The 144,179-nt window shown below is 37.7% G+C and overlaps 1 protein-coding gene and 1 long non-coding RNA gene across 3 annotated transcripts in view; both read right to left on the bottom strand.

Moving 5' to 3' along the window:
- The window catches only part of LOC123843898 (uncharacterized), a 13,779-nt gene extending 339 nt beyond the window's left edge, over window positions 1-13,440 (bottom strand). Inside the window, exons 1-3 of the long non-coding RNA XR_010411573.1 lie at window positions 11,302-13,440; window positions 10,125-10,170; window positions 1-8,636 (exon numbers count right to left, since the gene is read on the bottom strand). The exon at window positions 1-8,636 is cut by the window's left edge and continues 339 nt beyond it. This is a non-coding gene — a long non-coding RNA (uncharacterized LOC123843898). The remainder of the gene's footprint in view (window positions 8,637-10,124; window positions 10,171-11,301) is intronic.
- Window positions 13,441-85,554: 72,114 nt separating this feature from the next.
- LMNTD1 (lamin tail domain containing 1) lies at window positions 85,555-137,426 on the bottom strand. 2 transcript variants are annotated; one of them, XM_064591485.1, is made up of 8 exons: window positions 136,526-137,424; window positions 133,451-133,646; window positions 112,514-112,700; window positions 111,660-111,779; window positions 109,435-109,649; window positions 108,649-108,820; window positions 92,533-92,596; window positions 85,555-88,159 (listed from the first exon to the last, which is right to left on the bottom strand). In XM_064591485.1, exons 1-7 carry the CDS (start codon window positions 136,824-136,826, stop codon window positions 92,579-92,581), a joined length of 1,209 nt encoding a protein of 402 aa, XP_064447555.1. In that variant the 5' UTR covers window positions 136,827-137,424; the 3' UTR covers window positions 85,555-88,159; window positions 92,533-92,578. The 2 variants fall into 2 exon arrangements, with proteins under 2 accessions (XP_064447555.1, XP_054363114.2); XM_054507139.2 differs by lacking the exon at window positions 92,533-92,596 and having other exon boundaries at window positions 136,526-137,426.
- Between the last annotated feature and the right edge of the window lie 6,753 nt (window positions 137,427-144,179).

Below are 144,179 nucleotides of genomic sequence, written 5' to 3'. Positions count from 1 at the left end.
TATATCATTATATCATTGTGAATGTGTCAGCAATATAGAACTGCTATTTAAAAAGCGCTGACATGATCCTACAGTATACTAACTGAAATGTGACACACAAAAACCATGAAGAAATTTTTCCCTATGTGTACATATGTATATATAGGGTCAGTCAAACCTATATTAGAAACTCACATCCAGTCTGAGGCTTCATTTTTTTTTAAAAGGATGCCAGAAACTAGAAAGGGAACAGTATAGTACAAAGACTGATTACGGAGCTAGAAAAATAGCACATAAAAATGGTAAGGAAGGGAACTGGTTTTATTTAGCCATAAGAAGGCTAAGTGGTTTTAATGTGTAACTTAGCATTCTTGGCTATAAAAATAAAATATAGACAACTTACAGGTAAAAGTCCTAACCATCCGGACAGTAATGGCATAGAATTAAAGGAATAGGAACCTAAGCTTTGCCACAACAATCACGTAATTGAGAACTGGTTCTACCTTTTGATGCCAAAACAGCTAGCCAGATCAACTGAATCTCCACAGTGTAAAAACACCAGGAAAATGATAGAAGTTCTGTGGTGTCTGAGGATTGCTGGATTAATATTTAAATATTTCATGACAAGAAGAAGTACTCCAACTATTATTTATTCCGGGGAAAACCATTAATGGGGAGGCCAGCATGCTGTACCAGTTGCAGATATTGTCTGTAGAATAACTCATGCACATAGGCATCAAGCTAGCTGGCATTAGCAAGTTCCAGCAAGTTTTACGAATAATTGTAGAGGACATACTTAACATGTACTGACAGATTTGAATCTCCAGTAGTAACACTTATTCTTAAACCTAGGCTCCATGCCAACAGGGAAAAAAACAAACTATTGGCTCTTGCGTCCCTGTCTACTTTCTGCGAGGAACCTGCCTTGTCATAAACTCAGTGTTTTAAAGAATAATCTTGGTCATGAGGCTGGCTTCTAATATAAACCAGGCTAGGGTTAAAGATGGCAAAACAGCAGAAGGCTGTTATCAAATGCCACTAATTACTTCTTTTGAAACATTTTTGAAATATTTTGATAATAAAATGAGGGTCCTCAGTTGTCACCCCTGCAAACCCCCCCCCCCCACAAGAGAAAGCATGACTGATTGCCAGAACAATGCCATAGATCTTGGACCACCCTGATGACCATATATATCAAGAGATGGACCCAGTGGTTCTCTAGAGAATCATGTGGGAAGATGTGGGAGGAATTTGGAAGGGAGCTAGTGAGGAGTAGAAAAGTGGTGTTGCGAGAGAGCTTCCGGATGTTTTCTGCAATCAGATATAGCCTTGATGCTTATATCTGCCTCTTAAAGAAGCTTAGAATTCCAAGTAAAATGCAAAAAAAAAAAAAAGCCAAAAAAAGGTGTGAGAAAATGTTTTCTTAGTTCAAATGAAGAACAGAATGCACAATTATCCAGTGATTTTGAAATAGTTCCAGGATTCTGTTTGGATAAGCAGGCAAAATGAGAGTTTCATATGTTCCCTGTAGTGGAAACCTGTGGCGTTTTTGCTGCTCTCTAGGCCTCACTCTGGGCAAGTACTTCCTTGCCCAGCTCCATGGGATCTCGATAGGACAGCCAATCACATGGCTCTGCCTGACCCACCACAGGCCTCTGCCTGACCCACCACAGGCCTGAGCATCAGAGGAACCCCTTCCCTGGGCACCGTGGTTAGTCCAAGGTGGCTATGGGTCTAAACTGAGCCTTGGAGATTAGTGTGGCTTTTGGAGAATAGAGGCCACCTCTTCTTCTGGGACAACCAGCTAGCAAGTCCATGTAAACCTAAGATGGTGGAAGACCACCTTTCTTGCCACCAGGAGAGAGTCTGCAAGAGAAGGAGTCCAAAGCAGAGCTGGTGCCAAGAGATCAAGAGTGAAAAACAATCCCGTAGCAATGTTTGAGCCTATCCAGCCATGATGAAGACAAGCTGACCTGCTTCTCCCTCTCTCTCTGTCTGCTTGTGATCTCTCTGTCAAATAAATAAAATCTTTAAAAAAAAAAAAAAAAAAAAAGACAAGCTGACCCCTGGACTTTTTCTGTGAAGGGAGCCATAAGCTTCTTTGTTCTTTGGCCTATGTGTACTTATGTTTCTGTCACTTCTACCAAGAGTCCTGACTATTACACTCCTGTACAGATTGGGAAACAAAAGTATGATAATTATTAAAATCTAGAGTGAACAAGATGTGAGAAAACCCATCAAAATGTTCACTACTCCATAAGCAACTGGATATACATGGACACAATGACGCTATCACAATTTTATTTATTTGAACTTAACCACTTTAGAGTTTGTGAGGTTTTATAGTACAGAGGTGAAGGGCATGGGTTTTGAGTCAGACAGCCCACAGTCCCAGTCCCAGCTAACACTTACTGGTTGAGAGGCCTATGTGGCAAGGGAGATGAACCAAACCCCCTGATGTATCAGTTTCCTTATCTGTAAAACAGGAAGAATAATAAGTCCAACCTCATACAACTATCATAAGGATTAAATGAGGTAGTAGATGTAATTTACTGTGTGCAAACTCTATGTAAAGCATACAGTGAGTGGTATTTGGTAAGGATTCAGTAACTTCCTCCTGTTTTCCTCATGTTAGTTCACACCAACATTATAAATGAGACCGGGTTGCAAGGTTCAAGGGAAGGTTCAAGGACTTGGGGGGCAGAAATTTTGTGCATTTCAGAGTATGGAGGTTTCTTCCCCTATGTTAAAAGATACAGTTATAAAGCTGTTCTGAACGTTAGAACTGTTCTTTTAAAATCAATTGGACCTATCAATCCTGTGTATACATAACAATACTACAATGAGGGAGTTTTTATTTATTTATTTTTTAAAAGATTTATTATTTGAGAGAGAGAGAATGAACACAGGCATGGGGGAGGGGCAGAGAGAGAGGGAGAGAGAGAATCTCAAGTAGACTCTCTGCTGAGCACGAAACCCAAGACAGGGCTCAATCTCACAACTCCAATATCACGACCTAAGCCAAAATCAAGGGTTGGATGCTTAATCTTAACTGACTGAGCCACCCAGGTGCCCCAATGAGGGAGTTTTTAAAAAGTTAGGTTATTTGTGTCCTTCTCTGTCTCCCCTCCTTCATCCTCCTCACTCCCACCATCTTCCTGGTTTCCTAATCTCTGGTTCTGACACAACCATCCCACCTCAATCCAGGCAAGATAGCCAGGAGGAATCGATCAACTCTTTCTCCTTTATCCTCATGTCTTGCTCATTTGCCATCTTGCTCAGATCTATTTTTGTACCTTCCTGAGCTTTGCTCTTCCTGCAAAAGACAAGCTACCTTTCTCAGCCTCCCTTGCCAGCCAGCTCCTAGTCAGGCTTGGCCAGTGGGGATAAGGGGACCAGGGGAGGGCATTTCTTCCCTCTTGCTGACTGCATCTCTTTCATGGTCCAGCTCCCTCTAGGCAGCCACAGCTCCGGGGCTCTGGTGGCACGACCTGCCTCTTTGGTCTGTCCAGTCTTAGGGGGAGTAGCCCTGCTCTTCCTAATCTCGGGGTTTCCAACGGTTTCCTATTAACCCTTTCATTTTTCTAACACCTTCAAAAATAGTTCCTCATGTTAAATTTCTTCTATGGAACTCACTGACATGGGTTCTGCTTTCCTGAGTAGACTCTGACTGATGGAGTCCTCTATATCCAATTAGTGACGGTGCCTTGCCAATCTGTGTCTCTGTTTCTCTTCATCCTTTTCTCAATGCCCCTAATTCAGGCCATCATCTCTCATCTGGACCAATCTAATGTCCCCATTTCTAGTCTCTTGATCTTCAATCCAGTTCCCTATAAAGACCTTTTCCACATGCTGCCAAAGCAAACTTTCTAAGACACAATCACCTTACTGTGACCTTGTTACTAACCTTCTTAAAAACCCCTTCAGTGGCTCTTTATCTCATACAAGAGCTCTGAGCTCCCTGGCGTGATAGACAAAGCTTTTCATAACCTGTCTCTTTACCCCTGCCAACTGCATCTCTGACTTCCCAATGTTCTAGTAACACCAAATTGCTTATAACATTGGCCCACACGCATTCACACATATGTATGCACACAACTCCTCACACACAAACATTCTGTTCCACCTCTCTGGTCTTAGATTGTTTCCTTCTTATCTGGCTGACTAGCTCTTCCTTCAAAACTCAGTTCAAAGATGTCTCCTCAAGAAAACTTCTGTGATGATCCAGCCTGGGCTTCCTCTTAGCTTGAGTAGCATCTTGTGAATACTTTTATGAGTGTAGTTACCATATTTTATTAACATACCCTGCTTATGCATCTCTTTTATCCACATGGAGTTCCTCAAGGGCCTCGACCATGCCTTCCTCATTTGCCTGTTTCTGCACTTCCTATCAAGAGATATTGGTTGAACTGAACTGAACCCCCATGTGCCCTGGCAACCCAAATTAGGAACCTGTGAATCATCCTTAATTTCCTTCTCCTTTATTCCTACATCCAGTTGGTGAACTGGTCTTAATTGTACCTCAGAAATTACTCTGATATCTTGATCCTTCTCTCTCATCCCAGAGCCACTGCCTCAATCTTGAAGTCAACGTTTTTAAGCTTTCTTGAACCCTGACCCCATGGTAAGAAATACATTTTGCGGGGCGCCTGGGTGGCTGAGTTGTTAAGTGTCTGCCTTCGGCTCAGGTCATGATCTCAGGGTCCTGGGATTGAGCCCCGCATCGGGCTCCCTGCTCACCTGGAAGCCTGCTTCTCCCTCTTCCACTCCCCCTGCTTGTGTTCCTGCTCTCGCTATCTCTCTCTCTCTGTCAAATAAATAAATAAAATCTTCAGAAAGAAAAGAAATACATTTTGCATTCTGACCCAGGATATGCCTTCTGCAGTTCGCATTTTTAATAAAATCACTTCTAAGATACCATTTGTAACCAAGAGGAAACTTACTCAAGATTTAAACCTAATAATTAACCACTCATTTTTTTCCCTCATTTCTTTTATTTTCCAGGTCATAAACCCTCCATTATGTTGAATAGCCTCAAGCTGTCATGCTTTCTATACAAAGTAATTGGTGCCTATGTTGAAACATAGGCACTTAAACATGCTAAATTTTAAGTAAATCCACTTTGTTCATTTTGAAGGTTATTTAAATCTATTGTAGAAGTGAATTTATTAAAAATTCAAATTACCTAGAAAGTGATGCACGAGTAAATCAAAAAGAAATTTTATGAAACATTGACCTTTATTACATGAGACTCTGATACTTTTTGTATTCAAATCTATTTTTTTCTAAATGCAGGTTGTGACCCACTAAAATCATTTCAAGATCCACTTATGGGTGGTAACCCACAGTTTGAAAACCACTGTTGTAGGCTTTTGTGATCACTTGCTTGTCCTACTGCAATTACATCCAACTTGCCTCCTTGTCTCCAGGCTGGTCTCCATGCAGCTACCTTTCTAAAAGAGATAAGTCTAACCATGTCACTTTCCTTCTAGATAAAATGTGTTCTGGGAGACTGACTCCCCACTACCTATAGAATAAAATCCCTGTTCCTTAGCACGGGCACATCAAGTCCTCCAGGAACAGCACAGCTTCACTTTTCTTTTTCTTTTTTTTTTTTTTTTAAAGATTTTATTTATTTATTTGACAGAGAGACAGAGAGAGAGGGAACACAAGCAGGGGGAGCGGCAGGCAGAGGGAGTGTGAGAGGGAGAAACAGGCTCCCCGCTGAGCAGGGAGCCCGACGCGGGGCTCGATCCCAGGACCCTAGGATCATGACCTGAGCCGAAGGCAGCTGCCTAACCAACTGAGCCACCCAGGCGCCCCCCAGCTTCACTTTTCACCCTAATGTCTACCCACTGCTGTCACATGCTCTGCCACACCACCCAACGTTTACCTTTCCCCTCACAGACACAGTCCTAGCGCCATCCTTCACCACTGCTGTTCCCTCTACTTAACGTGCCCTTCCCCTGCTTATGGGTCTGTTTATCTTACTTTATTCTTCAAGGCCTAAGTGTCAACGTCAATATTTATGTCTCCCTCACCTGCCCCTCCTCTCTAAGAGGCTAGCAGATTAACAGCCTCCTCATCTGTGTTCCCATTTGACAACTTTGGCATTATCATTATCGCTTTCTGTGAGGCTTAAGATGTGCCCATGTCACCTTTCTGATAGGAACCTCTTGAGGACAGAATATTTTGTGCTATTAGAAGAGATGATGACTATAAAGCATTTGGGAAAGAAGGTGGCAGGATCAATAAACAAACTCCTTTTCCTTTTCATTCATCTTTGTGTCTTATCATCACGTGGTCATCAATAAATGTGTACCGACTTCCAGCTCATAACTTAATAGTCTATATTTATAATTATTGTATATTAATAACACCCTATTTTTATGTAGTACTTTATAGTTGCGTCTGACAAAGTATTTCTGCAAATGTAACCCTTGATTCTGACAATCAGTGGGGTATATGGTCGGACAAATGGAATCCTATTTTACCATGGAAGGAAGACCCAGAGAGGCTGTACTATTGACTAAGGCCACACAGCCAAACGTATATCCAGACCCAGCTCAAAGCCACCTGTATCTTGTTCTCTTTTGGGGGAACTACCTGAGGCCACTAAAGCCTTGCAGTCATCCACCTGCCATGGAGCCCCATCCATGTTCGGTGAAGTGCAAAGGCTCTCACTAGCTTTCAGTTTATAGCTTTCTGGCTCCAGTCTGACCCCTCCTGAGTGTCAGTCCCACTCAAATCGGAATAAAATTCCTTTTCTGAAGATGGCTTCCCCCCAAAAAGGATTTTGGGAGATAGATTTCTCTCTTAAAACCAACAAAAAACCAGACCAACAGAGAAACAGTAATATCTGAGGCAGCTTGTCCACTAACAATGGAGTTTCAGTCAAAAATCAGGCCTAGGTTTTGTAGGTGTTTAAAAAAAAAATTTAGGGATGTGGCAGGATTCTAGGAGCTTACTGTAAATATCTTTCTCTTTCACTCACTTGGGGGAGATAAAGGGTGACAAGGATGACAGACACAAAGCATCAAATGATAACTCCTAAGTTTCCTTATTTTTTTTTTTTTTCAGTAGGCTCCACACTCAACTTGGGGTTTGAATTCACGACCCTGAGATCAAGAGTCGCGTGCTCTACCAGCTGAGCCAGCTGGGGGCCCTAAGCTTCATTTTAACAACTGGAAGGAAAGACAATCCAGATGTACCCAATGTCTATTATGTCCTGGTGACTCAATATACATATTTTATCTAACCCTCACATCCCCGATCAACTGTACAAGTACTTCCTTCCAGAGTATTTTCTACTCTGCCTCACACTGTACCACGCATGAAGGAGATAAAGGTGGACAGGGCAGATCCCGCCCCTTTCCCTGCGGCACTGCCAACCTCATGTAGCCGTTCTCAACCTTTCTTCCGTCCTGACACACTTGGGGGACACAGCATAACATCATCCATGCCAGGGACTCATTGTGTTGGGATTTTCAGCTCAGAACACACTCATGGCAGATTTTGAGTGGGGAGGGGTGGAAGGGGTTTTGGAGAGCTGGTTGACAAAGCACCCTGAATGATTCTGATGTATCCCCCTTCCACATGAATAAGGACACAGATTCAGCCAAGTTTAAAGGCACTTAGGATACAGTGTATGGGTGCTGTGATGGGAAAGCAGTTCACTGAGCAAGCTTGGGAGCACCTACAGTGGAGCTGAGTGGAGCTGAGTGGAGGTCAAAGAGCCTTCTGGAGGAAGTAACATACAGTGAGAACTAAAGAGTAGTAGGAGCTGTTACAGAAGGGAAGGGAATGGGATGACATGGTATGGCAGTACCCTAGGAGTAGCTTACGCTAAAGTTCAGAAAAACAATGAAAGGATTTGGTGCCATTAGAAGAATTAAAAGAATTTAAGAATGGCTGAAGGATGGAGTGCAAGCAAGAGGAATAGCTCAAGACCTAGGTCTGGACCTAGTCTTGAGGGGCTTTGTAACCCATGCCCTGCTTCATTCTGAGGGCAGCAGAAGCCACCAAAGGGGATTGATGAAGGGGATATGGCTGCACAGTGAAGAAGGTTTTAGGGGCTGGTAGACAGAAGGCAGCTAACAGCTTGACCACGGTAGGAGCTGGCCATTAATTGGATGTATTGGTTAAGGGAAAGAGGAATTAGCTAGGTTTTGACTTCAACACCTGGGTGGGGATAGACCTTTTCTCGGAAGTGGCTGGGAGATAGATAATGACCAGTTCAGTTTGGAACATTTAAGTTTGAGGTATCCAAGTGGGGACTTCTATATATAGTCAAATACACAGATCTGGAGCTCAGAAAAAAGACCTGGGCAGGAGAAGGAGGACTCCAAAAGGTAGCCAGGCCCATGGCCAGGATAAATCATCTATGGAGAGTGTGTTGAGTGAGAAGAGACGGCCGAGGCAGGGATTTTGATCTTTTAATAGCAGCATTTAAAGAACTAGAGGAGGAAGTAGAGGTAGCAGAGGAGAATGTGAGGAGCAAAGCTGTCTAGCAGCAGATGCGTAGCAGGTTACCTTCTATTTCACAGATGAGGAAACTGGGTCTCACATTTCACAGCTCGTCTAAAGCCTTCCAGCTGGGATGGGGCAGAATTGAGCTTCAACCTCTATCAGGTGTTTGGCTTTCAAATCACTTGTTTCTATTAGAAGCATACCTTGTTTTATTACACTTTGCTTTATTGAACTTGGCAGATATTACTTTTTTTTAACAAATTGGAGGTTTGTGGCAACCCTGCATCGAGCAAGTCTATTGGCACCGTTTTTCCAACAGCATATACTCACTTCAGGTCTGTGTATCGCATTTTGTGTAATTCTTGCAATATTTCAAACTTTTTAACGATTATATTTGTTATGGTTATCTGTGATCACTGATTACGACTTGCTGAAAGCTCAGATGGTTAGCATTTTTAGCAATAAAGTATTTTATTTATTTCATGCTTCAGTAATCACTACACCCAATGTGGGGCTCGAACTCACAACCCTGAGATCGAGAGTTGTGTGCTCCTCCCACTGAGCCAGCCAGGTGCCCCAGCAATAAAGTATTTTAAAATTAAGGTTTTAAACGTAAAAACACTGTTTTTTAGACATATGCTATTGCACACTTAATAGACTACAGTATAGTGCAAACATAACTTGTATGTACACTGGGAAACCAAAAAATTCCTCTGACCCGCTTTATTATGACATTTGCTTTACTGCAGTGCTCTAGAACTGAATCTGCAGTATCTCCCAGGTGTACCCGGGTACACAGTTGTGGTTGTATGAACAGGTACAAACTCATCCCTCTGAACCTTTCCTCATTTGGATTTCCCTTCCCAGACACCAATCACAATCTTCCAAAAACACAGGCAGTTTCCCTTCCCTGGCTCTCTGTTGCCTAAATGCTAGTGAAGAGAGAGAAGGCAACCAATGGGGAAAACAAAGACTCATCTGACCTTGAATTAGGCTATCTGCTAATTCTGAACATGGCCTCCATCCTAATTTACATGGCAATCTCACTCAGTTCTTTAGGTTCCCTATACGCTTAATGGGGAGAAAAGGATTTCACATTATCCAATGGTCTGAGCTAAGAATGAGGTGCTATATAAAGTTAATCATTAAACAGCTTATAAGATACTGTTGCAAACAGTGCAATGAGAAAATTAGCTTAGGTAACTTCGGTTTTCCCAACAGTCTCTTTTACATAAAGGGACTAAACCTGCTAACCCTGCCACTTGACACCCACCACGTTTAACCAAGACTAGGTCTGGGGTTTTTTTGTTGTTGGTTTTTTTTTTTTTTAGTAATCTTTACCCCCCAACATGGGGCTAGAACTCACGACGCTGAGATCAAGAGTCGCAGGCTATACTGACTAAGCCAGCCAGATGCCCCATGACCAGGACTACGTTTATTGTAGTTCACAGGATACCAGGGATGAATAAAGGCCCTTGCCGTCTTGGTGTGAGGAGAGGTGAGCCTGGAAGTTCCCCAGACCACAGTCGTCTCCCCTCCCGCATACAGTTGGCATAGAGAGGTTAACTGTGGGCTTTGGAGTCAGACTGCCCGTGTGCTCCCATCCCCCTAGCTAGTGGAGCCCAGATTCTTGGAATCACTTTCCTTAATCTGTAAAACGGGGTAATAGTACTCACCTCATCCAATTCCTGCGCGATAAAGTCTGACAAAGCACCCAGCAAGCTGCACGGCACAGAACAGTCAATAATCATTAGCTATCGTCACCACCTGTTCTGTGTTAAGCTTTGCCCAGGGGTGGAGTGGGGCAGGAACCTGGAACTGGTTACTAAGGTTACCTTGTAATGACCCTGAACTGGGGAGTGAAGGAGCCCCAGAGCAGGTGAGGCTAGTGTCAGACTCAACATTCCAAGGGGCAAACACGCACCGGTTCACAATACTTTCCTGCTTCATGCCCGTCAAGAGATTTCTAAAGAGCAGCGACAAGGCCCCAGAACACGGGCCCCCGGCAGAGAAGAGGTTTCTTGTGATCGTGTGCTGCGATTCTGAGAAATAAGATCCCTGACAAGGTGTGGAGAACTCGTCCATTTCTACACACTGTTGGGCTTTCTCCCCATTCACCACCTGCTCTCCTGGGGCTGACGCGAGCGCGCGCTCAACTAATAGACAGCAGCTGAGCACTCCGTGCCGGCCCCCACCCCCTCCTGGAATTTAGGAAATCCATCTAAGCGCCGGGCTATCTTTGAAAGGAATTAGCTGTGGCTTCTAAGGAGCTCGCCGGGGAGGGCTACGTGTAGCCGCTCAGGCCAGCCAGGCGAGGAGTCCCCAAACGCCGCCACCCCTTCCCCCCGCCGCCTTTGAGTGAACCCCGCAGCGCCGCACAGCGGGACATCCAGCGCCCCAGCCGGTGGCCAGCGAAACCTTTCCAAGAAATAAAGGGGGAAATTTGGGAGAGGAAGAAAGCCAGCCCTGCAGATGCAACGGCTGCAATTTGGGTCTCTTCTCCCTTCTGACGTAATGCCAGCTTCCTGCTTTCGCATTGCAGTGTGCAGTTTGCTGGCTGGGAAGTCTTTAGATCAATCGACTGAAAGCCAAGATAATCACTGCCACTATCTTGCAGTTTATTTTCCGCGAATACACTAGAACTGGTCCAATAACCCCGCCCCCAAATTCCACGACTTTTGGCTTTTCAGGCCGTATTGTTCTCCCCTCCCCCCAGGAAGGCCGCCTCTACCGAGCACAGCCCAGCAACCAGGAAACGGCGCCCGTTTGTGGCTCAAATGTGGGGCCGGGGCGGGGTCGGTTCAAACGCTCTGCCCCCTTCTCACCCCCCAGCTTTTGTGAGATTCCACATGCCTGGCTTTGTTTTAAGTAAAACTGTTGCTGAAACTGCAGCATTTCCTCCCCCTCTCCAGAAACCGAGGCTGGGAAGTGGGTAAAAACCACCGTGGAACGTGCTCGGACTCTCTTCCACGTCCCACACCCCCACTGGGTTGGGACCAGCAGCGACCGCTCCGCCACCTCACGCGCGCCGGGGTAAATGCACCTCCACAGCCTCCGCCGCCGACACCGCCCAGCCGGGCCCGAGGAGACTCCCAAGGGCTCTTTAAATACGATCTATAAATACTACGGGCTCTGGGCGCGCGCGTCAGGGCAGACTCGGCTTTCTATTGGCTGTCGTAATCTTGCTTATTTGCATAGCCGGATTGCTCAACCGGGCGGCGACCTCTGCCTAGCGCGCCCCTCCTCCTCAGCCAGCGCGCGCGGCCGCGCGGGCGGGCGGGGACGGCGGAGTGGCGGTCGCGCGGCCCGGCGACCGGCGCGGAACAGCGGCGGCGTCCAGAGTCGTTAGAACTGGGGAACCTTTTAGGTCTTGAGTCGTGCAGCAGCCCTGCGGGATGCCGATTGTTTCCCGGAAGGATCAGTTTTGGGAAGCCGAAAGTCGGCCCTTTTAGACTGGATTTTTTTGCTCTCTCCAGAAAGAAAAGGCACGAAGTTTTAAGGGTTTTAACCCGAGCAAACGCTCGGGGTGGCTCGCAGAAGCACCACGTGGGAGTTGGACACGCATCTAGAGTCCTGTCCAATGACTTGCGACTTGGGGTGTTCAAAAGTGGCTTTTGCATGATCCCTAGTAAGACCTCAGTAGCTTGAAAACGAAACAAGGAGGGTTCAGAAAATGCAAGATGTAGGATTCCTCCTAGTTTAAATCTAAGCCTTTAAAAATGAGCCAATTAGCTAATAAAAAGCGGCGATGCGGAAACTTTCCCCTTTGCGGTTCTTGCAGAAGAGACTCTCTTGCAGCAGTTGAAAATGTGCAGCAACTTGACCCTGCCCGGAGTTGGTTCGCTCTGGGGGGAGAGGTGGCGGCGGGGGGGAAGGTCAGAGAGGGAGGAATAGAACATGATTTGCAATCCAGGAAGCAATCCGATGTTGTGGAGACGCACAGAAGATTCTCTCCAGCAAGAGCCGTAGATCACGCGAGAAATATGAAGCTATTGTCACGTATTAATAGTCGGGTGTTACAAAATCATTTATCTCTTCAGGATGTGAACTGAGAACAGAGACTTTCTGCTGTTCGTTCCAAACATCTTTGGTAGAATCTATCAGACAGTGAATTCTTTACATTCGAGCGGGTAAATATGGTGACTTTATTCCTTCATTTTGTTTTAAAATGTTCTGCCCTTAAAGCGCGTACAGCGTATTCTGAAGTTCCAAGCCTTTCTGTAACAATATCCGGGATGACTGCTGGAAGCATATGTTGGTATCTTACACCCCTTTGGTCCTCAGTAAGTATTAGCGGAATGAATCAATCAGACAAATACATTTATCCAGAAGAGACTAAGCATGCGCTAAAGTCAAAGATCTCATTAAATTGTATTTCATAAACGTTCCACTTTGACATCCTTCTCCCCTGAATAAAACTCAGAGCCCAAACGTACTTTTTTTTTTTTTTTTAAAGATTTTATTTATTTATTTGACAGAGAGAGACACAGCAAGAGAGGGAACACAAGCAGGGGGAGCAGGAGAGGGAGAAGCAGGCTTCCCGCAGAGCAGGGAGCCCGATGCGGGGCTCGGTGCGGGGCTCGGTGCCAGGACCCTGGGATCGTGACGTGAACTGAAGGCAGACGCTTAACGACTGAGCCACCCAGGAGCCCCCTACTTTAGTTATTTGAAAACAGTACTTCAAGTACTGTTCCTTGGATTCTAGCGAATGTGCTACCCTAAAAGCCTTTTAAAAAGCATTTCGGATTTTAACAGAAGAGCGCCCTCTGCTGCCAAATGGTTTATGGGCAACGAGCCTGAAAAGTAAAACGCTTGGGGTGTGCCATAGTATACAAGTCAGTTTATGCTTTAAAATCCATATTAGAACAAAAGATGGACTTGCTTCATAATCATTATTCTCTACATTAACAGGTACTAATGTAAGAAAAAGTGCCTGAATCATCGAAATACTTTTTCCAATAATGTTAGTATGAATCATCAAAGTTGATTTGAATACAGTCTACTTGCAATCATCTTACACCAGCCTTTCTCTTCTCAACTTGTTTCTCTTAATTAATTAGTGTTTCTAATTTCCCAAGTCAGGTATGGATGCATTTACAATCTCTGCCTTCTTGGTAATCATCTCTTCAATACAAAGACTGTCATTTTATTGTAGTATCTGTATATTTATTGCATTTGTACAGTATTTTCCCTAAAGTTTTTTTAATGTTACTTTTTTTTTTTTGCTAATTCATTTATTGGTTTCCTTGTTAATATGCCCAGATGAAAAAAGATTTTGAAAAGCCCCCAAGTAACTGTGTAAGTTGAAAACTGCACATCTCAGCTGCCACTTCCACTGGCTCTCATTTTTTAGAGGTGCTCATCTTGAGGAAAGAACTACAATCAGGGGTTAGCTGCTGGGACAGCTTTGAGTCAGTAGGAGGTAAGAGGCTAACTGGTAAACCACAAACGAAGAGCTAAGGGAGGTGTCTGTCTCCCGCTGTAAATGCTAATATGGGCATTTCAGCTGTGTTCTTTACAATAAGCACTTTACCACCCTTTATAGAAGCATACAGATAATGATCACGGATTATCCTGTGGTTCTCAATTCTCTCTCAGCTGCAGAGGCAGAAATGGAAATAGAGTTTATTATTATGCTGAAAAAATGTATTTAGAAGAAGCTCAAGTACTCTCCAGGGCTGGAGAGAGACTCTGTATTTGTGTAAGCAAGACAGACAATCCAGAACTCTTAACAGGATTGCCAAGCACTCCGGCTTCTGGGTGAACTGGGCTCCCTTTTCCCAGCTAATGGTGCAGGAACCGTATTTTTTTCACACGGGTGGCCCTGTGGTCACCACACCTCAAGCCAGCTCTAAAGGTAGAAAAGAGATGTGGGTGCCATGAGAATATTCCTGGCAATATGTTTGCCTTCTTCCCCATTTATTTAGTGATAATTACAAATTGTCCTCTTTATAAAAGTTCACATCTCTATCGTGCACACAGAGTTGGTAAAAATGTCAAGGCTTAAGGGCAGATTGGATACTGGACAAAAGATTTATGAACCGGCCCAGCTTCACTGCAGTTAGGTCAGCACACCCCTGAGATTCTGGGGTGATTAATGAATTAATTTGCAGTGGAGTGCAGTGCTGGCCTCTCTGGTCCATGGACTGAAGGATGGTCTCTAAATTGTATTCCCGCTGCCCTTGCTCACTGACAGGGAGATCATCTGACCATATGACATGAGTGTGGGAGTATGTGCCTTAACTATTGAGGAAAGTGTGAAGTACATGTTTATTAAGTTTGGGTTGTCTTTCCATATTGACATATGACTCGAGTTTCATATATGTTGTCTCTTAGGAGCCCATAAATTCTGGTTAAAGTCAAAATAACTTTTGTTTTTATAAAAATGAATTTACAATAAAATCCACTTGACTTTTATGATTTATAGTTACTCTTTCAAAATTATGCTTCCTCATTCAAACACAACTTCCTTTATGTAATTTTGCTCTGTATGTCAGATGGCCTGAAGAATACTATTAGTAGGATCACCATTTAATGAGAACTTAGTGTCTACCAGGGACTATACCCAGGTTTCTTGCAATCCTTATCTTAAAAGGGTAGCACTGTTTCTGTTTGCATTTTACAGTGAGATAACTGATCTTTAGGGAGGTTACATAACTTGCTCAAAGTTAGTGTCAGAGCTGGCCTTCAAACTGAAGCCCATCTACTCCAGGTCAAACCCTCAGAGAATACTGCAAATATATAAAATTAAAAATAAAAGTTATAGGCCCAATACTAACCACTTTTTATAGTATGATAGAGCAGTATTTCCCGAATTATGTATCAGAGAAGGTTAGTTCCATATGACATGTATGAATGACATAAAGAAAAAAGAAAGTTTCCACGATCCAGTAAGTTTTGGAAGTAACGGTTTGAACAGTAGAACTGTACAACGTTCGTGAGAGCCATTCATATTGTAGTCATCGTGGATTTATATAGTTGTTACAAGATTTTTCCAGGAGATGGCAAAAATGTGTCCTGAATAGGGGAATGTTCTGTTCTGCACAATGGTGCCGTTTGGACTCTCACTGGGGCCAGAGGCTGGAATAGCATGAAATGCCTGACACCTGGATACGGCCCCATTTTTTATGTATTGCCAACATCATCACTTTCTGGTGTTTTTTTTACGGTGATAGATTATTTGTATCAGATAGACTTTAAAAAGAGCTAATTATTTTTAGGGTTTTAAATGCCTCATGCTATTACTTATTACATCTAGAAGATATGTTTGGAACACTAAAAGATTTTCTTGCCAGTAAGAGACTTCACAGTGTGTTATAAGAACACTGGAATGATGAAGTGTAAAATTATTTTCAAAATCAGCTAAGAACAGGTAGTTGGTTCAAGTGAAAATAATTGAAATTTGTAATGAATGTGCTAATACATGTGCATAAAATCCATTTGTTTAAACTTCTTGAAGGGAGAGGCTATTTTTGTTTCCTTATCCTTGCCAAATGCCTAGCCCATAGGAGGCGTTCATAAATGTATTAAATGTTTACTGAGTATTTTCTTTGTACCAGGCATGGTTCTGTCGTGGATACTAGAGATAAGAGTGAAAAAGTGGGTTTTTGTCCTCAGGGAGCTTACATTTTATTGGAGAGAAATACACAATAAGTGGAGAGGGGGAAGTGAAGTCATGCAGTGGGTACTACACAGTGGAAAAGTTGTAGGGCCAAGGGATCAAAGTTTTCAGTGAGGCCAAAGAATTTTTGAAATTCTTTGTCTAAGTAAAGGCACTAGGAAGGATAACTTTTTGGGAGGTGGTATAGTGACTGATAACTGAGGTGAAGTTACTTTAGAAGTAAGAGGATTAGTGGAAGATGAAAGGTTTCCTGGAGAGGAGGCCTGAGCAGGCTTGATGTTGAATGGGACAGCACCTGGGTGTTGCAGTCGTTGGGAACGGTGACAGGAGCAGAGTGGACAGGAAGATGGTGAGCTCTACGCCTCAGTCTCCTGGGAAGCAACTTAAGAGATCGTTGATGACAGCATGGGGAGGGGTAGGCACTCGTTACATTGCATGGGATGACTTCATAAAAGCTGGAGTTTTTCAGGAACAAAAGAAGAGAAATGACTTGAAAAGGGCAATTTATATAAATTCAGGTCAAAGGTAAAGAAGGTGAGGGAACAGTCTGGCAGACACGTTCCTAGGTGCAGCCAGATTCCACTTCCGCCACGACTGATTGAAACACGTATTTGTTGAATGAATAAAATCTAAATCTTCACAGAGACTGAATGATTTTGGATAGTTTTTAACTTAGCCTTTTAAGAGAATTTATGTTTAAACTAATGCATATTCCAATTCTCCTTGTTCCTATTTTCATTCGTGTTTCAACATACTCCTAAGGATAAAAGTTGGAAATAGAAGAGAGATTTCTGAATTTAAAAGTATATGTTGAGAGGGCAACTATCATTTTTTACTTCATGCACTTCAGAATTTTAAAGTTTATTACAAGTATCTAGTCCTTTTATAATAACATGAAGGTGAAAACAAAGTATGTTTCTTTACCATAAATATCTGAAAATCAGGCCATCAAAAATTAAAATGGATATCTTGAACAACTTCCCTTTCATTCCTGAGCTAGGATAATTTCAGAAAAGAAAAGTCATCAATATGTTTTTGTAGATTGTTCTGCCATCTCCATTCCCCTACCCAAACAGGAATTGTGGTTGGATTTTTTCCAAACAACTGAGTAGCTACTCCTTTCTCTTTGTGGAACAAGGAGCTCTAAAGACTTTTCATATCATATGCAGGTTCTAGTGGATGTTTACCCATGTTAAGGAAGTGCATAGAGGGGTTCTGAGGAGAAAAAACTGTTCTCTCCGCTTCCTATTTTCCAAGTAATTGAGTCACTTGTGTATTGTGCCAGTGAGCTCTACCAAATCTTTTTATTTGTTTTGTTTTTCCAGCTTTATTGAGACATAACTGACAAATAAAAATTGTACATAAATAAGATGTACAGTGTGATATTTTGATATGTGTGTGTGTGTGTGTTGCGAAATGATTGCCACATTAAGGTGAGTTAACACATCCATCATCTCACATAGTTGTCATTTGTGTACGTATGTGCTGAGAACATTAAAAACCTATTGTCCTAGCAATTTTCAAGTACATGATACAATATTGTTCACCATAGTCACCATGCTATATGATAGATCCCCAGAACTTAATCTTTTAAAAAATCTTGTGTAAAAATAGAACTACCATATGATCCAGCAATTCTACTCCTGGGTGAATGAAATGAAATCACTATCTTTAAGAGTTATCTGTACCCTTGGGGCACCTGGGTGGCTCAGTCGGTAAAGCATCTGCCTTCAGGCTCGGGTCATGATCCTGGAGTCCAGGGATCAAGCCTCATGTGGCTCCCTGCTCAGCAAGGAGCCTGCTTCTGCCCCTCCTCCTGCTCCTTCTCTCTCGTGCTCTCTCTCTCTAATAAATAAAATCTAAAAAAAAAAGAGTTATCTGAACCCTCATGTTTATTACAGCATTATTCGTAATAGCCAAAACATGGAAACAACTTAAGTGTCTGACAATGAATGATGGATAAAGAAAATATGGTGTATATATACGGTGGAATATTATTCAGCCATAAAAAGAAGGTTGCCATTTGTGACAATATGAATGAACCTTGAGAGCATTATGCTAAGTGAAATAAGTCAGGGAAAGACAACTACTGCATGATCTATGAAATCTTTGGGTAAATAATTCGATAATACTTTAGGGTGAATATTGCCTCCTTTTGGGTTATACTTTATCAACAATAGGTAAAAACATGCTTATTTAATAAAAATAATAACAAAAATGAGCATATACTATGTGTAAGGCATTATGCTAAGCACTCACCTTAGAATATCTCATTTGATCCTTGTAACAACTCACTGAGGTAGGTGCTATTGTTGTTTACTTGACAGATGAAGAAACTTAGACACAGGGAGAATAAGCAGTCTGTATAGTGAACCATTAGGCTATACCGCCTCTCTGTTTAGGTTATTCAGTAGACATTTTCATTTTTGCTGTGTTTTAGAGCTGACATTGTCACTAGAACTGGATATTTCTCCTAAAGGGCTTTAGGGAAATGTATTTAGGGTAGAAGACGTTTCAAATTTCCATAAAAGATCATCTCAAAATGACTATATAGTGACAATGATAAATTATGTTTTTTATAGTATAGTGAGTGCGATTCATGATATTGTTTTATGTGCTTTGAATCCAGACGTGTTAAGAGTAACTGAGACTCTTTGGGGGGGGGGGGGAAGAAAACAGGAAAAAGAAAAAGGAAGAAAAAAGAAAGAGCATATTAAAAATCCCCAATGATTTTGAGTAACATATCTGTATCAGAATTCTGTCAGAAAAGGGGGAGCATACTCAGCTGGGATTGTCTTCCCCCCCAGCTTTATTATTTTTTTTTAAAGATTATTTATTTATTTATTTATTTGAGAGAGAGAGAATGAGAGACAGAGAGCACGAGCGGGAAGAGGGTCAGAGGGAGAAGCAGACCCCCCGCTGAGCAGGGAGCCCGATGCGGGACTCGATCCCGGGACTCCAGGATCATGACCTGAGCCGAAGGCAGTCGCTCAACCAACTGAGCCACCCAGGCGCCCCCCCCCCCAGCTTTATTGAGGTATAATTGACAAATAAAATTTTTATCTATTTAGGGTATACAGTGTGATGGTTTGATATATGTATATATTGTGAAATGACCGCCACAATCAAGCCAATTAACACATCCATTACCTCACATAGTCCTGATTTGTGTGTGTGTGTGTGTCTGTGGTGAGAACATTTAAGATCAGTTTTCTTGGAAAGTTTCAACTATGTAACAGAGTATTATTAACTATACACACCATGCTATACATTAGATCTTCAGAACTTACTCATCTTGCATAACTGGACTTTTTATAAAAGTAGTATTTATTAAAATGATTATTTACAGAGATGTGAATGGCTTAAGGGATTAACGGACTCAGTAAGAGATGTTCAGGCACCAGGGATTAATAACTGTGGAAATCTGAAGGGCAGGAGAGGAAAGGGTGTTATCAGAGCTGATGAGATCTTGGACATGACCTCTAACAAGAAGTATGGTTGTTGAAGGAACAGCCACGGCCAGAGGGGATGAGGTGACACATAGGCAGGAGGAATCGACACTGCCAACTAAAAGGGGAAGGGCAAGGGACCGAGGTAGGGGTGAGGAGTTTCCTACCACAGAGGTTATTCTTCCGGAATACAGAGCAGGACAGGGAATAGATCTGGGAAGAAACTGAGAGACAAGGCCACTTATTTATCAAGAACACCCTGGAAGTGATAAGCTAGAGCCCACTGGGTCTCCATTATTTAGTAGGAGCAAAGCTGCATCCAATAAATGGCAAAAACCTTAGGAAATAACTGAGATCTATAGAACATGATTATAGAGCTGAACTATAGTGAGAGACACTTTAGTATATAAATCGCCAATTAGTCAGCTTGGCCTGCCATAACAACATACCATAGACTCAGCGGCTCAAACAACAGGGATTTATTTTCTCACAGTCCTGCAGGCTAGAAGTGCCGGATCAGGGTGCTAGTATGGTCGAGCTCCGGGGCAAGCTCCTCTCCCGGCTTGTAGAGGGCTGCCATCATGCTCACATGACCTCTTTTTTTGTGCATGCTTTGGTTGGGGGTAGGGAGGAAAGACAGAGAGAGAAGGAGAATGGGAGAGAGAGTGCTCTTCTCTTCTTATAAGGATTAATCCCATTGGATTAGGGCCTCACCCTCATGACCTCATCTAACTCTAATTACTCTTCAAAGACCCCATCTCCAAATATCCTCACATTGGGGGTTATGGCTTCAAGATAAGAATTTTGGAAGAACACAATTCAATTGATAGCAATTGGGATCTTTTCCCTTCCTTTTCTATTAAAAAAAAAAAAGTTAAGGGCGCCTAGGTGGCTTAGTCAGTTAAATGTCTGCCTTCAGCTCGGGTCATGATCCCAGGGTCCTGGGAATCGAGCCCCACATCGGGCTCCCTGCTCCATGGGAAGCCTGCTTCTCCCTCTCACACTCCCCCTGCTTGTGCTCGCACTCTCTCTCTGTCGCTCTCTGTCAAATAAATAAATAAAATCTTTTTTAAAAAAGTTAAGAATTTGTTTTCTGATATTTCCTTTTAAACTTTTTATTGGGAATCATTTTAAACTTTAAAAAAGTTGCAAATAGAAGATAGGGAGTTCCTATATACCCTTCACCGGCTTCCCCTAATGTTAATAATTCATATAACCATTGTATAATCATCAAAACCAGGAAACTACCATTACTATAATACTATTAGCTAAACTTATTCAAACTGCACCAGTTTTTCCCGTAACGTCCTTTTTTAAATTCCAGGATTCCATACCAAATTTAGTTGTTTGTCTCCTTAGTTTTCTTCAATGTGTGACAATTCTTCATTCTTTCCTTGTCTTTAATGACATTGACATCGCTGACGAGTACTGGTCAATTACTTTGGAGAATGTCTCTTATTTTGGGTTTGTTTGGTATTTTCTCAAGGTTAGATCGAGGTTGTGCATTTTTGTCATGAATACCCCAGAAGTGACTTTGTATTTTTCTCTGTGTATCATTTCAGGGGACACATAATATCATTATGTCTTTAACTGGTGATCTTACCCTTGATCACTTGGTTAAGGTGTGTTTCCTGGGTTTCTCCAAGAAATGTTATGATTTTTACCTTTATAGATAAATATCCTTGAGGAAGTCAGTCTGATTCTTGATTGTTCAGTGATATCTTAAAACAGAAGTAGGAAAGGGAAGGAAACTTTCTGCCCACAATATTATATGTGCTTTCGCTCTGTGAAACACACAGAGGGTGAGACAGAGTAATATGAAGTTATTATTCCTATTTTATTTATTTATGTATTTTTAAAGTAAGCTTTACAACCAACGTGGGGCTTGAACTCACAACTCTGAGATCAAGAGTCACAAGCTCTACTTACTGAGTCAGCCAGGCACCCCTATTCTTCCTATTTTAAAGAGAAAACTGCATCTTTTTTAGTTTAAGCAACTTGGCCAAGGTTAGAGCTAAGCCTGTGTTTGCTCATTTTGAGTAACTATTGGATATTCAGAAGAACTGATTATAAATATAATCACACAATTTGTGACAAGAGAATCCCAAATTTACATTTATTTAATGATAGAACAAATTGTTTCCCTGGTTTTCAAGCGCCTCAATGTGCTAGAATTTATACAGTCTTTAAAAGCAAGTGATAGCTCAGTCTGAGGTACTAATTTAAAACCATGGCACATCTCCAAAACTCATTTAAGAAACCAAGTACTTAATTAAATCTTCAATCAGATTATTTAAGTGCTTTTTAATAATTGTGCTGTGGTTTAGGCAAAAATGATAGAGAAATACCCTTTGAAAATGTTGTGTCATGATTTTTGGAACCAACCAGAGATCATTTACTACAGATAAGTAATGATAAAATGAATAACCATAATGATGATAGCAATTTTTGAGCTATTTAGGATAAGAATTTGTCAATTAAATCATCGTGAATACCTTCTGAATACATGTTAAATTTGAGTGAAGGTGGAAAATGGCACGTTATCTAAATTATATTTTTATTGACAGATGAGTGTGTAACATTTCCCAGAATGGCTAAGGAACAGAGGGCACCCCTCTTACACCAAGCCTCCTGCCTTGTCCTGTGCCTGGGGCCATCAAGGTACTAACCCCCCACCACCCAGGACTCCTCACTTCCACAGGGCAAGTCTGGCCAAATGGGGCCCTCCTTTATCCTTGGAAACCTCCTTAATTGCCTCTCTGTCCTCCTCCTCCTCCTATCCACCCTCAGCCCCAAATCTTCAGTACCAGACACAAAAATGGAAGAGCTTAAAGCAGGACGGGGAGGGCCACTCCTGCACTCCTTGTAATGTTGCTGTGGGAGGCGGCGGAGTGGCCAGATGCCAGAATGGCCCCCCACACCCTTGGCATCTCAGGCCTCAGGAAGGCTGGGGGTGAGAGTGAGCGATTATCATGGCTTCGTGTGAAGAAGTTTTTAAGTTTGCTGTAGTCCCATTTATCTGTTTTTATATTAGTATCATATCTGAAGAAATAATTGTAATGTCCAATGTGCTGAAGATTTTCTCCTGTCTTTTTTTCTAAGAATTTTATTGTTTTAGATCTTACCTCTAGGTCCTTTATCCATTTAGAGTTCATTTTTGTATATGATATAAGGTAATGGTCCAACTTTATTCTTTTGCATGCAGATATCCAGTTTTCCCAGTACCATTTATTAAAGAGACTGTCCTTTCCTCATTATGTAGTTTGGCACCTTGTCAAAAATCACTTGTTTGTATACAAAAGAATAATTATTATATAAGGTAAAAAGTAAAAAGGCAATTCCTATATTTAGGAAGATGGCATGGACATTTTTTCCCTATTTCCTCCACTATGTATAATTGAAATACTAGGATATTATATATAAAACAAACATAAGAAGGATGTGAAAGGTAGAGATAAAAAGGCAGACTTACTAGGGGCCTTAGAGCCCAAGGAACAATATAGTGGTAAGTATTCTGGGTTTTCTTTTTGCTTCATAGATCTTAGACTTGGAATTGAAAAAACTGGCAACCCAGGAACAGTGAATATCAACAAAAACACAAAAAACAAAACAACTTTGACAAAAGCCTGTTTTTTTCTAGCCAAAGGATCAGGAGAGGGATAGCCTAGCAAGACAAATTTTTAGACAATAACCACTCTACTGTAGCTCAACACTACTTTATGCCAACAAAGGCTGAGTGGGAAGTCTAGTTTTCTAGATTCACAAAGCTGTGACTTTTATCCTTTCTTGTACGTAGTAAGGTACCTTCCCTACCCCTTGCAATGTCAATGGATACTGGACTTCAACCCCTTTCTGGAAGTAAAGGGGCTCCCCACCCCTTTCCACTGGGTTAGTGTTGGGAATACCTGTTACAGAGTCAGGACTTTCACCGTTATACAACAATAATAAGACCACAGGCTGTGATGCTATTGGAGATTACTTGGGGAGTTGGAACTCCTACCCATGCCCAGAAGTAACAGAGGGACCCCCACTGTTGAAAATAAAGCATATCAAAATTTGTAGAGAACAGCTAAAGCAGAGCTGAGGGGGAAATATATAGCACTAAATGCATACATTAGAAAAGAGAAAAAAATATCAAATCAATAATCTCAGCTCTCACTTCAAGAATCTAGAAAAAGAAGAGCAAAATAATGCCAATGCAAGCAGAAGGAAAGAAAGGCTAAAGAGAAGAAATCCATGAAATTGAAAACAAACAAACAAACAAAAAGAGAGAAAGAGAAAATCAATGAAAAGGCCAATAAAAGTGATAAACCTCCAGCAAGACTGATAAAGAAAAAAAAAGAAAAGACACACATTACCGGGCGCCTGGGTGGCTCAGTTGGTTAAGCGACTGCCTTCGGCTCAGGTCATGGTCCTGGAGTCCCAGGATCGAGTCCCACATCGGGCTCTCTGCTCAGCAGGGAGTCTGCTTCTCCCTCTGACCCTCCTCCCTCTCCTGCTCTCTGTCTCTCATTCTCTCTCTCTCAAATAAATAAATAAAATCTTTAAAAAAAAAAAAGACACACATTACCAATATCAGAAATAAAATAGGGACTATAACTACAGAATCTGCAGACATTAAAAGGATAAGGAAATACTACAAGCAACTCTACACACATAAAATTGATAAAAGAAATGGACCAGTTTCTCAAAATGCACAAACTGCCACAACTCACCCAAAATGAAATAATTTGAATGGCCCCCCAATTTTAAGAAAATTGCACTTATAATTGAAAAACTCCCAACAAAGATATGTCTAGGCTCAGATAGTTTCATTGCGAATTCTATCAAATTTTCAAAAAGGAAAAATTAACACAAGTTATACACTTCTTCCAAAAAACCAAAAAAACCCCAAAACAACAGGAGAGAATACTTCCTGATTCATTTTATGAAGCTAGTATTACCTTAACACCAAACCCAGGCAAAGCAACACACACAAAAATGAAAAGTACAGGCCAATGTCCCTCATGAATATAAAAGCAAAATCCTTAAAATATTAGCCAATAGAATTCAGCAGTATGTAAAAACAATTATATACCATGACCAAGTGGGTTTACTCCAGGGAAGCAAGGCTGGTTCAGTATTGAAAAGTCAATCAATACAATCCATAATTTTAACATGGTAAAAAGGAAAATCATATCATTATGTCAATCAATGCAGAAAAGTGTTTTTGCAAAATTCAAAACCCATTCATGACACACACACACATGCATGCACACACACACTCAGAAAAATGGGTATATAGAGAGGAATGTCCTCTATTTGATTACAAACATCTACACAAAGCCTATAGCTAACATTATACTTAATAGTGGAAGACTGAATGCTTTCCTCTGTAAGATGGGGAGAAAGGCAAAGATGTTTAATGTTACCACTCTTATCCAACATAGTGCTAGAAGTTCTAACCAGTGCAATAAGGCAAGAAAGGGAAATAAAAGGCATACAGGTTAGACAAGAGGAAATAGAACTGTCCCTATTTGTAGATGACATGACTATCTACATATAAAATCCCAAGGAATCTACAAAACAACTTCTAGAACTAATAAGTGAGTTTAGCAAGGTCACAAGAAAAACATACAAACATTGCTAATATATCAAAATACAATTGATTTTTTAATGTTTATCTTATATCCTACACTATGCTGATGAAAGAAATAAAAAATCCAGATGGAGAGACATACTGTGCTCATGGATTGGAAGATCTAACATAGTGAAGGTATCAATTCTCCCTAAATTAATACATAGATTTAAAACAATTCATATAAAAATTCCTAATGAATTATAAAAGATTTGTACAAAGTTGTTCTAAAATTTGTATGGAAAGGCAAAGGAATAATAATAGCTGAAACAATTTTGAAAAAGAAGAATAAAGTGGGAGAAATCAGTCTACCTGATTTTGAAACTTATTATATATATCTACAGTAATCAAGACTCTGGGGAGGGATAGATACATAGATCAAAGGAACAGAAAAAGAAAACTAGAAATTGCCTCACTGATTTTTAACAAAGGTGAAAAAGCAATTGGATTAAGGAAAGATAGACTTCTCAACAAATGGTACTGGACAATTGGACATCCATAGGCAAAAAAAATGAGCCTTGATAAGTCTCACACCTTATACATAGATTAACTCAAAATGGACCACAAAGTAAATGTCAAATGTAAAAGTATAAAGCTTTTCAGGAAAAAATAGATCTTTGTGATCAAAGAGCTCTTAGCTTTTAACTCTTTGGTTAGGCAGAGTTCTTAGGCTTGAAACACAAAGTAAAATTTATAAAAAGAAAAATTGATAAAATGGACCTCATTAAGATGAAAAACTTTTGCTCTGCAAAAGACCTTGTTTTTTTTAAAAAAAATTTTTTGAGAGAGTGTACACATGAGGGAGCAGAGGTGGGGAGGAGGGGCAGAGGGAGAGGGAGAGAGAAAATCTCAAGCATGGAACCTGCTTGATTTCAAGACCCTAAGATCATGACCCAAGCTGAAATTAAGAGTTGGTCATTTAATTAACTGAGACACCCAGGCTCCCCTGCAAAAGACCTTGTTAAGAAAGTGAAAAGACTAGTTGCAGGGTGTGAGACAATATTTGCCAAACATATTTTAAAAAAAGGATTAGTATCTAGAATATATAGAGAACCCTAAAACCTCAACAGTAAAAGAACAAACACTCCAACAAGACATGAAGAGAGATATCCCTGAAGAGGACATACAGATAATAAATAAACACATTAATAAATGGTCAACATCTCTTACCCTTATGGAAATGCAAATTAAAGCCACAATGATATACTATTACACACCTATCAGAATGGTTGAAATAAAAAAATAGAAAATGACAAATACTTGAGAAAATGCCAAGTAACTGGACCATTCCATACATTGTTGGTGGAAATATAAAATGGTATAGTTACCCTGGAAAACAATGTGGCAGTGTTTTAAAAAACTAAACATGCAATGGCCATATGACCCACATATTGTAGTTGTGGGCATTTATCCCAGAGAACAAGAAGTTATGTTCACACAAAAACCTGTAGACAAATGTTTATAGTACCTTTATTTGTAACAATCCAAAACTGGAAAATATTTAATAAAGATACCTTTCCACAGGTGAATGGTTAAACAAACTGTGGTATCTCCATACCATGGAATACTACTCAGAAATGAAAAGCAATGAACTATTAATACATGCAATAGTCTGGATGAAAATCCAGAGAATTATGTGAGTGAAATGAAGCTGTACCCCAAGGTTACTTATTATTGGATTCCATCTACACAAAATTTTTGAAATGACAAAGTTATAGAAATGGAGAAAAGATTAGTGTTTGCCAGGGGTTAAGGAGGTTATGGGGGTGGGAGAGAAATAGATGTGGCTATAAAAGGACAACTTGAAGGATCCTTGTGGTGATGGAAATAATCTATATCTCCACTGTATCAATATTGTGGTTGTGATATTGTACAATATTTTTCTGAGATGTTACCAGAGGGGAAACCTGGGTAGAGTATATGACATCTCTGTATCATTTGTTGAAAATGCATGTGAGTCTACAATGATCTCAAAATAAAAAGTATAATTTAAAAAAGAGAAAGCACCTCCTTTGCCCTCCAACCTCACCCTTTCCCCAAATTTAACAACCATTAAACATTTTGGTAAATTTTGTTCCAAATGGTACGTTAGAACAAAATCCAGATTTCAGATAAGGATTCCATGGCCTTCCAGACTATGTTATACATATTGGTCTGAAATGCTCACCTTTTCTACTTAGTAATCTATTCCAGATGGTATATATTTCTATGTTATTATAAATTCCTTTCTTCTTTATGACTATAGAGTGGTCCATTATAGGGTGTAGAATTCCATTTCCACTATTGATGAACTTTTTTGGTTGTTATGGGTTGAATGGTATCCTCCTCCAACCAGAAGATATGTGGAAATCCTAACCACCAGTACCTTAGAATGTGACCTTATTTGGAAATAGGGTCTTTAGAGAGGTAATCAAGTTAAAATGAGGTTATTAGGATAGGTCCTAATCCAACATCACTAGCATCCTTATAAATAGAGGAAATTTGGACACGGAGACACATGTACAGAGGGAAGATGATATGAAGACACAGGGAAAATGCCATGTGAAGATGAAGGATTGGAATACAAACCAAGGAATGCCAGTGATTGCCAGCAAACCACCAGAAGTTAAGAAGAGTCAAAGGATTCCCTTACAGGTTTCAGAGGAAAGCATGGTCCCTGCTCATACCTTGATATCAGACTTCTAGCTTCCAGAATTGTGAGACAATACATTTCTGTTCTTTAAGCTAAGTGTATGGTACTTTGTTATAGCAGCTCTAGGAAACTAATATAGTGTTGTTCCTTTTTTTTCCTATTATAAACTGCTGCAATGAACATTCTTGTTATTATTTCTGTAGGAATGAGGCAATTTATGAATCATAGTATATGTATATAATACATATTAATATGTGTATTAGTTTTCTTGGGCTAACATAACAAAAATATCATAGACTGGGTACTTAAAGAATAGAATTAGAATTTTCACAGTTCTGGAGGCTGGAAAGTCCAAAATCAAGGTACTGGCAGATTCAGTTCCTGATGAGAATCCTCTTGTCTGCAGATGGCTGCCTTCTGGCTGTGTCCTAACATGGTCAAGAGAGAGGCAGGGAGTTTTCTCTGGTGTCTCTTCTGAAAAGGACATTAATCCTGTCAAATTAGGGCACTGCACTCACGACCTCATCTAACCCTAAGTACCTCCCAAAGGTCCCATCTTCAAATATCATCGTACTGGGGATTAGGGTTTCAACATACGAATTTTGGAGGAACATAATTTAGTCCATAGCATTCTGCTTCTGCCCCCCTCCCCCAAATTCATGTCTTTATTTCATGCAAAATACAGTAATTCTATCCAATTAGCACCAAGTCTTAACTCATTCCAGCAGCCACTCTAAAGTCTAAGGTCCAAAGTCATTTAAGTATCATTTAAAATCCCTCTCTATCTGTAAACCTGTGAAATCAGACAAATTATGTTCTTCCAAAATACAGTGGTGGGAGAGGCATAAGATAGACTTTCCCATTCCAAAAGAGAAATAGAAAAGAAAGAAGAGGTGAGGCATGCCAAGCAAGTCAAAACCTGACATTGTAAATTCCATAAAATCTTAATCTCTTTTGCTGAGTGCCCACCTTCCAGACCCACAGAGGCAAGGTCCTACATTTTGGACCCACTGACACGGTGGTCCCACCCCTAAAGCTCTGCTAAGCAAGGCTGGCTCTCAAGGCTCCAGGGAGCCCCAAGCCCATGGCTCTTCAGGGTAGCCCCACCCCCAAGGCTTCAGGCAGAGGCCATCTGGTTTATTGTAACCAAAAGTGGTGGCTTCACCCTTTGGAAGAGAAGAAGTAGTCCTGATGATCTTTGAATTGTCTTTGGGGGTCATTCTTCCCTTTTCTTGAAGACCACCACACATTCTTAGCTGAATAGCTCTATGGTCTGGTTCTATAGGATCTAGGAAGTCTGACAGCCTTCCTTCATTCTGACTTGTTTATTCTGTCCCCATTAGTTCCGGCTGCCAGTGTTTCTGCCAGTAAAATCCCATTTCAATTCCTGGTTTCTGCTGAGATGGCTGATTGAATCCAGGAATCACACCCATGATCTTTTTATCTAATGGTTGTTCAGCCACACCCTTAGATTCTGTTCAGAACAACTGTTCTCTTTCTTTTGCAATATGGATAGCCTGAATTTTCTAAAGCGCCAGATTCCTGTTTGCTTAACAATTCCTTCTTCAATTCATCTCCTTCCTTTTGCATTTTACTTTAAGCAGCCAGGAGAACCAAGTTGCTCCTTGAACACTTCGTTTATAAACCTCCTTGGCTAAATATCCAGTTTCATTGCTTATAAGTTCTTCATCCTACAAAACATAAAACACGATTCAGCCAATTTTTTTGCCCCATTGTGGAAAGGGTCTCTTTTCCTGCAGTTCCTCAGTAAGGAAGCTGTTCCTCATTCCAAGACCTTGCCAGAATGGCCTTTAACGTCCACATTTCTATCAATATTCTGTTCACTGTTCTTTATGTATTCTCCAAGAATATGGAAGCTTTCTCTCTCGCTCTCCTCTTTTCTTTCTGAGCTGTCATCCAGAATTGCTTTTAATGTCCATATTTTTAGCATGTACTTCAAAACTCTTCTCACCTCTACCCTAACATGCAGTTCCAAAGCTGCTTCCACATTTTTAGGTGTTACAGTAGCAACCCACTTCTTGGTACCAAAATCTGTATTAGTCAGCTTGGGCTACCATAACAAAATACCAGAGAATGGGAGACTTAAGCCACAGAAATCTAATTCTCACAGTCCTGGAGACTGGGAAATCCAAAGTCTAGGTGCCAGCCAATTTGGTTCCTGGAGAGGGCCCTCTTCCTGGCTTTCAGATGGATGCCTTCTTGCTGTGTCCTCCTGTGGTAGAAAGAGAGGCAGCAAGCTCTCTGGTATCTCTTCTTAAAGAACAATAATCCTAGCAGATTCAGACTTTACCCTCCCGACCTCATCTAACCCTAATTACCTCCCAACGGTTCCATTTCCAATACTGGCACAATGGGGGTTAGGGCTTCAACATATGAATTTCAAGGGCATATAATTCAGCCATAGCAGTATGCATATAATATGTGATAAGCTTCCAAAATACCCCATTAACATTATTGTAATGGGTGAAACCAGAAGAAATTTAATCTTTTTTGGGGTTGGGGCTATAATCGCAGGTTCCATAAGAAGCCTCTTCCTTATATAGCAATTATTGTACCACCGGATGTTTTAATTATGTGTGAATGGGGTGTTATTGTTTAGCCATAACATTGCCATCTTAGAGAATAGCCACACCTTGGTAGTACCCAGCCCTTGGACTCCTTCTCCTAGCCTGATCTTCTATGCCCTTTTTCTTGGCCCTTCACAAGTCCTCCCTCCTCACTCTTTCCTTCATGTCAAAACTTGTTTTCTGAACAAGACTATAGTGTCAATGATATACACAACTTTAATGATTTAACCAAATGTGCCTTATCTTTCATAAGATTTACTTTTTAAGTCTGGGATTGTAAGCGTTAAGCAGAAAAAGGGTTGGTTTGGAAAAATGAAGGACCAGCCCAGGTACACTTAAAAATGAGATGGACAGAACATCTAGTCCTGTGCTGGCCTGATTAGCATGGTACTTCCTGCCTTCCCTCCATTGCTGAACCTTTAGGCCATACATGATACAATGGGCTTATGGTGGTTGTCCAACGTCTAGGCTTATGTGAGCTCCCCACTGTCTCTGTTCAGCAAAAAGGGGAAGAGGACAGTTCAACATGGAGAAGGCAAGTGGACAAGTGGCTGAGAAACTCACCTATTTCTCAGCTCATGCTAAATCTTTTATTCCCCTGTTGCTCTTTGGAAATGTAGTAGGCAACACATGTGGCTTGCGTATGGAGAAAATTCTGGGATGATAAGCTACAAAAAGATGTTCAAGTCCAAACTTAGCTTCAAAGAAGGCCTCACATCTTTTCTTTCCTTTCCTCCCAGCCCAACCTCTCTCTTCTAAGGGTTTCTCATCTGCTTCTCTTTCCTTGTCTTAAGGTTTTTTCATTTGCTGCTGACAACATAAACTATAAATTTAGTAAGGGTTTCGTTGAACTTTGGAGTAAAACTAAAGCACAGCTGTTTCCTTTTTCTTGTGCTTTTTTCTCCTCCCCATCATTTTTTCCTTTGTTTGGACATTTAATATTTTTAAAAATTAGCCAGTATCTATATTTTATAACCAGCATTGGTTTTTGAAAACATCAGTCTCATTTTTCTTTATTAAAGCACGGTTCTAGGACTCTAGCTACTCACTGTTAAATATTAAGAAAAATGATTGTTGGACTGTTTTGAATGGGGGTGTAGCTGTGGCAGGGTTTTTCTTTTCTTTCCTTTGCACACACCTCAGGAAGGAAAATACAGAAACACCCTTTAGACTACTCTCTTGAGAAGTACTCTTCAGGCTTAGAATAACCCCAAACAAGCAAAACCTTTGTGTTTAGCAGAGAGTGGGTATGGAGGAGAAGAGGATGTTAAAAAAGACGCAGAACATTGGGCTCTTCTCAGAAAGATATTCTGTGCTGTCAGTGTCTCTAAAAGCTGTTTACCAAGGGAAAGGATGGTAGGAAATGTACTCATTACAGGGGCTGTTTGAATCTCTAAATCTGACTTCAGTTTCTAAGGTGAATGGCTTGTGTAAATAAAACTAAAATTACCTCAGATTTCTGTATGCAATATTTTTCCTTCCTTTTCTGCTGTGGTCGGCGCTCCAATTTGGGATGAGCTTGTAAGTAAATCACTAGTTGTATAGACAGCAAATACTTCCAGAATGGACCAGGGCTTTTATACTCCCAGATTCATCAATTCACAATAAATCTTCATTTGGGGAAACAACATACATTTTTGATATTTTGATATTTGTTCTTTTTTGGAAAGACATTCCCATGGAATATTGGACTCTATTCACCATGGAATTTTTATAATTTATCTATTATAAATTTTCTAACTTCTTGCCTTGTCATGATTTCAGATTCAGTCTGTCTAAAACCAAATTTATTAGCTTCCTCACAAAATTTCTTCATTTACTGAGGAAAAAATTGAGTGCTTTCTTTCTTCTAGGCACTGGGTTAGGTGCTAGGACTATAGTGGTGAATGACTTGATAAGTCTCAGCTCTGATGGAGCTTACATTCTAACAGGAGAGATCAGAGAGTAGACAATAATTATCTTAATAACTATATAATTACAATTGAGATGCACAGGTGCCATGAGTGAGTTTAACTGAGGAAGTCTGTCCCGATCTGGGGAGTCAGGAAAACTTCATTAAGGAAGGAACATCTGAGCTGAGCTCTAAAAATGACTAGATGTTCCTTAACAGAGTTACTATGGATGTGTCCAGGGGAATCAATGGCCAGTGGAAAGGACGTGAATAATGAGGAAGCATGTTGTGTTAAAGAAACAAACAAACAACAACAACAACAGAAGTTAGGGTTTCTGGAATAGAGAATGAAGGGAGAGTGACAAAATTTACTCTAGTGGGGTAGACTTAGAGCATGAAGGCCTTTCAGCCTTGTGAGAGATTTTAAATTTTATTCTAAGTGTAATAGAAAGCTGTAGAAATTTTTGAAGCCAGAGATTTAGATTTAACTTAAAAAGAATAAAATAGGGGCACCTGGCTGGCTCAGTTGGTAGAGCATCAGACTCTTGTTCTCAGGGTCATAAGTTCGAGCCCCTTGTTGGATGTAGAGATTAGTTAAAGTAAAATGGCTGACTGCTGTGAGAATGGAAGTGAACTCTGTTAGAATTTTTTTTCATCTAGCATGCTATCCCTTTCCTCCACTTCCAGTAACAGAACCCCTCTGTTTGTGGGGATCTCCTTCCATGTGATTTGAGTAGAGTTGACTCTCCCTCCATGTAATTTGAGTAGAGTTGACTCTCCCTCATCCCCCATCACAGGGATGGGCACTTAACCCATTTAATATATAAATAATCAGAGTTCCCTGTTCTTCTGGCCTCAGTGTTTGGTTCAGGGGTGGGCACATGACTCAAGTTGGACTAATCAATATTGTCTGCAGGACTTCCGCTCAAACTCTCAGGAAAGAGATAATCCCTGTCACTCTGGGACTATTATCTATAAGAACCAGGTCAGATCATCAAGGGAAAGATCAGCAACTCCTCCATCATTTGGGGATAGGCATCTGAGAATCAAATCAACACAGAGGGAAGCACAAGTAAGAGATGGGAAGAAAGATGAATCCCTGAATAAACTGGGCAAATCCATAGATCTAGTCATCTAGATCTAGTTCACTTCCTCTTTATTATGTGATCCATGAATATATTTGCTTTTTTTTTTTAAATAATCAAGTTTGGATAGAATTTCTGTCATTTGCAATCAAAGAGTACAGACCAATTCCAGAGTAAGAGTATATGTAGGGAGACCTATTTGGTAGGCTTTGCAGTGGTACGGGTGAGAGACAATGAAAGCTTGGACTAGTGTGGTCATAATGCAGATGGAGAGAAGCCAACACATCTGAAATATATTTAGGAAGAAACAATTGGCAGGATTGAGTTAACTGATCAGATTTGAGAATGTGAGGGTGAAGGGAAGAGAGAACTATCAAAAACATCTGCTATTTTTCCAACTTGCCTATCTGTTGATACCATTCTCTGAGATAAGAAACACCTAAGGAAGAGCAGTTTGGGAGTAGTGATGAAAGGAGGTCTTTAATTTTGGTCTTGTTGAGTTTGGGCCTCTTCAAAGACACATGATTGTTAATGGCAGTATCATTCTATTAACCACTTTGACTTAAAACTATTCCCTTTGACTTACCTTTCATTATTCTTGTGAATCTAGGAAGACCTTAAGGTCCTATTTTTAAAAAAATCAATTTTATTGAAGCATAGTTTAGCACACACACCCCAAATTCCATATATTTTATATGTACAGTACAAGTTGTGACAAATGTTCATACCCATGTAACCATCAACACAATCAAGATACAGAACGTTTACATCACCCAAAAGTTTCTTTTGTGCTCATTCCCAATCTATTTCCTGCCCCTTGGTCCCAGGCAAACACAATCTTCTTTTAGTTGTTATATATTAAATTTGCCTTTCCCAGTCTTTCGTATAGATGGAACTATATAGTATGTACTCTTCTCTGTCTGGATTCTTTTATTCAGTGTAATGTTTTTTGAGATTCACCCATTGTATTGCTGAATTATTCTATTCTATGGATATATTATGACATGTTAGTTCACTCTTCTATTAATGGATATTTGAAAGGTTTTGAGTTTTTGGCTTTAGAAATAAAGCCGCTATGACCTTGTCACAAATAGGTCTTTGTGTGGATATACGTTTTTCTTTTTCTTTTCTTTTTTTAATTTAAATTCAAGTTAATTAACATATAGACTAGTATTGGTTTCAGGAGGAAATAGAGTGATTCATCGCTTACATATAACACCCAGTGCTCATTATAACAAGTGCCCTCCTTAATGCCCATTACCCATTTAGCCCATCCCCCCATCCTCCTCCCCTCTAGCAACCCTCAGTTTGTTCTCTATAGTTAAGAGTCTTTTATGGTTTGCCTCTCTCTCTGTTTTTATCTTATTTTATTTTTCTTCCCTTCCCCTATGTTCATCTGTTTTGTTTCTTAAATTCCACATATGAGTGAAATCAAATGGCATTTATCTTTCTCTGACTGACTTATTTCACTTAGCATAATACACTCTAGTTCCATCCATGTTTTTGCAAATGGCAAGATTTCATTCTTTTTGATGGCTGAGTAATATTCCATTATATATATATATACACACACACACACACACACACACACACACACATATATACCACATCTTCTTTATCCATTCATCATTCATCAGTTGATGGACATTTCGGCTCTTTCCATAATTTAGCTATTGTTGATAGTGTTGCTATAAACATTGGGGTGTATGTGCCTCTTCAAATCAGCATTTTTGTATCCTCTGGATAAATACCTAGTAGTGCAATTGCTGGGTCATAGGGTAGTTTTATTTTTAACTTTTTAAGGAAACTCCATACTCTTTTCCAGAGTGGCTGCACCAGTTTACATTCTCACCAACAGTGCAAAAGTGTTCCCCTTTCTCCACATCCTTGCCAACATCTATTGTTTTCTGGGTTGTTAAGTTTAGCTATTCTGACAGGTGTGAGGTGGTATCTCATTATGGTTTTGATTTGTGTTTCCCCGACGATGAGTGATGTGGAGCATTTTTTCATGTGTCTGCTAACCGTTTGTATGTCTTCTTTGGAGAAATGTCTGTTGATGTCTTCTGCCCGTTTCTTAACTGGATTATTATTTTTTGGGTGTTGGGTTTGATAAATTCTTTATAGATTCTGGATACTAACCCCTAATCCGATATGGCATTTGCAAATATCTTCTCCCATTCCATTGGTTACCTTTTAGCTTTGTTGATTGTTTCCTTCACTGTGCAGAGGCTTTTTATCTTGATGAGGTCCAGATAGTTTATTTTTGCTTTTGTTTCCCTTGCCTCCGGAGATGTGTCTAGTAAGAAATTGCTGCAGCCGAGGTCAAAGAGATTTTATTTTTCTTGAGTAAATACCTATGAGTTAGATATTTGGGTCATATAGTTCTTACCTTTGTTTTTCTACCTTTATAAGAAATTGACAAACTGTTTTCCAAATGGTTATACTTCCGCAGTGTATGAGAGATCAAGTTACTTCCACACTCTTGTCAATACTTGGTATTGTTATTCTTTCTAATTTTAGCTATCCCAGTGCACTTCCGGTGGTTATCTCATTGTGGTTAAATTTGCATTTTCCTGATAACTAATGATGTTGAACATTTTGTGAGGTGCTTATTTGCTATTTATATATATTCTTTGGAGAAGTGTGCAGAACCTTTTCTCATTGTTAAAAAACACCTTTTTATCTTGAAATAATTGTAGGCTTACAGGATGTTGCAAAAATAGTATGAGTCCGATGTATCCCTCACCCAGCTTTGTAGCAGTGGCATCTTATGTACCTGTAGCACTGATCAAAACCGGGAAATTTACATTGATACTACTGTTAACAGACTTAATTCAGTTTTGGTTTTTCATAAAAACCTTCCTTTTTTTTTTTTTTTTTTGTATGTGGATGTGTGTATATGCATGAGGGTGAAGTTCTACGTGATTTTTATCCCATGCATAGATTCATGTAATCACCACCACAATCAAGGTACAGAACTGTTCTATCACTACAAAAGAACCCCCTCATGCAGTTGGTATTTACAACCTGGCCCGTCCTTTGTCCCTGTCTTCTAGCAACGAGTCTGTTCTCTATCTTCATAATGTTATCATTTTGAGAGTATTATGTAAGTAGAATCATATAGTATGTAACCCTTTGAGATGGGCTTTTTCACTCAGCATAATTCACCTGAGATTCACTCAAGTTGTGCCTATCAGTAGGTGGTTGTGCCTATCAGTAGTATCACTTAGTATGAAGGAGGTACCACAGTTTTAACATTCACTCATTGAAAAGACATTTGGACAGATCCAGTGTTTAGCTTCTTATAAAGCTGCTATGAACATTCATGACCAAGTTTTTTTTTTTTTTTTTAATTCTTATGTTAATCCCCATACATTACATCATTAGTTCTAGATGAAGTGTTCCATGATTCATTGTTTGTGCATAACACCCAGTGCTCCATGCAGAATGTGCCCTCCTCAATACCCACCACCAGGCTAACCCATCCTCCCACCCCCCTCCCCTTTAGAACCCTAAGTTTGTTTTTCAGAGTCCATCCTCTCTCATGGTTCGTCCACCCCTCCGATTTCCCCCGCTTCATTCTTCCCCTCCTGCTACCTTCTTCTTCTTCTTTTTTTTTTCTTAACATATATTGCATTATTTGTTTCAGAGGTACAGATCTGAGATTCAACAGCCTTGCACAATTCACAGCGCTTACCAGAGCACATACCTTCCCCAGTGTCTATCACCCAGTCACCCCATCCCTCCCACCCCACCCCCCACTCCAACAACACTCCATTTGTTTCCTGCAATTAAGAATTCCTCATATCAGTGAGATCATATAATACATGTCTTTCTCTGTTTGACTTATTTCACTCAACATAATACCCTCCAGTTCCATCCACGTCATTGCAAATGGCAAGATCTCATTCCTTTTGATGGCTGCATAATATTCCATTGTATATATATACCACATCTTCTTTATCCAGTCATCTGTCGATGGACATCTTGGCTCTTTCCACAGTTTGGCTATTGTGGACATTGCTGCTATAAACATCGGGGTGCATGTACCCCTTCGGATCCCTACTTTTGTATCTTTGGGGTAAATACCCAGTAGTGCAATTGCTGGATCATAGGGTAGCTCTATTTTCAACTTTTTGAGGAACCTCCATACAGTTTTCCAGAGTGGCTGCACCAGCTTGCATTCCCACCAACAGTGTAGGAGGGTTCCCCTTTCTCCGCATCCCCGCCAACATCTGTCGTTTCCTGACTTGTTAATTTTAGCCATTCTGACTGGTGTGAGGTGGTATCTCATTGAGGTTTTGATTTGGATTTCCCTGATGCTGAGCAATATTGAGCACTTTTTCATGTGTCTGTTGGCCATTTGGATGTCTTCTTTGGAAAAATGTCTGTTCATGTCTTCTGCCCATTTCTTGATTGGATTCTTTGTTCTTTGGGTGTTGAGTTTGATGAGTTCTTTATAGATTTTGGATACTAGCCCTTTATCTGATATGTCATTTGCAAATATCTTCTCCCATTCTGTCGGTTGTCTTTTGGTTTTGTTGACTGTTTCCTTTGCTCTGCAAAAGCTTTTTATCTTGATGAAGTCCCAATAGTTCATTTTTGCCCTTGCTTCCCTTGCCTTTGGCGATGTTTCTAGGAAGAAGTTGCTTCGGCTGAGGTCAAAGAAGTTGCTGCCTGTGTTCTCCTTTAGGATTTTGATGGACTCCTGTCTCACATTGAGGTCTTTCAACCATTTGGAGTCTATTTTTGTGTGTGGTGTAAGGAAATGGCATGACCAAGTTTTTATGTAAACACAGGTTTTCTTTGGATAAATGCCCTAGAGTACAATTTCTCAGTTGTATGGTAAGTACATGTTTAATTTCACAAAAACCTACCAAACTTTTCCAGAATGGCTCTACCATTTTACAGTCCCTGCAGCAATATATAAGAAATGCAGTTTCCCTGCATCCTTGCCGGGCTTTGGTATTGTCACCTTTAAAATTTTTTAGTTGGTTTAATAGTTAGATAGTGATATTGCCCATGTTTTTAATTGGATTGTTTTATTATTGACTTATACTAGTTCTTTACACATCCCAAATATGTCTTTTATGAGGTATGTGTTTTACAAACATTTCTCCCAGTTTGTGGTTTGCCTAGTTACTTTCTTAACATCTTTTATTTTTTAAAAATTTTTTTCCTTTTAAAGATTTTATTTATTTGACAGAGCACTAGTGGGGGGAGGGGCAGAGGGAAAGGGAGAGGGAGAAGCAGACTCCCCAATGAGTGGGGAACCTGAGAGATCATGACCTGCACCAAAGTCAGCTTAAATAACAAGGTTTTTAATTTTGCTGAAGTCCAATTTACCAATTTTAAATTTCTCTTTTTCATGCTTTTTTGTGTCATATTTAAAAAACATTTGTTTAACCCAAAGTCAAATAATATTCTCCTACTTTTCTTATACTCATGTAGACTGTGTTTTTATCTGTAGGTCTATGATTCATTTTGAGTTCATTTTTACATATGGCATAAAGTAAGAATTGAAGTTTGTATTTGTTCCATGTGGATATCTAATTGCTTCAATGCCATTTGTTATAGAGATTATCCTTTCCACACACAATTACTTTGGAAACTAAGTTAAAAATTAACTATATATGTAGAGGTCAATTTCTAGACTTTGTATCCTGTTTCATTGATCTATATGTCTTTTTTTTTTTTTTTTTTTTAAGAGAGAGAGAGCATGAACATCGGGGAGGGGGCACGGAAGGGGAAGACGGAGAGAATTTTAAGCAGACTCCTTTGCTAAGCTTGGAGCCCAACACAGGTCTCGATGCGTGGCTCAATCCTACGACCCTGAGATCATGACCTGAGCTGAAACCAAGAGTCAGATGCTTAACTGATTGAGCTACCCAGGCACCCCAATGGTCTATATGTCTTTCTTATGCCACACCACACTGTCTTGATTTTTCTAGCTTTATAGTATATCTTAGATTCATGCAGTATGAGCACTCCAACTTTGCTGTTGTTTTCAAAGTTGTCTTGGCCTATCTAGTTCTTTTGCATTTCCATATACATCAGCTAAGATTTTGACTGGGATTGCATTAAAATTACAAATCAATTTGGAGAGATTTGACACATCAACAACATTGTTTCTTCCAATTCATGAACATGATATGTCTCTCAATTTGTTTAGGTCTTCTTTAATTTTTCAAAAAATATTTTATAGTTTTCATATCAGTGTCACACAATCTTTGTTCAATCGATTCCCAAGTATTTCATGTTTTTAATACTGTTGTAAATATTTAAAATTTTTAAGTTCCAAATTGTTTATTGCTAGTATATAGCAGTTGATATATATATATATATATATATATATATATATATATATATATATATAATGTGACATTACTAAACTCACTCATTAGTTCTAGTAGTTTTTTTGTTGATTTCTTAAGATTTTCTACAGAGATGATCATGTTGTTTACAAACCCCCGTTCCCCAAAAACTCGTTTTCTTTACCCTTTCCTATCTGTGTGCTTTTTGTATCCTTTACTTTCCTGATTATATGGGCTAGGATATTCAGTACAATGTTAAATAGGAATGGTGAGAGGGATGTCATTGCCTTTTTCCAGATCTATTTGCTGAATTTAGATTGCTATTACCTTACTAAAGAATTTTGTATTTGTGTTCATAAGACATATTAGTAATTTCTTTCAATATTTCTGGTTTTGGTTTCAGGGTAATGCTGACCTCAAGAATGAGTTGGGAAGTGCTCCCAACTTCTCCATTTTCTAGAAGATCTTAGGTAAGATTAATATGATTACTTCATCAGTGAAGCCATCTGGATCTGGCATTTTCTTTGTGGGAAGATTAATTATAAATTTAATGCCTTTAATAGAGTTATGCCTGCTCATATTTTTTTGTTTCTTTTTGAATCAGTTTTGGTAATATGAGTTTTTCAAGGAATTTGTCCATTTTATATAAGTTGTTTGTTGCCAAAAGTTTTGTATAATTTTCCTTTATTACCTTTTTAACATCTGTAGGATATGTAGTGAGTTTCCTGTTTTATTTCTGATACAGCTAATTTCTGTGTTGTCTGTTTCTTCCTTGATCAACCTAGTAGGAGGTTCATAAACTTTTTCTTGTCAATAAACCACCTTTTCCCAATTAGTAGTCTGAACTTAATTGCCTTTACCTACTGTTTATTTTCTATTTCATTCATTTAATTTTTCCTCATTTATTTCCTTTTACTATGGTTTTAATTGCCTTGCTTGCTTGCTTGCTTCATAAGGTTGGCTCTTAGAACATCATTATGAACCTTTCTTTGGTCCTGTGATTTTTGAAAATTGAAATATAATTCACATACCATAAAATTCACTCTTTTGAAGTATATGCAAATTGATAGCTTTTAGTGTATTCACAAAATTATACAACCATTCACATAATCTAATTCCAGAATATATCACCACTCCAAAAAGAGTTCCATACTTATTAGCAGCCACTTTCCATGCCACCTTTCCTCTAGCCACTGCCAGCCACTAATCAGTTGTACAACATTTTGTTTGCCACTCACCAGTTAATGGCATTTTGATTGTATCTTCTTTTTGACTATTACAAATAATGCTTCTATGAACATTCATGTACAAGTTTTTGTTTGAATATATGTTTTCAGTTCTTCTGGGTACATACTTAGGAGTGGAATTGCTGGGCCCTATGGTAATTATATATTTAGCTTTTTGGGGACCCACCAAACTATTTTTCACAGTGGCTGCACCATTTTACAGTCCCACTAATGATATATGAGAGTTTTAATTCATCCACATCCTCTCCAACTCTTGTTATTTACATTTTTTATTATAGCCATCCTAGTGCATGTGAAGTGATATCTCATTGCGATTTTGATTTTCATTTCCCTAATGACAAATGATGTTGACTGTCTTTTCTCTTACTCAAAGGATGGCCAGCTCTTTTGTTCTTTTCAAGTCTTTAATTGTTTGGATGAGGCGTACCTACATCAGGGAGAGCAATCTGCTCTACTCAGTCTACTGATTTAAATGTTGATCTCATCCAAAAACACCATCATACAAACACTAAGAATAATCTTTGGCCAAATAGCTGGTCCCTCTGTGACTCAGTCAAGGTGACATATAAAATTAACCATCATACCCACCTTCAAGTTTGAGAGGATTTAAGTTCCACCTCCTGGATGGGAGATTATCTACAGATATTATCTTAAATTCTTCCGTAAGGAAGATTTATCTCCTTTTCTCCATTGAGTGGTTTTTTGTTCCTCACAACCAATCAAATGTGCCCTCAAACAGAAGGCCTAAAAGCCATGAAGAGGATATATATCCCTTAGGTATGATATTTTAATTTAAATTTAAGTAGTAGAAATTTTTTTTAATCTAAAACCTTCCCTCATATCCTATAGTAGTTAATGTCTTATCTGGCTGACCTTTGGTGAACTAAACCTCCCACAGTGGTATCTTGGTTCCCCTGAGTTCATCAGATATTTACTGAGTGTAGTTCATCAGATATTTACTGAGTGTTTACTATGAACCCGGGGTGATACTCAGCCCTGAGGACATGATAATAAGAAGTCCTTGCATTCACAGAACTATAATCCAGTGGGTCAAGCAAAGGTATAGAGTTAGGAGAGGTGGGTTGATTCCCACTTTACCACTCACTCTGACCTTAGGCAGCTTGGTTAAATATTATTTGAACTTCAGCTTCCTCATATGCTTCCTCATATGTCAAAAGAATGTAATGACAGGAGTAGTAGTAGTAGTTGTAGTAATAGCCAGTTCACAGGGTTGTTGGAGTAACTAAATAAAGTAGTATTCGTGAGGCAAAAGGTAGTTGTTAGGTTGTTGCACAAATGCTAGTTATTATTCTTAGTAACAATGGACTGAGATAGGCAAGAAGAGATGTCATTACCCCTAACTTTAATAGCTTTGAATCCATTAAATTCATAGCTTTGAATCCATTAAATCCATAGCTTTGAATCATTCCAAAATGATTCAGTACGTTGTGCAGACTCCCGCAGCAGGTTATGTGTGGTGCTCATCTCAGGATCAAGGTCTTTGCATTCTGTTGTTTTCACCCTCTCCTGCACTGCAAGAATCTTATACATTCCTGTTTATAGGGGCAGCCTGTCTATTTTTAAAATTATTCTGGGACACATCTGAAAAGCCATAATGTGAGATAAAAAAAATAAAACCTCTGTTTTGCATTTATCTTGGCAGCTTGGGGAGAACATATTTTTCTGGGCATGTTTGGAAATGGATGATAGTTTTTGATTCTTATCCATATCCTCCAGGCTTTCTTTGGGACACTCCAGAGATTATGTTTGGGATTCAGAAAAGCATAATGTCATTTTATTTTTCAAATCCTCAGGGTGTTAGGAGTTTTGGGTCTTATTTTCCTGTCTGCCCTTTCATTATAGCTATTATTTTTTATATATAATATTCCTAATTCATTTTGTTGAAGAAGAGATTTCATTTTATGCCAATAAATATGTATGAATATTGGAAGAGAAAAAAGTGTCTGAGTTGTGAGTGCTGGCAAGAATTATAAGGCATAGTATAATAAAATAGAATGTGGAGATTATGTCATTGTGCTCTTCTGTATAAAATGCATGATTGAGAAGAAAATGGGAATCATCTTCTGCTGAAATTCATCTTGGAAACATCTTCAAAAGAATGTTGGAAATGGATGATAAAATTAAAAGGACATAGTTTATTTTATTTGGAAAATCATAATCCCTTATGAGAGATCTGGGTAAACAGACTTCAGAGTTTTGGCTTTGTTCAAGATTCCTTGACTCACTGGGTGGCTTGAAAAATTGATTTAATTCACTTGAATTCACTACCCTTGAAATTAGAATAATCATAGCTTGTAACACTGTACTTGGCACTTAGCAGTTAATTATATTAATGACTAGTGTTTATTGTATGATTACTATCTTCTAGACTACATGCTAGACTACATGCTATACCTATAATTCATTTAATCCTCTCCATACTCTGGGAAGTATGTACAATTATTGTTTCTATTTTATAGATAAGAAAACTGTGGTAGGAGTTTTTCAGTGTATTATAATCATGTTTCCATGTTGTCTTTTCCTCTGGACCTGAATTTATGAAGGTAGGTACTGAACTCCCATAACATCTGTCTCCCATGGTTAGCATAAACTCCAGTTCATAGGCAGTCAGTAAACATGATCTAATCTGTGCTTCAGGAAGCCACTGTGTGTAGGATGAATAGAAGTGTGGAAAGATGAGGTAAGGAAAGAGCTGAGGCTATTTCAGTTGTTTAGGCAAAATCAAATAAGAACGTATATTTGGATAACATACATAGAAAAAGAAAGGTGAGGAGACATGAAAAGATAAATAATTAGTAAGTGATAAAAATTTTTTTTATTTATTTGAGATAGAGAGAGAATGCACACATATGAGCTGGGGGAGGGTCAGGGAGAGGGACAAGCAGACTCCACGCTGATCATGGAGCCCGACACGGGGCTCGATCTCACAACCCTGAGATCATGACCCTGAGATCATGACCTGAGCTGAAATCAAGAATTGGCTGTTTAACTGACTGAGCCACCCGGGTGCCCTAGTAAGTAATAAAAGATTTTAAGTTAAAGTAGCAAGAACATGTATATCAATTAATAAAAGATCATTGAGGGCACCTGGGTGACTCAGTTGGTTAAGCGACTGCCTTTGGCTCAGGTCATGATCCTGGAGTCCCGGGATCAAGTCTCGCATCAGGCTCCCTACTCAGCAGGGAGTCTGCTTCTCCCTCTGACCCTCCCCCCTCTCATGTGCTCTCTCTCTCTCATTGTCTCTCTCAAATAGATAAATAAAATCTTTAAAAATAAATAAATAAATAAAATAAAAGATCATTGAATGTTAGAGCTTTGAGTAGTGATTTGAAGAAGTATGGTAAACAGTAAGAGGATAATACAAGCTGATTTTGCTAATAAGTAAATGATTTTAACAGCTATTTAAGGGTCTAATTTCAACATCTGTATTTATGGCTATTGATTGGCTGTCTTTTCTCTTGAGAAATGTCAAGATTTTCCTGGTTCTTTATATGTTTAGTAATTTTGGATTTGATCCTGGACATTTTGAATATTATGCTATAGGACTCTAGGTCTTGTTTAAATCCTATGGAGAATGTTCGTTTATTCATTTAACAGGCAATCAAGCAGTTTAGGTTTGGTTGCAGTTCCCTATTCTGCCTTCTGTTGGCTGTGATTCCAAAGTCAGTTCAGTTTCCAAAGCTTTTGCTCTGCTACCTGGGTCTGTCCCATGCATATTAACACCAGAGAGCAGTGTGAGACTCGGGTAGTGGTCCACCCTGTAGATCAGTTCTCAGTGCCTCCTGTATGCTGTTTAGGGTCAAATCTATGCATGTGCAGCTCAGAGATGGACACAGGAGTTCATACATAGCTTTATGATCACTTTCTTGAACTTCCTTCTCTTCATGAGAATCTTTCCTGCTCCTAAGCACCCCCTTCCTGGTCTTTTGACTGACAGCTACAACTTTAGTTTCCCTGGTTATGCACTTTCTGCAACTGTGTCTGGTACTGGGACCAAGTAGCGAGAGGTCAGAGAGAAAAGGGCACCAGGATTTCTCTCACACTTTTGGATCTATGGTTCCTCTGGCCAGGAAGAAGGGTTCCTTTCCTTCTGAGTTTTAGGCACTTGCTCAGGTATTGTTACTTCTGTGCCAGGGGCTAGGACAAGAGAGGGGGAAAAAAACCCGGAGGATTTCCCCCAATTTTTCTGACCCATAATAGGCCATTTCCTGCTCCTCAGACAAGAAAGAGAAGGCTTCTCTTGGAGCACTTTCCATAGGCACCTGTTTGTTATACGCTTTTGGATTTCAGGTTGCCCTTGAGTCCAGGCTGGGAGAAAGTAGATTTAAAGAAAAGGGAAACTCACTCCCAGTTTAGTGATTCTCAGAGATCTGTTTGTCTTCCCCAATAAACTCGCTACCATTTCCTTTTCAAAGTCCTCAGGTAGCTGCTCTGTACATGGTCTCCAAGGGTTTTAAGTGGCATTCAGTAGGAGAGGCAGTGTGAGGTATGCTTTCTCCATCTTATTTGGAAAGTAGAGAGTGCTTCTTTGCTCTTAAATATTTTAATGTAGCATTTCTTAAGCTGAAGGACTTTCTCTTATATGACTACTCTATAATCAAAATCAAGAAACTTAGCATTCTTATAATACTATTATCTAACCCATAGTCAATATTCAAATTTCATCAGTTGCCCCAATAATTTCCTTTATAGTCATTCTTTTCCCTGATCAAGGATCTATTCAAGGATCACGTATTGAATTTAGTTGTCTTGTCTCTTTATTCTCTTTTAATCTGGTACAATTCTTTTGCCTTTCTTTGTTGTTTATGACCTTGACGTTTTAAAGAGTACAGAGCAGTTATTTTGTGTGATATCCTTAAATTTGTGTGTTTGATGTTTCCTAATGTTTAAAGTTAGCTATTATTGGCAGAAATGCCACACGTGAGGTGTTTTTTTTTTTTTTTTAATGTACACGACAGGAGATACATGATGTCTATTTGCACTATTACAGGGTTGTTATCTTTGGTCACTTGGTTAAGATGTTGCTTAACAGTTTTCTCTATTTTGAAGTTACTATTTTTTTGTGAGGGTTTTTAAGGGCTGGAGTTTGATTATGATTATGAGATTATGAGGAAAACTCTAGACTATTGTTGTCCAGTAGGATGCTTTGCAGTAATGGAATGATCAATTCTGCACTGTCCAATATGGTAGCCATTGCCACATGTGGCCATTGAGCATTTGAAATGTGGCTAACACAACTGAGGAAATTTAAAGAATGCAATTTGAATTTGAAAAATCCAGAGAACACCCTATCCTACCATATCCTAAAGAGATTTTTTTTTTTTTGATACCCTGGTTTTCTGAAATGCTCTGTGAAAAAAAAGAAGAGTATCATGATCAAATAAGTTAGAGATTATTCTAGAAGGCATACGTTGAGAAACACAAGTGCTATATGCTGCCATCTTGGAATATATACGTTGTTTTTTCATTTGGCCTAGTGCTAAGTGTAGGTGAAATTGTCAGGTAATTATTCTGTGAGTTCCCACAAAACACCTTAACAGGTTTATATAAATGACTTGCTGAACAACACAGCCAAGTCAGTGGCAATGGTGGGATTTACATCTAGGCTATTATCTGACTCCAAAAGCAGAAGTATTTCTGGTAGAGCAGAAATGATAATGGAGAAAATGCTATTGAAGTTCAGATTGCCTCATGAAATTTTGTCTAAGATTGATGAAGGCAAGAGTTCCTCAAAGACATGTTACTTCGTGTTTGGATTCCATGTTAGCAATGCAAAAACAGGAAATGTAGCCATCTCAGTCTTTCTAAGGGAATTAATATTAATATTAATGGCCCTTGTCTACTCATGGCAGAGCTATCTGTGGATGTGTTTCTTTCTATTTAAACAGATGAAATCCCAGAACAGAGTAGTAGGTTGATGCCTTAGTCAAAGTCACTCAGCAAATATTCTCATGCAAATATAGTTATCACAAAAGGGTCTAAGTGTCTCTCAAAATCACACACAGAATCAGTTGCTGAAGGGAATGTAGGATGGGTAGAAAGTCTGAGGGAAGGAGGCTTGGTGGGGAGAGAAAAGATAACAATATGCAGAGAAAAAGGAGTCTTGAGCCAGAGACTAGAGCCAGCAATTGGCTGGTTTGAATTAGAGAGCAGTGAGCAATGTACATTGTCTTCTTTCTTTTCCTTCAGTGGAAGTTCCTTTGGGAAGCTCTTTGCTGAGCCAGGTTGGAGAAATTTCATTCCTGTAACTGTAGCTGTTGTTTTGACTGGCTTACCCCAGTGGTTCAGAGCTGTAGTTTGAAGATTTTTCAAGCAAAGGAACTTTGTCTGGTTGATGAGTTCAAAATTCAGATACAATCTTGAAAGTGGTAAAGAGTCATTATTGTTATCTGAAGCTATAATTCTTGAAGGTAATTGGGTTTAAAAGCAGAAGTCTTTGGGAGATTGATTTCATCCTCAATAAAAGTACATTTTACTTTCTTTTAAGGTACACAGTGGAAGTTGTGACCCAGAAGTGCCCCCATAAGACATTACAGATGGCTATTTTCATGTGCTGCTTGGCGTATGTTCAGGAAAACGCAGGAGAAAATTGGCTCTGAAATGCTTGTGCTTTAAGGTATATGCTGTGATACTTTGTAAGGATTCATTTTCTTGCCAAATATAACATTCAGTTACCAACTGGAAGTGTAAAAGTTCATATTTTCATGAAAATCTTACCAATGAGTTTAACGGGCCTGTTTAATTAGGTTTCATCTTTTCCATACTTCAGTGCCTACTTAATTCACCACTAGAGGGCATTGTTGGCAGTGATATGAAGGGAAAGCAAAAACAAAAAGAATCTTGCCTAAATTTATTCTGAGACCTTTTTCAATTTTCGTTTCAGCCAGTAAAAAATAATGTACATTCAAAGGCTACCTTTTCGCTATTTTGTTCTTATATTTCACACCCTAGATACTTAACTTCTAGACTTTTTGGGGGTGCATTAATTTAATAAAAGATAAATCATTGCAAAGTTTTGTTCTGGATTTCTAACAAATTCTAAATCTAGAATCTGCCTCCCCTCCCCCCCCATAATATCATACATTCTTGCACATACTCTTTTGGAATGTTATTGAGCACTTGGAGACTCATTATTTTTTATTTCCTAAATCATGAAACATTTCTATTTTCCAAATCATACTTTTCTGATATTTGTCAGGGGATCTTGGAGTGGGAAGGGGCCTATTTGTTATAATAGATGAAGTCTCTTTTATATACTGATGGGCTGTCTACATCTAAAAATGATAAGAGAAGTTCTTTCCATTTGGGTATAGCTATATTATTTATTGGATGTTCTTCATGTGAAGAGAAAATTTGCCTCTTTGGAATTTATTGTATTAGACAATATCCTTTACTTGCAAGTAATAGAAATCAAATCAGGAATGCTTATGCAGAAAAAGCAGGAGGGTGTGGGGGAATTTATTGTCAGGAAACAGAGATGGCTCATGGGCTGTGGCTAACATGAGATCTGGAAACTAGAGATTTGTCAGGACACACTCAGTCTCTTGTGTCTGCTTCTCTCTCTGTCATTACTTCATTCTGTTCTCTCTGCATGTCAGTACTCTCTGCTTCTTGCATTCTCATGGGAAAATATACCATTTGAATGAGTAAAAATGACAAAAGATCTTTTGTTACCTAAGAGGAGGCCATTCCAGCAGTCTATGAAGCCAACCACCTCTAGATAGTACAGTATGTGAAATGATCTGTGGTTCCCACAGTCATGGGCTCCCTTCCTCATCACCTTCATGGTGAAGTAGGTATCCCAGTTGGACGCCTTGTTGCGTGGATTTTCAGGCCTATGGTTGAGGCACTCCATAAGCCCTCGATAGTGGTGCTGATGGAGGCTCTGCAGACAGGAAAGTCAAACATATATGTGAAATTATGTATCTATCCCTGTGAAGGTGAATGGCTGGCCTTTTCAAGGTGGAGAGGATCCATGTAGCCAACTTGCTACTAAGCGGCTGGTTGATTTCTCCAAGGAATGATGCCATACTGGGAGTTCAGTGTTTGTCTCTGTTGCTGACAAGTTAGATATTCAAAGTCAGCAGTTGTTATTTGGCATTGGTAAGCAGGGTCTATGCTCTTGGGCTCATACATAGATTCTGTTTCTCCTACTATGTCCACTGTGTTCATGTGTCTATCATACCTTCTCTGGGTGACTGATGACAAGACTGGCTATAAGGTCAAGTTGCTAGTCATTTGTTTCCTTGGCTTTGTTAAGGGCTTTTTCCGTGGTAGATGCTTTCTAGTCAGCATCCACATGTAATACACAAGTCTCACAATTCATGCTGTCATCTTTGTATGTCTATTCACAGACCTCCTTGTCTCTGATCTTCCAGTTCTTTTCCTTTCAGTTTTCTAACCAGATAATCAAGTTATTGGCCACTGGCCAAGAATTTATATATACTCTCACCTTGGGTCACTTCATCTTCCACCCAAGTGAATGACCAGTTATACTGCTCACAGCTCTACCACTGGGAAGATTTTCCTCTCACCTCTCTTTCCAAGTCTGGCAGAGAGGTGCTCAAGCTTTAGTTTCATTAAAATCATCTGGAAGCCTTTTTGACACACTGATTGCTGGGCTCAACACTGAGAGTTTCTGATTTGTAGATCTGGGATATAAATCAAGACTGCACTTCTAACGAGTTTCTGAGTGATGCAGATATAACTGGTATGGGGACTATACTTTGGAAATCATTGTTCTAGAGATTATAATATGCGTCCTTAACTTACTACAGTCTTTGAGGACTATTTTACCATTTAATGAACAATGTAAAAAAATCTCTAAAAGTTTATAATGGCCTTTTTTTTTTTCTCTCTTTACCTTGTATTTTACTTCTACCTATATTATAAACTTTACTACATGTTATTGTTTTTATCATTTTGTTGCTTTAAATAATCACTAGTCTAAAAAGCTTTAAAAGAATTAGTCCTTTACATTTATCCATATCTGGACCTCTTTGTTCTTTTTAAAAACAATTCCACATTTCCATTTGGGATAATTTCCTTTCATGCTGAAGAACTTCTTTTAGCATTTTTTATATTGTAGCTATGCTGGTGAAAAATTCCCTCAGTTTTGGTTTGTTTGAAAATGTCTTTATTTCACCTTCACTTCTGAAAGATATTTTTACTGGGTAAAGAATTCTGGGTTGGCAGTTTTCTTTTACTTTTTTCCAGCACTTAAAAGGTGTCATTTAATTGTCTTTTGGCTTTCACCAATCATATAATTGTTCCCTTGAAGATGTGTCATTTTTCTCTGGCTACTTTAAAAATTTTCTTCTATCTTTAGTCTTAAGCTACTGTTCTTAGGAGTTTTTTCTTTGTATTTATCCTATTTGGGATTCACTGAGCTTTTTGAATCTGTGGTGGTCTTTCATCAGCTTTGGGTAACTCATAGACAGTATCTTTTCAAATATTTATTTTCCCTGTTCTTTTTCTCCTCTTCTTCCAGGACTCTAATCACACATATGTTAGACCATTTGACAGTATCTTTTTCTTTTTTAAAAATTCCTTTTCCTACCCATGCTTCAGTTTGAATAATTTATTTTGAGCTGTCTTGGGATTCACTGACTCATTCCATAAAATTATAATTTCCTAACTGTATAGTTGTAGCAAGTTCATTTGGTACTTTGTAGAGATTCCATTTCTCTGCTTAAATTCTTCATATTTTTATCCATTTTGTCCCTCCTTTCCTCTATTTTATTTAATATATTTATAATAGTTATTTTGATATATCAGTTAATTCCAACCTTTGAAACATCTATACATTTGCTTCTATTATTTTCTTGATTGCAAGTCACATTTTCCTGTTCCTCTGCATGTCTTTTTTTATTCTTGATTTTTAAAATTTTATACTGGACATTGTATAAAGAGATCTTAGATACTGACAGAGAGATATTTCTCTCCAGGTAGGGCACACTTTTTCCTATATCAGGCAGCAAGGTTGAGGGGCTGTTCACTTCAGTTCTGTCAGGAATTGAGTTGGGATGGGCATGAGTTACAGTTTTAGCTTGCTGTAGTTCCCATCTGATTTCAAATGTATTGAGAATGAGATCTGTTCTGTGTTTAATACAGCTGTTCCCTCTCTCTTTGGGATTTAATCATGTTGGGACTATGGAGATCTCTCTTTACCTTTTCAACCTTGTGCCCCAGCTTCACAAACTGCCCATCATTTATCAAAAGCTTAGGTAAAGACTGATTGGTGGGGAGCACTGCTTATTCTTTTGGGGGGGGTCCTCTAGACTCTTAAGATATCACTCATGCTCATATGGCTATTTTAGACTCTGTTAGATTGACTTTTCCCTCAGAAAAAGTGTTCCTCTTCTCATGGCAAACTCAATCATCTACCTATCCCAAGCTCAGCAAATGCTACCAGGGAGGAAATGACTCTTCCCTATCTGGAATTTAATTCTTTTAGACTTCTAAAGTTTTGTGGGTTTTTTTGTTTGCTTGTTTGTTTAGTTTTTCAATTTCCCCTACTTGTTATAGTGATAATTATCATCTGCTACAGCGTTTTACGTTACAACCTAAAACAAAACTCATCTAAATTATTTGTAATCCCTATGAAAACCAGGCAAATTAGATATTTTCATCTTTATTTTAAAGATTAAGATGAAGCTTAGAGCAGACCACTTGCCTAACATTATCCAATTTATGTGTAACAGAGTCAGAATTTCAGTACAGGTTAAACTTTCCATGCCAACAGAACATGTGCCCACCTCCTTTCCCTGGCCTGCCCCTCTTCTCTTCCCATTATTATTGTAGTACTGTAAGGTGACTCGGAAAAAAAATGTTCTGTGGTCAAATCAATCTAAGAAATGCTGTAGGCTATCTCCCTCTCTTTAAGATTCATGATATCCAACAGCATGTTAAAAGTCCTATAGTAAAGAACTTGTTTAATATGATGTTTTCTAAACTTTTTTGACCTCAGCACTTTCCCCCACCTCAGCAAATCATACCTATTAACACTCCACAGAACTAGAATTATGTGAAGTACATTTTGCACAAAATAGCACTACATTAGTCTGCCTCCCAGATTCTGCTGGTTATGTTATCCTAAAAGGTCATTTATGCATTATTTTATAACACTTCACCAAAGCATTTGACAGAAGACCACAGCATTAAATTTTATTAATTTTATTATTCCCTATAGAGGAAACACACATTTAACTGAATATTTGAAATACATCTACTTTAAGTCATGCCTTTCTAAAAAGGAAAATGGTAAATATGAGGGAATAAACAGAGTTAGAATAATAAAGTATATTGTTTTATTTAGAATATACTCTTACCTGAATTATGAAGCAAGTTGCTCTACCCACACCAGTAACAAGTCATTTTGCGACATATAAAAATGCTACTTTAGAAGTATTTTATATCAAGAGGATAAGGAAGTTCAGCAACTGAGAAACTTATAGCTGTCTAGACAGAGGTCATAAAAACAAAAGTATTTTCTCCATAAGGTAGACTTATGGAATATCACTATTTTGCCTTATCATATTTTCCTGTGGATTTAACAATAAAGGTTAAAGTAAAACCTATAAAATATATTTGTTATAGGAAATGCTTTAAAGTGTGTTAATTTGGTTAAGACTTACGATATAAAATTTCTCATGAACTGAATGAAAATCAAATCGGCCTCTACTGGATCTTCTGGAATATCTACCAAATTCCAGAGGAAATGAATGTCCCTCTTTTTTTTGAGACAGGAGTCCTCTGTGTGGTTTGAAAGCATCATGACCATGATCTGCTAAGTGGGAAAGTTTAGTGTGTTAGACTCAAATGTACCAGGTAGTCACTATGTCCCAGGGCAGGAGGGTATGCTCCTGATCCTGAATACCACATGTTTACTGAGAAACATGTGACTACTCTTGACCAAAAAATAACACTTCTTTTCTGTCCCAATATAATGTGAATAAATGCTGAATAGTGGTTCCCCTTATAAGGAATATAAAAAATACAATGTTTACCTCAGAAAAATATAGTGACCCCTCACATACTCATAATCTCAGTTTAATCAATTATCAACTCTTGGCCAGTTTTATCTATACCTCTTCCCACTTCCCACCTTGTCTCCTCCCCCAGCTGGATTATTTTAAGGCAAATCCTGGATATCTTACTTCAGGATGACTCTCTAAGGACTTTTTTCCTCACATCTTGCTTGTTTATTTATTTATTTATTTATTTATTTATTTATTTATTTATATTCTTATGTTAATCCCCATACATTACATCATTAGTTTTAGATGTAGTGTTCCATGATTCATTGTTTGTGCATCACACCCAGTGCTCCATGCAGAATGTGCCCTCCTCAATACCCATCACCAGGCTAACCCTTCCTCCTACCCCCCTCCTCTCTAGAACCCTCAGTTTGTTTTTCAGAGTCCATCGTCTCTCATGGTTCGTCTACCCCTCCGATTTCCCCCCCTTCATTCTTCCCCTCCTGCTACCTTCTTCTTCTTCTTCTTTTTTTTTTTTCTTAACATATATTACATTATTTGTTTCAGAGGTACAGATCTGAGATTCAATAGCCTTTTTACTTAATAAATCTTTTATTTTGGAAACATTTTAGGTTTACACAAAATCTGCAAAAATAGTGCAGAGAGTTTCTGTATACTCTATACCCAGTTTCCTGTATTGGTAACATTTTACATTAGTATGGTATATTTGCCACAATTACTGAACTAATACTGATATATTTTTATTAACTAAAATGATTTATTCAGATTTCCTTAGTTTTTGCCTTATGCCTATTTTCTGTTCTAGGATCCTACCCAGAATACTAAATTTAATTATCATGTCTCCTTACACTCTTCTTTACTGTGACACTTTCTCAAACACTCCCTGTTTTTGGATGATCTTGACAGTTTTGAAGAATACTGGTCAGATGTTTTGTAGAATATTTCTTTTTTTTTTTTTTTTAAGATTTTATTTGACAGAAAGAGAGAGACAGCGAGAGAGGGAACACAAGCAGGGGGAGTGGGAGAGGGAGAAGCAGGCCTCCCGCCAAGCAGGGAGCCTGATGCGGGGCTCGATCCCAGGACCCTGGGATCATGACCTGAGCTGAAGGCAGACGCTTAACGACTGAGCCACCCAGGTGCCCCTGTAGAATATTTCTTAATTGGTACTTCCAATTACTTCATCAGGAGCTACAGAGGTTTTTCCTCAAATTTCCTTTTTATTGACCCATGGGAGACTTCAGTTGGCTTTGTCTTTTTGACTTGAATCTGATGTTGATAATTTCTTTGCTTTGATTCCAAGCTCATCATGTACATTTCCTGCCTCAGATCTGGAATAAGCCATTTTTCAGAGATCCCTGCTTCCTTTTAGTAAGAAATAGTACTTAGAGATCTGGGCTCTAGGATGATACATTGCCTATATTGATCATTATTTTTAGGTCTTTTCAATGGGCATAGCTAGGAGATGTATACTTTTAAAAGAAAAAATACATCATGAGTTTATACTGATGTTTCCAATTTGAATTTAGCATTACATGATTTTTACTCAGTTTCCTTTATTTTATAATTACATTTCTTATGCTAAAAACCTTGATTCCAAGTGAAAATAATGTTAATTTATTATTTGAAAGGAGACAGACCCAAAAGAAAACATACTCTGTGATTTCATTTATGCAAATTTCAAAAAACAGGGAATAGTAGCTTGTAGTATTCAGAAATTAATGCTTAGGAGGAAACACTATAGAGAAAAACAAAGACGTGATTATCATAGAGTCAAGATGGTAGCTAATTTTAGAAGAAGAGGGGGGTTGGGCTTGGGGAGAAGCACTTGAAGAGCTTTTGGCTTGCAGGCAATGTTTTCTTCTTCACTTGGGTAGTGATTACAGGGGTGTCCATTTTAAAATAGTTCTTAAATTGATTTTTTCTGTTATATTTTCCCTCTCATCCTTTTTTAAAGTGATAACACAAAACAAAAAATAAAACAAAACAAAATGGACAGATAGACAAATCATGTCTCCTGATTTCTTCTGAGAAGTCACAGCTATATGTAATCTGTGTCTGCCTCTGGGAGGGAGAACGGCCCTGGGCCCATAGCAGAACTGAATTGAAAAGTGGTAACAGCAATCATTGAGGAGAAAGCACCCACTGCAGCCTAAGAATCATAATCTATTCATTTACTCAATCATCAGTAAATGTTCATTGGGTTCTTCCTATGTGGTGGACACTGGTGTAGGCACTGGCAGTAATTAGATGAATAAAATAGGGTGTTTGCTCTGAGAAGGGGCTAGGGCCCATAATACTATCTAAATAAATCAGTACAGTAAAATGTGGATTCTATGACAAATGTCTTTATAGCATACAGTGGGGGAAATGGGTAAAGATTCTGGTAAAGATAACAAGCACTCGGGCGCCTGGGTGGCTCAGTTGGCTAAGCAACTGCCTTCGGCTCAGGTCATGATCCTGGAGTCCCGGGATCCAGTCCCGCATCAGGCTCCCTACTCAGCAGGGAGTCTGCTTCTCCCTCTCCCGCTCCCCCTTCTTGTGCGCTCTCTCTCTCTCTCAAATACATAAATAAAATCTTAAAAAAAAAAAAAAAAGAGGGGCGCCTGGATGGCTCAGATGGTTAAGCGTCTGCCTTCGGCTCAGGTCATGATCCCAGGGTCCTGGGATTGAGTCCCGCATCGGGCTCCCTGCTAGGCGGGGAGCCTGCTTCTCTCCCTCTGCCTCTGCCTCTCTCTCTCTCTGACTTTCATGAATAAAAAAAAAAAAAAAAAAGATAACAAGCACTCTATTTTTTTTAAACCAGATAGAAGTATTATACAGGAAATGACGAATTCATAAAAATCTTTGCAAGTTAAAGGGCTCAAGATATCTTCATAGAAGGGCTATTGATATTTAAAACCTGTTCCCTATGGGGCACCTGGCTGTCTTAGTTGGAAGAACACGTGACTCTTGATCTCACGGTCATGAGTTTGAACCTTATGTTGGGTGTAGAGATTACTTAAAAATAAAAAATAAACTTAAAAAAAATAAAAACTGTTTCCTACTACTCATTGAACCGTAAAAGAGTGAAAACAGTTAGGATCTGAAGTTTCAGAAAACGGGAAACTTTTTTTACATGTCCATCTCAGTATAGTATGAAAGGCTCTGAGTGGAGGAAGGCACATCTGATATATTCAGTTTATAAGTGCCAAGAGGGAACTAAAATTTACTCATTCTCCACAAGAAAAATCTGGTGCTAGAATCTGCATTAGTTATCTCAGGTGAGAATGATGGCTTTTAAGAGTGACATTTAGAGTTACTGCATTGCTCTAACAGTATCACTTGAGAGCTAGATTTGAGTGCTGGAAAGCACTGAGTAATGATATACTCCCTCTTTCTAGGAAGACTAAGTACTTTTCCTGATGTGTCACTTAGCTAGTGAATGATAAGGCTGGACTATGGATTTAGTGTCTTTTCTACCAGAGCCTGGTGCCACCCTGCTTTTTTGTGCCCTTCAGCATTAGGTCAACAGACACCATAACATTTTATTTGGCAACTTAGAGAGATAGGGGAGATGCTTACCTAAGAGAGAGGGAAGCTTACTTTGCTAACAATCGGTTTTGCCTCATAGAGAGAAGAGGTGGTCCATGCCCTTTGGTAAGAAGACAGTTTCTGTCCCTGGGGGTCCCTGGGCAGCTCCTTGCTGATTCAGTCCCATGTGATGAATGGGGCAGTGAAGCACCTATTTAGCTTTTTTTTTTTTTTTTTTTTTAATCTGGCTAAGAAAAAATGATGACTGAAGTAAAAGAACTGCATGTCTGGCCTTTATAAAACAAAAGTGTTCCAGATTTTGTCTTAGCACTTCATCTTATTTCCATCCCTTTCTATGCCAGACCCGGGACCTGGAGCTGAAAGACTGATTTTTCATATCCCAGACTCCATTTCCAGCGGAGTTTTGGACTCAATTTAAGTAATGATAGCGAGATGCATTCATGTGAGATTTAGAAGGTAAAGGAAGGTTCTCCAGGCATCAATGGCAGGTGTGTGAACTTCAGCAGTTCTAAAAACGTGGGTTTTTATAGTTAATACACTTCCCTGCCAGTTACCCTCCTCAGGGCTGCAGGCAGCTCTGACTTTCAGCAGTGGTTTCCTGCCATTTCTGGGCAGCAGTGCGAGCTTCCTGATTCTCTGGACCAAAACTCTAGCTAAATACTAAAAGCTTGTGGTCCCTCACTCCCTGTAATTTTTGCTCCTAGCTTTTTCAGTCATTTTGAAAACATCTGATTCTATGTACTAATCCTTTTTGCTTGAAATACATAGAATAGATTCTGTTTTACTGACTGAACTCTGATTTAAAAAGTTGTAACCTTATGATCCAGTAATTGCACTACTAGGTTTTTACTCAAAGAATACAAAAACGCTAATTCAAAGGGATACATAAACCCTGATATTTATAGCAGTATTATCAATGAGCTCCAAGCTATGGAAACAGCCCAAGTGTCCATTGACTGATGAATGGATAAAGAAGATGTGGTATCTATATACAATGGAGTATTGCTCAGCCATAAAAAAGAATGAAATCTTGCCATTTGCAATGATATGGATGGAACTAGAGGGTATTATGCTAAGCAAAATAAGTCAGTCAGAGAAAGACAAATACTATATGATTTCATTCATATGTGGAATTTAAGAAACAAAACAAATGAGCAAAGGGGAAAAAGAGAGAGAGGCAAACTAAGAAACAGACTCTTAACTATAGAGAACAAACTGATGGTTACCAGAGGAGAGGTGGGTGGGGTGATGGGTTAAAAGATGGGGATTAAGGAGTGCACTTGCTGTGATGAGCACTGGGTGATGTATAGAAGTGTTGAATCACTATATTGTACACCTGAAACTAATATAACACTATGTTAACCAACTAGAATTAAAATAAAAGCATAAAAAAAGTTGTAATCAGAGTGTCTATGAAGTTCAAATGGTAGGACCAGTATATGTCTCTGATAGCAAAGACAATGGGAAGATACAAACTAAGTTGTATAACAGGAAAAAAAACCCACATGTTTTTATTTAAAAATGAAAAAAAGAACAGAAAAGTCATAACTACCAACATTTTGCTTTGTCTTTTTTGAACCTTAAAGTAAGGCTAAGTCTACCTTAATCTTCATCACTTCCCCCCACTCCACACCGCTGACATCATTTCCCATTCCCTTCTTCCTTTCTCAGAGCAACCACTATATTGGACTTGTTTATATGCTTCCAATTGATATTTTAAATATAAATATGTAGAAATATTTTATGCATTTAAAAAATAGCATCATATGTACATATTCTCCATCTTGTATATTTTCCTCAAATCACATTGTTTAATACATAGATCTAGTTCAATTGCTTCAAGTGCTTCACAGTATTTCCTCGTAACTGATTATTCCACATTGTATTGCTATGTTCCCTATTAGATTATTTCCAATTTTTATGCTATCATTAAAACAGTGATATAAGCTCCTTTTGTTTTGAAAACTTTCTGAACCTTGAATTTTAGGGAAGCTAAGACAACATATATGTTTAAAAAAATATCTTCTCAGTCCTTGGTATTTTCTCATAAGACAACTACTTAATAATGATGTACTCCATACATTCTAAAAACTGAGCAAAGTCTGATTTTAAATGATCAAACAAAAGAGATAGTTGAGAGGAACAAGTTTTCCTTAAATTCTCTATCCCTTCTGACTCTATGAAATCATGGAGACAGAAAAGAACTGTCAGTGTTAGTAATTATTTGTGAGTCTCTTGGCTTTTAAATTGTGCCATTGCAGTATTTGCTTTAAAGTACTTTGTTGGGTCCCCATCAAAGAGTAGCAACATGAAATGCCTTGCCTCATTTGGACATCCATACGTTTTGCTCAGGCTCAATGTCAGTTTCTTGCTCCCTGACAAATTCCCTGGCAGTGCAGAAATCAATGTTGGAGTGCAAAATCTAGTTAAGTGTGACAACGATCCTTAGCAACTGTCCAGCGTAGTCCTTAACAAGAGTATTTAGTCTTTCACTTGAAAGGCATGTTTAATGCAGAGAGATAGGCTTTGCAGAGATAAAATTCCAAGAGGGTTGAAATGAGTCATAGTAGTTGATTAGTCTATGATGGTGATGAGTCACAAGAACCAAAACATTTTGCAAAGTGCTTGGCGGATGACCAAATGCTCTGGCTTGAACCACTGAGATATGACATTTTGGAAAATGGGAAGAAAACTGTGATATCTTACTATCTCCCCATGGAACATGTTTGTCAGCCGCTAAGAGTCTTATTTTCATTTTTGCACATATTGCTCCCTTGACTTGAACACCCACTCTAATGCTACCACTCAGACTTGCAAATTCCTATTACTCATTATTTAAGATCCACCTTAGACCTGAAGTTTTCCTGAGGCACAGTTACTCACTGCCATCGCTGAGCCCCACAGCTGTTGGTTTCTACTGTTGTAAGACCATCTGTCATGTGATATTGTAATTTACCGGTCCCTAAATTTATCTTCTTCACCATTCTTCTGGAGCGGAGACCTTGTCTTTGTTGTTCTTTTGTACTTAGCACTTGTAGCACAAGGTAGAGTTCATCTCACTTTTGTTTCTTTGTTAAATGGGTGTGTTTCTGTTTATGTAGGCGTTTCTGTTTATGTTCCAACAGTAACAGTTAACAGTTACTGTTTCTTCTGTGTTGGGCACTCTTAAGTGCCTTTGTTGTATTATTTCACTTAATCTTCTAACACCATCCAGAAAGTAAGTACTATAATCCCTTTTATAGATAAGCACAGAGAGGTTAAGTACTTTGTCCTAAGTCACACAGCTACTAAGTGTGGAGCTAGGAATCACACTCAAGCATTCTGATAGCAGAGGCTGCATGCTTAAGCACTGGGCTATATTGCCTGTATTTTATCCTAGGAAGAGATTCTAAAGATAATTTTAATGGGACAGAATATAATTTTATTAAAAAAAAAAATAAATAAAAATGGCAGTCACCAAAAGAGAATGTCTCAGGATTAAGTTGAAGGCTGTATTTGATTGAGTTAGAGCTATTTTAGAGCTATTCCTATTTGCCTTGAGGGAGTCTCTGATATACTGTGTAGTAAAGTAAGGAAACCAAATTGTAGAGTAACTATGTAGTGTGATTCCCGAAATTAGGAGAAAATAATGGAAGGCTCACACAGCCTGGAGCTCTTTCTTTCACAAAACATACTTGCAGGCCAGGCTGGAAATGGTGTGACACAGAAAGAGACAGGAAGAGACAGTGGCAACATGTCCCTGGAAATGGTGTGACACAGAAAGAGGCAGGAAGGTGAGCTTATTAATTTTCCTCTTCTTTGCATTAGTTCACTGCAACATTGTTTCAGTGGCAACATGTCACTTTTTAATATTTTAAGAGGAATTTAAAGAAAAAAAATGATTGAAGATCAATAAAGATTCTAGGAAGAAATTTCAGAGAAGGTGACTTGCCAAGTCACACCTGGTAGGCAAAGTTGACTTAATTCAAAGCAGTTTTTATGAAACCCTCATATTAGAAGTGGTAGGTCCATTCATAAGGGCTGTAAGAAATGAAGAAATTGTGACCTGAGGCGGGTGGACCAGGCCTAGTGGGGTGTACCATAACCAGTGATGCATCTCCCCAACTCACTTTGCCCCACTTGCCCCTCAGGCCTTGGCCACATGCCACTACCTGCTAGGTCAACCTTCCTAGGAGGGCTCCTCATGCATCCCTGTCTGATCAAATGTCTCACAAAGGTTCTGGCTCCTGCTGCCATTTCTGGTTTCAGAGGAAGTACATGCTACGGGACAGGAGATTTGGCTTCCCCAGCAGCTTCATCAAAGGGCTGGGAAACATAAGCTGAGAGTATGGGGTGCAGTGCACTCAAACAGGAAACAGAAGAGAGCCTGAACATAATCCTTCTCTCATCCTCCCACCCATCAACTCTTCTGAGACTCAGTGGTTCCAAATGGCCTTCTTGGAGATGTCCATGCAGGCAAAGAATGGACTAGGTGTCTTGTGAAGGCACAGCCACCACCTTGTGCTTGCTTTCTCTCCTTCACTGTCTTCCTCCCCCTCTGCCCTCACTCCTGTTGTTCTGTGAACAAGAGTGGTACCATGTAAACTTGCCATCACGCTCTGTTTTCTAGGGGACTGGGGCCAAGGTGTGGTGGGATATCCAGGTTTAGAAATGCTGGCACCTGATGTTATAAATAGTCCTTTAGACCAAAAGTTGGGAAGCACTGTTTGACGTTTGAGTGCTTGACCTGTGGGCTTTCAAAGGGATAAAAAAAAAAAACCAACCCTATCTTTGGTCTGATACAAGAAAATTCTAGGCTAGACATAATTATTCAGGAAAAATAAATTTTCTCTATATAGAAAAGAATAACTTGGGATTTTTGTGGAGTGGAATTATGTGAATGACATTTGTTTAAACATCTCGATTCTTTTATTTTGTAGTCTGTCTTCACTAATAGGATATATCTCTTGAATTAGCACCCTGTTATGGCCAAGTAAAAAATACCAGCAAATGTTTGGCATTTTGAAGAACTTGTAAATGTATAGTTAAAACAAAAAAAATCTAAATAAAAATAATATATGCTTATCTGGAAATATGATAAATATAGCTACATATGAAAATTAAGAATTGGCAATAATCCTATCATACAAATACAGTGGTGTGAATATTTTGTTATATATCTACCCACGTTTTCTATGGATAGGATATGTACATATTTCACATATAGTTTTATTTATATATTGTACATTGGTAAACGTAATATAGTTATATGTACCATGTGTACATGTAGAATGTTTTTTAAATATACTGCATTAATATTTGTATACATTTGTATACATGTGAACATATTTTATATTTGATTTAGAATGTTATCATTAACTTAATACAGTATGAAATATTTCCTAAGTTATCAAGTATCCTGAAACATGCATTTTTATGGAGATATTTCATATTTCACTGTGTAGATAGGTCAGAGTTTATACCTAACCAAATACTTTGTTGTTGGACATCTAGGATGTTTTAGATAAGGCTTCTTGTAGAAGTTTCCCTTTTCCTTGTCAAAAATGTTATAGAATTTAGAGGGATAGAAAAGGCTTTGAGGGATGGTCTATTCATACCTCCGTTATCCTTTAATCATCCTTATAAATAGTGGGACTGAGACTAAGTAAAATTGTAGAAGGGATTTATTCTGTTCCATTTTCTTTTATTCTCCTTCTTGCTCAGGTGCCCAATGTCGTCAGCCCCCCACCCCTGTGTTGCCCAAAGAAAAAATTATCAAATCCTCATCTCTCTGGTTTTAACAATCATAGCAGTAACAATAATAATAGGTAGGGCATAAGGGCCTTACCCTGTACCAGGTTCTAGCCTAAATATTACATTCATTTTAACTTATTTAATTCTTGCAGAACTTTCTGAGGTGGATACCTTACTGTCCTCCAACTACAGATGAGATGGAAGCAGAGAGTGGTTAAGGTAATTATTTACATTCACATAGAATTATTAAGTGGTGGAGCCAGGATTTGAGCCTGGGCAGCCAAGTTCTAGAATCTGAGCTCTAACTACTATGCTGTAACAGAGGATCCACAGAATAAAGATAGCAAGGAAGTTTCATTCTGAGCTCTACTTGCAATCACTGGGAATGGCTGCCTGGAACGATGTATTGAGAAGGATTTGGAGGGTGTATCTGGGTTTAGAAGGGAAAAGCGCCATGATGTATGAACAATGTCTCCCTTATGTGAAAGGGTGGAGCAATTGCATATTTCCCATCTTTGCCTTATGGTTTTCATTATGCTAGAATTAGGGATACAGGGATAAAGCTCTAGAGATAGAAAAAAAAAATCTGTAGGCAGAACAGAATTAACTTATTTACTGTTTCTGCAGGAGGGAGATGAGAGGGCAGAGGTTAGGGCTATTACAGGCCTTAGAAAGCACACTTTTGGTCTACCCCCTTCCTGTCAACTGGCATAGTGCCAATGACTCCATATGCATTTCAAGACTGCTATTTTCATATTTATTAAAAAAGAATTGCCTCTTTCATTCCGTTTGTCCTCAGTTGAAATAAAAACAGAGGGCAATGGGAAGCACAAAGAGTTTGGAGACAGAGATATGGGCTTGTATTTTTGTCTCCATCGAATTAACTGTTTTCTTGTGTAGCACTTATTAAACCTCCCCTAACCTCAATTTTCTCAACTGGAAAGATAATTCTTACTTTTTAAATTGTCCTGGAGATTAAATCAGATGCCTTATATGCTGAAGGCGAATGTTTCTTCCCTCATTCTTTCATACTAATCCATACACTGTATCTTTTCATATTCATTTTTCCTTTACTTCTGATGGAGGTCATTTACTAAAATGTTTAATAGCTTCATTTTTTTTCTTGGTTTTGGTTATATGGAAATATCCTGACCAAGCTTTTTGTTACGGAGATCTCAGAAATTAACACTCAACGCAAGATCTGGCTAGTGCTTGGTGACTACACAAAACTGTATAACGGGTTAGTTTAGTGCTTGCTTGTTCAGGAATTATATTTTAAGAGGTATTATAGAAAGTGCATTGCTTTCTCCTACCTTCATAGTGTCACCATTTTCCAAATCGCCCAAGGCAGAAACTCAGGGGCTGTCATATTCGAATACTCACTTTTGTTTTGGATAACTTCTATGATATACTAATTGTTTCTTCAGCAGTGCCTACTCTGATGTCAATCTCATTTGTGCAGGCAACTTTTTTTTTTAAAGGTTTTATTTATTATTTATTTGAGAGAGAGCATGGGCACACAAACTGGGGGGAGCGGCAGAGGGAGGGGGAGAAGCAGGCTCCCCACTGAGCAGGGAGCCTGATGCAGGGCTCGATCCCGGGACCCTGGGATCATGACCTGAGCCAAAGGCAGACACTTAACTGACTGAGCCACCCTGAGCCCCTGTGCAGGCAACTTTGCATACCTTTTAGAAGGACCTACCTGGGGGCCTGGCCCTTGGCTGCTGCCTTGGAACTTGGCTTTGGAATGTTCCCCACATTGATAAGGCTATTTTGCCCACTGGGGACCCTGCTGTACCAGCTTGCCTTGACCTAGATTAATTGTACAAATGATGTATTTATAGTGAACACCAGCTTTCCTGCTGGGAGTCTGGAATTTTGGCAGTTGTAGTGTGTGCCAAACCCTGGACTTTTGAGTCTTAAGCAGCCTTCCCAGGAAGAAACCCTGTATTTTGTTGGAAGGAAAGAGCATGTTCTGTGTGACTATTCCTCCACTCCTTACCCCCTCCATTCCCAAAGGGAGAGCTTTGGAAATCTGTGCCTGAATTCCTGCAGCCTCCACCTTACGCGTCTTCTTCCCTTGTGGGGCCTGCTAAGTATGGTTGTGCTGTAATAAACTATAGCTATGATTACATTCCCACTGTGGTAATGAGCCCTCTGAGCCATTCTAGTGAGGAATCCAACATGTGGGTGGGCCTGGGACACCTGAAAAACCATCCGTTGTACTTTTCACGCCTTAAAGTTTAATTTGAATCTTTTTCATATCATCCATGTCCCCTCTTAACAAGCTCAATCTTTTCTCTACCTTCTTGAACATATGGAATATATTTATTATAATTGCTTTAATGCCCATGTCTATTAATTCTATCATCTGTGTCATTTCTGGGACTGTTTCCCATGAATGATAATTTTGTTCTTCTCATAAGGGGTTGTATTTGCCTGCCTTTTGGCATACTTAGTAATTTTTTATTGGATGCCAGACACAAATTTTACCTTGTTGCTTATTGGATAATATTCCTTTAAATATTCTTGAGCCTTTTTCTGCAGTTAAAGTACTTGAACATAGCTTGGTCCTTTGGATGCTGTCTTTTGAGCCTTGTTACATGGGACCAGAGCAGCCTGTAGGCCCACAACCAAGGCGGTGAGTGCTCTTCTGTGTTCCCTATCTGATGCCCTGCACATTACAAGGTTTTTCCACTCTGCCTGGTGGAAACACAAAGTATTCCCAAGTCCTATGTGAGCCCCAGGAACTGTCCTATTTCTTGAGGTGGTCCTTTCTTGGCTCTGGTAGTTTCTTCACATGCATGCACTGATCAGTATTTAATTTAAGATGCAAGAGGAACCCTCAAGAAATTTCTCTTTGTGGGGCTCCCTCCTCTCCATTCAGCTCTCTCCTCTCTTGTAGCTGCCTTGGCTTCCCCAAATTCTCCACTTGGTCTCCTCAACTCAGGGAGACTGCTAGGCTTTGTTTGGATGCCGAGGCCTGGAAACTAGGTGGTGTGTTAGGGCTATCATGGGGCTCCTTTGTTTGTTTTCCTTTTCTGCAGGATCACTTCTCTCTACTGCCTCTTGTCTAGTGTCTAAAAACCGCAGTTTTTTTATATTTTGTTCATTCCTGTTTAGTTTTTAAGGTTGTAGATCTAGCCTGATACTCCTTCATGGTCAGAAGTGGATCTCCATCCTTCCACACTATTCTTTGAATCATGAAGGAAAGGACCTTAACTCCTCTGGCGACAATGGCTGGCACACAGTAGATAGTCAAACATTAGTTGCTGAATGACTAACTCAGCGAATAACTGGTCTACCCAACTTTACTATAAAGTTAAAGACACAATATTATTCTTCATTCACCAGACTGGACACTTCTTAGTAAAACATCAAACAATTGTATCGAGATCAATTGTATTGAGGTAAAATCCCTGCTCTGGCTTTTAGTAGCTCTCTGACTTTATGACTTTTTCCCTTCTGAGGATAACAAGTGGCTTACTGGGCAGGCAGGAGAATTAGCCAAGAGGTGATGTGTGTAAAGGGCACAGTAAGTTCTGCGTGAAGGTGGGAGCTGGTATTATTCTTAGTGTATTGAAAGGATGACCTTGCATTGATATAAGACTTTGTAATTCGTGTGCTTTCCATATTTGTATCTTACATAATCCTAACAATATATTTTCTCCCAAATAGTTACCTAGGTTTAATATAAAGCAAACAAGTTTCTTATGAAAGAAGAAAAAAAATAAAACGAACTAATATTTGAGTATCTGGAGACTTGAGAGCAGAGCTCTGCTTTATGGAGGGCTTCTGAACATCACACTCTTTCTGGCTTTGAACAACAACATTGGCTCGCATGATAGACTTTGTCTCTCAAGTTTTTAACTTGTTCTTCATCTACCTGTGTATACTGAAAGCTGTCTTACATAGACTCCACTTTGTACTCACCTTCTGCGATATAAGGCCTAACATTAATATGATGTGCTGCCCTGACAGCTGGTAAAATTGGGAAGGGCTTGAACGGCTGAACTACCAATTTCCCTCCCCACTGTGTTCTCACGGATAAGGCCCCCTTGCCAAACCACCCTCCTTATCAAGGGAACCAGGCACAGTTTCGCTTATCCCTCACTAATGGGTTTTAGTTTCTTGCCAGCTGTGGAATTATTCAAACAAGCCAATCATATCTGAACAGGAGGGCACCCCACCCTCTTGACACTACAAAGCCTGCCTCCCACAGCCCCTGGATGTTCACACCATCTGAGTGCAACCTCCATGTGACCCTGCATGGGGCGCTGTGTCCTCCATCCCTAGGCTGTGAGGGTATGTGACTGAAGCTGCTTTTGAGCTCATCTGTCCAATGTTAAGTGTCAGGTGTTTGGCCATCCTCAGAACCCTAGGGTGGGAATCTCCCCCTTGACAGTGGGGTGACTAGGCAGTGACTAAAACACCATCCTTGTCACCCACCTGCCCCTCTTCTCCTCACCTTTCTGTGCTAGTGGGGATGTGTGCAGGCAGTGCCTCCAGATCCCCTCCGTTGAACAAAGAAATCAGGGTCTGAGAGGAGAAGGAGAGGGCAGGGAGAAAGAAGGCATTTAAAAGTATGCTTGCTAACCCTTTGAATGCTCTGGGAATTTACAGACACCAGTTGGCATACGAGGTTGGGGGAGGAGGGGTAAGGAGCCAAACCCAGCTTCTCATGCTGGGGCTCTGAGCAGTGCCAGCTCTCCTGCACCCTAGCAGAGGATGACCTGGAGTGTGGCAGGATGGGGTGTTCTTCCTCTGCACTCTTGTCTTCCCTTCATCCTCACCTGAGATGGGGAACGTGTCTTCTGATCTGATTACATATCCAAATTATGCAAATTAGGTCTATATTAGGAAGAGGAAGATTTGCTTGCTTAATAACTTCTTTGGTCAAGAGTCCCACTGAGAATGTTGGAAGCCACTGTTACATCCCAAAATAGAACCCGGAGCAATGGTCTGGTTGGCTTTGGAGAGGTGGTGGGTGGGAAGAATGGACCGGACTTGGAAAGGGAACAAGGATAGAAAAGGAGGAAGTGTTAGTACAGTGTCTGTTCTGTTGGGACTGACATATTTCAGGCCATAAAATATAATTCCCACCAAACTTTTAAGTAATAATAATATAATTAGATGAAAGAAAAATAAATATATGATGTAGCTCTGACTATAGTTTATTCCCCCACAAAATTCCTAGTGTTAAACCCATTAAGTTAAATCAGTTAGGAAACCAGAAGTTAATTTCAGTTAAAAGGAGAATCTGATGAATCTGAATATTTTCCATAGGCAGCTGATTTAAAAATCTTCCTTCTAGCTGGTAATTAGTATAATTGCTTTAACTGGTGAAGATCTCTTTCCACATTGACTGAACCAGAATGGTCTCTCCTAAGAGAGCGAGATAAAGAATCCTACCTTCTTACATTCATTGAACAGTCTGGGGACATCACAAGTAATACACAAGCACTTGCTTACATACATTATCTCATTTAATCCCCATCACAGCCCTACAAGGTGCTGGCTGTGTGACTTTGGGCAAGTTACTTAACTTCTCTGAGACCCATCTATAAAGTGGAAGGAGTCACAATACCTATCTCATAGAGTTTTTGTGAAGATTAACTGATAGAATCAATGTAAAGCACTTAGCTCCGTTCCTAGTATACAGTAAGTGTAAAAAGTAGGAGAATATGCTGCCCCCAAATATGCCTCCTTGGCATAAGGTTATTTTGAGAAACTGCAGACACAGGGGAAACTCTGAAAACAGAGTCGACGGGAAATTTACATTAGAAAGGGGCCTGTACCAGGAAGAGAGCTACTCCCAGACAGAACTTTTTCACTTGAGAGATTGATCTGCCTGGCAGGGCCAACTTTGTTTACCAAACATTCTCTCTTCTCTTTGAAGGACCCGCCCTCTGTCCCTTTCCTTAGCTCAGGAGGGTATGTAAGCAAGCCTCACTTGTCTGGCACCTTTCTAAATCTCATCTTTGTGGAGCTCCTGCACATATGAACCTAAAATTCCATGCCCCCCCCCATTAATCTTTTATTACAGGGGGGTTGTCTCAGCCATAGAATGTAGAAGGGTAGAGGCAAAACTATTTTCCCTCCCCTACAACTGCTCAAAGTATTAGCTGCTAAAAAGCTATGCTATTTTTATCCCTGACTGTCGGAGGAAAGTGTTTACAGACTATGGATGTGAAAAATACTTGAAATGTTAAAAACACTCAGAACATCCAACGTCTATGCCTGGGCCATCATTCGAGTGCAGGCGCGGATCAGTGCTGGAGGCGGGCCTGTTACCCCCAGCCCCTGTCTCGGACCACTAGGCATGTTTGCATCTTCTGGCCCGAGGCAGACTGTAGGCAGTGCAGTATATGGTACAACACCGCAGCCCCTGTGGACTGGGGGGCTAGATTGCTTGTATTCTAATCCCGGTCCTGCCAGTTAGTAGCTGTGTGACCTTGGGCTTTTAGTGAGCCTCCCTTTACCTCAGTTTGTCATCTGTAAACCGAGAAAAACAGCAACACCTACCTCAGAGGATCGTCATGGGGATTAAAGGAGCCAGGGGATGTCGATGCGCCCAGCAAGCTGTGAGCACTAAAGATTGATAGCCAGGATCCCTTGATGAAGCACATTCGAGTAGAAGACTACTTGAAGTAGATCCTAATGCAAAATACAAATAAGGTGTCACCCAGGAGTTCTGACCTCTATCATGTGGAGAACTCTCTGAAAAGATTGGTTTTGGGTGCTTCAGCTGCTCACACTTACGAGGCACTGTGCTCAAGCACTTTTCCGGTTTGAATTTATTTAATCTTCATAATAATGACATAAGATAGGCACTGTTGCTCTTCCCATTTGACAGATGAGGAAATGGAGGTACACAGAAGCTAAGCACCCACTTCTCCAAGCAGTAGGCAGGACTACATTGATGGGCCATATGGAGGTGGTTTAGGGCAGAGCTCCCTCATCCACAGCGTTCACATGCTAGCCACTGGGCTTAGAGCAGGGGACCACAGCCTGGTCTGGGAGAAGAGAGTGGATAGGCTAAACCGCAAATTCCCTTGTCCGCAGAGGGGGTGGTAAGAACCTGCAGGGCACACTTCTTATCCACTCACCTAGAAGCCACTGCTGCAAGAAGCCACTTTCCTGCACCTATTAGCAGAGGACATGGCAGTGGAATGCTTTCCTAAAACTCAGGTACTTGGCATTCATGCAAACTGAAACAAAACAAAACAACAACAACAACAACAACAACAAAAAAAACCAAGGGAGGAATGGAATGGCTTTGTGGGGTAACATGACTCTTAGCACAACACTGAGGTGAGGCAGAGATGCTTTCTGGCCAGAAATACCCATCCTACCACCTGATCTGAAAACTCTCTGTCCAGAATTCCCTGTTTACAAAGGGAAGGACACAGGGACCGCGTTTAACTGTCTTCAGGTAACACGAATTACCAGCTAATCCCTCAGAGTGGCTGTTTTACATGTATTTGACGAAAAGATTGAATTTAATGTCATCCAGCTGAGAGCAAGAAAGGGAAAAAGAATAAGAAGCTAAATGGTGTGTGTGTTTGGGGGTGACGTGGGTTGGGAGTAAGGATGGGGGTGGCAAGCATAGGGGATCTGAGAGAGAATCTGGGCACCAGAGGCAATTCTGCCTGCTTCCAATTTCTCTTAAACCAGCCTGGGAAATACCATTCAAGAAGCCCTCATGTGATTCTTTGGCATGGATGTTGTAGAACACTGACCCTTGGGAGAGGGCACACAGGAGTATTGTCTCTTTCATCTTTGCAAACACTTTACTTTCTATTCAGCAACTGCCCTATGGCAATTGAAGTTCCCATCAGTTAAGCAGACATTAAGTGGCTTCTTATATAAATACTGACAGAGTTCTGACTTTGCAAGGCTCTCTGAAAAGCATTTTGTTTCTTATAAGTTCTTTGAAGTTTTCTATTGGCTCCAGCAAGTGTGTGCAGATCTATCCACAGATTGACATATTCCTGTGCAAATGAACTTCACAACAATAAAGTTATGTGAAAGAGAATATGCTCGAAATTCACTGCTGGAGCAGCCCCCTCAAAAGGTCATCCTCAGGTAGCATGATTGGGAAATTGCTTTTGCTGTTGATTATCGTCCTCATTTAGAATAGAGACTTTAAGAATATTCTTATTCTTTTTAAATTTTAAAGCATTTGACAATTTTAAGGATATGGATAAATTGAAGAATTTAAATTGAAGAAATTAAAAATAACTTGTACTTAAAATACTGAAAATTTCCAATAACAATTTTTACTCAGAATATACCTGTATCTCTATATTTGTTTGCTTCTACCAATTGATCAACCAGTCTGCCTATGACCACAATAATATTTTGAGATATTAGCGAATTTTTATTGTAAATTTTATTGAATTATAATATACATATATAAAAGTGCATGAATCACAAGTGTACTGATGCACAAATCAATGTGTCTTTTTAAACTAAACACACCCATGTGCCTAACACTAGCTCAAGAAACAGAAAGTTACCAGAATTGGTGTGTATTCCCTCTGCCTTTACTTATACACTGAAGCCCTTTCTCTACCTTAAGCTAGAGTTTTCCAACTTCATGTCTTGGGAGGTCTCAGCAGATCATAGAAAAAAAAAAAGGAACTTTACTTTTTGACAGAGATCCAAGAATGAGAGACTTGGAAGAACATGAATAAGTCCTAGCTGATTTTTCTAACCATAAGCCTAGATAAAGGATTCTTGGAGGGGTGAAGAGGGGAGAAGAAATGAAGTAAGCAAATTAAGCAAAGACACCAGTGGGTCTCTCAGAAGGGAAACTGGCCCTGCCCAAAGTTCAGAAACTCTTATCAGGGAAACTGTGGATAGGAACTTTGATTCACATGGAAATGGTTCCAGATCCAGTAGCACCCAACTTTCAATACAGGGAAGTCCTTGTTCAGTTCAACTAAAGAAGCCCCCATGAGCCATTTCTCAGTGTCATCTTCTGTGACCTAATATGCACATCCCAGACACGCAGGGGACTGATGCAGATGGTCCCTGGTCCTTACTTTCAGAAACATGGGTGTAGGTTTTTGTCCTGACCATGCCCATGGACCAAACTTGTCTGTGCATCAGAATTACCTGGGAACCTTGTTAAATATCCAGATTTCTTGTATATTTAAGACCCACCACTAAATTTAATCAGGCCTGGCAATCTGAATGTTGACCAACTCTACAAGTGATTATTACATAACCAGTCTGGCCTCCACTAGAGACTGGATTTGGGAAGTTGCTCTTTCAGTGGCCTGGGAACTATACCATTCTATCAGGACAAAGACTCAGGGAAGTGTGTCTATGTCCCCTGCAGAGCCCTTTTAGAAGCTGCTGGTGGGAGGGGAGCAGCTCACGTGGTAAGGCTCCTCTCCTGCCCTGAATTCAACAAGACCAGTCCATCCTACCCCGAGGTACTTGCATAAAGAATTACATTAAGAAAGGTTGGCAGACCACTCTCAATGCCACAGTGGTGACCATTATCAACCATATCTTTGCTTTGTCATTTGTTTTATCAACAAAGGAATTTATGTGAAGATAAGAGTACCCCTGGGATGAGGCCAAAGTCCTCTCCTCATTCCCTGAAGAAGGGATGGTGTTGTTGTGACACTGCCGATCAGGCCTTCCTGGCATGAGGGCAGGGTCTGCAGGCCTCCTGAGGCTTCCACAGGATGCTGCCGTGGACTGCATTATGTCCTTCTCACTAGAGGTCCTCTGGGCCTGGCTATGGTGGCTTTTAGAGCTCTGTTGTCAATTATTAAAAGCATGGCAAGGGTGCAGAAAACATTTATAATAATAATAATAATAATAATAATAATAATAATAATAATAATAAATTTTAAATGCCAAGCCTATAGCACATTAATTTTTTTAACCCCTCTAGATGAGCTAAAAGTGAAAGCTCTAGTGGGGGCTGGGGGAGAAAAAGAATAAAGTGAAAGCTCCAAGTGTAATAACCCACTAGGATAATGTATGAGCCACTGGTCAGTCACAACCAGCATATGTACTGCAAAAGCCAGCACCTGTCCCCACCGACTGGGCCTACTTGTTTAGGGCTGCTACTGAATAGGATGAAGTCTCTGTCTGCCAATGGGAGCAACTTTTAAAAAATGGATAAAAAAGAAACCAGGTGGGGAGAAATCTAGAATTTGAGACCCCCCCCCCAATAATCCTCCAAATGTGATACTGGAGAAGTTAGAGAAGATACAAAAGGAACTCATAGGGACCAGGTGACTCCCATTCAAAAATGAGACTATCCAGGAAAAACAAAGGATGGAAAGGGGGTGATTACTGTGTCACTCAAAATCTTGGTGCTGGCTACAGTGTAGGATGGTGAATGTTCTAACTTCTTATTTAGATTCAGGAAGTAAGGATGGGAAAAATCAGAATTAGGTGGTGTTTATTTTGATTTGCTTTTATCCAAGTCAATTTCTTATTTCAGTATATTTTATATATGCAAAGGTACAAAATCATAAATTTATAGTTAGGTGAATTTTTAGCAGGTGGACTTATCATTTTTGTGAGTACAGGATGAAGAATTATCAGGTCCCTGGAAGGCCCATTTTGCCTCCTCCTCATCACTGGTTCCCATGAAGGAAATCACTATCCTAACTACTAACATGGGGGATTAGTTTTGCCTACTTTTGAACTTTACATAAATGGACTCATATGGCATGTACTCTTTTATATCTGGCTACTTTTACCGTGTTTGTGAGTTCATCTATGTATTTGTGTGTAGCTGTTCATTTTCATTACTATATAGTGTCCCATCCCTTGGACATACCATACATACCATAGATTTTCTATGCTGTTGCCAGACTATTTAAGGTTCTTTACAACTCTTGGCTATTACAAACAATGCTGCTATGAACTTGTGTGTTTTAAAAATAATCTTTATCTTTGACATTACTATAAAAGGAATTCAACTATTTTTCTTTAAGAAGAACATGTTGAACATATGGCAAAATATTTTCTTGGAACTAAAAGTTCCACTTCACTACCATTTTATTTTTATATAAAAATAAAATATTATGAGCATACATTATCAATGGTACACACCACTACCTCCTCTTTTACTTTTTGTATAGTGGGAGAAAACTGCAAACACATGATTAGAGTATTAAGTATCAAGAAAGTTACATTTATGGGTAGGGCTCCTTTGGTTGAAAAGAGAAATTTAAATTTTTTATTTTTAAAAAAGGTTTTATTTATTTGTTTATTTCAGGTGTGGGGGGGAGAGAGTAAGCGAGCATGAGCAGGCGGAAGGGCAGAGAGAAAGGAAGAGGGAGAGAGAGAATTTCAAGCAGACTCTGCACTGAGCACAGAGCCTGACGTGGGGCTTGATCTCATGACGCTGAGATCATGACCGGAGCCAAAATCAAGAGCCAGATGCTTAACCAACTGAGTTACCGAGGTACCCCAAGAAGGGAAATTTATAATGGAGTTTTCTGCTTTTTATTATAGACCATAATCTGGGTGATCTTTTCCTGGTAAGAAATCCTTTTTTTTTTAAAGAGTTTATTTATTTATTTGACAGAGAGAGCACGAACAGGAGGAGGGCAGAGGGAGAGGGAGAAGCAGACTCCCCACTGAGCAGGGAGCCTGATGTGGGGCTCCATCCCAGGACTCTGGGATCATGACCTGAGCCGAAGGCAGATGCTTAACTGACTGAGCTACCCAGGTGCCCCACTGGTAAGAAATCCTTAAGTCAATTCATAATATTTTATAATCCTATGTTAAAAGTTCATTTAGGGCGCCTGTGTGGCTCAGTTGGTTAAGCGACTGCCTTCGGCTCAGGTCATGATCCTGGAGTCCCTGGATCGAGTCCCGCATCGGGCTCCCTGTTCGGCAGGGAGTCTGCTTCTCCCTCTGACCCTCCCCCCTCTCATGTGCTCTCTCTCATTCTCTCTCTCTCAAATAAATAAATAAAATCTTAAAAAAAAAAAAGTTCATTTAAAACTGCTGTTTCCCCACAAATGTGTTCTAATTCTAATTTGTCTTGGCCAGGGTGTGGTGGGTGAGTGCCAGCTCAGTGGTGTTCTCCTGCGTATTCCATAATGGCCATGTCGTCTCTGTGTATTAGCTAAGATCATGTTCAGCTCCACATTACAACAAAACAGGATGAAACAAGACAAAATGACAGTGACTTAAGCCTGATATAGTTTATTTCTCTCTAGGTCTGGGGATATACTATGATATCCTTAAGATAGTATTGGTGATCCAAGCTTTTATTTTCCTTATCTGTTATCCTAAGCACATGACTTCCATTCAGGTGGTCACCTCATGGTTCAATAGGGTTGCTAGTGATTCAACTGAAAGCTGGTCCATATTATAGGGAAGAAGGAGGAGGAGAAGGAGGAGGTGAAGAGGAAGAAATTCTTTAACAAGTAGGGGCGCCTGGATGGTTCAGTTGGTTAAGCATCTGCCTTTGGCTCGGGACATGATCCCAGGGTCCTGGGACTGAGCCCCGCTTTGGATTCCCTGCTCAGTGGGAAGCCTGCTTCTCCTTTTCCCTCTGCCCCCCACTTGTGTTCTTGCTCACTCTGCTCTCTCTCTCTCAAATAAATAAAAAATCTAAAAAAAAAAAAAGAAATTTTGAACAGTTAGATTTCTGAAGACTCCTTTTAAATCAAAACTTAAATAACTACTTAGCTTACTCAGTAAGGTCAGCAGATACATACTTAAGTCACCAACATTTATTAATATATTGTCTTTTCTTCTGATATGCATGCTTGCATGCTCACATACACATACACAGACACACACAGACACACATAGACACACACACACTGACCCTTGAACAATACAAGGGTTAGTAGGAGCGCCGACCCCCCATACAGTTGAAAATCCGAATATATTTTGACTCCCCCAAAACTTTACTAATAGCCTACTGTTGACTGAAAGCCTTACTGATAACAGTTGATTAACATTTTATGTTGTAGGTACTATATAATGTATTCTTACAATAAAGTAAGCTAGAGAAAAGAAAGTGTTAAGGAAATCATAAGGAAGAGAAAATACATTTATAGTACTGGTCTGTATTTATTGAAAAAAATCTATGATAAGTAAATCCACACAGTTTAAACCCGTGTTGCTCAAGGTCAGATATATCTCAAGATATAAAGAAAGTTGAAAATAAATTCATCTGGGTTTTCATTTAAAGGCTATAAGTCAAGCAATACTTTTTTTTTTTTTTTTCTGAAACTCAAATCTCTTCAGCAGCATTTTTCTGTGTGGTAATGGAAAATAGCTAATTGTGGATGATTAGATAAAAGTGAAACAATTCGCAAAAACAGTTTAGAATATGTATGAAAACAAAATGGAGGCAAAAACAAACATTAAAAAAAGAATTCTGCATACTCTAAACTTCAGGCTATAAAATGGCTGTTGTCAGCAGTACGTGTTTGACAGTTATGAGGTAAAGTGATTAATTGGCTGAGTGTGATTAGAATCAACAGAAGATATGTTGAGACCTAATAACTTAACAGTTCATATTGATTCCAGAACCACACTAGCCTCAACATTTTTCGTTATCTTTAATCTTACATTTCCCAGTAATTATATTTTTTTACAGTCGTCAGAGATCATTAATCTTGAAGTTGTAAGACAATCTACTTTCATGAGAAAAAAAAAAAAATTAAAGCCCAGGACTTAACACAAATCTAACTGCCACAATAAGACATTATTAATACTTATACATTGATTCATTATACTTTTTCAGAATGATTTAAGAGTGTCTCTTTTCCTTATTAAAAAAAACAACAACAGTTAAGTTCTGGATGGATCCTTTGCTAATGTTCCCAGTAAGAACCAGTAATAAAATGTAAGAGATAAAGACAAGTAGTTCCTTCTAAAATGAAGAAACAGGAAGTGAAATTTATCACATTTTCAATTTTTTTCAGAAGATGCACCTCTCATGTCTCTGAACTCCTATCCTCCTAGAGCCTAGCTGGGTGATTGTGTTTATTATGTTCAACCCCCTCACTTGAAAAGGCACAGGCCCAGGAAACAGCTGTTCACAATTAAATTAATTATCATTTGTCAACGACATTCTGAACGCTGTTCTGAGGCCCAGAAATTCTGTGTTCACAGACGAGAATGTTGCCAGGCCACAGTGCACTTCAGAATGTGTGTTCACTTATATTAACCATTTCATTTGGTAAATCATCTTTAAGGTTTTCAAAGCAGTGACAATATCTTTGTAAAACTATTGTCACATAATCCACTAACATTGCTCTCTTAACTTTAGAGTGTTTGCTCATCATTTATCTAAGAATTTTTTATTCCCCTTGGATTTTGACACCATACTTAAAAATCTAAGACAAGTAGCAGAGAATAAAATGGGTATAAGAAATAGCAGTGTGGTCCTTTAAAAATGAATAGCTAATGGTTGAAGCTAAAGTTTCTTGGGTAGTAACCCCACAAAATTTATGAATTAAGATTCTAACCATTTAACGCTTGGTTAAAATATTTCTTTGCTGAAATAAATAATCTGGAGAACTAAATAGGACTTGGAAGACCAAGAGCTTTAACTGTACTGATTAACCTTAAAGATTGTGTCTATTCGTGCAAAGCAAAGTTCAATCAGAGAGGGGATTAATCTCAAATTTGCCAGGTAATTGACAGAAAAAAGCAAATGTATTTAAGTTAACCTAGATAGTTACTTTTAAGTTTTTCTTGTGGAATTTCTTTTTTTTAAAAGAAATATGAGAATTTTTTGGAGTTAAGAATGGGGGAGTTAAATTTAGAAAATATTCATATTTTATTCAACTAGAGTTTTAAAGTTAAATTCTCTCTAAATTATTTTTATTTTTAAAATAAATATGTCCATTAGCATTTTTGTACACCAAGTAAATAAGCCAAGATGTAGAAATAATAATACACACAAATATGTTTCTTGAAGCATTGTTTGTAACAGGAAATATTTGGGAAATGATTTGAATATCCTGAGGTGAATAGATAAATAAATTATGAGACTTGACACACTGGTCATTTTAAGTAGTTATGAAGACTATGAGACAACATGTACCATGCTTATGATAAAATTACAAGAAAATCCAATGATATTATTGAAAAACAAAAGGAAGAGAAAAACCAGGATATAAAGATTATATGTACTGATTTCAAATGTACTTATTTCTATAGCTTTCAATATCTTTATGACATGGCTATAAATTTATTAATATAATTTGAAATAATATATTAGATCTTTTTTTATAGCAAAGAGAGATTGTGAAAACGTTGCTGATAAAATCTAAAGAAAACCAGGAAGTTTAGTTTTTTGGAAACTATTTGAATTTAAATAAAAAAAACCAGTTCAGCAAATATCCTTTTGAGCTTCCTGCTCCCCCACCCAACTCAGCTCCCCCTACTTGTTGAACATTTAAGTTTTTTCTTTCTTTTTTTTTTTAAGTGGAGACTAACATGGGGCTTGAACTCACAACCTTGAGATCAAGACCTGAGCTGAGATCAAGAGTTGGACACAACTCACTGAGCCACCCAGGTGCTGCTAAAAGTTTATAGGCCCCTAAAAGTCTATAATGTGTAATTTATTCTTCTCTAACACTCTCTCATATTTCTATCCCCTAAACTCCCCTTTTAAAAAAGATAGCAAGACATAAGGAAACAAACCTGAAACTAGCAAAGAAACACTATAGATAATGACAGACATTTATACTGGTTTTTTGCTAGCTATAAAAGAACTAGTAAAAACTCCATTTGGCACTTTCAAAGAGGATTTACTTATATTTGTAAAATTTTCCTAACATAAGTGAAATTTAAACCATAATACTTCCTTCCAGGATATCATTTCTGAAACACATGGCAATTACAGATCTTAAGGCAGATATATTCCTTAGTTGCCAAGGAACAAAAGGAATGATTTATTATCTAAACAGAATGGATAAGTTCATAAAAGTTAAAAATGAAGCATTTATAGTTAAGGTGTGGACAAAAGGAAATCTTATTTAATGGGGGGTATGGAAGGGAATTTGGAAGATGAAAATTACTTTTAAATTTTTTGTGAATAGCTTACGTTCAGAACTAAAGCCTTTCCTTTCTCTTTACTTTTGCACTATTAAACTATTTTGCTTTTTCTTCTGGAGATACAGGGTCATCAACATCTTCTTATGCTGAGCTAGCAGTCTTGGTTGAATACAGAACTTAATCAGGAAGTATTTGTAAAGCTTCTGAAATCCTAGTAACATACTTAGTTCTCTAATTAGTGCTTCTCTAACATTGATGTGCATACTAACTACCTAGGGATAGAAAGTACCTCTAGAGCTGATTCTAAGGTGATGAGTTTCTAATAAATTTCCAGGTGATTCAGTGCAACTGTCTACAGACTAATCTTTGACTAGCACCACTCCAGAATACCAGAAGGCAAAGTTGCATGCCTTTGTAAAAAGTGAAATGAAAGTAGATAGTTGACAGAGATGAGCCATAGAGTACTTGGCCAGATGTAAATAAAGCAACTGCAATTGAGCTCTAGTTGACTGCTGGGGTTGAGTGCCAATGTTGCCTGAGGATAAAATGAGAGCTATCTAGTTCAGTGGCTTGCACAATGTAGGTGTTCAATAACTGGTTTTTCCTCTTCTTTCTACAAAAATAATTACCAAATGAAACTGCCAGCAAACATGTCCAAATAATATTTCAGCATTTTATACTGATAAAATCAAAAGCTGATTAGAGAATGGGCCAATGGGTATAAAATAGAGTGCAGAAGACATTACTTAATAAATTTGAAATCAGGGTTTGTTTTGAAAGAAGATTGACTTATTTAGCAACCACAACAAAAAAGCTAGAAAGAGTAATTTTCCATAAGAGAAGTAATAGGAAAGTCAATCATGGAGGTGTTGGGGTGGTTGGAGAGTTAGAACTGGACTAGGAAGCTAAGGAAATGGAGCTAAGAAGGAAGGTTGATGAAGCAACATGCTTTTATGGGAGCAGTGTCCTTGAGAAGCTCCCAGAGGTGGTATGAGATTGTGATTTATAATAAGAAATACGTATTTGATCTTCATCTCCATACCTGGCACAGAGCTCTCCAAACCCTTGTAATTTCCTGTGATGAGAGCTTTTGTTATGTTAATAAGTTACTTTTGGAAAACATCTAAGGATGGGGGCTGGTTGCCAGGGGAGCCAACCTTGTGATTAGAGGGCTTAGTTCCACCCTCCTGACTGCTGGGGAGGAGAGGTGGGTCTGAATCAATTACCACTGGCCAATGATATAATCAATCATGCCTCTCTGTAATGAAGCCATAAAGACCCAGAAGAATAGGATTTGGAGAGCTTCCTTGTTGGTGAACATGTGGAGATTCGAGGAGAGCAGTATGCTCTAGGAGAGGGCATGGAAGCTCTATGCCCCCTCCCCATACCTTGCCTTACGCATCTCTTCCATCTGGCTGTTCCTGAGTTGTATCCTTTTATAATAAACTGGTAATCTAGTAAGTAAAATGCTTTTCTGAGTTCTGCAAGCTGCTTTAGTGAATTAATCTAACTCAAAGAAGGGGTCATTGGATACCAGTGGGTCAGAAGAACAGGTGACAACCTGAACTTGTGAGGGGGCATCTGAAGTGGTGGTGGGGCGGTGGGCAGTCAGGTAGAACTGAGCCCTTAACATGTGAGACCTGATGCTATCTCCAGGTAGAGAGTGTTAGAATTGAGTTAAATTGTAAGACACTCAACTAGGGTTGGAGAATTCCTTGGTGTGGGGAAAAAACTCACACATTGTAATTGGGTGCAGAATCTTTAAAAAAAGTAATGCCTACACTCATGACTCTGAGATCAAGAGTCATGCTCTACTGACTGAGCCAACCAGGTGCCCCTGGGTGCAGAATTTGGTATGGGAATGTCCCAAAAACTTCAGAACATACATGATAAACATTCAGATCTAACTTCTTTGCTGTGCTGTAGACTAAGTGACACAAATCCTCTCTACTGCCCCAATACAATGTGTGCTGGACACATACAGCCTTATGTAGGAAGTACTTGGGATGTGGAGGATTCTGGTAGTATTCAGCCTGATTCTGGTAGTATCCAGTAATGTTCAGCTTGAGGGGAAGGACAGCACATGGAGAAGGTAAGACAAGAACAGCACATGGAGAATTCAGCAGGAGGAATTAGTGACCAGTGGGAACATAACCCCTAAACAATCAACAATCAAACCCCCAAGAGATGGGGGTTTCCTATGATGGGGGCAGGAAGAGTCCTTGGGAACATTTAAGGAATTGGCAATTTACATAAAAATAAAATGCTAATTGAGACAGTAATATGCAAATAAATACAGAAGTGAGAAACATGATGTGACCAGAAATCAACAAGAAGATTTAACATACTTTAGATTTTGCTTCAGATTTCAAACTATAGGGAGTAAGCATCATTGTGGGATCTTGAGCCATAATATATGAGCTAATTTTCACTTTGGCAAAACTAATAGTGCAGGTTTAAAAAAATATAGGTCATTCTTATTAGCATCATTTTTCTTTATTTTTTTTGATAAAAGGTTAGTATCTATTTTTTTAATTCAATTAATTAACATATAGTGTATTATTAGTTTCAGAGGTAGAGTTCAGTGATTCATCAGTCTTATATAATACCCAGTGCTCATTACATCATGTGTCCTCCTTAATGTCCATCACCCAGTTACCCCATCCCCCACTCCAACAACCCTCAGTTTGTTTCCTATGGTTAAGAGTCTGTTATGGTTTGTCTCTCTGATTTTGTCTTGTTTTATTTTTCCTTCCCTTCCCCTATGATTCTCTGTTTTGTTTCTTATATTCCACATATGAGATCATATGATAATTGTCATTCTCTGATTGACTTATTTTGCTTAGCATAATACCCTCTAGTTCCATCCATGTCATTGCAAATGGCAAGATTTCATTCTTTGATGGCTGAGTAGTATTCCATTATTTTTTATATACCACATCTTCTTTATTTATTTATTTTTTTAAAAATTTTTTTTTTAAAGATTTTATTTATTTATTTGAGAGAGAGAGAATGAGAGACAGAGAGCACGAGAGGGAAGAGGGCAGAGGGAGAAGCAGACGCCCTGCTGAGCAGGGAGCCCGATGCGGGACTCGATCCCGGGACTCCAGGATCATGACCTGAGCCGAAGGCAGTCGCTTAACCAACTGAGCCACCCAGGCGTCCTATACCACATCTTCTTAATCCATTCATCTGTTGATGGACATCTGGGCTCTTTCCATAGTTTGGCTATTGTGGACATTGCTGCTGTAAACATTGGTGTGGAGGTACCCCTTTTGGTCACTACATTTGTATCTTTGGGGTAAATACCTGATGGTGCAGTTGCTGGGTTGTAGAGTAGCTCTATTTTCAACTTTTTGAGGAACATCCATACTGTTTACCAGAGTGGCTGCACCAACTTGCATTCCCATCAACAGTGTAAGAGGGTTCCCCTTTCTCTGTATCCTCATCAACATCTGTTGTTTCTTGATTTGTTAATTTTAGCCATTCTGACTGGTATGAGGTGGTATCTCACTGTGGTTTTGATTTGTATTTTCCTGATGCTAAGTGATGTGGAGCATTTTTCACATATCTGTTGGCCATTTGGATGTCTTCTTTGCAGAAATGCCTGTTTATGTCTTCTGCCCATTTCTTGATTGGATTATTTGTTTTTTGGATGTAGAATTTGATAAGTTCTCTATAGATTTTGGATACCAGCTCTTTATCTGATAAGACATTTGCAAATATCTTCTCCCATTCTGTCGGTTGTCTTTTGGTTTTGTCCACTGTTTCCTTAGCTGTGTAAAAGCTTTTTATTTTGATGAAGTCCCAAAAGTTCATTTTTGCCTTTGTTTCCCTTGCCTTTGGAGATGTGTCTAGTAGGAAGTTGCTATGGCCGAGGCACAGAGGTTGCTGCCTGTCTTCTGTTCTAGGATTTTGATGGATTCCTATCTCACATTTAGGTTTTTCATCCATTTTGAGTCTGTTTTTGTGTATGGTATAAGGAAATGGTCCAGTTTCATTCTTCTACATGTGGTTGTCCAATTTTCTCAACACCATTTGTTGAAGAGACTGTCTTTTTTCCATTGGATAGTGTTTCCTGCTTCATTGAAGATTAGTTGACCATAGAATTGAGGGTCCATTTCTGGGTTCTCTATTCTGTTCCACTGATCTATGTGTCTGTTTTTGTTATTAGCACATTTTTCAAAAGTCTTTTTAAAATTAGAATTATCTCCCCATCCCCCATGAAGTTTTTACCTGAAAATTCTGTAACATAGGGTTAGAATAATTCAAGCCAGCTTTTCAACTGAGGTTCCCACCTCCAATCTTTCTCCTTAATAAAATACCTTCCTCAATTCCTGAGACAGCTCCTTGAATATGATGATTTCTCAGTAGCATATTTTCACAAAGGAGATTGGACAATATGTCATTATTAACTTGGTAACATGAGTTAATTGTACAGATTGATATTGGCTTTAACATTAAATTCCTGGAGGATGGGGACTCCATCACACAAATCCTGGCTACCTTCTTCGAGTATTTAGTTGTATGCTTTGTTCTAACAGTAGATGATGGAGGTAAGGAGAATTTTAAGAAGCTTATCCTGACAGTAAAGACAGATCTTTACCCTGAAGCCAAAGCTAGATGTAATCAAACACTGCATTTTCTCAATGACTTTTAGGTTTTGTAACTTATATGTGTGTAGCTAGAAATGCTCTACTCTATTTTTTCTCATTGAAAAAAAATTTTTTTTTTTTTTTAAAGCAAGTCTTATAAAAAGTGTGTTTGGAAAAGGTTTCTTAGAAAAATAGCCACCATATTATAGTGGAACAAATTCTCTCTCCATCTCTCACTTTCCCATGTACTGACAATTCCAAAGGCAAATCTGGAATTACTATTTTCTTTCTATAATGTTCAAACTTGGCCCCAGAACACAAAGCTCAGGATTGGTTCAATCTACCTTCCTACTTTCATCTCCTTGTTCTTCCTTTCATTCCATATTCTACGCACACCAATATAAATGGTCATTTCTCAAAACCATCTGGTGCATTTACTTCATGCATGTGCCTGAAGCATCTTCACTTTTTCTTAAAATCAGCTCCATGGCACCTATCTGGAATTCTTCATTCCTAAGAAGCCACAGGGTGCTGTGTTTAGCTTTACTGTAGTATGTCTTTGATTTTTTGTTATTGTTGTTACAAGCATGTTTCCCACTGATACATGAACCCCATAAAACCATGAATCATGTATTTTTAAAATTCCAGGGTTTAGCATATAAAAGATGCTCAAAAAATATTTGGTGATTAAGAATGCATGACAGGGAAAAATAAGCTTGCAAAATGCAAACTAGCTAGACAACTACCAACCCTTCAAGATATATCTCCAGCTAATCTGCATAGATTTTAGTGATTTAAAGAGAGATAGATATTGAGGGGTCTTAGAAAGGTGGTGCAAGAAATTAAGAGCTAATTTATAATCTCTATAGCCCATTATTGTTTCAGGGCAATATTTCAAACAGATTTCCCTTTTTCAATTAAACTCACAATACACCTTAAGTAAAGATGAGGATGTCACAGTTTCTTTCCTGTTTTGTTGTGATTCTTTGAAATATCAGGATTCAACTGGTTCAGGGGATATACTTTATTTTTCAAGATTGGGGCAGACATTCCCACTTGAGATTAAAAAGACAAGATCAATTTGAAAAGAAGTACGTATTTTCTTGCTGATTTACAAATAGTGCTGGTTTTAAAACCAGCCACAAAATTCTTAGGCCTCCTTTAGAAAAGTGATGTCTATGTCCTCTCCCCTGAAATATAGGCTCTATAACTTCTTGACACAATGCCATGTCATTTTCTGCATCCAGATCTTAAGACATTGGTAGCTTCCACTTCCTGGTTCTTAGGACACTCACTGTTGGAACCTAGATAACTTGCATGAGGAAGCCCAACCTGCCTTATGCAGCGGCCAATGTGGGCACGAACATGCAGTCAGCACCAATTTGCCTGCCATTTGAATGAGCCATCTTGGGAGTAGATGTTTTCCTACCTATCACCATCCCCAAGTTCCTTATAGTTCCCCTGTTTTTAGTAGAACAGGAAATATGAGAAATAAACTTGAAAATTAGTTCCTATGATATTTTAAAAGTTTTACATTTTCTCATACCGTGGTAAAATATAAACTACAGGCTGGTAGTTTCATGGCATTCAACCTACTAAAAGTGTCTTTAGCATAAGAAAAGTAAAATATTAGGAAAGTGAAACTCTAAAAATGAAACAAAATTTCTACTTGTATCTAGTTTGTCTTGTAATGTATTCCAAATAATATGTATATGTTGTGGATATGTCTATATAGGTATATTTCAAACCAGTATTTTTGCAAACATAAATGAGTGGTAACCATTTTTATTATGTAAGTACAAAGTTGTATTGTTGCTATACATTTAAAACTTGCTCAGATGGTTAGATTTTAATGCCTCCTCTACTTGGACTTGGGATAAAGTGCCAAGAGTAGCAGGAGTTTACCTCCCAAAAGAACTCTAAACCTGATACTGATCTGAAAATTTGGATTCCTCTTCAAAGCTCATTGGCAATTAACCAAAAACACTTCATCATCAGAACAGGGTTTACCTTTTCACAATTATCTTTCATTATTTCCTGCCAAAATCATAAAATGTGTGTGTGTGTGTGTGTGTGTGTGTGTGTGAGAGAGAGAGAGAGAGAGAGAGAGAGAGAGAGAGAGAGAGAGAGAGAGAAAGAGACAGACAGAAAGGGGAGGGGACAGGGAGAATGTGCTGAGGTAGGGCTTAAAATGTTCACCTATCTTGGAGGATATTCAGCAGTAGGTAGGGTTTTGGATTTCTTTTTCATTGTCATCTAATTCATCCATCTGTAGATGAATTTGTTTCCCTAAACAGTGAATATTATTTAGCAATGTTCATTATTCAAATGCTTTACGAAGTAATCCTCATAATTCCTATAAAATAATTACAAACAGTGGGGCTGCTAACTTGCAGATGGCAATAATGAAGTGGCAAATTTCTGGAACTGTAAGATAGAGCTCACTGCTATGTCAGGCTGCTGAAGCCTAAATGACAATGTTGTCACTTTCACTTATAGAAACTCAGGAAAACAAAATACTCCAAATCCACATTCTTTCTTTGTAATCCCTGAATAGGCTTGCCTGAGCATTTAGGCAGTTAATTATTTATAAGCAGCAAAGGTGGGCCTATCTTTTCCCATCTATACGATTCTAGAGAGAAACTGACAGTTCTTAAATAGGAAAATAGTTGGGGCATTGTGCTAGAACACTCTGTGGTGACTTAACTGACAAGGAATCTACTACAAATCCCAGCACTGAGTATTTATTTCTTTTTCTTACAGGGGCAAAAGGTTATACACTTTCTAAAAGTGCACTTCACAAAAGTAAACAATACTTAAATGTACCATATTTTTGACCACCCAGAGAAGAAATGATCTTTTTTTTTTAAAGATTTTATTTATTTATTTGAGAGAGAGAGAATGAGAGACAGATAGCAAGAGAGGGAAGAGGGTCAGAGGGAGAAGCAGACCCCCTGCTGCGCAGGGAGCCCGATGTGGGACTCGATCCCGGGACTCCAGGATCATGACCTGAGCCGAAGGCAGTTGCTTAACCAACTGAGCCACCCAGGTGCCCAGAGAAGAAATGATCTTAAAGAAGAGATCAGAGGAGATATTATGTTATTGATGAAGTGTCAATGAATTAGGAATATGTAGATGAAATTCTTCTGAAACTACACAATCTTTTAAGGAAAACTATTTGAACTGAAACATGTTTTGTATTAGGAAATCTTTGCTCATATGAGGGAAATAATTGAAAACACCTGAAGCTTACATGCCACTTCTTTCATGTGTTTCTATCCAAATCTTTGAGGAAAGGAGGTTGGAAGTCTGTTATGGGTGAGATCGCTTATTGGCTATAGTTACTGGAGCCCTTTTGGTTGTATATTTATACTCCCAATGTGAACATGATAATCACAAATGGAGACAGCTGGAAGAAATTGTAAACCATGAAATAAGTTAACTTTTATTGTGTACTCTCTGATGCCCTTGTAGTCTCCTTATAATGCCATGACTACACAGTTTCCATGGTAACCATGAAAAAAACAGAACAGCCTACACATTTAGCCAACATACGATTGATTCAAAGACCATACTTAATGGTTCAAAGTGGTATAAGGTAATATTGAGTTTTCCAAAAATGTGCAAGTCTATTCCTAAATGTCCAAAGAATGAGGAAATAATGTGATCAGTGTGGCCTGGTGGCAAGAAAATATTTATGTTGCATCACTATGCAGGGGTAAATGTGAATCCTTTTTATATTAAACCAAAAAGTGTATGACAAATTTTTCTGTCAAGCAATGTATGTCTTCTGAAATGCTTTAGACTGGCATATGATGTTTACTTTTTGCCTTGGAAATACTAATCAGATTTTATTAAAGGTATTTTTAAATCATTTTAACTATTTTTAAGTGGACAATTCAGTGGCATTGAGTACACTCACAGTATCGTACAACCATCATCACTATTTCCAGAACTTTTTCATTATCCCAAAAGATAGATTCTATACCCATTAAATAATAACTCCCCATTCCCTTCTTCCTCTAGTCCCTTGTAAACTGTATTATATTTTCCACTTGTATAATTTTGCCTATTCTAGGTACCTCAGATAAATGGAATCATAAAATATTTGTCCTTTTGTGTCTGCTTATTTCATTTAGCGTTAACATTTTTAAGGTTTACCCATGTTGTAGCATATATTAGAATTTAATTTTTTAATGAATGAATAATATAATTATGTTGTATATACCACATTTTAAAAATCCATTCATCTGTTGATGGACACTTGCATTGGTTCCACCTTTCAGCTATTATGAATAATGCTGCTATGAACATTGGTATACAAGTATGTGTTTGAGTCCCTTGGTATATGACTTTTTAAAAAATGAAGTATTTTAGTTTTTGGTGTTTGAATGTAATAAAACAAACTTCAATGTCACCACTGGATGGGTTTTTGGGTTATTTTGCTTTTCTTTATTTTTTTTAAACAGATACTGGGAAAAATCCTTACTTTTCTCACTCCTAACATTCTAGAACTGTATATGCCCCATCTTTCTTCATATGCTATGTATATACACATAAATCAATGTAAGTTAAATTAAGTTAAGCAGGTTTACATGGTATAGATTGGATGTGTTTCTCAGAAACGGAAACAATCATACCTTCTGACTACACAGAGAGTCAACATTACAAATGAGCAAATTTCATTATTTTTTAAATTCTATACTTGTGATAGGTATAGAATAAGATTGTTAAGGAGTAAGGAATAAGAATATGAAAAAAAAGTGCTCCCTCAGATTAGTTGAAACATTCTTGGCATTTCCCATCATGGGATTTTGTACTTAGTACTGCAGCTAGAAGACACGATTTTGGATGAATCTGAGGTAAGTGTAGGCAGGTTTAAAAACTCCCAACTAGTTACTCCATGGAAACCTCATCTACTACTTCCAGTCATTAGGAAGCTCAGTTAATCCATGCTTTAATGAGACAGACCAGATTCCAAGTGTAAAGAATCAGACAGACCACAGATTCAGAATTCCTGAGATGTGCTTTTGGAAAATGCCTCTGCAGAAATGGTGGGATGGTAGACCTAACAGCCAGGCAGGTTATAACAGAAATTAGTGATGGGGGAACATCATGTGCATAATGTGAAGACTGGGATGGTTTTACTTTTGACCAATGTTTCTCTTCTTAACAGCCTAGCAAACAAATGGTTTAACTTGACCACAAACTCTATTTCCTTCTTTAAGAAAAGATTACCGTAAAGTCCGGAAGAATTATCTTTTCGAAAAGAAACCATTTTCTTGCTTGCTGCTGGCTTCCTCTCCTTTGCGGAAGGCTGTCTGTGACATGTTGGGCATCCTTGTATTCTCTAGATTTGGATATTATTGTCCTGAACAAAAAAATAAAATGGCAATGCATGGTGAAATATAACACAGACTGCAAATATGCTGAAATTGTTATAGAATATAAAGTTGAGATGTATAGAATCTTTCCTTTGCCTTAATCTTAAATTAAGATTATGGCAGTAAAATAGTAGATCTTGAACATACTCATTGAGGACAATAATGGAAGGGAGGAAATTATTCTGTGATACCTCAACCTTTGCCAAGGTGAAAGGATTATTCATTTTTTTTCCCTCTTTTGTAAATCAATTCTGTAACATGTGTGCTTGTTTAGGTTACAGTTTTAATGATGATTTATGATGTAGAGGACTCTTTGATTGTTAAGCAGCATAGCTATTTCATTAGCTGGTCATGGATATTGTTTACTTCTGGTCTTAAATATGAAGATCAAAATTGTTCTGAGGCAACCAGTCTAATGACCCATTTTGGAATGTTCATGCCCTTCATTTCCTTCTTGATGGGACTTGAATAGTACCTCACTATCTTTTCCATTAAATGTCTAAGATGTTCCCTGGATTTAAAATGTACCAGGTAATACATATAAAAATGTAATAAAAAGGGGAAGGTTTCCTTTCTCTCTGTGGGCAACTGCTTGAGTCTTCTCCAGGGATCTTGACAGGAGACCTCACAGTCTGAGAAGTTTACGTTCTATGCCTCCTTTATGGAAGTAGAACTGGAGACCTTTGCACAGGCATGTAGTTTTCTTTAAACTCTGGAACACCTGTGACCTCACATGCTGGAGAGTCTACATTGCAGGTCTTTTTACTCCTCCCTTGCAACTTAACTGTGACACTGTAAGGTTAGGGTGGGAAGAGAGAGAACAAGGTGGCTGACAAACTTTGAAGGAAGGATGCTGGGGGAAACAAATATTCATGAAATTTCAACTGAAGAATTTTGGAAACAGCACTTTAAGGGCTGAGAGGAGAAATATATTAATAAATAAATGGCAGAAATATACAACAAAGTACAGATTAAAAAAATTTGACACCAGAAAATTTAACCATTAGACTTTCAAGACTTCTTTAGCAAGGTTTCATATTAAAGAGTGTTAAATATTAGTCCTTCTGGGCTGTTAAATACTGACTCATTGCTCACAAAAAGTGGCCCCAAGAGGAGAAATTGTTATGGAAGGTTCTTGTCAGGGTCCCAAAGAAGGCTCCTAGGAGGGCTTAGAAGGACACCTCATGTTTGGGTTGTACAGTTTGGGCCATTCAGAACCCTAAGTGATGTGTGAACATAGCTTAGTTCGTGGAAGGACTCTATCACCAGAACTTTGTTAGGAGTGCCTCCTAGGTATAAGCATTTTTACCAGTTATGAATTTAATATCCTGTGTTTGCAATTTTGGTGCTTTCTTCCCAGGTCCTAAGCAATTGGATACTTTGAGGACAGTGCCGGTGATAGGTAATGAATCCTACTTCTGCCCCTCCTCTTTCTTCCCTCTAGATTCTTCAGTGTCTCCTAGCAAGTCTGAGTTCATATGGCAAGTGGCAGACAAAGGGAAATCACCTGGCCTTTCCAGAGTTCTCTAACTCTAACTCATGGAAATTTCTGTTTTTGTGGCTTCTGTGGCATCACCCACCTACACTGCCCATTAGTCACACAGTAGAACTCCCACACAATCCTTGCAAAGTACTGAGCAAGAGCATTTGAGAATTGTGACTCCAAGTACAACTGCATGGTTTTAATCAGTTGTAGCACAGAGATGTGATTAGCATCAAAGACCCCTGAGAATGAACTTTGCTTTGCTGTTTGTACCAATAATTAGCACTCTGTTAAATCAGCGGTTTTGGAAATAAGACCTGAATCTTGTTTACTGTATGGAGCAGTCTTAAGATTCTCATGATAGCCAACTCCTTTTTTTTAATGAATAAAAATGTCTCTTTTCTATTCCTATTTCTTAATATGTGTTATTTTTCCTTTCAGACAAGTGGGGGGCGGGCAATAAGACAAAGACAATAATTGGAGGGAGGGGCAGAGGAAGAGGGAGAAAGAGAACTCTAAGTAGGCTCCATACCCCCAGCACAGAGCCTGATGTGGGGCTCAATCTCACAACCCTTAGATAATGACCTGAGCTGAAATCATGAGTCAGACACTTTACCAACTAAGCCACCCAGGCACCCAAGACAAAGACAATCTTAATGCTGGCTTGCTAGGATTCTAGTCTTAGCTCTGCCACTTACTATCTAAGTAACTTTAGGCAAGTCACTGAATCTCTCTGAGCTAAAGTGTTTTCAACCATAAAAGGGAGATAAAATCAGCCTTACCTACTTCATAGGCTCAAACAAGATAATGTGAAAACCATGAAATGCTATATGAGTCTATAGCATTATAAATTACCAAGGAAAGGTCATGAATACCAAAGAGAACTGAAAGATGACTTAGTTTCTGAACAATTTTCCATGAGTAGACATGCTAGATTCAGAGCTGACTACCATATAAAAGTTATTCACTGCCAAATAAAATAAAATTTTGTTCCCAATAAAGACTTCAGAAATATTCTGAGGGCACATTGATGGTCAATCCTAAATATACCACCAGATGGGGGTGGAGGCTCTGAGAAGACAGAAGTAAGGCATCTTAAGCCATCTGGAACTTTTCAAAACAGGGTGGGTAAAAAAAAAAAAAAACACAATCAAACCTACCCCAAAGAATCTCCTACAGAGGGGAATCAATGAATTAATTTGTGACCATGGAAGTTAAGCAAAATAACTGAAGAAGACCAACAAAAGCTAAAACCTTTGCCAAAATTATGTTATCCAATATCAAATGAGAGGATTCAAAACATTTTTTTCCCCCAACCAAAGCCAACAACAAAAAAATTCCCTGTTTTTATATATAATAACATGTCCCCTTTCCAACTCATATGCAGTATAATTCCTTCCTGGCTAAAGAAATGAAAGGTAATTGGATTGTAGAAGTGCTGGCTGCCAATGTCTTGGGTGGATTTCAGATCCCCTCCTTTGCATTTCGACTACACTTTGCTCATGGTTATACTAACTGGACGAAATGGGTCCCAGTGAAGGTAGACCTCTGAGAGCCAGAATTATATCAGTGGGGACTAAGGCTGGATTCTCCAGTTCTTTGCACTTTGAAAGACCTTAGATTTAGTTTCGACTCTGTGGTTGATTATGAGGTGAATTTTGCTAACTCATCTCTATACACTTCAGTTTCTTTTGCTGTAAAATGAGGTGGTTGAAAAAAAATCTCTTTACATTCCCAATGTCCTTTAGGAAATGTCTGAGAAGAAAGCTTCTCAGAAAAACTGTGACCATCATATTTTTAGGAAGTTGGAAGCTCAAGGGTAATGATACTACACAAATAGAGAGAGTGGACTTGTAAAAGAGTAGGTGACATTCAGAAAAATAGAAGATGAGGATTAAGGAAAATCTAGGGAGAGACAAACTGAAAGAAATTGGGACAATGGAGCAATCTAAGAAAAACTGAAGTGTTGGTACACAGATGTGGGTCGTAAGGGGCACTATGAAAGGCCAACAGGCTGTGTGGAGTGGTAAAATTAAGTCATTTCTGCCAGTGCAGTCTAGCATATTAACAAGTTTAGGATCGGGTGGCTATAGCTTTATTCTTAAACCAAGGAATAAACCTAAAGCCTACTCAGAAAAAAGAGCAAGGAAACATGTAAATAGATCAGTTATGGACTAGGGCAACAAAGGATGTAAACTAGAGAAGGATACTGAAGAAAAGAAATCCTTAACCAAAAAAATCACCTTGTCATCAGCTCTTTGGGGAACAGTTTAAACACAACCACTAACAAAACAGAAAGCCATTGAGATCTTCCTCAGTTACTTAGATGTTAATACCATGAAAAAGATGAAGCAATGTAGGAAGTGATTGGTTAAATGATACAAGGTTATTTATCAACTGAGTAGCAGAGGTCAGAGTTCCTAATCCTCCTTTTCATTGCCATTTATGAGATACACAATGATAGAGCATCTGCAGTCTCTTTAACCAGAATAATTTTTTATACTATTAATAATGTGTTGCGCATAAGAACTAAAATGTATTGGTATAGTTGCAGAATGTTTTTTGGGCATTTGAAGTGACTCTGGATTCTAATTGCCCTTACTTATCCACCAACAAGGATAGCATGAGGATATAGGGCAAAAAGTAAAGATGTGGTATTTCCTTCTTTCCCATTCTTAGAAAGTTTATTATACAACAAGGGAAGACAAAAACTGATGGATCCAAAAGCAACATAAATAAATATTTAACAGAAAATTAATGATTACAGAACATATGAGAACAATCCATGTCCTGATGGCTCTGAAAGATATATCTGCAAATTACTTTAGTCTTCTTATTTTTCAGCAGAGAAGGCAAATTTGCAATACTATTGCTTACCTTTAGAAGTTGAGTTGACTGCCTATTTGCTTTTGTAACTCAGATGTCATGTTTTTCTTGGTCCCTGCAAAGCCCCCCAAAAGAAGAGAGATTGGAAATCCAATATTCCAAGCATTGAGTTTTCACATTAAGACAAATCCTGGGATAGACTATGAACAAAATAATTTTCTTTCATTTGAAGGAGACATCTAAGGTTTAAGGACATTTATTTAATGGTAACTTTAAACAAGGGGTTTAAAAACCACTTGGTAAGTAATATTTGAATATTAAGTTCAAGTTTTCAGTGAATCATTTAAAAAAGAAATCTATATTTCAAGACATAATTAATCAAAACTTAGAAGAAATGTCAATCTGAAATATATATTTTTAAGAACTGAGGTTGCAGGGTAATTTTACCAGCTTTCAAAATTCCTTAAATTCTCTATTTTCTACACTTACAGCTACCATAATGATGGAGTAGCTAGTGAAGGGAGGCATGGGAATCAGGCTGCATCATGAGGGATGCATGAGATGGTGTGTGGACAGAAGCAGATGCTGCTTAGCCTGCCAGTTTTGCCACCTTCACAATGGTGATGAATGAAGTGACAGATATGGTGGCCTCCCTCATTCTATATGCTTAGGCAGGGATTGAAAGTCACTTTGTTTAAATATAGTTTTTCACAGAAAACTAGAGTATCAAATTGAAGTAGTGCTCAGTCGAATAATACGAAATACAAATTACTTCTAGTCCAGAAATGAGATGGATTTTTCCCTGTAAAATAAAAGATAAGAAGGCAAAATAATATTCTAGGTATAGACAATAATAAGTTCCTCTGGAAAAAAACAACTACAGGAAAAGCGACTCAGTCATACCTAACCTTTTCTTTTTCTCTGAAAGTGCAAAAGCATTATCAAGTTAAATTGCCAGTATTTGATTACAAAGAAATAATATCCAGAGGCTGGATGTGAAAATGTGATCTGAAAGAAAAACGAACAAAAATGCAGGGTGTTTCTGGTTAACACAATGATTCTGTTAGTCACTAATAGTTTTCTGAATCCAGTGAGTCAGCATGCTGTTTGGCTCATTACAGTGTAAACTTTCTGAATACTAAGTTGTGGACCTGGAGTATAAATAGGCTTCTAAGATATTTTCCATACTAGAGACAGTGGCTCAGATATAATAAGAATCTAGCTCATCACTTCTCATCTTCTGGTACAATTTGTTGGCATGAAATAAACCTTGTAACTATTTTATGTATGACCTTCCAAACTAAGTAGCCTGAGGATGGAGGCTTTGAATTGCACCCTGGAAGCTTGTTCTTCAGGAAACAAAGTACTGTATTTTATTTTTAAAAAAGATTTATTTATTTATTTGAGAGAGAGAGGGCAGGGAGGTTAGAGAGAGAGAGAGAATCTCAAGCAGATTCCCTGCAGGGCTCCACCTGAGATCATGACCTGTGCCAAAACCAAGAGTCAGATGCTTAACTGACTGAGCCACCCAGGTGCCCCCAAAGTACTGTATTTTGGAGCTAAAAACATTTATAAGAAAATTCCCACCTATAATTTCTTGAAATTTAATGACAGGATTGTCAGTAGCAGTGGTGTTTGTTTCAATTTTGATGGGTGATGGCAATTTCTTAATGGTTATTTGAGCCTGAAGCATTCAGCCCTGGTAACTTTAATCTTAGAATACTCTGACTTCCTGAAATAGTATTTCTTGTGTGACGAAATGGTTCATTAATGACATATATATCCATAAATGAGATTATAATTGTTCTTAAGTAAAGGTAAATTACTTTAAAATACTTCTGTTGTGTAACGTTGAACTGTTTTGAAATAAGAGATCTAGTCAGGAAGTTACCAAATCATTCTGTCATTAGGGCTAATATCTTGGAATTTTTTGTATAGTCATTAAAAAAACCTTTATTTTACCTATAAGAACAGACAAGTAAATGGTTTTAATTGTCCATTTTATAGAAAAAGGAATATGGTGATGTTACAATTTAATTCTGAAAGCAACAGAAGAGAAAAATCATTACCCTTGAATACATGCTATAATTTTACTTTATAAAAAAGTTCCTGATATTTTGCTGCTATTATTTTGATACCAAAAAATGGACAGAAACTCTTGACAGTTTTCAGTGTTCCTTCAACTAATTATTTTCTACTCGGTTGGATTGTAAGAGGTTCAAGTAATTGGCCTTTTCTGTTCTGAAGGATTCTAAAGGATAGTCAGATTTCCCCCCTATATATCAGTTCATACAATTTTTAATTATATTATTGATCAGTACTGTCATATATATATGTATATATATATATAAATACATATATATTTATATAAGTGTATATAAGTAAGGTAAAAATCACAGAGATGTGACATTCAACATTCCAAATTTGTAATCTGATAAATGTAAATAATGTAATACAGGTATAAACATCAATAAAGAGAACAAAATACTTACATGGAGGATACTTAAAGATAATTTATTTCAAACTTATATTTTTTTCCTTTGTCCGTATTACAGATTGGAAACATGTTCTTGTGGGAAAAAATACCTTGATCCCAGCACAGATAAGCTAGACCTATGGGACTGTAATGAGTACTTGCCCACAGTCCAACCAAAGTCAAATTCCATAAATGTGATCTTAAGATATATAGAGCTCACAGTAGTAAGATTTTAAAAATGTTTAATTCTTACATGTTATCTACGATCTAGCTTCCCTTGTTTACTAACAGATTGGCTTTTATTGTGTGGTTCTGCAGCCTCCAGAAACAAAGGAACATTATTATTATTATTATTACTATTATAACATCTATATGGAAGACAGTAGCAGCTGTAGAGTCTACAATTAAAACGAATCCCACTACAGGGTACAATATGGACTAGAGATGATAGGAAAAGTGTATCAGACAGCATGCAAATAAAATACATTAAACAGCACACACACACACTGTCAACTTAAAACAATGTCGGTAGCATACTATCTTCATACTACTTTCTGCCATTTAACTTGAGTTACAGAAGACTGACAAAGTTGTCCATAATCTGTACACTAATCTCAGCAAGAAGAAAGCAAATTCTCTCTAGACCTAGGAGAAACAGTGGCAACACAATGCAAACACATCTGCTTTGTCAAAGGTTAGCCTTCCTAAGAGAACTTCCTTTATGCTGCACTCAGGTCTTGCCTCTGTGTGCTTATAGCTCCAAGTGCATACCACATTCTAACAGATGTCTTTCTTGCTAATTTTTTCAAATTTTTATTGTGAAAAATTTGAAATATAAAGAAAACATGAAAGCTTAATACAACCAGATACATATCTCTATCACCCAGATTCAATAGTTAATATTTTGCCATATTTGCATTATTTATTTATTTATGCTTTTATCACCAAACCATTGAAAAGTAAGATTTCTGTATGAATCTAAGAACAACCAATATAACCACAACACAAACAACCCAATTAGCAACCTGAGGAAAGGACAATGATTTGTCAATATCTAATATTCATTCTATATTTAAATGTACTTAATTATATTAAAAATGTCTTTTCTAGCTGTGACTTTTGTGTTTTTTAACCAATAGTTTAAGTGAAACTAAATGGTAGTGATATGGTGTGGGGCATCTATTTTAGACACAACTTAACAATGGCTTAAACAAAATTATTTCTCTTTCATTAGTCTGGAGATGTGCTGATACAGAGTATTTAGTGTGGCTTTCCATCCTGACATCCAACACACAGCTTCATCTCTGATTTGAAAGATGGAAGCTGCAACCTGTTATTATGGCACAGAAGAGACACAGGGAAGTACAACTCCAAGGGCATAATCCAGAAGTTGCATACATAATCTCTGTACACATTCCATTATGCAGAATGTAGACACATGGTCCTGTCTAGCTGCAGCAGAGGTTGGGTCAAACAGGCTTTATTCTTGGTGGCCATGTGTCTAGATTTCCCTGGACTTGTACATCTTGTATCTGAAGGAACAATGGTCTAGGGGCAGTAATTAACCATCTTTGCCAGAGATATTCCTGGAAATAACTAAGCTATGACAAACTATATTAAAATTAATTCCCTATACATTCCAATATAATGATGGGCTTAGACTTATTTCAGGTAACACTATTTTTGTCCTATACTAAATAAGCTTTGTGTTATTAATACTCATTTTGAGTTCATCAATCTATTTTTTAGGATTTTCTTTCTCCTTCCTTGTCAAGGTATAAGCTGTCAGTGCTTATTATTGTAACTAATTGTGTTTATTTTCCTTTATAAAATTTTCCTTTTTTGTTGTCATCAAGTTTCTAAAAAGAAGAATTTTATCTAAGTATAACATATAACATACTTTTATTAAGTATAACATACATGCAGAAAAATTCACAAGTCATAATTGCACAACATGATGAAAATAGTGAGAAAACAGTGATACATATAAACACTATTCAGATTAAGAAAGGGAGTGTTATTAGTATTCTAGAAGCAGTTTTGTGCAGCCTCCACATACTACTCCCCTTCCCGTCCCAGAGATAACTATTCTGATCTTTAACACAATGGTTTAATTTTGTATGTTTTTGAATTTTATATAAATGGAATCATACAACATATATTCCTTTTTGTCTGGCATCTTTTGCTCAATATTATGCTTATGAGATTCACTGATGTTAATTCATGTGGCAGGTAGTTCATCCATTTTCATTGCTTATGGGTTTGTATTAATGTATCATAATTTATTTATCCATTATATTGCTAATGAATAGTTGGATTGCTTCTTAGCTTTTGGCTATTACAAATGCAGTTGTTATAATCATTATTGTGTTTGTGGTTTTTTTTTTTGTATACATATGTATATATTTGTTAGGCATATGTAATTCCTGGGAATGGAATTCCTAGATTATAAAGTAATTAGATATTTGTATGTATTTGTATGTCCTTTTTTTTTTTTTTGCCTTATTGCACTCAGACTTCTAGTGTAATGTTGAATAGAAGTTGTCATAAAGAAAATTCTTGTCTTTATCTGGATCTCTAGGAGGAAACTTCCATAACTTCACCATTAAGTATGACAATTTATTTTAGGAGTGTTGTACATGACACTTGTCAGATTAAGAAAATTCTTCCTAGTCCTAAATTTCTAAGGTTCTCTCTTCATAGGTGGGTTCTGAATTTTATCAAATGCTTTTTCTATATTTTTGAAATGGTTGTATAATTTTTCTCTTTATTTGGTTAAAATGATAAGTTTACTTGATTACTTTTCAAAACTCAAACCAACCTTGCATTCCTGAAATAAACCCACTTTGTGATATATTATCCCCAAATACCCCATATATCAAAGAAGATATCACATTGGAAATTAGAGTATATTTTGGACTGAATGGTAATGAAACTATGATATATATCAGATTATAAACATGACATTCTTATACTATTCTTTTAGTGTTTATCCTAGATTATAAAACATGCATCCTTGATTTACTAAAGACTAATATAAACTGTAACTTTTACAACTTACTGGACAAAATATGTAATTTAGAACACTTTAACTCCATTTACTCCCCTCCCAACTTATGTATTATTGCTGTTGTTATGGGTTAAATTGTGTCCCCCAAAAAGACATGTTGAAATCCTAACCCCCTGAACCTGTGCATGTGACCTTATTTAGAAATAGGGTCCTTGCAAATGTAATTAAGTAAGATGAGGTCATACTAGATTAGTGTCCTTATAAGAAGAGGGAAATACAGACATAGACACATAGGAGAGAAGGCCATTAAAAAATGGAGGCAGGTTTGGATTGATGTATCCAGAAGCCAAGGAACACCAAGGTTTGCCAGCTAAGAGGGAAGTAAGGATAATCCTCTAGAGCTTTCAGACAGTATAGCTTTTACCAACACCTTGATTTCAGACTTCCGGTCTCTAGAATTGTGAGAGAATACATTTCTGTTGTTTTAAATTACCAAGTTTGTGGTACTTTGTTATAATAGCCCTGGGAAACTAACACAGTTGTCGTGTGTTTAAATTCTATATAAATTTTAATCTCTATGAGAAAATATTGGCATTGTTTGTATAGTGAATATTCATTTATGTTTATCCATGTTTGACTCTTTCCATTTTTCTTCATTTCTTCCTAAATCTCTGTACATCCCTTCTAGGATTGTTTTCTTTCTTCTTGGAGTACTTCTATCAGTATTTCCTTATTGTGGGTTTGCTGTCCTTGAATTCTCTTAGTTTTGTTTGCCTGAAAATGCCTTTGTTTTACCTTCACTTTCTGAAGTATATTTTTGCTAGGCATAGAATTCTAGGTTAGTAGTTCTTTTAACATCTAGCACATTGAAGTTATCATCCATCATCTTCCGACTTCTGTTATTTGGTTTTGTGAAGTTTTACTATAATATAGATTGGTGTTGTTCCCTTTGGCTTTGTGTTGCTTGGGATTTACTTTTCTTGATTCTGTGACTTGGTGTCTTTCATCAGTTTTTGACAATTTTTGTCATTATTTCTTTACATATTACTTCTGCCCAAATCTTTCTCTTCTTTTCCTTGTGGAACACAAATTATAACTTTATTAGACCTACTTATTCTTAATATCTTTTTATAACCTGCTTAAAAACCTTCAGTATCTCCTTTTCCATCTGTCCTTCAGCAAACATGTATTAAACAACTATTATGGGCCATGCACTGAGTTTAGTGCAGGAGACAAAAAGGTGAGCAGTATAAAAGCTATTTCTATCCCTTCAGAGCTTATGGTCCAGGGATAAAGAAAATTTATAATAGAGTTCAGTAAGTGCTATGTATGATAGGGGAAGGCATATCAGGAACATAAAACGCATTTGGTGGGGGCCAGAAGATGGACTCTTTGGAGTTAGGGACATATAAGTGGAAATGTTAAGAATGAATAAGATTTATCCATGTGAAGAGATGGGTGACAGAATTTGTGAAGGCCTAGGGGTAGTTATGGCATGCTGGAGGAACTAAAAGAGCTTCAAGATGGTTGAGGCATAGAACACAAGATGAATGTTTGATGAGATAGGTTGGGCCAGGCTACAAGACACATAAACAATTTCACGGGTTTGAGCTTTATCATGAGTACAATGGGAGAAAAAAATGAAAATATTTAAGCCAGGAAAGTGAAGAGGTTAAGATAAATAAATAAGATTTTGTGATTAATTGTAGGTGGGAGTTGAGAAAGGGAAAGGAGTAGAGAAAGAGTCTCAGGTCCTAGGATTTCTGAATAGCATTTGCTAAGATATAGGGCAAAGGAGGAATGACAAACGTTGAGGGAGAGATGATAATGAGATAAATTTTGTAAATATTAGGAATGAGACACTCATGTGACATCTAAGAAATTATAGGCAATTGGTCTCATGAATCAGGAATTCAGATTAGAGGGTTAGGCTAAAGATACAGATTTTAGAATCTTTCCTACTCCATTTCATTTCCCATATAGCTTTCAAAGTTCTCTTTCAAAAATAGATCTGTCTATATGAGACACCTGCTTATAAACCATCAGTGTCTCCTCCTAGCTACCTGATAAAGTCTAAGCTCTTTCACATAATGGTGTGCAAAGACCTTTAAAATTTAGTACCCACCAAAATTCCCAGACTAACATCTGTTTCAGTTGGATACAATTTCTCACTGTTCTCTAGACACAAAGGGTTTATTTTTATCTCCATATGCTTTTAAAATATGCTGTTTCTTTTATTCAGAATGCTTTGTCCACTTTCTTTTCAACCTGAATAACTTCTATTCATCCTTCAATATCATAGTTCAAATACATCTCCTCTAAGTTGCCTTTTCAATTGCTCTCTTCTCACTTTATAAATGTTTCTAAAACAATGTTTTTCAAAGGGCAGATCCTGTCCCATTTATTGGTTATGAAATATATTTAGAGGGTCATTACAGATACTTAAAATGAAATAGAACAGAGTAGGAAATAGTTCAAAAAATTAAGTATTGTCTTTTGAAACTTTTGTTTCAGTTACATATGTACATCTGTATATGTATATTGAAAAATCATATAAACTATATTTCTTACTGTGGTTTATGGTAAAAAATATTCGAAAGTCATTACCCTACTACTCTTGTTGCTTTACTAGATGTCTTTCTCCTTAGAAAGAGGGTGCCTTATTTTTGTGTGTGTGTCTCTGGTGCTTAGCACTGCGATTCATTATAGCACTCAGTCATTTTTTAATAAATTGTTTATGGTAGAAAATGCTTTGCATAGTTGCCAATGTTCTCTTCCTCTTTCTTTTGTTCAGTGTTCCTTCAATTCTTCTGTTAAAGTAAAGAAATAATAATAGAAATAGTTTAAGTTTGTTGATAACATATCTTTAATACATATTCATACTAAAAGGAATGATGTGTTCTAGGTCTGGAAGATATATTAATGGTTATGGATAAATTTTCTGAGCTTCAACAGTTCAGAGTGGAAAAATTTCAGAATTTCAAGTTAGATTTGAGCTGAACAACAACACAATACAAAACACCACCACCTCCCAAGTTCAGGGAGAGGGGGAAGAGACAAGGATCACAGAAGGAACTACAGGGGAATTCTGCTTTACAAATAATATTTATGTCTTTTAAAATAGAAAATCACTGATGCAAATATGACAACATATTAACATTTTCAGTTGGGGCAGTAGGCAGAGGAGTATCTTTTGCAACTTTCTGTATTTTATAGCTTTAAAAAAATTTCAAAGAGGGAAAATTTCCTAGTTCTATCACTAACTTTCTTTATCTGTGAAATGGAAGTAATAATGGGACTTATAATGGGTATCTGTCATCAGAATTCTCTTAAGATAGGGAAGGGTATATTGACAGCCTTTTGATAAAAGTTGTGGTGATCTCTGAGGTTATGGGAGTAAGTATGTTTCTAACAGAGAAAATGAGAGCAATTATGGCAAGAAATTTGGTTTTTCATGGAATGAAGGGCCAGTGGATGCCCTCTCCCCCTTGGTAGGATAGCTGAAAGGACTCTTCAGGAGAATCTATTCACAATTTTTGGCTTTTTTCATAAGGGGCTTTGATGAAACCTTCTTTCATAATTCCATAATTATCAGGAATACTTTCTTTGTATGAGTAGTTTTTTGTGTGTGTTTTAGTTTGTTGTGAACATTCAGTGTGGAAAAATGAATTTCATATCTTATTTAATCCTTCTATAATGTGTAGGCACTAAGTTAACTGGAGCCTTTGTGCATTTTGTGATTTCTATCACACTGGATAAAATTCCCATATATTTTAGAAGTCCAGAACATTCCCCCAAATTTCTGCTAATTCCAATGGGAATAAGTTGTCAGCAGATCAAATGATAAGTGGTAACTTTTGGCAAACATCCTGTTGTTGCTTTAGAAGCACTCTCATCAAGAGTAGAAACAAGCCAAAGATTGTCATGCTCATTGGAACTATTCCATAATATATCAGAGAACCTAGTCAATTTAATAACATAAGAAAATGGTAAAGGGCTTCTGAGGAAGATGGCAGAGTAGGAGGATCCTAAGCTCACCTCATCCCACAGATACAAGTAAATAACACCTACATCAGTGCAAATAAGAAAATAATGTAAAGACTGGCAGAACAGACTCTCCACAGCTAAATGTAGAGAAGAAGCCACATCAAAGAGGGTAGGAAGGGTGGAGACATGGTTGGGAGCCAAGCAGACCCACAGGACTTTCCCAGGGAGGGAGGGATGCCACCCAGCATAGAGAGGGGGAGAGGACCAGACCCCATACCAAGGACCTCAGGCACAGGGAACACACATGGAGAAGATGAATCCCTATAACATTTGGCTTTGAAAACCACAGGGGAGTAATAATCAGTGGGGCTTAATACCTGGAACTTAAAAAATCAGTGGCTCAGCTCTGGGATAGCTGGGAGGGTGGAGTCCCTGCCCTTATAGAGATAGCACAACAAACAGCCCTCCTAAGTTATAGCATAGAAGCAGCAGTTTGAAAAATGCCTGGAATATACAAGAAGATTTATTTACTAATCTCAGAGCATGTACTGGAGAGGCAGGGATCTTTGGGATACTACTACAAGAGCAAAAGAGCTGGTGGCTGTACCCCAGCCGAGATATATGGATGCCTGGGGGAACAAGTGCAGTGCCAACACTCTCCACCTAGCTTGCTAAAAGCATACCCCACTCCTGCATGGACCTGCCCATGCACCCAGCCTCTACAGGAATTCTCCAAAGTGGCTAACAGTCCCCTACCACAGCAGAGGCAACCTTGTTAACACTGCATGCCAGGGCCCTGTGAGCTTCTTTGGATCTATCCCCTTCAACCTGATGAGCCTTGGCAGTTTTCCTGGGTGACAGCAGACCAGCATGACCCTTGCTGGCACCTCAGCCCACCCCCATGTTTTCCTGTGGACCTCCCTCCTCCAATATGCCCTTGGCTGGAGCCCATCCAAAGTGGTACAAACAGCCTCAGCAGGGACCAGGACCACTGCAGAGTGACTCTTACCAGAGAGGGAAAGATAATGAAAGAAACCAGTCAAAATGAAGCCCCACAGTGGGCTGGGGCAACTATCAGGTCTGACTACAGGCCCTGACCACCAGCAAAACTTCTCAGGGGGCAACACAAAAGAAAGCCTGGTGCTACTGAAGTGCTGGAAAACAACTGGTCTGATTCAACTCAAGCCCAAGGTGGCCCCAGACTGGCCCACTAACAACACAGGGACCAAACACTGCCCACAACAGGCATAGAGTCATTGCAGATAACTGGAATGAAGGCGAGTGTGACTCAGCTACAATAATAGGGCACACACAACAAACATAGGAGGCACTCCTGAAGTACCAGGGAACATTGCACTGCAGGGCACTACAGGATCTCTTCTTTATAAGGTCACTACTTTCAAGAGCAGGAGATATAGCTGACTTTCTTAACATATAGAAAGAGTTAGACAAAATGAGGAGACAGAGGAATACGTCCCAAATGAAAGAACAGGACAAAATCACAGCAAGAGAGCTAAATGAAATGGAGATAAGTAATATGCCTGCTAGAGAATTAAAGTAATGGTCATAAAGTTACTCACTGCACTGGAGAAAAGAGTAGAAAACATCAGTGAAACCCTTAACAAAGAGACGGAAAACATTAAAAAAGAACCAATCAGAGATGAAAAACTCAAAAGTCAAAATTAAAAATACACTAGATGGAATAAAGGGTAGACTAGAGGAGGCAGAAGAATGGATCAGTGACCTGAAGGACAGAGTAATGGAAAACAATCAAGCTGAACAGGAGAAAAAAACTAATAATAAAAAATGAAAATAGACAGAAAACTCAGTGACACCATGAAACATAACATTTGTATTATAGGGATCCAAGAAGAAGAAGAGAGAGAAATAGGGGCAGAAAATTTATTTGGAGAAATAATAGTTTAAACCTTCTCAAATCAGGGAGAAAACAGATCCCAAACCAGGAGGAACAGAGAGCCCACAACAAGATCAACCCAAACAGGTCCACACTAATACACATAGTAATTAAAATGGCAAAAAGTAGTGAGAAAGAGAGAATATTAAAAGCACAAAAAGAAAAGAAAACAGTTATATACAAGGGAAACCCTATAAGGCTAACAGTGGATTTTTTAGCAGAAACTTTGCAGGCCAAAAGGGAGTGGCATGATATATTTAAAGTGCTTAAAGGAAAAAACCTGCAGCCCAAAATATTCTATCCAGTAAGGCTATCATTCAGAATAGAAAAAGAGATTAAAAGTTTCCCAAACAAACAGAAGTTAAAGGAACACAAGAGCATTAAACCAGCCCCACAAGTAATGTTAAAGGGGACTCTGAGTGGAAAGGAAAGACCAAAAGTAGGAGTAAGAAAAGTAGAAAGCTCAAAAGCAGTAAAATTAAGTATAACTATAAAAATCAGATAAGGGATTAACAAAATAAAAGAATGGAAAATATAACACTATATACCTAAAATGTGGGAGGGGAAGGAGTAGAGAATGTGTTGAAAATTAAGCCACCATCAATTTAATGTAGACTGTTATATGCATAAGATAGTATATATAAACGTAGTAGTAACCACAAATCAAAAACCACTCATAGATATGGAAAAAATAAGGAGAAAGGAATCCAAGCATATCACTAAAGAAAGCCAGCAAAACGTGAGAGAAGAGAGCAAGAGAAGAAAGGAACAGAGAACTACAAAACAACCATAAAACAAATAACAAAATGGCAGTAAGTATACTTACCTATCACTAATTACTTTGAATGTAAATGGACTAAATGCTCCAGTCAAAAGACTATATAGGATGATGGAATGGATAAAAAAGCAAGACCCATTTATATGCTGCCTACAAGAGACTCATTTCAGACCTAAAGACACATTTGAATTAAAAGTGAAGGGACTGAAAAGCATTTATCATCCAAGTGCAGGTGAAAAGAAAGCTGGGGCAGCAATACATATCAGACAAAATAGCCTTTAAAACAAATACCATAACAAAAGACAAAGAAAGACACTATGTAATCATAAAGGGAACGATTCAACAAGAAGATATAACAAATGTAAATATTTACACACCCAACATGAGAACAGTCAAATACATAAAGCAGCTAATAATAAACATAAAGGAAGTATTAGGGAAATACAAATCAAAACTATAATGTGACATCACCTCACACCTGTCAGAATGGCTAAAATTAACAACATAGGAAACAGCAGGTGTTAGCAAGGATGCAGATACAGGGGAAATCTCTTACACAGATGGTGGGAATACAAACTGGTGCAGCCACTCTGGAAAACAGTACAGAGATTCCTCATAAAGTTAAAAATGAACTACCCTATGTTCCACAATTGCACTACTAAGTTTGAAGGGATACATGCACCCTAATATTTATAGCAGCATTATCAACAATAGTCAAATTATGGAAAGAGCCCAAATGTCCATTGACTGATGAATGAATAAAGAAGATGTGGTATATATATGCAATGGAATATTAGTCAGCCATAAAAAAGAATAAGATCTTACCATTTGGATGGAGCTAGAGAGTATAATGCTAAGTGAAATAAGTGACTTCACTGATGTGGAATTCAAGAAACAAAACAGATGAACATAAGGAAAAAAAGAGAGGCAAACTGGAAAATGGACTCTTAACTATAGAGAACAAACTGATGGTTACTGGAGGGGAGGTGGCAGGGGAATGAGTTAAATGGGTGATGGGTACTAAGGAGGGCACTTTCTGTGATGAGCACTGGGTGTTGTAAATAAGTGATGAATCACTAAATTCTACATGAAACTAATATTACACTGTATGTTAAATAACTGGAATTTAAATAAATATTCAAAAAAAAACAAGAACTTAAACAATTGAACACCAAAGAAACAAATAATCCAATTGAAAAACGGACATAGGAACTGAATAGACATTTTTCCAAAGAAGACATACAGATGGGCACTAGACACATGAAAAGATGCTCAACATCACTCATTATCGGGGTAATGCAAATCAAAACCACAATGAAATATCACCTCACATCTGTCAGAATGGCTAAAATAAAAAAAAACAAAAAATAACAAGTGTTGGTGAGGATGTGGAGAAGAAGGAACACTTGTGCACTGTTGGTGGGAATGCAAATTGGTGCAGCCACTGTGGAAAACAGTATGGAAGTTCCTCAAAAAATTGAAAATAAAATTACCATATGATCCAGTAATTTCACTATTGGATATTTACCCAAAGAAAATGAAAAAAACTAATTAAAAAAGATATGCACCCCTAGGTTTATTGCAGCATTATTTACAGTAGCCAAGATATGGAAGCAACCCAAGTGTCCATTATAGATGAATAAATAAAGAAATAGTATGTGTGTATGTAAATATATATAATGGAATATTATTCAACCTTAAAAATGAATGACCATTTGCAACAATATGGATGGATCTAGAGGACATAATGCTAAGTGAAATAAGTCTGTCAGAGAAAGATAAATACCATATGATTTCACTCATATGTGGAATTTAAGAAATAAAACATGTGAACAAAGAATAAAAGAGACAAAAAGATGCTTTTTAAAAAAAATTATTGTAGGGCACCTGGGTGGCTCAGTCGTTAAGCGTCTGCCTTCGGCTCAGGTCATGATCCCAGGGTCCTGGGATCGAGCCCCGCATCGGGCTCCCTGCTCCGCGGGAAGCCTGCTTCTCCCTCTCCCACTCCCCCTGCTTGTGTTCCCTCTCTCACTGTGTTTCTCTCTGTCAAATAAATAAAATCTTAAAAAAAAAAATTATTGTAATACCAGCATAGTTAACATACAGTGTGGTATTAGTTTCAGACGTATAATATAGTTATTCAGCAGTTCAATCTATTACTCAGTGCTCATCAAGTTAAATGTAGTCTTAATCCCCTTCACCTATTTCACCCATCCCCCCATCCAACTTCCCTCTGGTAACCATCTGTTTGTTTTCTATAGTTAAGAGTCTGTTTTTTGGTTTGTCCCTTTTCCCTTTGTTCATTTGTTTTGTTCCTTTTTCTCCACGTCCTTGCCAACACTTGTGTCTTAAGTTTTTTATTTTAGACATTCTGACAGGTGTGCGGTGATATCTCATTGTGTTTTTGATTTGCATTTCCCTGATGATGAGTGATGTTGAGCATCTTTTCATGTTGTCCATCTCTATGTCTTCTTTAGAGTAATATCTATTCATGAACAGACTCTTAAATTTAGAGAACCAACTATTGGTTGCCAGGGAGGAGGTGGGTGGGGGGATGGATGAAATAGGTGAATAATGAGTACACTTATCATATAGGGCACTGAGTAATGCACAGAAATTTAAATCATTATATTGTACACCTGAAACTAATATAACACTTTATGTTAATTATAGTTGAATTAAAAAACTAAAAAAAGAAAATTTGAAGTCAAACTTCTTTGGGAAACAAGTTGTTTCCCAAATAGTCCCAATGAAGACTATCATTAATTGGAGAAAAACATAATTCACGTACTTTTTGTGAGTCTCAAATCTAAGTTGTAATGTACTAAAGTGTGTATCTATGTGTACTATACATAAAATTATATGTACAAATTATTGCTGAAAGAACTCTTTAAATTTTGGACCAAATCTCTTACTTGACAGATGAAGAAACTCAAGCACAAAGATATAGGTTATTTAATTTTATGAAATGGAATATATTCAGGACTTTACATAATTTTCATCATTTCACTTCTAAAAGTTACTATTTTGGGGGCTACCTCCAATTATGTGTTGGTTTACTAACACAGTGGTTTTCATACTGTGGTATAGAATTCTGTGATTCCAGAGAGGTGCCTCAAAGATGACAGGGAAGGAGTGATGAAGCAAGGAAAGATGGGATGGAAAAAGGGTGTAGTGGGCAGTGGGAATTGCTATCTTTTCTTCAACTTGGACAGGCTTGCTTTTATCCATTTTATATATTGCGTCTGCCCAAGATTTCATTTAAAAAAGCGTCCTTCTACTAAATAAAAGTTTGCAAATCATTATAGCTTGAACAGGATATAGCACCTGTATGAAACAGACTTTCTCCACAGCTTAGGATCTGGCATTGTGATTTCATTAGTTTCCTGTAAACATTAGGGGGCACCTGATGAAACTCTTTTCCCAGGAAACAGCATATAGGCACACATTTATGTACCAAATACAGCAGTTCAGGGACTTCTTGAAATCCATTCACAGATCCTGGGTTAATAACACAACTCTGAAAACTTTAGATGACTTAAATAAGAAACTTCTTGTTGAAAAAGAATAAGAATTTGGGATTAAATTAGAATGTGTTTGGAACATATGGATTTATCTTTAAACACAGCATAACTTTGTAGGGCCAGTTTTTCCTGCCTAATGAAAAACAAATGTACTTTTGACCAAACTTCAAGGATCCTATATACTGTTGTTGGCCACACTATTCTTTTGACTCATTGATTCATTCAACAGACATTTATCAAGAACAGTAGAAGACACAGTGCTAAAACAAATGTAAGTGAATGATTTCAGATATTTGCTTTAGAAGCCATCTATACTTGAGGATATGAATAGTTTTTAGTCCTTAGTGAATTTTACCACTTAACCCCTTTCACCAGGTCTTCCTCCCTCCCCCACCCTCCCTCCTCCTTTCTTGCCCTCCCTCCCCACACCCCCACATCCCTTAACTCTCCACTGGAGTAAGTATCCCTTTGACTTACCTGGGCTGGATCAGGCCTGGATGACTGAGGCCTCGGCTGTCTATCTAAGCTGCTTTCAGTCATGCACGTATTGCAAGTTTCAATCAGAGTACCGTAGGGATGTGCAGGGACACTGGGACTGTGGCACCAAGGGCTGCTATTGGGCAAAGGGTTTGGTGGGGTTTCTTTTTCTCTGTTAAAAAAAAAATTAATCCAAAAGTGAACCCAAAAGGTATCTTATATAGTGGAATTAGCAATGAAGGTTCAATTAAAGTGAAAGCATGTTTTAAGACCAGAGAATATGGCTTTTTTAGACCTTTGGGCAGCACCTTTTTTTTTTTGGCAGCACTTTTATAACATCAGAAGCATTTGCCTAGATAAGTGTGACATAAATTCTGCACTTTAAGCCACAAGCCAGCTCTTGATCCAAGATGAAATTTCTAGATGATGTACCTCTTCCTCCACCTAAGCACTGCTAAAGACATGGTGATAATTTCATCTCTTCACCTCTCCACAGCCTTGCCTCTAACAGCAGTGCCACTAAGAAGTGAAATGGCCAGAGGGGTCTTGATATTGCCTAGTAGAAGTCACCACCTTTACTGTTCCATGACTATAACCCTGCTTACTCTGTGTTTTTCATAAAACACAAAAAGTATTATGGCTTTTATGGTCCTATTTGAAATAGGATTTTTTTATTTGATTTACCTATTCATCATGTATCTATTTGTCACCCAGTCATTTCTACTTGCTCAGTTACTAATTGTGGGAAGGACTCAATTAAAAAAAAAAAAGCCAAGCAACTTTTACCTTTTGAGAAAAACTCTGACTCGTTCCATCTGATATTTTGAGATATCTTTATTACATTTATCTTGTTTTTCTTTAGTTGTAGTTATAGCTGCTGGCCAATTAAACACGTGCCTTCGAGATGTTGTACTTACTACTGAGCGTCTGTCAAATTCAATGTCAGTCTCTAATTTCTCCCACGCTTGCTTCCAGTGAATAGGAGTGTACCAGGCAACAGCCTAACAAAAATGATTCATTAATATGAAATATCAATGCAGTTAGATAGATTTTTTTAATGTCATAGGTTTATTGCAATAACATTTCAAAGTCAAACAGTTTAATGTCACTTACCTACTGTGTGTAAATTAGTGGAACACAATGAGGATGTAGTAAGACATCCTGGCCTTAGTTTCCAATTCTGAAAATGATAAGGGGCATAACCTCAGGCAGATTAGTCACTTACTGTCTTGGACTGTGCCCTCATATGTGAAATGAGGGGGGTGATAGTAGGGAATTGCTATATGAGGGTGTTGTGAGATTCAGCTAAACTACTAAATTTCATAACTATAAAGAACTATGCAAAAAGTAGTTGTAATGTTATCATTAAAATTTAAATATTTAAGATATTACATATATATGTATATGTGTGTATGTAGGTCTTATTTGAAATGGGGAAATGGGCAGTAGAACTAGAGACATGGAGAGGAAACCACATTTTTTGAGTTAGAATCCTAGGTGGAACTATTAAGGAGACTAACTAGACTCTGAGTTTCCTGAGGACAGAAACCATGCAATAGTTATGCTCTTTTTTCCCCAGCACCTAGCATAATGCTTGGCAGACACTAAACATATGTAAATGTTTCCCATATGAATGAATTGGTCAGTTTCATTCTTTTACTAGCAAATAAAATTATTTGTGTTTACATCACCCTGCAGAAATAATCCGATCCTATATGTGCAAAGTAGTTCAAACCAGAGTAAAAAGAGTAGTGTAAGTACAAAGACTAATCCCGTTGCAGAGAATGACAACTTATTCAAATGGGCATTCCAGGATCTTGGGGACCTGATCTGTCTGGTTCAACACTCAGTGCCTGGGAACAGTGTGCATACAAAGTAGGAACCCCAAACATGTTTGCAGAGTGAATAAATGGGTGGATAAATGTGATGAAAAGTCTGAAATAAGAATGCCTTAGAGTTTTGCCAATGATTTTTTATGAGCCTGAGTAAATAATTTAGATCACATTACCTTATTTTTCCCAACAGTGAAAATCATTAGAAGTATTATAAAATTCATTTTGAGCCCACTAAAAGATCTAAAGGTGAGTAATTACATCTAACGAGTGCTCTATCTAAGGACAACTGCTGCTCTTACAGAAAGACATTAAATGGCTCTTAATAAATTAGCAAGTCTACTCTAAAGAAAGAGTCAAACTAAGCATGAGGTATAATGTAGCAAGCAAGACAGAGAGATAGATTCCAATCAACATAATATCTGGATTAGTAGTTATATGACAGTAAGTAAGACTGGAGGTAAGAAAATAAGGAGGCAGGTATTTAAGAAAAATCAAAAGAATGGTTTTGCAAAAGGAATAACTTTTTTGTTGTAAACAAAGATATCTTTCAACTTTATTAGTGTGTATTTGGGCATATATTTATGCTCATATTATGCTAAGGAAAAGGTAGAATGAAAATATAAAACTGTCAAATACTGGGAATGAGTTACCCAAAATTATTACTAATACACTTAATTTTATAGTGAATAATGTATAGTTGTTACAAATTAGACTATGGATCCTATCATTAGAATATTAGTCTCTTAAGAGCAGATATCATGTCCTATTCTACATTACATTCTCAGCACTTATTACAGCCATTGGAATAGAGAATAATCTCAACAAATATTTGAGAAATTAATAAATGAACAGAAAAGATCTCTACGTGGTACCTTCCTTTCTTATTCCACTCTTCAGTCTAAGTATCATAAATAAAATCCATCCTTGACTCAAATTTGAAGTAACTTCTTGGAAATATGGGCCACAAAAATTATTTTTGCCAAATTAAAAGTAGCTCTTTGGCACTTTGGCCCTGGGAACAGGGTGCTGTTGATTTACCTGACATGTTATTGCAGTTAGTGATGGTTTAAGCTATTAAGGATGGAAAGTACTTGAGTCAGCTAAGAAGAGAAGGGGAACCTAAGGACAGCTATCCATTCTTCTTTTAAAACTTATCGTTAAGAATAGGACACTGACTTCACCATTAGGTTTGCACAGAATCGTTGTACAATTTGGGCTTGTTCTAAACTTGTTTTGTTCTCTCCAAAGAAAATCTGATGGTGGCTGATGCTTTGCTTCAGATGCAGCTGCCCACACCTGTAAGAAAATGGTCTGTTAATGACAAATGCCATTTGAGTTCCATATAGTTTTGTATATGTCAGAGGGTCATTGCAATGTATCATTCTAAACAAATGAGGTTTTAAAATATGACTGTATAATATATAATGTCAAGCTGTGTAACTGTACATGGTTTAAAGGAAAGCACAAGAAAGAGAGGAAACCTTCCAGCACCAGCTAATTACCTGTTCTCTAAGCAAACAATCTCTTTGTTTTTCTTTTAAGGATTATATTTGCTTAGTTTTAGGAACTTAGGTATTTTGTTTTAATAGTTGAATCATAAAAACAAAAGGTATTCAGGGCGCGTGGGTGGCGCAGTCGGTTACCTCAGTTACCTCACCGACTTTTGGTTTCGCTTCGGTTATGATCTCAGGGTTATGAGAGTGAGCTCTGCACTTAACGTGGAGTCTGCTTAAGACTCTCTCTCCCTCTTCCTCTGCCCTTTCCCCCCGCTCTCTCTGTCTCAAATAAATAAATAAATCTTTAAAAATCCCAAAAGGTATTGTACACCCGGTTGAGGAAAGCCATGGAAATTTAATTATGGGCATTATTTACATTCAGGGATGGACAAAGTGGGACAAGTAACAAACAACAAGGAATCACATTTTACCTAGAGATCGAGTGATGAAGAAACTGGTGCTAAGCCAGTCTGGCTGGGTGAAGGAGTTTTTCCTGTAAAATTCTAGATCATAGCATTTATATCTTATACTCACTGTTATTGTGCAATTGGCCTGCATTATGATATTCGGAGGGAAGCGGTACAAAGAGACTGTTTGTCCATTCATATTTTGCTGGAGAATATGACCTCCAATCTCCAGTTCTTTGTCAAGGGAAGAGTTAATGAGTTTCACAAATAAACCCTTGAAATTTACTTCAGCTATTTTAATGTCTCCAAGAGCACTAAAAAATAAAGCACAAAGATTATAAGGTAACTTTAGAGAAATGTATCTTTAGCTCATTTTAAGAACTGAATAGCATGCTTTAGAAGTACAACTTTTAAATTGCTGTGTATTCTACTGGACACATTCTACACAGAAATGGTGTATTTTATAACCTAAGACATATGGTTTGATCTCTTAGTTCTATTTATCTGTGCAACAAAATTATCTCTTTCACAAGGAAGTTAAAAAGTGCCAAAGTATAAATAATAAAGAAAACTTAAAAAGTGTCAAGGTATAAATGCCATAGGAAGATGTGATTATCATTATTTAAATTTCCTTTTATTCTTCAAAAAAGCATGAGACATGAAACTATCAAGTAAATAAAGAGGAAAGGTAAACCATTTAGATTATTTCTGATAAAGTTACTGTGAAGATAAATAGCAACTATGTGCTTAAAAGAATTTTGCAAACTTAAAATATTATGCAAATATAAGATGGTAATTTTTCCCTCTAACATGTGTTAAGAGCCTAATATGTACCAGGGAGTAGGCTAATAAACATTTATATGTTAGCATTTCTCAGAGTGTGGGTCACAACCTAATAGTACATCATGAAATCCATTTGGTGGGTTATAGCTGTCATTTTAAAAATGAAATGCCAATAGTAATAACCAATACTTATTATGTGCTGGGCACTTTTTAAAGATTACATCTATATCTACAAATTCATATCCACAATTCCAAAATCCATAAAGTTCTGAAAAACCCCAAAACTTAAAAAAATGCTTTTGATGTTTGATGAGCATCAGGTGTAGTATATAAGAGATGAATTGCTAAATTTTACAGCTAAAACTAATATTAGCTGTAATGCTAATGTTAATTAGCTGGAATTTAAAGAAAAACTTGGAAAAGAATACATTTGAAACAAAATCTGACCTGAATTCCTTTGGTGGCAAAATCTGACCTGAAACTGGGGGCGTCTATTTATAGTCTTTATTTGTGGTTTGTGTGAATTATTCATATGTTTGGCTGTGGACAAATTAATGTTTGATTTTGGATACTTTTCTAAGCCCTGATGGGGTGTTACATAATATGTGTTCTAGTCATCATATTACTTTTCTGAAATCCCCCAAGTTCTGAATTTTGAAACAGATCAAGTCCCCAAATATTTTGGGGAAGGCATTGTGAACTTGTAGATATTCATTTAATTCTCATGATAAGGCTACATATTTCTTACTGAAAGTCATGGTAAAAAAAAAATCGAGGGACACTAATATTTCATTAGTGAAATAGGTTTATTTCATCTGCCCCCGGCCCCTCCTAACTCTAGTAACCAATAGTTTTTTTCCGGTATCTATGAGTCTTTTTCTGTCTTGTTTTGTTTGTTCATTTGTTGTTGCTGTTTTTAGATTCCATATATAAGTGAAATCATGCAGTATTTGTCTTTGTCTGACTTATTTCACTTAGCATTATATTCTCTGGGTCCATTCATTTTGTTGGAAATGGTAAGGTTTCATTCTTTTTTTTATGGCTGAATAATATATATATATTACATCTTCTTTATCCATTCATTTATTAATGGGCAACTTAGGTTGCTTCCATTATCTTGGCTATCTTAAATAGCCTGCAATGAAGACAAGGGTGGGCATATATCTGTCTCTTGAGATTGTTTTCATTTTTCAGTAAATACCCAGATGTAGAATTGCCGGATCATATGATAATTTTTTGAGGAACCTCCATACTCTTCCATAGTGGCCACACCAACTTACATTCCCACTAACTTAGTCTTTGTCTTAATGTCTCTGTGGTATTTGCCTTTACCAGATATGCTTTCTTTTTTGGAACTCCTCTCCTTGTTTACCCAAGTCCCTGTTTTCCTTCTGTCTAGTTGCTCCTTTTCAGTCTCTCTCTCTCTCTTTTTATCTTTTTAGTCTCTTTTTCAGATTTTTCTTCTTCATCTATCTCTCAGACATTGATCCCTGGGATTCTTCCTTAACCATCTTTTATTCTCATCACATTCCATATATGTGATATCACCTATGAACAGGGCATCAGTAACCATTAATACACTGATGACTGCTAAATCTAAATCTCTTCCTTAGATTTTCCTGCTAAGCTTTGGACCCATAGAAAAAATTGACCACCACAGACCCCAAAGATGCCTCTGAATCAACATGCCCCAAATTGAATTCATCATTTTGGAAGGGTGGGAAACCTACTTCAGTGAATTGCATCATCATTTATCCTGTTGGCCATGTCTGAAGTTTCAATTACTTTCTCAATCTCTTAACTTTCTTGCCTTATCTGTGACAAATACTATTGATTCTATCCTTTTATCTTCTATAAACCATCCTCTTTTCCCCATCTATTTCCATCTATTGCTGTTGTCTTCATTAGATCCTCCTCACCTCTGTGTGATATTGTAACAGTGTCCTAACTGGTTTCTCCAGTTCTGTACCCTCCTAACTATTCTCTGTTTTGTTTTCAGAACAGTCTTTGTTTGCTATCCAGAGCAAGGATAAATATTGCAATAACTGACCATTTCCTTCCAGAGAAAACACCAACTTCATAGCATGGAAACAAGGCCCTACATAATCTGCTAGCCTTGTTAATCTCTTTTTTTCCCACTTCCTAGTTTGCTTGAACTTCAACCACAAAGGATTTATCCCAACACATGATATTTCATACCATTGCATGTTTTACCCACTGTCTATGCAAGTATTAGTAGTACTTCTTGTTCCCCACATTCCTACCAACACTTGAAATTTTCAGACTTCTTAATATTTTCAATACAATGGGTACAAAATGGTATCTCATTGTTATTTTAACTTATTTTCCCCTGATTATAGTGCAATTGAATAAGCTATTTATTGGCCACCCAGTTTTCTTCTGTGAATTCCATGTTCATATTATTTTTTCCACTTCTATAAGGTTGTTTTACATTTTTATGATTGAGTTCATAGTATTTAAATAAAATAGCATTTAAATATATATACACGTATTTTTAGAAGAAGAACTGTGCTGTAATAAAAGAATATTATTCATGTTATTTTAAGTTGCTATAATGGTGATAATTTGTTATTGCAAGCAATAGAAAACTAATATCCACTTATAAATTTTTAAATTGTGTGCCAGAAATGTTGCCAGAGTCTTCTGTCTTCTATTTTTTTAATGATAAACCACTCCCAATCTTCTATTGTTCCTTTGAAGGTAGGTTTCCTTTTTCTCTGGCTAAGATTTTCCTTATGTCTTGAATTTTTCATTTGTTTGTTTGTTTCTTTGTTTAAAGGGGGGTTGGAGAGGAGGCACAGAGAAAGAGGGTGAGAGAGAATCTTAACCAGGCTCCACACCCAGCATGGAGCCAAAAATCAAGAATTTTAACCGACTGAGGCTTAACTGACTAAGGCCACCCCGGCACTCCTCTTATGTCTTCTGTTATAGAAGTTTTTCCAATATGCACCCAGAGGTTTGGGTTTTTATTTTTCCATCTTTTATCTTTCTGGGAGTTGGTAGTGCTTCTTGCATCTGTGGCTTGATGTCTTTCATTAGTTTGAGAACCTTCTCTGCTGTATTTCCACTAGTACTGTTATACCTTAATCTGTGTCTCCTCTCCTTAAGTAACTTCAATTACAAGTAGGTATATATTTTTTTTATCTTTCTCTATTTATCCTTATGCTTGTTTCTGTTCTTCTAATATCTTTGCAATTCAGCCTGGGTATTTTCTTCTAAGAATGTTTTAGTGCAATAATTCTCTCTTCTGTTGCATCAAATATATTGTTAAACCCATCTACTTCTGAAATAGTAATTTCTCTTATTGGATTTTTTTAGTTCTAGAATTTCCTTTTGATAATTTAATAAGAATAAACCAATAAAATATTTAGTTTCCAGTTCTATCTTGTCATTTAATTCCTTGAATACTCAGTCATTGTTATTTTAAAATCCCTGTCAGATAACAATAATATCTGTACCACCAAGGCCTGTTTATAGTGTCCATTTTAACCTTAGTTTTTGGTTAACTCCCCCCCCCCTTTTTATTTATTTATTTATTTATTTTAAAATGTTATTTTATTATGTTATGTTAGTCATCATACATTACATCATTAGTTTTCAATGTAGTGTTCCATGATTCATTGTTTGCATATAACACCCAGCACTTTACCCATTTTTAAACTGGCTTCTCTTTTTGTTGTTGTTGAGTTATAGAGTTCTTCATATCATCTGGATACTAGTCCCATCAGATATATGATTAGTAAACATTTTCTTTTCTTCTATGGATTTTCTTTTTGCTTTCTTTCTTTCTCTTTTTTGGCGGGGGGCGGGGAGAGATTTTTCAGTTGTATGCCTTGTTATTGTTTACTTAGTGCCTAGTATTATAGATTAAAAAAAAAAAAAGCTTCAGAGATAGTTTAAGACTCCATATAGCATTTTCTCAACCCATAAAGGATTTACTTTAGCTTCTGGCAGCCATCTAAATTGGGGGTAAATCACTTTAATCAAACCAGGGTGTGAAATGATTTGATGCTATGCCTCAGCTCCAATTAGGATGGCCTATATTGAATATAGCCCTACTATTGGGTGACCCTTTGAAGTTCCAGCTGAAAACCTGTGTTGTTTATCAGTTACCCTCTTTCTGGATAGGCCCTGAAACCCAATTTTTATTCACCTGGTCCTATGAAACTGCCAATATATTATTAACTTCTCAGCTTCTTAGCTGCTGCTTTCAAATTAACAACAGTTTTTAGGAGAAAAGTGACTCCAAATGTAGGCCATCACTCTGAGTTTCCTCTTCTAGAAGAGGAATTATGAGAATAGAGGATGTAAACATCCATGAATCTCAATATACAACTAAACTGTTTTCAAAATAGTGGTCTCACTTCATACTCTCATTGCATTGTATGAGAATGCCTGTTTTGTAGAGGTTCACTTTTGAGTAATTTACATTTGTAGACTTTTCTTTTGCATTACCATTATGGTTCTTACTAAATTGTGGATATAACATTTTATTCTTTGAAATCCCTAGAATTCCTCTATGTCATCCTTATTCTACTGTTATTGAATCCTCTGTGGTATGTTTTAATTTCTTAACAAGATGTCTTTTTGTTTTTCAGACTTGCTTTTTTTGCATGGGAGATGAGCACTATTTTGAATTTTGCTTTTAAACAGATAAGACTCTAGAATAGTTCAGTTATTCCTTTGTTATCATACATGTAATGGAATATGTATAGTTGCTTTTCAAAAATATTTCATTATTTAAGTGAACTGTTTATTTGTTGATCTTAAAATTTTATTTTATGTACATAAGAAGAATAAATTAGCTCATATGAAAGAAAAAATAAAATCATCCATATCAGAGGTAGTCACTTCATTTGCCTTCCTTTTGATATAAGTCCAAAAGCTATAGGAAAATACTTCTCACATAGTACATAGAAATTTACAGAGGCAGGGCTGTTAAACTGCTATCACACAGACTTTAATAGTTATCTTTTTCTCTTTCCAATAAGCCTTCCCATTTTTCTTTAGTAGGAAAGTGACTTGAAGCCTCTGCTTATAAGTCGTTATTTGATGAGAGTGTAGAGTGATGTACCAATCATTCTGTCAGGAGTTTTTGCATGGAACTGATTTGTAAAGAGATTGAAGAGACATATGGCTATGTAACTTTTTTTAAAAACAATGACTTTCCATCATTTAAGTCTTGATTTATCTAGTTCTTGGGTTTTTCTTGACAGCTTCATGCTACTTATCTGCCTTTAGGTTTCTACAACTTTAAAGTTTGCTAAAATTACCTTTAGAGTTTCACTTCTCCAATTATACACCTACCTAACATTCTCCATACAGATTGGCATCTGTATTCATAGCTGTGAGGGGTCTGGCAAAGGGGTGAGCATTTAGGATCTCCTAAATTTTTAAAAGACAAACTTAGGAAGACTCAGGGAACTTGATTCAGTTCATTGGTATTACAAGATAAAAACCCTCAGACTGAAAGTTTTGGTAATAGATCCTTAATGTAATGAAGAAGTAGGTTAGTACATCATTATTATCAGGTTTTAAAACATCTGAGGGAATAATAAATGGGACTTAGTTTGAATTACAGTCCTTGGGGAATATGAATAGATTTGTAATATCATAAGTTATTTTGGACCAAAACTATTCATGTAGTTATCATTATTTTGGTGAGGCTTATCTCAGTCTACAGTTTACTACCACCCTGATTCTAGATTTATAGAATGAAAAGTTGCCTGGGGGGTAGAGAAAGTGAATGGGTGGGAAAGTAGCCTTAATATAGTTCGGTTACTCCTGAGTCATCTAGAACTGACCTGGACACTAATACATGGTCTTAGATATAGGGGAAAAGATCATGCATAGCTAGTGAAAATTCTAATAATGTCTCCTTCTTGTTTGCCAATAACTTTTTTACTCCTGGTGGAAGATATTAAACATTCTTAGAGATGATGAATGATAGTAGGAAAGAAATACATTTTATTGAAAACAAACAAATTGAGAATTGGCTTCTCTTTCCAGCCAAGATAGAATAACAGAAACCGTATTTGACCACCCACCTGAAACAACTAAAAACCTGGAAAAAATTATATGAGCCAATGTTTTCCAAGATATTGGACACTGATCACTGAAGAATAGTGATCTCTGAAAGACAGAAAATAAATGAGGTGAGCCTTAAAGCTTTCCCACATTACTGCCTTGAGAGAGTTTCGAGGCTGTGTCACAGAGAGGTGGAGCCAGGTAGAGCCTGGTGGATTCTCTCACTTGAGGAGATGGAGCTGAGAGCCTGGAGAGACTAAGGTGACAAGAGGTCACAGGCAGAGTACAAGAGAGGAGACTGCTTCAAAAGAGAAAATTCTGGAGATTTTCAGAAGATACCCTTTAAGTATTGAGCAGAGGATTGATTAGCACATGCATTTGAGTAAACTCTCTAAGACTGGATAACAAGAGCACTTGAAAGGATTAGGGAGACCAGCACTCAGAACACCCCCAGGATCAGGAAAAGTGCATGTTCCCATCAGCCAGACTGAAAAACCTCACAATTCATGGGGCATTGGGTAGAGTGCTCAGAAGAGTCTTGCTTCAATAGTGAGAATTAATTAACCATTGCTCTGCTGCCACCTAACAATTTTTTTTGTTCGTTGGTTTATTTATATATTTTTGAATTTAAATTCAATTAATTAACATATAACATATTATTAGTTTCAGAGGTAGAGTTCAGTGATCCATCACTCTTATGTAATACCCAGTGCTCTTTACATTATGTGCCCTCCTTAATGTCCATAACCCAGTAACCCCATCGTCCCCCTCCAGCAACCCTCTGTTTCCTATGATTAAGAGTCTCTTATGGTTTGTTTCCTTCTCTGATTTCACCTTGCTTTATTTTTTTTCTTTTCTTTATTTTTCCCTCTCTTCCCCTATGATTCCACATATGAGTGAGATCATGTGATAATTCTTTCTCTGATACTTATTTCGCATAGTATAATACACTCTAGTTCCATCCCTGTCCTTGCAAATAGCAAGATTTCATTTTTTGATGGCTGAGTAGTATTCCATTGTGTGTGTGTGTGCATGTGTGTGTGCATGTGTGTGTTTGTGATTGTATGTGTATACCACATCTTCTTTGTCCATTCATCTGTCAATGGACATCTGGGCTCTTTCTGTAGTTTGGCTATTGTGGACATTGCTACTATAAACATTGAGGTGCAGGTGCCCCTTGGATCACTACATTTGTATCTTTGGAGTATAAACTTAGTAGTAGTGGTTGTAGGGTAGCTCTATTTTCAACTTTTTGAGGAATCTCCATACAGTTTTCTAGAGTGGCTGCACCAGCTTGCATCTGCACCAACAATGTAAGAGAGTTCCCTTTTCTCTGCATAGCTTCCAACATCTGTCGTTTACTGACTTGTTAATTTTAGCCATTTTGACTGGTGTGAGGTGGTATCTCATTGTGGTTTTGATTTGTATTTCCCTGATGAAAAGTGATGTGGAGCACTTTTTCATGTGTCTGTTGGCCATTTGTATGTCTTCTTTGGAGAAATGTCTGTTCATGTCTTCTGCCCGTTTTTGATCGGATTTTTTTGTTCTTTGGGTGTTGAGTTTGATAAGTTCTTTATAGATCTTTGATACCAGCCCTTTATCTGTAATGTCATTTGCAAATATCTTCTCCCATTCTGTCAGTTGTCTTTTGGTTTTGTCCACTGTTTCCTTTGCTGTGCAAACGCTTTTTATCTTGATCAAATACCAATAGTTCACTTTTGCCTTTATTTCCCTTGCCTATGGAGAGGTGTCTAGTAAGAAGTTGTTGCGGCTAAGGTCACAGAGGTTGCTGCCTGTGTTCTCCTCTAGGATTTTATGGATTCCTGTCTCATGTTTGTGTCTTTCATCCATTCTGAGTCTATTTTTGTGTATGGTATAAGAAATGGTCCAGTTTCATTCTGCATGTAGTTGTCCAGTTTTCCCAACACCATTTGTTGAAGAGACAGTCTTTTTTCCATTGGATATTCTTTCCTGCTTTGTCAGAGATTAGTTGGCCATAGAGTTGAGGGTCATTTCTGGGCTCTCTATTCTGTTTCACTGATCTAAGTGTCTGTTTTTGTGCCAATACCATACCATCTTGATGATTACAGCTTTGTAATAGAGCTTGAGGTCTAGGATTGTGATGCCACCAGCTTTGGTTTTCTTTTTCAAAATTCCTTTGGCTATTCAGGGTCTCTTCTGGCTCCATACAAATTTTATTATTTGTTCCAGCTCTGTGAAAAATGTTGATGGTATTGTGATAGAGATTGCATTGAATGTATAGATTGCTCTAGGTAGCATAGACATTTTAACAATATTTGTTCTTCCCATCCATGAGCATGGAATGTTTTTCCATCTCTTTGTGTCTTCCTCAATTTCTTTCATGAATGTTCTAAGTTTTCTGAATACAGTTCCTTTGCCTCTTTGGTTAGATTTATTCCTAGGTATCTTATGATTTTTGGTCCAATTATAAATGGGATTGACTCCTTAATTTCTCTTCCTTCTGTCTCATTGTTAGTGTATGGAAATGCAACAGATTTCTGTGCATTGATTTTTGTATCCTGCCACTTTTCTTGAATTCCTGTATGAGTTCTAGCAATTTTGGGGTGGAGTCTTTTGGGTTTTCCACATAAAGTATCATGTCATCTGTGAAGAGTGAGAGTTTGACTTCTTCTCTGCCAATTTAGATGACATTTATTTCTTTTTGTTGTCTGATTGCTGAGGCTAGGACTTTCAGTACTATGTTGAACAACAGTGGTGAGAGTGGACATCCCTGCTGTATTCTGACCTTAGGGGAAAAGCTCTCAGTTTTTCCCCATTGAGGATAATATTTGCTGTGGGCTTTTCATAGATGGTTTTTATGATATTGAGGTATGTTCCCTCTATCCCTACACCGTGAAGAGTTTTAATCAAGAAAAGATGCTGTAGTTTGTTAAATGCTTTTTCTACATCTATTGAGAGGATCATAAAGTTTTTGTTCTTTCTTTTATTAATGTAGTGTATCACATTGATTGATTTGTGGATGTTGAACTACCCTTGCAGCACAAGAATAAATCCCACTGGATCATGGTGAATAATCCTTTTAATGTACTGTTGGATCCTATTGGCTAGTCTCTTGGTGAGAATTTTTGCATCCATGTTCATCAGGGATATTGGTCTGTAATTCTCCTTTTTGGTGGGGTCTTTGTCTGGTTTGGGGATCAAGGCAATGCTAGCCTCATAGAACAAGTTTAGAAGTTTTCCTTCCATTTCTATTTTTTTTTTTTTGAAACAGCTTCAAAAGAATAGGTATTAATTTTTCTTTAAATGTTTGGTAGAATTCCTCAGGGAAGGTATCTGGCCCTGGAGATAGTTGATTACTGCTTCAGTTTCCTTGCTGGTTATGGGTCTGTTCAGGTTTTCTCTTTCCTTCTCTTTCAGTTTTGGTAGTTTATACATCTCTAGGAATGCATCCATTTCTTCCAGATTGCCTAATTTGTTGGCATATAGTTGCTCATAATATGTTCTTATTTTTTTTTAAGATTTTTTATTTATTTATTTGAGAGAGAGAGAATGAGAGAGAGAGCACATGAGATGGGGGAGGGTCAGAGGGAGAAGCAGACTCCCTGCCGAGCAGGGAGCCCTATGCAGGACTCGACCCAGGGACTCCAGGATCATGACCTGAGCTGAAGGCAGTCGCTTAACCAACTGAGCCACCCAGGCGCCCCATAATATGTTCTTATAATTGTATTTCTTTGGTGTTGGTTGTGATCTCTCCTCTTTCATTCATGATTTTATTAATTTGAGTCCTTTCTCTTCTCTTTTGGTAAGTCTTGCCAGGGGTTTATTGATCTTATTAATTCTTTCAAAGAACCAGCTCCTAGTTTCATTGATCTGTTCTACTGTTCTTTTAGTTTCTATTTCATTGATTTCTGCTCTAATCTTTATTAATTCTCTTCTCCTGCTTGGTTTGGGCTTTGTTTGCTGTTCTTTCTCTAAGTCCTTTAGGTGTAAGGTTAGGTTGTATATTTGAGACCTTTCTTGTTTCTTGAGGAAGGCTTGTATTGCTGTATGCTTCCCTCTTAGGACCGCCTTTGCTTCATCCCAAAGATTTTGAACACCTGTGTTTCATTTTCATTTGTTTCCATAATTTTTTAAAATTCTTTAATTTCCTGGTTGACCCATTCATTCTTTAGTAGGATGCTTTTTAGCTTCCACGTATTTGAGTTCTTTCCAAATTTCCTCTTGTGACTGAGTTCAAGTTTCAAAGCACTGTGGTCTGAAAATATTCAGGGAATATCTCAATCTTTTGGTACAGATTGAGACCTGTTTTGTGACCCAGTATGTGATCTATTCTGGAGAAAGTTCCATGTGCCCTTGAGAAGAATGTGTATTCTGTTGCTTTAGGATGGAATGCTCTGAATATATTTGCGAAGTCCATCTGGTCCAGTGTGTCATTCAAAGCCCTTGTTTCCTTGTTGATCTTCTGCTTAGATGATCTGTCCATTGCTGTGAGTAGGGTGTTAAAGTCCCCTACTATTGTATTATTGTCAATGTGTTTCTTTAATTTTGTTATTAATTGGTTTATATAATTGGCTGCTCCCAAGTTAGGGGCATAAGTATTTATAATTGTTAAATCTTCTTGTTGGATAGAATCTTTAAGTATGATATAATGTCCTTCATCATCTTTTATTAATCTTTGATTTAAAATCTAATTTGTCTGATATAAGGACTGCCACCCCAGCTTTCTTTTGATGTCCATTAGTGATAAATGATTTTCCACCCCCTCACATTCAATCTGGAGGTAACTTTGGGTCTAAAATGAGTCTCTTGCAGACAGCATATTGATGGGTTTTGCTTTTTTTTTTTTTTTTAATCCCATCTGATACCCTGTGTCTTTTGATTGGGTCATTTAACCCATTTACATTCAGTGTAACTATTCAAAGATATGAATTTAGTGCCATGTATTACCTGTAAAGTCACTGTTTCCTTATATTGTCTCTGTTCCTTTCTGGTCTATGTTACTTTTGGTCTCTCTCTTCACTTAAAGCATCCCCTTTAATATTACTTGTAGGGCTGGTTTAGTGATCACAGATTATTTTAGTTTGTTTGTCCTGGAAGCTTTTAATCTGCCCTTCTATTTTCAATGACAGATAAAGTATTCTTGGCAGTATATTTTTCTCACTGAACACCCTGGATATATCATACCAGTCCTTTCTTACCTGCCAGGTCTCTGTGGATAAATCTGTTGCTAGTCTAAAGTTTCTACCCTTGTAGGTTATGGACCTCTTGTCCTGAGCTGCTTTTAGTATTTTCTCTTTGTCTCTGAGATTTGCAAGTTTCACTATTGTATTTCAAGGTGTTGACTTATTTTTATTATTTTGAGGGGGATTTTCTGTGCCTCCTGGACTTGAATGCCTGCTTTCTTCCCTAGATTAGGGAAGTTCTCTGCTATAATTTGCTCTAATATACCTTCTGCCCCCCTTCCTCTTCTTCTGTGAGCCCAATTATTCTAATATTGTTTTGCTTTATGGTATCACCTATCTCTCGAATTCTCTCCTCATGATCCAGGAGTTGTTTATCTCTCTTGTTCTCAGCTTCTTTATTCTCCATCATTTTTGTCTTCTATATCACTAATTCTCTCTTCTGCCTCTTTTATCCTTGCAGTTAGAGCCTCTTTGATTTCAACTTGATTCAATTTTAATTCTTTTATTTCTTGAGAAAGGAATTCTCTAATGTCTTCTATTCTTTTTTCAAGCCCAGCTAGTATCTTTGTAATTGTTATTCTGAACTCTAGTTCCAACATCTTACTTATATCCATAATGATTACATCCCTGGCAGTCAGTACTGCCTCTTGTTCTCTTTTTTTGTGGTGAGTTTTTCCATCTTGTCATTGTGTCTTGCAGAAAGTGGTCACTTTTCTATTTGTAGAGTTGCAGCTATTCTTCTTAGATCTCTGGTTGAGTTCACAGATGTTCAGAATGATTTGATAGCTATCTAGCTAAATTCCTGGGACCAGACAAAATTAAGGTCTCCTACTCCTCTGCCATCTTGGACTCCTCACCACTAAACAAATTTTAAAAGCAAGTCCCAAAAGGCTCAAACTATTTCTAAGTAACTTAATTTCATTCCAGAACAAAGCTCAAGAATATATTTAGAAATACAAAGATATTCCAACATTCAAATAAGATAAAAATGACAATTTCTGGCATTTAATAAAAATTACCAGACATGTAAATAACTTGGATAATACAACCCATAATAAGGAGAAATAAGAATCAAAATTGATCAAAATTGATCCAGAATGGACAAAGATGTCAGAAATAGCAGAAAAGGCAAAGTCCTTGTAACTACATTCTGTATATACAAAACCTAGATGAAAGATTGAACATGACTGAGACACTGAGACACAGCTGAAGTAAAAATACACTAGATGGGATTAACAAGATTAGTCATTGCAGATAAAAACATTAGTGAATTTGAAGACATAGCAATAGATAATATCCAAAATGAGACACACACACACACACACAAAGACTAAAAAAGGACAGAGCATTAGTGAATTGTGGGATAACTTCAAATGGCCTAGTACATGTGTAATTGGAGTCTTTAAAGGAAAAGAGAGAGAGGGACAAAATATTTTAAGATACAATTACCTGAAATTTTCTAGAATTTAAAAATTTTAAGTCTATATATTTGCAAATCACAGAAGCTCAACAAAGTCTAAGCATAGAATTCCTGAAGAAAGTTACACCAAGGCACATCATAATCAAATCTTCCCCAATGCAGCAAGAGAAAAAGATTAATCACATACAAGGAAACCACCATAACACTATAGGTGGATTTCTCAACAGAAACTGTGTAGGCCAGGGGAAATGGGATGGTATATTCAAAGTACTGAAAGAAAAAATTGCCAACCAGATATACTTTACCTTGCAAAGCTATCCTTTAAAAGTGAAAGGGATATAAAGCCTTTCCCAGACAAACAAAAACTAAGGGAATTTTTCAACATTAAAACTGCCTTACAGTAAATGCTTAAAGTAGTTTTTCAAATGGAATCCATAAACACACTAAACAGGGAACCTGGGTGGCTCAGATGGTTAAGCATCTGCCTGTGGCTCAGGTTATGATCTCCAGGTCCTGGGATCGAGCCCCATGTCAGGCCCCCAGCTTAGCAGGGAGTCTACTTTTCCCTTTCTCTGCCACACCCCCTGCTTGTGCTCTCTCTGTCTCTCTCTCTCTCTCTCTTAAATGAATAAATAAAATCTTAAAAAAAAACACACACTAAACAGCAACACGAAAGTATGTGGAAGTATAAATCTCAGTGGTAAAGTTATATATCTGTATATCTATATATCTATCTCTCTGTCTATATATAGTCAAATACAAAATAATATGACACTAGTGGTGGTGCACAAATTACTAATAACCAAACATAAAAGTTAGAACAAAAATATTAAGAATAACTATAACCATGAAAATTTATAAAGAAGTCACATTATGAAAAAAAGCCAACTCTGACTTCAATAACACAAAGTGTGTGTGAGGTAAAAGTGTAAAATTTTTATATTGAATTGAACTTAAGTAATTATGAAATCAAAATAGACAAAGCTACAAGAAGATTTATATAAGCATTATGATAACCACAAAATCCCTATAAATTTCATTACAGAAATTTTTCAAATAACAAAACAGAGAGGAAGAAAGGAACAAAGGAACTGCAAAAACAAATGGAATGAACAAATGGCAAAGCAAGTTTTTATCTATTGATAGTAATTTTAAATGTAAAATGGCTTAAATTTCCCAATCAAAAGGCATAGAATGGCTGAATAGATTAAAAAGAAAACAATATCCAGCAATGTGTTGTTTACAAGAGACTCTAGATATAAGAACACACATAAGTTGAAAGAAAATAAATAGAAAATGATACTTCAGGCAAATGCTAACCAAAATAAAGCAGAGGTGGCTATACTTATATTAGACTAAAAGACTTTAGGTAAAAAACTGTCATTAAAGACAAAGAAGGTCATTATATAATGATAAAAGGGTCAATTCAACAGGAAGACATAACAATTGTAAGTATTTATGCACCCAACATCAGAGCACCTAAATATATAAAACAAATATTGACAGAGCTAAAGGGAAAAAAAATGACAACAATACAATAATAGGAAACTTATAACCACACTTTCAATAATAGATAGAATATTGAGGATAGAAAATTGATAAGGAAACAGCTGACTTGAACAACTCAATAGAACAAATGGGTATGACTATTATACAGCCACCCTACAGTGGCAGAATACACATTCTTCTCAAACACACACAGAACATTCTCCAGGATAGATCACATGTTAGGTCACAAAACAAGTCAAGAACAATTTAAGATTAAGATCATCCCAGCTATCTTCTCAAACCACAGTGGTATGAACCTAGAAATCAATAACAGAAAACAGGAAAATTCATGAACATATGGAAACTGAACAACACATTCTTGAATCACCATTGGGTAAAAGAGGAAATCAAAAGGGAATTTTAAAAATAATTGAGATGGATGAAAACAAAAAATACAACTTACCCGAACTAATGGTAGGCAGCAAAAGCAGTACTAGGAGGGAATTTTATATCATTAAATGCCTACATTAAAAAAGAATAAAGATCTCAATTTCAATACTTAATTTTACAACTCAAGGTATATGAAAAGGTGTTTAATATCACAAATTGCCTGAGAAATGAAATCAAAATCACAATGAGATATCACCTCATACTTGTTAGGATGGCTATTATCAAAAAGAAAATATGGGGCACCTGGGTAGCTCAGTAGGTTGAGTGTCTGCCTTCAGCTCAGGTCATGGTCCCAGGGCCCTGGGATAGAGCCCCACGTCGGGCTCCCAGCTCAGCAGGGAGTCTGCTTCTCTCCTTCCCTCCCCCCCTGCTCATGCTTTCTCTCTGTCAAATTAATAAAATCTTAAAAAAAGAAAATATAAGTTCTGGTGAGGATACAGAGAAAAAGGAACACTTGTACTGTTGGTGGGAATATAAATTAATAAGGCCATTATGGAAACATATGGAGTTTCCTAAAAAAATTGAAAATATAACTACCATATGATCCAGCAATCCCACTTCTGGGTATATATCCAAATTAAGTGAAATCAGGATCGGGAAGAGATATCTGCACTCATGTTCATTGCAGCATTATTCACAATAGTCAAGATATGGAAACAGCCTAAATGTCCTCAATAGATGAATGGATATAGAAAATGTCACACACACACACACACACACACACAAAACACACACACTCTGAAATATTCAGTCTTTAAAAAGAAGAAAATCCTGATCAACATGGATGTATGACAACATAGATAGAACTGGAGGACATTATGCTAAGCAAAATAAGCATGACACAGAAAGAAATATTGTATGATCTTGTTCGTATGTGGAATTTAAAATAATCACACTTATAGAAGCAGAGTAGGATGGTGGTTGTTGCTAAGGACTGTGAGAAGGAAGAAATGGGATTATGTGGTTCAAAGGGTACAAAGTTTCAGTTAAGCAAAATGTGTAAGTTCTGGAGATCTAATGTACAGCACAGTGACTATGTATATGATACTGTATTATATACTTGAAAATTGCTGAGAGGCTAGATCTTAATGTTCTCACCACACACACCCAAAAGGTAATTATGTGAGGTAATGGATCTGTTAACTAACCTTATGGTAATCCTTTCACAATATATATGTATCAAATTGTCATATTTTACATCTTAAACCTACACAATATTATATGTCAATTACATCTTAAAAAAATAAAATAAAATCAAGTTATACATCGTGTGTGTGTGTGTGTGTGTGTATATATATACACATATCATTTTTATGTCAGTGATATCTCAATAAAGCTGTTTAAAAAACAAGAAAGAATTCATCACAAGCAGATCGGTATTACAAGAAAGGAAGTTCTTTTTCAGATAGTAGCATAATTATAGGGGATGGAAACATGACTTACAAAAAAAAAAGCACTAAAAACACTGGAAAGCAGTGAAAACATATAAGGGTAAATATATAACATATTTTTCTTGTCTTTTAAATTTCTTCTAATAATTATAACAAAATAACTATGGAGTATGGGATTTATTACATACATAGAAATAAAATATGTGATAGCAAAAACACAGTATCTGGGATGAAAGAAATAAAAGAATAATATTGTAAAGCTCTTATACTATTTGTGAAGTGGCATAATATCACTTGAAGGTAGTCTGATAGGCTGAAGATATATCCTATAAACCTGAAAGGAACCACTAAAATAACAGAGTTATAGCTAATCAGCCAACAATGGAGATAAAATGGAGTCATTGATAATATTCAATTCAAAAGAATACAGAAAAAGAGGAAAAAGACAACACAGAATAGTTGGGGCAAATAGAAAACTAATAACAAGATAGTAACCCTAACCCTAACCATATTATCAATTACTTTAAATGTAAATAGTTTAAATGCTCAAATTAAAAGACAGAGATTATTAGACTTGATAGAAGAACAAGTCTCAACTGCATGCTACTTACAAAACATACATTCTAAATATAAAGACACAAATAGGTTAAAAGTAAAAGAATGAAAAAAGCCTTACCATGCTAACAATAATAAAAGGAAAGCTGGAGCAGCTGTATTAATATCAGTAGATTTCTGAGCTAAGAATAATGCCAGGGATAAAGAAGGTCATTTCATAATGACATAGAGATCAGTTCATTAAAAGGACATAACAATTCCAAATGTTTGCAAATCTAGTAACTGAGCTTCAAAGTACATAAAACAAAAACTGATAGAACTGCAAGACAAAATCAACAAATCCACAATTATAGTTGATTTTGACATCCTTTTCTCAAAAATTGATAGAACAAGTAGACATAAAATTAGCAAAAAGACAGTAATTTAATGCCATCAAGACCTGATTGACATTTATAAAATATTCTACTTAACAACATCAGAATATAAATTCTTTGTGAGTGCATTCAGAATTTTTACCAGGATAGACAATATCCTGATTATAAAACAAGTCCCAATATATTTAAAAGGACCCAAGTCATACAAAGTTCTTTGATCACTATAGAATTAGAAATTGATAACAAAAATGTATCTGTAAAATCACTGGAACTGGCAAATTTGTCAATATTTGGGAACTAAACAATACACTTCTTATGACACAAAGATCAAAGAAATTAAGTGGAAATTAGGAAGTATTTTGAAATGAATGAAAATCCAACATACCAAGTTTGTGGGATGCCACTAAAGGTGTACTTAGGGGAAAATTTACTAAATGCTTATATTAGAAGAGAAAAGGGTATCAAATCAATGATCTCAGACTCCATCTTGAGAAACTAGAAAAAGAAAAGGAAATTCAACCTAAAGTAGGCAGAAGAAAGTAAATACATATCAGAATGGAAATCAGTAAAATAAAAAACAAAACAAAAAACACAGAAAACCAATGAAACCAAACACTGGTTGTTTGAGAGGCTCAATAAAGCTGATGACTCTTAGGTAAGATTGATCAGGAAACGGAAAGAAGACATATCTGACCAGTATCAGCAAAGGAAATGTGACATCACTACAGATTCTACAGATACTAAAAGGATAAAAAGGGAATATTATGAACAAGTTTATGACAGTCTGACAACTTAGATGAAATGGACAGATTGTGTGAAAGACACAAACTATCCAAGAAGAAATAGATAACTGTAATATCCTGATATCTATTTTCAAGAAATAGAATTTGTAGGTAAAAACCTTCCCACAAAGAAATTGCAGGCCCAAAATGCTTCACTGATGAATTCTATAAAATATTTAAGAAAAAATTTACTTCTATACAAACTCAGCTAGAAAATGAAAGAGGAGGGAATATATCCCAACTCATTCTATGAGGCAAGCTTTACCCTGATTCCAAAGCAGACAAAAGACATTACAGGAGAAGAAAACTACAGATCAATACTCTTCACAAACATAGATGTAAAGAGGGCGCCTGGGTGGCTCAGTTGGTTAAGCGACTGCCTTCGGCTCAGGTCATGATCCTGGAGTCCCTGGATTGAGTCCCGCATCGGGCTCCCTGCGCGGCAGGGAGTCTGCTTCTCCCTCTGACCCTCCCCCCTCTCATGTGCTCTCTCTCATTCTATCTCTCTCTCAAATAAATAAATAAATAAAATCTTTAAAAAAAAACATAGATGTAAAGATTTGAAACAAAATTTTAGCCAATAAAATTCAATAATATATTAAAAGAATAAACATTATGATCAAAGGAGTTTAAGTGTGTAGGGTTGCTTTAACATTGAGAAAGAAAAACCATATGATCATCTCAGTAGATACCTAAAAAGCATTTGACAAAAATCCAATATTCATTCATAATATTCATTGCCACAATTAAACATTCAGAATCATGATCCTATTACTCCTTTGTTTGAAACTTTCCCATTGCTTCCCATTTCCCACTGTGAAAATCAAATTCCTCATTCTGGTGTTCAAGGCTCACTGTGATCATTCCCCAACCCTGGCCCCTACAACCCGGTTACACCAATTGATGAACTGTTCAGTGGGGCAATGCTATAAAATGCCTTATACCTACCTGGTCCTAGCGTTTTCTGCCTCCTTCACTTTGTTTATGCTGTTCCTTCATTCTAGGCTGCTGGTTCTCAACCTTGACTGTGCGTTAGAATTACCAAGGGATTTAAAAAATTACAATGGTCAATTGTACCACTAGAAATTCTGACTCAGAGCCTAGGATAGGGTCAGGACTTTAAAAACTTCTCACCTGATTCAATTGTGTAGGTAGGATTGAGAAGTAGTGCCCTAGAATGTTCTCACAGACTCCAAATTTGCATATCCAAAATTTACGTATCTTTTTTTTATGTTATGTTAATCACCATACATTACATCATTAGTTTTTGATGTAGTGTTCCATAATTCATTGTTTGTGCATAACACCCAGTGCTCCATGCAGAACATGTCTTCTTTAATACCTGTCACCAGGCTAACCCATCCTCCCACCCCCCTCCCCTCTAGAACCCTCAGTTTGTTTCTCAGAGTCCATAGTCTCTCATGGTTGGTCTCCCCCTCCAATTTCCCCCCCTTCATTTTTCCCTTCCTACTATCTTCTTCTTCTTTTTTTTTTTTTTTAACATATAATGTATTATTTGTTTCAGAGGTACAGGTCTGTGATTCAACAATCTTACACAATTCACAGTGCTCACCATAGCACATACCCTCCCCAATGACTATCACTCAGCCACCCCATCCCTCCCAAACCCCACCACTCTAGCCACCCTCAGGAAACAAAATTTACGTATCTTTCTAAGATAATTCTAATTAACAACTCATTCACAAAATCTTCCCAGATCATCCTCTGCTGGGAGAAAATTCTCTATATGCCTTGATACTTTATTTGCCTCTTTCAATCCTTATACCTGCAGATCTTTCCTGATCTGAGTAAAAGTTCTTAAAACCATATTCACAAGCTTTTTTTTTTTCTTTGATTTTTTGCTCCAAATAAGTCATCATTCTTAAATGGTAGATAGATGTTGAATGAATAATGTTTTTAGATGGTTGAGAGAACACTTAATTATTCACTACAGTTGAATGGTAATAGTGGTTGATTTTAGGAAATCTGACCTAAGGGGAAAACAGTTTCCTTTATGTCTGAACTTCAAACCTAGCTAATAACTTCTCTTAGCCCTCTCACACCCTCTGTGGACATGTGTTTATTTCTAATAATTCACAGTTCAATCTGTTGTTAAAGCAACAAGAAAAGCAGGGTTAAGTAAATGTATAGATGAGTCAGCTCTTTTATTTTAGCTCTAATATCAACTTTCTTCCTGATCAATTCTTTTTGCCATAGATACCAACAACTATAAAAATGGATCAATGAGTAAGTCCATGTTTTTCCTTCTGTCTCAAACTCAAGTGCCTAGTAGAAGAGAAAAAAGACACTAAATCCATCTGAATGATTTGCCAATAATGAAAAAATAGAGTTGACTTTATTTGTAGGGATTATGTAGTGCTGTTTTCACTGGCATCTTTGAAAAATCAGCATTCCTTGTTTGGTTCCCTAGAAAATTACATTGATTTCTTACCATTCCTCAGAACATGAATGGTAATATTTCAATAAACTGCTTAGGGTTCTAGATGAAATCATGGATGTAATATCAGATTAGAACTTTATTACTTACTGAAGTAAAGTAGCTCTTATTCCAATAGAAGATATTAAATAGTTCAAATAGAATAGGTACCTGGATCTAGATTGGCCCACTTCTTCAAGAATCATAGAAAAGTGCTTCCAGGCTTTCTCAGCATGGAATGAATGTGGAAGAAGTTTCTTTGAATCACCAAACAAAGATAGGAAATAATCTTCTCCTTCCCCAGTTACTGGTATCTCAGGAGCAAGGAGCAGAGCCTGTCTCTTTGTCATTATGGAGCTGTTGACTCCTTTCAAAGAAACCAAAGAGGAAAGCAACAAAAAGAAGTAAATAAAAGGACATTAAAAGAACACAAAGCCTCTATCTCTATTCTTTGCTTCTACAAAATTATATTCTTTATACATTTTACTGTCACTTTCAAACTCAATGAGGATAATTAAAAGCTATAAACCAAAGTCTATGAAATAACTAGTAAGTGATTATTTTTAGTGACACACAATTCCTAGAGATTATGTCAGTTATCTTAAAATATCAACAAAACCATTAGCATAATGACTTTTATTTAACTGATTATTCAGTTGTACTAGAAGCATCATAAGTTTTCAAGGAGGTAAACATTTGAGTTTCTCAAATTTGGATATGTTATATATAAATACAACTTTATTTCATATTAGCCATCCTCCCCAAATTACTACCCATAAATTAAAGCCTCAAATGAACCCTCCCTATGAATAATTAGTAATTTTGCCAGGTAAAGACTTAAATTTCTGCTAATCAACTAAAATAGTTTATTAGAAAGATAGAGTAATTCTTAATCAGACTCTAGTATCCTCTTGGAAATTTGTTCTTTTAAAATTATCACTACTAAGATTTATTTTTATTTTTTTTTAAATTTTTTTAAAGATTTTATTTATTTATTTGACAGAGAAAGACACAGCGAGAGAGGGAACACAAACAGGGAGTGGGAGAGGGAGAAGCAGACTCCCTGCCGAGCAGGGAGCCCGATGCGGGACTCGATCCAGGGACTCCAGGATCATGACCTGAGCCGAAGGCAGTCACTTAACCAACTGAGCCACCCAGGCGCCCATCACTACTAAGATTTAAATACAGAACAGTTTTTATAATTTTGCATGGAAAGAAGCAGGCTGGGTAAATCTAATGATGTGTCTGCAAAGAGTGAGTAACACTACAGAGAGAGACAATGATGAAGTGGATAGAACACTGTGTCTTGGATTTAGACAGACCTGCAATTGTATCCCAGCTCTGCCACTTAGTAAGCCAACTAATTCTCCATTTTCCTGAACATAAAATAAGGCAATGTGAAGACTGAAGAAAATGTAGATAACTTTCTAGTGTAGTGTCTAGTTTTTAACAGGTATTTAGTAAGTGATAGCAATTATTGTAGTTCAGGGGCTTTGATTAATGTGACACTGTGTCCAAAATCATCAAAGGACTGAGACAATCTAGAGTATGCTTTATATTCTTGTATCTTTAACAAAACCAAAGCGAGGTGAAAGATGAAAAAGAATAAACACATAGTTTCTAAAGAGGATTAAAGAAATGTTTGGAATTAAATTAGTTCATTCCCAGTCACTTGAGTATTTACTTAATCCTTGAGTTCCTTTGGGGAAAGAGATTATATAGTATCCTTTTTAATGGTTCATCTTGAGGGATGAAAACCTTTATACTATAAAAAGGAAGAAGACAGATTAATTTTAGTCCTAGTTGTTATTTCACCTAGAGGAACAGATGGAATGGAACCAAATGCAACAAGTTTCAGTGGACCCAGGTATTTATCTACAAAACCCAAATCTACAGTAACTGAAGGAGAAGACTACACACCCCAGCTCAATTATCATCTTGCAAGGGGAAACCACTATATTTTGTTTTTCCCCTAAGAACTTGTGCAGTTTAATCCAAATATAGAATATATACCATGATGATAACAGGGATAAAGAAGGAAAAATATTCCCTCCCTGGATGTAAAGTTGGTATTTTCACTTTTGTATATGGATTTTGGTCATTGCTAAAGATCAGTGTGATCTTAGGAGGCTTCTTTAAAAAGTGCATTATCGGCATACAAACAATGAGCATAGGGAATAATGACAGTAGATCAAAATCCTACATAACACTGTGTCACAAGTTTAGGAAAATGCCAGAAACGAAATATAGATAAGCAGCAGCCAGGCTTAAATATCCATAGAATAATAGAGGAAAATAGAGACATCAAGTAGTCATGGGTGTGTTTATGCTACCAGTTTTGAAACTTGTTGACTGGTAATTGAAATACAGACCCCCAATCTAGCCTATTCAATGAGGAGGTGCTTACAGATATATTCATATTCACAACTAATTTTTTATTAAGCACTTACTATATGCTAGGTGATTTTCATAAGTATTTTATTTAATCCTTAGGCCAGCCCTGTGAAGTTGATATTTTAATCCCTATTTTGCACTTGTGGGTAATGGAACTCAGGGATAACTAACCTATTATCTCACAGTGTAGGTAGAAATATCCTTTAGACCTAAGTCCTCTGTTTCCAAGACCATGAGTTTTTCAGTAAACCATGATAACATACCCTTAAAGTTCCCTAACATCATGAGGAACACACTGTGGATATTGCTGAGTGCATTGCTTACACTGTTGGCAACTGTCAAAACCCAACTTTTTCCTATTGTAGTACTGTTTTCATTTTCTTCTCCAAATTCATTATTGTTCTCCAATTTTTCCACCATTTTCTTACCATTTATTTTGCTTCTTTCTATTATATGTCTGTCTTTTCCTTACTTAAGCATAAGTCTCCTAATGGCACAAATACACAAGACATTGCTTAATCTTTCTCGAGGTGTTCAGAGGAAGGGGAGTTAATGCTATACATTAGAATTTTTATCTAGCAATTCTAGAGCATCTAAGCCATCAACCCATGAACCATTATGACAATTCAAGATATTTTAATCATAGGGATGATACATTTGGCCACATACATTTATATGACCTGAATATGACTCAGTGTTAGGATCAATGGTGAGCATAATCAAGTTACTCTGCATATGACATTAAGAAATCTGTGTTATTGGAAGTCATTCTGACATCTAGGCATATAAAGAAGCTATTGAACTACATGCGTTAAAAATAGTCTCAAAAAATTTGGTACATGTTTTGCTTACCCAAGCTGTTTTCCGATCTGGAAAGGCCCACTCCTGTAGTTTTAGGAGTCTTCTGCCCAATTGTTGATATAGTTATTCCACTAAACTGAGGGCTAGATGGATTGTAATCAAGAAGCATTTCATAGGATAATGACCATGACAATGGCAGTGTAATATCTGAATTCATTGTCGAAAAAAAATGTACTAAAGATCGCTGTGTCATTGGGAGACTGTCTTGGGTGTCTTTTCTTCTGTGTACAAAAATTAGTATAGTAAGCAAAGTAAGAAAGTGAAAATGAATAGATACGAACATAAGAATCATGAACTATGATTATTACCCAGAGTTCTGCTTTTCAAAGTTTATATGCATTTATATAAGCATAAGGACAACTTATTGTTGTAGTTTTAACAATCTAAATAGGACATTTGAGTGTCAAGAAATGCTTTTATCTACTCTTTTATCTAAAAATCAGTCAATTGGGGGTGCCTGGGTGGCTCAGCTGGTTAAGCATCTGCCTTCAGCTCAGGTCATGATCTTGGGGTCCTGGAATTGAGTCCTGCATCGGGCACCCTGCTCAGTGGTGAGTCTGCTTCTCCTTCTCCCTCTGTGCTCCCTCTCCTTCTGTGCTCTCTTGTGCTCTCTCTCTCTCTCAAGGAAATAAATAAAATCTTTACTAAAAAAATAAAAATTAGTCAATTGCTACTGTAGATGATTTTAAAAAAGTGCAAAAGTAGAAAGAAGAAAACAAAAATCATCAAAATGCTACCAACCAAAAATTTTACCAAAAAATCACCAAAATGCTACCAATCATTTCATTCCAGGCCTTTTTAAAAATTATGTTATGTTAGTCACCATACAGTACATTACTAGTTTTTGATGTAGTGTTCAATGATTCATTATCTGTGTATAACACCCAGTGCTCATTACAACACGTGCCCTCCTTAACACCCATCACCCTGTTACTCCATACCCCCATTCCCCTCTCCTCTTAAGCCCTCAGATTGTTTCTCAGAGTCCACAGTCTCTCATGGTTCATCCCCCTCTCTCTTATTCCCCCTGCTTCAGTTTTCCCTTCCTTCCCATAATGTCCTCCATGCTATTCCTTATGTTCCACATATGAGTGAAACCATATGATAATTGTCTTTCTCTGCTTGACTTATTTCACTTAGAATAATCTCCAGTTCCACCCATGTCGATGCAAATCGTGGGTATTCATTTTTTTCTGATGGCTGAGTAATATTCAATTGTATACATGAACCACATCTTCATCCATTCATCTGTTGAAGGACATCTTGGCTCCTTCCACAGCTTGGCTGTTGTGGACATTGCTGCTATGAATATTGGGATGCAGGTGCCCCTTCTTTTCACTACATCTGTATCTTTGGGATAAATACCCAGTAGTGCAATTGCTCGGTCATAGGGTAGCTCTATTTTTAATTTCTTGAGGAACCTCCATACTGTTTTCCAGAGTGGCTGCACCAGCTTGCATTCCCACCAACAGTGTAAGAGGGTTCCCTTTCTCCATATCCTCACCAACATTCGTGTTTCCTGCCTTGTTAATTTTTGCCATTCTAACTGGTGTGAGGTGGTATCTCAATGTGGTTTTGATTTGAATTTCCATGATGGCTAATGATGTCAAACATTTTTTCATGTGTCTGTTAGCCATTTGTATGTCTTCTTTTGAGAAGTGTCTGTTCATGTCTTCTGCCCATTTTTTTACTTACTTGTTTTTTGTGTGTTGACTTTGATACATTCTTTATAGATCTTGGATACCAGCCCTTTATCTGATAAAACATTTGCAAATATCTTCTCCTATTCCGTGGGTTGCCTGTTAGTTTTGTTGACTATTTCCTTTGCCATGCAGAAGCTTTTTTTCTTGATGAAGTACCAAAAGTTCATTTCTGCTTTTGTTTCCCTTGTCTTTGGAGACATGTCATGAAAGAAGTTGCTGTGGCCAAGGTCAAAGAGGTTACTGCCTATGTTCTCCCCTAGGATTTTGATGGATTCCTATCTCATATTGAGGTCTTTCATTTTGAGTTTATCTTTGTGTATGATGTAAGGGAATGGTCCAGTTTCAGACTTCTGCATGTGGCTGTCTAATTTTCCCAGCACCATTTATTGAAGAGACTCTTTTTTCCATTGGATATTCTTTCCTGCTTTGTTGAAGATTAGTTGACCATAGAGTTGAGGGTCCATTTCTGGGCTCTCTATTCTGTTCCATTGATCTATGTGTCTGTTTTTGTGCCAGTACCATGCTGTCTTGATGATCAGGGCTTTGTAACATAGCTTGAAGTCAGCCATTGTGATGCCCCCATTTTTAGTTTTCTTTTTCAACACTCCCCTGGCCATTCGGGGTCTTTTCTGGTTCCATACAAATTTTAGGAAGGTTTGTTCCAGCTCTTTGAAAAATGCCAATGTTATTTTAATAGGAATGGCATTGAAAGTGTAGATTGCTCTGGCAGCATAGACATTTTAACAATGTTTATTCTTCCAATCCATGACCATGGAATGTTTTTCCATCTCTTTGTGTCTTCCTCAATTTCTTTCATAAGTGTTCTGTAGTTTCTAGAGTATAGATCGTTTACCTCTTTGGTTAGGTTTATTCCTAGGTATCTTATGGTTTTTGGTGCTATTGTAAATGGAATTGATTCCCTAATTTCTCTTTCTAGTTACATTGTTAGTGTATAGAAAAGCAACTGATTTCTGTGCATTGATTTTGTATCCTGCCACAGTACTGAATTGCTGTATGAGTTCTAGTAACTTTGGGGTGGAGTCTTTTGGGTTTTCCACAAAAAGTATCATGTCATCTGTGAAGAGAGAGAGTTTGAATTTTTGCCAATTTGAATACCTTTTATTTCTTTTTGTTGTCTGATTGCTGTTGCTAGGACTTCTAGTACTATGTTGAACAATATTGGTGAGAGTGGGCATCCCTGTTGTGTTCCTGATCTTAAGGGAAAAGCTCTCAGCCTTTCCCCATTGAGAATGATATTCACTGTGGGCTTTTCATAGATGGTTTTTATGAAATTGAGGAGTGTTCCCTCGATCCCTACACTGTGAAGAGTTTTAATCAGGAAAGGATGCTGTATTTTGTCAAATGCTTTTTCTGCATCAATTGAGAGAATCATTTGGTTCTTGTCTTTTCTTTTATTAATGTGCTCTATCACACTGATTGATTGGTGAATGTTGAACCACCCTTGCATCCCAGGAATAAATCCCATCTGGTCATGATGGATAATCCTTTTAATATACTGTTGGATCCTATTGGCTAGGATCTTATTGAATATCTTGGCATCCATATTCATCAGGGATATTGGTCTGTAATTTTCCTTTTTGATAGGGTCTTTGCCTGGTTTTGGGATCAAAGTAATGCTGGATCATAGAATGAGTTTGGAAGATTTCCTTCTGTTTCTTTTTTTTTTGAAACAGCTTCAGTAGAATAGGTACTGTATCTTGAAATGTTTGGTAGAATTCCCCTGGGAAGGTATCTGGCCCTGGACTCTTGTTTTCTGGGAGGTTTTTGATTACTGCTTCAATTTTGTTACTGGTTATTGGTCTATTCAGATTGTCAATTTCTTCCTGTTTCAGTCTTGGTAGTTTATAAGTTTCCAGGAAGGCATCCATTTCTTCCAAGTTGCTTAATTTGTTGGCATATAGTTGCTGATAATAATTTCTAATAATTGTTTCTATTTCCTTGGTGTCAGTCATGATCTCTCCCCTTTCATTCATAATTTTGTTAATTTGGGTCCTTTCTCTTTTCTTTTGGATAAGTCTGGCCAGAGGTTTATTGATCTTATTAATTCTTTCAAACAACCCGCTACTAGTTTCGTTGATCTGCTTTACTGTTTTTCTGGTTTCTATTTTGTCGATTTCTGCTTTAATCTTTATTATTTCTCTTCTCCTGCTTGGTTTAGGTTTTATTTGCTGTTCTTTCTCCAGTTACTGTAGGTGTAAGGTTAGCTTGTGCATTCAGGATTTTTCTACTTTTTTGAGTAAAGCTTGGATGGCTATGTATTTCCCCCTCAGGACCGCCTTTGCAGTCTCCTATTGGTTTTGGACCAGTGTGTTTTCATTCTCATTGGTTTCCATGAATTGTCTAAGTTCTTCTTTAATTTCCTGGTTGACCCAGACATTCTTTAGCAGGATGGTCTTTAACTTCCAAGTGTTTGAATTCCTTCCAATTTTTTTCTTGTGATTGAGTTCCAGTTTCACAGCATTGTGGTCTGAAAGTATGCAGGGAATAATCTCAATCTTTTGGTATCAGTTGAGACGTGATTTGTGACCCATTATGTGGGTCTGGAGGAAGTTCTGTGCGCATTCGAGATGAATGAGTATTCTGTTGTTTTAGGGTGGAATGTTCTGTATATATCTATGAATTCCATCTGGTCCAATGTATCATTCAGAGCTCTTGTTTCTTTGTTGATCTTCTGCTTAAATGATCTGTCCATTGCTGAGAGTGGAGTGTTGAAGTCTCCTACTATTAAAATATTATTATCAATATGATTCTTTATTTTGGTTAACAGTTGGCTTATGTAGTTGGCTGCTCCCATGTTGGGGGCATAGGTATTTACAGTTGTTCGATCTTCTTGTTGGATAGACCCTTTAAGTATGATATAGTGTCCCTTTACATCTCTTACTACAGTCTTTAGCTTTAAATCTAATTTGTCTGATAAGAAAATTGCTACCCCAGCTTTCTGAGGTCCGTTGGCATGATAAGTGGTTCTCCATCCCCTCACTTTCCATCTGGTGGTATCTTTAGGTTCAAAATGAGTCTCTTGTAGACAGCATATGGATGGGTCATGCATTTTATCCAATCTACAACCGTGTGCCATTTCATGGGAGCATTTAGGCCATTCACATTGAGAGTGCCTATTGAAAGATGATTTTGTGCCATCATTTTGCCTGTGAAGTCCCTGTTTCCATAGAATGTCTCTAAATTTCTGGTTTATATTATTCTTGGTGTCTTTCTTCATTTATAGAATCCCCTTTAATATTTCTTGCAAGGCTGACTTGGTGGTCATATATTCTTTTAGTTTCTGCTGGTCCTGGAAGCTTCTTGTCTCCCCAACCATTCTGAGTGATAGCCTGGCTGCATGAAGTATCTTTGGCTGCATGTTCTCATTTAGTACCCTGAATATGTCTTGCCAGCCCTTTCTGGCTTTCCAGGTCTCTGTGGAGAGGTCTGATATTATTCTGATGTTCCTCCCTCCATATATAAGAAATCTCTTCCCCCTGGCTGCTCTCAGGATAGCTTCCTTGGCTCTAAGATTTGCAAGTTTTACTATTATATGCCAGGGCATTGGTCTGTTCTTATTGAACTCAGGAGGGGTCCTCTCTGCCTCTTGGACATGAATGCTTGTTTCCTTCCTGAGATTATAGAAGTTCTCAGCTACGATTTGCTCAAATATACCTTCTAGTCCTCTCTCTCTCTCTACCCCCTCAGGGATCCCAATAATTCTGACATTGGAACGTTTCATGGCATCATTGATCTTTCTAAGTCTGTTCTCATGGGCTTCTAGTTGTTTATCCCAGGCCTCCTTGGCTTACTTCCTTTCTATTATCTTATCTTCTAGCTCACTAATTCATTCTTCTGCCTCATTTACCTGGCTGTCAGGGTATTCAGTTTAGACTGCTTCTCATTCATAGCATTTTTAAGTTTGGCCTGATTCGATTTCATTTTGGCCCTTAGAGATTCTATATTGTTGCTAATATTTTTCTCAACCCTAGATATCGACTTCATAATTACTACTCTGAAGTCTATCTCTGACATCTTGCTTATATCCATATCCAGTAGGTCTATGGAAGAGACCATAGTCTCTGATCCTTTTCTTTGTTGTGGGCTCCTTCTCTTAGTCATTCTGTTGAGGGGTGGTTAAGGGAATGTACAGAGTCCAAAGTACTAACCATGACCCAAGCAAAATGCACCCGTTTTATGGGGACCCTTGGGTTGTCATCCTCTTGTTCTCCCAGCCTCTCTTCTGGGGGAGGGACCTGCCACCCTGTTACTTAGACAACCCTGCTTGGGCAGAGATGCCCTGCCCCGTCCAGGGGGTGGGCTCCGTGGAAACCAGTTTTTTGAGCTTTTGTTCTCTGGTGGCTTTCCATGTCTCTTCCAAGAGTTAGAGCAAAAATAGTCACACCCAAACCTCTGTCCAAGAACACAGAGATCGCAGTCTGCTCTTCATTGAGTCCTACAGGATACATAGTCTCCGTTTCTGTATGCACTGCTAAGAACCGCAGCCTCCTGCAGTTGTGTGCGTCCACAGCAACTCTCCCAGAGGTCGACCCCAGGGCTGGGGCATGTCTCTGCCTTTTGTGCTTATAAAACTGTGAGCAGTCCTGGGTTCGTGTGCATGCACCCACAGTTCCTGGATCCTGTTTGGGGGCCACTCTAAAGCCCTTTCCCAGACGCTACCGCTCTGCGAGTTTGTGCCTGGTTCCCAGTGTGGGATGCTTTTGCACAGGTGCCAGCTTATGGTGGCTCCCTCTCTCTTCTGTTTATCTTCTGATATCGTCCACAGATTCATGACTCCACCCTACATACCTTGCAACCGGCAGAGATTTTCTGCTTGTAGAGATCCAGATATATATTCTTACATCTCAGGTTGATTTTCTGGGTGTTCAGAATGGTAGTTTGGTAGATATACAGCTAAATTCAAGGGACTGGTTGAGACAGGGTCCCCAACTCCTCCACCATCTTGCCTCTTCCACTCCATTCCAGGACTTTCAATGTATTTTTTTTTACTCAAAATTGAGACTCTAGAAACCACTTATATTCCACTTTTATTACTTATTATATCATATCTCCCTTTCCATTAACTAAAAAAAATATAACATATAATTCCTGCTCAATGTTATTGTTTAGTAAACTTTTATCCTTTAATTCCTACTGCTTAACTAATTTTCCTATATTTATAAAAATTCTAGCATTAATGTCTACTTTCAAATATATTCTGAAAATTATTTGAATACAGTATACATGTGTATATGTGTGTACATGTGTGTACATGTGTGTGTACATGTGTGTATGTATGTTGAGGGGAATACAGAAAAGGAAGAAAACAGACTTAATTTCCAGGTATTATTTTTATAATTAAATCTTACTATGAACACAGGCTTTTCTTTCTTTTTTAAAAATATAAAAACATTTGTTAACTAGTGTGCATTTAAACAAAGCCTCTAAACTACAACACAATTATTTTACAAGTAAAACAACAGTCCCATGGCATGGCTCATGAAAAGATTTATGACAACTTCATTTTATGAGTCACACTGAGACTTAGTTACCTCAAAGCAACTAAGTATGTGTGTATGTGTACGTATGTGTGTGTGTTTAATACTTGAATTGTGAACAAAGTCCTGGGGTCCAAAATCCTTTGGCTTTTTGAAAAACTGGATAAATATCCCATTCATGCACCCCCTTACTGGGGACCACTTATCTATCCTTTGTAAGTCAAGAGCTAATAATTTTGCCTCCACAGATTTTCTCTATTTTGATTCTTTATTTTACAGAGTTACTGTAAAGATATTTTAGCAAGTCTGGTTTTTTGTTTGTTTGTTTTGTTTTTGTTTTCCAAATGTTTCTATATAGGAAAGGGCCTGAGGTTTCCTAATCTGCCAAAGTGATGTCAGTCTTAATCTCTTTATTTACTAAGAGGTAGTCATAATAATTTTATT

The sequence above is a fragment of the Mirounga angustirostris genome, unplaced genomic scaffold, assembly GCF_029215605.1.
Source record: "Mirounga angustirostris isolate CCGP_5_RB_7025 unplaced genomic scaffold, mMirAng1.0.hap1 SCAF_5, whole genome shotgun sequence".
NCBI classification, from domain to species: domain Eukaryota; kingdom Metazoa; phylum Chordata; class Mammalia; order Carnivora; family Phocidae; genus Mirounga; species Mirounga angustirostris.
This window is presented reverse-complemented; position numbering and strand designations above follow the sequence as displayed.

What these genes read in the sequence shown, in the direction of transcription:
- LMNTD1 (XM_054507139.2), bottom strand. Translation starts at nt 136,826, where the DNA reads ATGATTCTTATGTTCGTATCTATTCATTTTCACTTTCTTACTTTGCTT. An exon ending in AGGCCAATTGCACAATAACA is followed by an intron (nt 111,780 to 112,513) that starts GTGAGTATAAGA and finishes ATTTTCTTACAG; the next exon opens with GTGTGGGCAGCTGCATCTGA. An exon ending in TGTGCAAACCTAATGGTGAA is followed by an intron (nt 109,650 to 111,659) that starts GTCAGTGTCCTA and finishes CATTTTTGTTAG; the next exon opens with GCTGTTGCCTGGTACACTCC.